The 144,179-nt window shown below is 45.0% G+C and overlaps 1 pseudogene; it reads right to left on the reverse strand.

Annotated features, from left to right (window-relative positions):
- Nucleotides 1–139,779: 139,779 nt before the first annotated feature.
- LOC146339002 (U6 spliceosomal RNA) lies at nucleotides 139,780–139,843 on the reverse strand (annotated as a pseudogene).
- Nucleotides 139,844–144,179: the final 4,336 nt, after the last annotated feature.

A 144,179-nucleotide genomic window follows, 5' to 3' on the forward strand; every position in this document is an offset into this window, starting at 1 on the left:
TTTAGGGCTATGCATGGACCCCCTCATCTGACTCAGAAGCTGCTTCAGGGCTTCCAAGGTGGGCCTGATTCATCTCAGGATGATTTGGGGGGCACCTGACCCTCTTCAGCCTATGCAGCCAAAGCAGGATTCAGACATCTGAATCCCACTTCATCCCACCTCATGCTGCACATAGATCCCCCAGCTCCTTACCTGGAGCCTTGTTCTGTGGGGGTGGGACCGACGCCAGGGGAACCACTGATGCCCCCACTGCTTGTGCTGTGGGGGAGCCACTGCCAGCCCTTCCAGGAAAGGCACTGCCGGGGAAAGCACTGCCTGTCGCAGCCCACCAACCACCAACAGGCACGAGGGCAGGAGTCACCCTCCAACTGTGCTCTCTCCCTTCCTTGGAAGGAGGGGAGGGCACCCGGTTGGAGGCCGACTCCTGCCTCTGCTCAAGCCTTCATGGGTTCCTTGCTTGTGAGGAGGCCGTGAAGGCTTGAGTGAGGCCAATGGAAGCAGCTTGCAATGAGTGTGGGCTGCCGCCACCAGCTCCTGGGCCCTCTGGATGTGCTCTGGCAGCCGTCTTGTTCCGAGGAATGGGGGGAGCCATTTCCCCCTGTTTTTGTGCCATGGCTGTTCCTGCAAGTTTTAGATCCATGATTTCTCTGGGTCAGTCCATGGAAGCAGATGTGCTTTGTGATATGATGGTGGTTTGGGGGATTTGCTCTGCAAAAATCATATGAAATCAACAAGATCCCTGCTTGGATCCCTGGTTTTGCACCGTGGCTGTGCCCACAATTGGCAGATTCATGATTTTTCTGTTTCAGCCTTGGGATGTCTAATGCTCAGATAGTCCCCTCCTCCCCAGTAACACCACCTCTCTCACAATGAGCAAGTGGAGGCTGACTCACAGCAAAGCTCACTGCCTCCTCCTCCTCCTCCCTCGCCTCTCCCCTTTCCCCACCTCTCCCAGTGGCCGGATATCTCTCAAATTGATACATTTCGTGCCTCTGCATCCTCTCACCTTCCCCCTTCCCTCCTCCTGCCCCTCTGTGTGATCTTTCAGAAGTTGATAGATTTTGGAGACAGCCTGTCTGGGCTGTTCAGCAGGCATAAGAAGAGCTCCGAATATACAAGCCGGGCCGAGGCGCTTCGTGGAGGAACCGCTTCTCTTTGGGATGCTTTAGTGCTGGTGTGATCTGCTCTGTATAATGACAAGGCACCTCTGAATCAGCCCACTTCACATTATTTGGGCTTTGTGTCGAAGTGGTGCACAGCCCTACTAACTTACTTTATTTTTTTATTTGACTAAACCCACTCACCTCCTGATCTGAGTTCATGCTGGGGCCAGAGCTAGCTTGGGATGTCTGTTTCTACCATCCTTTAGATGTCATCTTTCCTCCCAACCCTAGGAAGCACAGGCAAGTTTAATGATGACATCTTCCTTGTATAGACCACCTTGTTGAAAACACATCTTTACATACTGTATTATGGAGGTGTTCTTGGTATTATTGGATTGAATGGATTCATGACCTGAAACAGTTCCAACACATGGTAAGATCACTAGTCTCCTTCCAAATATAGATCTTCTAAAAAAAAAAAAAAGGTAAAGGTGTCCCCAACCAGTTGTGTCCAACTCTAGGGTGTGGTGCTCATCTCCATTTCTAAGCTGAAGAGCCAGCGCTGTCCAAAGATGCTTCCATGGTCATGTGGCTGGCATGACTGAACACCGAGGTGCACAGAATGCTGTTACCTTTCCCGCCGAGGCGGTACCTATTTATCTACTTGCAATTTCTTGCTTTCGAACTGCTAGGTTGTCAGGAGCTGGGACTGAAGATGGGAGCTCACTCCATCATGCAGCACTCGGGTCTTGAACTGCTGTCCTGCCGACCTTCTGGTCTGCAGTTCAGCATCTTAACCACTAAGCCACCATGGCCTTAATAGATCTTCTAGGATGTGGTAAATTATAATTACACTTTTTCAAGGTAGGTTGAACAGGGTTAGTTAATAATGTTAGCTATATCACTAAACTCCCTGTGATGCACTGTATGTTTTTGAAACTCCCCCCCCCCCCGCTCCTTTTTTTAAAGTAATGACAGTATGGCAGATTTTTAGGATTCTTCTGATACAGTTTTGTAGTCATTCTATTTCCAGTTAAGCAGTGGGGAGATTCAATTACATGCTGTAGAAAAGGGGAATTGTATCAATAAACCAGCAGTGCCATTGAGGGTGCTTGTCTGGCTTGCAAGAATGAACAGCTAGAATTTAAGAGTCATGTGTATATTCCAACAATTAATATCGTTGGGTTGTTGTTCTTTGTAGCTTTCTTGTCTTTATTATTTTAATAATTGGGGATGCTTCTGAAATTCTCCTCATCCAAATTTCTCTCTGGACAATACTCCATTGCTCTGGATATTTTTATTACGATTTTTTAATAGAATATTGAGCATGTGCAGTTTGTTGAAATGCTCAGTTTCTTCTAGAGCTGTGTACAAATGGCATCTCAAAATTCTCCAGCTTATTTGTGTAACAGTGAAATGGGGGGAGGTGTCATTTCACAGAATATCTCTGGCAGGGGAGAAAATCGCCAACATTCTCTCAGGCTTGGAGCTGACTGTTAGCAGTGACATAAGTTGCCTACTCACCCTACTCACCCTACTCCCCCCCCGCCCCATACAAGTGACAGCAACAACAATTGTGTTAGCAGCCTGCTACCATTTTGCATCCTCCAAAACTGCTGAGACTTAGTATTGTTCCAGGACATTCTGGGTGTGGTGGGAGGAGGGGTTGAGGGGGATGGCAGCTGCCATCAAAAAAATGGTGGATAATATTTGTAGGGGGAAACCTGCAAAGTAGCTTCATATGTCTACAGGAATGAGAAAAAAATGTCTGCTGAGAAATTTCTGCTTAGTTTCTTCAATGTACAAATGTGTGTATGTGTGATTGTCTCTGTGTCTTCCTTCTCCCTCTCCCCTTCTCTCTCAAACACACACACAAACACACAAAGGTTTACTGAGTGCATAACTGAATCCAGCAAAAAAAAGTAACTTGGATGTGATTGCTTTAAAGATACTTTTTCTCTAGTGTTTTACCAATGTAAACACAGCCCCCTTCTGTCCGTCCGTCCGTCTGTCTGTCTGTCTCTCTCTCTCTCTCACACACACACACACACATATTGATGTGATTGTATGTATGTTTTTATCACAATTCTGTTCCTATACTATTTTATAAATGCATGCTGATAAAACACTGGAAATCAAACACAATATTGATGTGATTGCTGCATGATATATCATGATCGCATTAAGTATAGGGTGATGCAAATGAACTGAAAAAAACAAACAAACCTGAAAGTCGCATTAGAGTATGCATGGCCCAATTCCTGAATTAATAGTAAGTTCCCCTACTTAAATCAAAAGTGAGGGAAACCTAGGGGAGAGTGATCCCAAGGACCAACAGAGGAATGGAATATAACAAATTGTATTTATTTAAGATTTCTTACCCACCTTGACTCTTGTCTTCCCAAGGCTGCTTACTATATATATATATATATATATATATATATATAGTAAAATGCAGTATCAACACATTATAAAAATACCTTTACATTTATTTTAAAATAAGCCAGTTAAAATAAAATAAAATGTCAAATATTTGACAGCAGAAAATACCATGAAACCTTTTCAATTAAAAACTAGAGAGAATGAGTCTATTTAAAGCCCTTTTAAAGGCACCACAGATGGATCCAGCTCTCAGGAGGACATTCAATAGGAAAGGGGTCATCACTGAGAAGGCCCTGAAATCTGTTCATCACTAGCTGAAAATGTATTGAAAAATAAATACAATGTATTAATAGAAGTTGCTATACACAAGGGAAGTACATCTCAGCAGGGAGTCTCCAGTCTCCAAGAAATGGGTAAATTCAGAAAAAGGTATAGGAATACAGGAGATGCTTATATGTAGACCTCAGGCAGGGATTCTCAAGAAATGTTTTGTATCTGTTTTCCAAAGTAAACTCAGATGAACTGCACCTCACCACCTCCTATACAAAAGAGTTTATGGGAATGTAGTTCTTTCTGAATTTTCACTTCAGTGAATTCTATGAGGTGGTCTGAAGGCTGCCTTTGAGGGGGAAGGGAAGTCTTATTTTTTTCAGAAAAATGTAATCGTAGCTAGAAAGCTCAGTGGCTGGTACAGCATCTCTGGCACACATTAAAAATGGGCCCATGAAGGCAGCCATCTTTTTCTTGTACAACGTCCCAGGTTCAGTTCCTGGAATCTCTAGGCAGGGGTGGGAAAGACTCCTGCCTTGAACCTGGAGAGCCACTGCCAGTCAGAAAAGGCCTTCTTCTCAGTAGCTGCCCACCTCACTTCCTTTGGTGGGACCTCCCAGAGAAGGACTGCTGAAGATGATCTTAGTATCCCGGCAGGTATACATGGGAGGAGATGAACCTTCGGGTAACCTGGCCCCAAGCCATGTTTTTGAATGTTAATACCAGCACTTTGAATTGGGCCTGGAAATGTACTGGCAGCAAATGCAGATGGAAATGTACTGGCATAATATGTTCATGTTGGCCAGTCTCTGTTAACAACATCGCTGCGCTTTTTTGAACCAGTTGAAGTTTCTGGACCATTTCAAGGGCAGCCCCATGTATAATGCATTGCAGTAATCCAGACAAGAGGTTATCAGAGCATGATAACTGTCGCTAGGTGTCAAGGGCTCCTTGGAGGCCTCTCTCAGTCTAATCCAGTGGCCAAGTCCTGACACAGACAAAGGGATTCTTTTCAAAGCTTTATTCCTCTTTTACAACTTAACAACTCTACTGTTAGCAACTAGATATGAGCAGCAGAGTACCTATGCCCTAAGTTGGAACAGTTGGTCCCTGTTTGAAAGGGAATCACTGGCAGACCCTGAACTTAAGGGCTAGGGAGAATCCCTCCCCTTTTCCCTTGGATCCTCTGGGTGCAACCACTGTTTGCGCGCCAACCAGGCACTACGCCTCCTTTCTGCGCCCTCCATTTGGTGCCACTCTCTGCGTCGGTGACGCGCATCCATCAAGTCTGCTTCCCACGCTCTGTCACTCCCAGGACTGCTATCTAAGCTAGGAATGCCGGTGGGAGGAATCTCCATCAGCTGTTGGCCCTGGGAAAGAGGAGCACGCTCCTCTCCCAGGAGCGACTCCTCTTCCTCAGAATCAGAACTACTCTGGGATTCTATGGGCTCAGTGTCCACCCTGACATCATCCTTGCTCCCATGAGGCCCCCCCTCGTGTTCCTCCCCTGGGGCCCTGGGTTTGTGGGGGTACAGCTGGTGGAAGTGCCTCAGCAGCAACAGAGCATGCACATTTTCCACGGGTTCCCAGTATCGCTCATCAGGCCCGTACCCCTTCCAGTCCACCAGATATTGCAAGCGGCCGCGAGAAATGCGGGAGTCCAAAATCTCCGCGACCTCAAACTCCTCCTTCCCCTCCACCAGCACTGGTGGCAGGGGGGGAGCCGACTGAGCAATGAGGGTCGCCGGCAACCAGGGGGGACAGCAAGGACCGATGAAAAACAGGATGGATCTTCATGGCGGGGGGAGAGCCAGGCGAAAAGCAACAGGGTTAATCTGGGTCATAATCTGGAAAGGCCCCATGCAGCAAGGTGTGAGCTTCCTTGCGGGCGAGTGAGAGGGGAGGTATTGGGTGGACAACCAAACCCAGCCCCGCAGTTGCAGAGACGGACCCGGCTGGCGCCGCTGGTCTGCAGAGGCCTTGTAGGCTGTCTTGGCTTGCTCAAGGGAGTCCCGTAAGAGGTGGTGTACCGCTCACAACTCCTCTAAAAAGTCATGGGCCGCTGGCACCGAAGAGGGAGCTAAGGTGGACGGGAAAGCCTTGGGGTGGTAACCAAAATTGGTAAAAAATGGAGTTTGGCAGGTGGAAGCATGGCAGGCATTATTATAAGCAAATTCTGCGAGAGGCAGCAAGGAAAACTAGGGATGTACGAAAGTGGCTTACCTTTCACAGATAATGTTGATGGTGGGGGGGAGGCGTTCCATCCCTCCCCCCAGAATCCTGGCCGGGGGGGAGGCGCTCCGTTCCTCCCCCCGGAATCCTCGAACTGCCGGCTGTGCTCCATGGCAGCTCCGCAGAGCAGCCACCCAGGCCCGGCCCGGCCAGGCCAGAGCCATCCGCAGCCGGATTTCTGGCCGTGGAGGGCTCTGGGTAAAAAAAAAAAAAACAAAAACCCAACGCGTATGCAAATGGCAGCAGCTATGGCCGCCGCCATTTGCGTTCCTTCTTTTTACCGTCTTAATCTACCTAAATATTTACGTAGACTATGACGGTGAAAATCAAGGGGAATGTAAATAGCGTAGCGGGCTCTATTTGCGTCCCCTTTTGATTCCCCGTTTTAGCCTATGCATTTTTTTTTTTAAACCCACCACCAACCATGATAGGCTACGTAAAGATTTACGTAGCCTATCATGTCTTTTTTTAAAAAAAAAAACCTAGCCATGATAGGCTATGTAAATCTTTATGTAGCCTATCACATCTTCCCCCCCCCCACAAGCCTGGAAATGGTGGCGGCGGCCGCCGGTCGGAAAACCGGCTGCTGCCACCGCCGGAGCCGCCGCCGGAGCTGCCGCCGCCTGGAATATCCGCCCCAGGTAAGTCTCATCCCGGGGGGGATCCGTGGGGGGGCGGGGGGCAGGCTGTTCCGCCACAGATTTCGGGGGGCTGAATGCACTGGCATTCGGCCTCACCGAGATCTGTGGCAGAATTCTCTGACATCCCTAAGGAAAACCAGTCATCCTGCTGGTAATTTACATAACAGCACAGATATTGCTCCAAAGTCGCATTGGTGCACTCGGTCTGACCATCCGTCTGTGGATGGTGGGCGGAGGAAAGACGGAGCATCACATGGAGCAACGCAAGTAGCTCCCTCCAGAAATGAGCAGTGAATTGGGGCCCCCTATCCAAAATGAGACCCTCGGGCCATCCGTGGAGGCAGAAAACATGCACCAAGAACAGCTCTGCTGTCTCCCTGGCTGTGGGCAACCCAGAGCAGGGGATGAAATGGGCCATCTTAGAAAAGAAATCCACCACCACCAGAATAGTGGTCTTACCGTGTGAGCGAGGCAAGTCAGTGATGAAGTTTTATTCCTCTTTTACAACTTAACAACTCTACTGTTAGCAACTAGATATGAGCAGCAGAGTACCTATGCCCTAAGCTGGAACAGTTGGTCCCCATTTGAAAGGGAATCACTGGCAGACCCTGAACGTAAGGGCTGGGGAGAATTCCTCCCCTTTTCCCTTGGATCCTCTGGGCGCAGCCGTTGTTTGCGCGCCAACCGGGCACTACACCTCCTTTCCACGCCCTCCATTTGGCACCGCTCTCTGCGTCGGCGTCACGCATCCATCAAGTCTGCTTCCCGCACTCTGTCAGTCCTAGGACTGCTATCTAAGCTAGGGATGCTGGTGGGAGGAATCTCCATCAGCTTTTGGCCCTGGGAAAGAGGAGCATGCTCCTCTCCCAGTAGCGACTCCTCTTCCTCAGAATCAGAACTACTCTGGGATTCTATGGGCTCAGTGTCCACCCTGACACTAGGCTATCTCTGTCCAAATAAGGACATAGTTGGTATATCAGCCTAAGCTGATAAAAGGTGCTCCATGCCACTGAGTCCACCTGTGCAACAATGCTGGATCCAAGAGCACCCCCAAACTACAAACTGGATCCTTTAGGGGGAGTGCAACCCCCTCCAGAACAAGTTGAACATCATTTTAGGGATGTATGAAAGTCACTTACCTTTTCAAAGGGTGACATTTGCGGTGGCGGGGAGGCGCTCCGTCCCTCTCCCCGAAATTCTCTCTGGCTGGCTCCACTCCATGGACATTCCGCGGAGCCACTGGCTGGGACCGCCTGCAGCCAGACATCTGGCCGCTGGGCAGCCTGCAGGGACGCAAATGGCGGCTGCCGTAGCCACCGCCATTTGCGTCCCTGTATTTTGCTGTGATTGGCTAAGTAAATATTTTTTAAAATATTTACGTATAAAACAGCAAAAAAACAAACAGTGGACGCAAATGGTGGCGGCTACGGCGGCCGCCATTTGCGTCCCCTTTTTTTTTTGCTGTTTTAGCCTACGTAAATATTTTTTTTTTAAAAAAAGGAACACAAATGGTGGCCACCGTAGCCACCACCATTTGTGTTCCCTTAGTTAAGCGGTGATATGCTACGTAAATACTTACGTAGCCTATCACGGCTTCTGCAGGGATGCAAATGGCATCTCTGCATTAGCCGTGATAGGCTACGTAAGTATTTATGTAGCCTATCATGGCTACATGGAAGAAGTGAATGGCAGCTGCAGACGTGGCCGCTATTCGCAAGTCAGCGCGGATGGCAGCAGGTAGGTGCTCCGTTCCAGGCTTCGTTCCGCCATGGATTTCGGGGGGCCGAATGCACTGGCATTTGGCCTCACTGAGATCCATGGCGGAATTCTCTGACATCCCTACATCACTCAGCCAAGCAGATGAACTATCCACTAACTGTACCTGCATCTTGTCTGGACTGAGTCTCAGCTTATTGCCCCCCCCCCCCCACATCTAGTCCATTACAAGCTAAGCAATCATCAGTAAGAACCGGTAATGATAATAATAATATCCATCCCAGTAAAATACTAAAATCCAATAAACAATTACAGCTCAAACCATCAGCAGCATAAACTCATTTATTAAATAATAAGTTAACTACCTTTAATTGGTACTTTTCATCCCAATTTGAAAATACACTATATTGATATATACAATGAAATAAGAGATCACAGATTTATATTAAATTAAACACTGAATGCTATCTCAGTAGTTAGTTACATTTTTGGGTACAAGTTTAGTTAAATTCCTTGAAGGATATTTAATTTAATGTAAGATAAGAGGAGCATCTAATTTAGAACTGGCACTTTATAAATGCTCTTTCTTCTATTTATACCTGCAGTTCTCTAAACATTTCTCCCCCCCTCACCCCAAGGAATGAGGAAGATCTAAATTAATATGAATATGATGTACTTAAATTGCAGCATTGTATGCAAATATATATAGATTACAGCCCTATTACTGAAATTTAAGTTATCTCAAAAATCCTCATTATTCAAATTACATATCTGTACAAATGAAATAGTTTTCTAATGGAATTATTCCAAGATCGTTTCACGTTGATTTAACTATTCCATCTTTTTTCTCAAGTGTCAATCTAGTGTGTGTGTGTGTGGTATAAGAACATAAGAAGAGCCACAATTGGTCAGACCAATGGTCTGTCTCAGGGGTGGAGAACCTCATGACCGGGAACCAAATCTGGTCATCCCATGGTCCACTGAGAGGGGACATGTCTGAATACATGATTCCTACCAGAGCATGGATAACTGTCGCCAGGCTATCCCTGTCCAGATAGGGTCACAGATAGTATAACAGCCTAAATTGGCAAAAGATGCTCCAGCCACCAAATCCACGTGGGACTCAAGTGACAGTAATGAACACCCGCAAGTGTGTGCTTGATCTTCCAGGGGGAGTGGAACCCCCTCCAGGGCAGGTTGAATGCCACTCAGTGAACCACCTGCTAACAGTACCTCTGCCTTGTCTGGATTGAGCTTCAGTTTCCTGGCCCTCACACAGTCCTTTGCCCTTCTCAGGCACAGATTCAGGACATCTACTTCCTCACCTGGGTTTGATGAAAAGGAGACATATTCCTGGGTGTCATCGGCATGTTGATGGCACCTCAGTCCACATCCCTGAATAGCCTCCTCCAGTGGTTTCATGTAGAGGGTAAATAGCATGGGGGAGGAATAACCCTGTGGAGCCTCATGACATAATTGCCATGGAACAGAGCAATAAGCTCCCAGCAACACCTTTTAGAAGCAACCATCCAAGTAGGAAAGGAACCACTGTGGAACAATGCCCCCAACCCAGACAGCTACTCCAGAAGGATACCACCATCGTCAATGGTACTGAAAGCCACTGAGAGGTCCAAGAGAACCAACAGGGTTGCGCTCCCCCTATCTCTCTCTTGGCAAAGGTCATCCCATAGGATGTCAAAGGCAGTTTCTCTCTCAAATTAGGCCTAAAGCTGGATTGAAATGGATCTAGAAAATCAACTTCATCCAAGAATGCCTGGATTTGATCAGAGACTACATGTTCAAGAACCTTGCTCAAGAAGGGGATGTTAGCAACCGGCCTATAGTTGTCCTCCACTTCTGGTTCTAGGTTAGGTTTGTTCAGGAGCAGCCTGGTGACTACCTTTTTAAAGAAGACTGGTACTGCCCCCTCTCTCAAGGAGGAATTTACAAACTCCCAGACCCAACCGGCCATCCCCTCCTTATTAGATGTAACAAGCCAAAATGGGCAAAGCTTGAGCATACCAGTGCTCGGTCAAACTCGTCCAAGCACCTTACCTGCATCCTCATGCCTCAGCAACTGAAACTCATCCAATACAGCTGGACCAGATGGTGCTCTGGACACCGCTGTTAGTGGAACCATGATAACTTGAAGTTCTGGTAGAAATCTACCCTTAAGGCGCTAAGTCTTAGCCCTATCTGCACAAAGGGGAAACACATTATGTGCAACCCTGTTTGTTCTCAGTGGCTTTCAGTACCATTGACCATGGTAAGCCCACTCTTAGGGCACAATCCTATCAAGATACTGTAGCTGGCAGCCTCTGAACTTGGTAGCTACTGACTATCCTATGCAGGGTCTATGGCACGTGGAGGCGATCCTCTCCTTCATGCTCCAGCTGCCCTGCATTTGTCACTAGACACAGCTTTGGGGAGGGGAAGGGAAGGGGCATGGAGACCCGATAGGAAGCTGTCTAAAGGGGATTCTGGGTCTCCTCCCTGCTCATCCACCAGGACTGCCCCCTTTTCACCACTGCCCTGTTTATGAGCATCGAGGCAGCAGAAGCATGAAGAGAACGATGCTGGCTACAACAAGGGGGTGGGGAGCACAATTTTGGATGACCTCGGTTTCAAGAAACTGAAAAATCCTGTGGCCACCTAGACAGTGTCTAGTGGCCATAGGATTGCTCTCTTAGTCTTCATATTACTAAATATTGCCTGTTTAGATATTCAGGTCAAAATTAGTGTTTGCTTGGTGGGAAAACAAACAAACTTTTTGATTGTATAAATAGTCACAGTGGGGTGGATTCAGTGTCATTGCTTCCTTTGGGCTCTGCATCCTGTTCTCTCCCTCTTTGTGCTTTTTTCTCCTTTCTTGATCAGTCTTCTGGGTGATTCCAGCCAAAAAGGGATCATATGGTTATTGGGAGGACATTACTATAGGGATGTATGAGAATTCCATTCCTGTTCCCAAATCATGTAAGCATATCCTGTTTGCAACCCCAAATGCGAAAATGGGAAGGAACACAATTCCCAAGAATCTTTCATAATTTCCCAAATTTGCATTCACATTCAAAATTGCCCACTTGTGCAAGCACACCCTTCCAAAATATGCACTTGTGCATGTGTGCAAATATGCATTTCTTCCCCAAATCTGCATTTTCATCCTCAAGTCTATGGGGGAGATGCACGTTTTTAGACTTGGGAAAATGCACACTTTTAAAAATGTGTATTTTTCTTGTTCAAAAATTCACACTTTCCCCCACTGAAAAAGAAAAGAAAAAGATGCTCATGTCTGGGAACACAAATGATCTGAACTGAGCTTTGAGGAAGCATTTGGAGAACCTCAATGAATTCAAACATTGCATGTTTGTCCATCCCTACACTGCTGTTCTATGTAGTCAATCAGATTTCGCTAATTAATGGTATCATTGAGGGCAGATGAAGTCAACTGACAGAACTGGAACAATTATGTATATAAATAGGTGTTCATTTTTTTTCATGATTGAAACTATTTGTGGAAAATGACATGTAGCTTCAGCTGATATGTGTTCACCATTTTAGATTTAGAATTGTGTATCAAAAAATTACAGACTTTAAAAAATGGTTTATGCTTTGCATCCATTTCTTTCTTTGTCCATCTTCCAGGCAAAGACCCTTCCAGGCTTTAAGAAGTCTGTACAATGGAAGGTACAGGGTGTTATTCCATTTCCTACTTATGCTTTGCAGTCCTTCTCAGTTGCATATGCTATTTCTATTTAGAATAATTCCAGAGGTGGATATATCTATCTCTTGCATTAAGATTTGGTAAGTTTCTTGAGCTTTTAACTTGGCTTCAGGGCAAAACTGTGTGTAAGCCATGCTTCCCTGAAATAATTTGTTTCCTAATTGCTATTCGCTTACTGAAATACAATTAAAGCTATTGCCCTGATATTAACATCAACATCTTGATTGCCTCATAGAAATATGAATATGTATTTTTTTTCTTCTGCTCATAAATCTTTTCTGTTAACTTTCTCTCTCTGAACATCTTAAGTCTTAATTAAAGTGAAATTTGAATCCCTTTGAACAAAGATGTTTAATTGATCACATGGTTGTCCTTAAGTAGAACATGTCTTGCATTTCAGGGTAGTCTTTGGATAAATAGTAATTGGAAAGGAATCTAGGCCCTGATTCACAGGAACAAAAGGCATTGCCTCATCTTTAGGTGTGCAATCCCTTTCTTTCACTCCCATTCAAGCACCCATATTGCCATCCAGCCACTGGCTGGCAGGGATGCAAATGGGGGCGGCCATAGCTGCCGCCGTTTGCATCCCTGTAGTCAGCCGTGATAGGCTACATAAAGACTTATGTAGCCTATCACGTCTGGCTTAAAAAAAAAAAAAAACATGCGCATATGCAAATGGTGGCGGCTATGGCCACCACCATTTGCGTTCCTTATTTTTGGCTGTCTTAGTCTACGTAAGTATTTACGTAGACTAAGACGGCGAAAATAAGGGGGAACGCAAATAGCGTCCGCTACGCTTTTTGTGTTCCCCTTATTTTCGCCGTCTTAGTCTATGTAAATATTTACATAGACTAAGATGGCCAAAGATAAGGAACGCAAATGGCGGCAACCGTAGCCGCCGCCATTTGCGTACGCTTTTTTAAAAAAAAACAGATGTGATAGGCTACATAAGTCTTTACGTAGCCTATCACATCTTGTAAAAAAGAAAAAAAGAAAAAAAGAAAAAAAGAAAAAAAGAAAAAAAGAAAAAAAGAAAAAAAGAAAAAAAGACAAGACTGCAAATGGTGGCAGCGGCAGCCGGTCGGAAGACCAGTCACCGTAGCCGCCGCCGTCGCCAAAGCCACCGTCGGTGCCACCCGGAAGATCCGCCCTAGGTAAGTCTCATCCCGGGGGGGATCCGGGGGGGCAGGGGGGCAGGCCGTTCCACCACAGATTTCGGGGGGCCGAATGCACTGGCACTGGCATTCGGCCTCACTGAGATCCATGGTGGAATTCTCTGCCATCGCTAGATTCCACAGAGCCGCCGGCCGGCTCCACCAGCAACCGGACATCTGTCCGCTGGCTAGCAGGGATGCAAATGGCGCCGCCATTTGTGTCCGTGAATTCAGCTGTGATAGGCGATGTAAAGACTTCCATTATTTTTGGCTGCCTTAGTCTACGTAAATATTTACGTAGACTAAGATGAAAACAAGAAAGGGGAACGCAAATAGTGTAGCAGACACTATTTGCGTTCCCTTTTATTTTCACCGCCTTACTCTATGTAAATATTTATATAGACTAAGATGGCGAAAATAAGGGGGAATGGAAATAGCGTCTGCTACGCTATTTGCATTCCCCTTTCTTGTCTTTGTCTTAGTCTACGTAAATATTTACGTAGACTAAGACGGCGAAAATAAGGGGGAATGCAAATAGTGTCCACTACGCTATTTACGTTCCCCTTTAGTTTTCCGGTCGGAAGACCAGCCGCTGCCGCCGAAGCCGCCGCTGGAGCCACCGCTGTCCGGAACATCTGCCCCAGGTAAGTCTCGTCCCGGGGGGGATCCTTGGGAGGCAGGGGGGGCAGGCCGTTCTGCCACGGAGTTCAGGGGGCCAAATGCACTGGCATTCGGCCTCACCGAGATCTGTGGCGGAATTCTCTGACATCCCTAACGCAGATGGCAGCGGTTACGGCCGCCGCCATTTGCGTTCCTTATTTTTGGCCTTCCTAGTCTACGTAAATATTTATGTAGACTAAGATGGCGAAAATAAGGGGGAACGCAAATAGCGTAGCGGGTGCTATTTGCGTTCCCCTTTATTTTCGCCGTCTAAGTCTACGTAAATATTTACGTAGACTAAGACGGCCAAAAATAAGGAACGCAAATGGCGGCGGCTGTAGCCGCCACCATTTGCATACACTTTTTTTTCTTTTTTAAACCCAGACGTGATAGGCTACATAAGTCTTTATGTAGCCTATCACGAATGGGGGGAACAAAAAAAAACAGACTGCAAATGGCAGCGGCAGCAGTCGTTCGGAAGACCAGCTGCAGCCACCACCGAAGCCTCCGCTAGAGCCGCCACCGTCCGGAACATCCGCCCCAGGTAAGTCTCGTCCCGGCGGGCAATCCGCGAGGGGCAGGGGGGTGGCAGGTCGTTCCGCCATGGATTTCGGGGGGCCGAATGCACTGGCCTTCAGCCTCACCGATATCCGTGGCAGAATTCTCTGACATCCCTACTGTATGGAGAGAGATGAAATGGGAGGAACAGCAGGGCCATTCCACCAGTTCTGCCAGAGGAATTATTATTATTTTTCCTGTCTTCCCTCACCATTCTTCCCCCCCCCCTTTTCTTTACAGATAGTAAGTCTGTGGGGAGGGACTGTCCTGATTAATTGATTATAAGTAAGCCGCTCTGGGAAACGTTTTGGCTGATGAGCAGCATAAAATACTTCAAATACATAAATACATAAACTGATATGTAGGTGACGTGATGCATGTAATACAACACACTGAAGTAAAACAAATCACCAACAGTAATGCATCCCGTTCCCTCACACACACACACACACACACACAGGTTTTAAAACGTGAAAAGTTTCACATTTTAAAACCTGCTTACTTTTTTTTAATCTATACATTTATAAACTGGATTGTTTGTCATTTGCTTAGCTTTGGAGTAAACAAACAAATAAATAAATGGAGGGAGCAATCTTATAGCAACTAGACCACATCTAGATGGCCAGAGGATATGCCGGAGCCTGCGCTCCAAGGTCAGTTCACAGAAAATCAACCTCCCCCCACGTCCACGATGCCTCAGAAGAGAAGTGCGGAGTGGCTGAAAAGGCAAGGCAGGAGAGGCATGGACAGAATGATCCCCCCATGCTTCTTCTGCCTTGCTTTGGATAGGCGGTCACCCCCGAGTTCCTGTTCACGCGCTAGGCTATGCAAATATTTGCGTACCCTATCGTGGGGAAAAACAGGGATGCAAATGGCATAGTGGATGCCGTAAATGGCTGCATTAAGGCTAATCTACCAGCTTTACGGCCGCAAGTGGTGGCCACTACGCCATTTGCATCTGGAGACTCATTTACCCTACCCCAGAGATATGGCCCGGCAATGGCGGCCAGACATATCACCAGTGGAGCGCAGCCAGTGGCTGGCTCCACAGGATTGCCATGGAGCAGAGCCGGCCCAGATGGATTCGAGGGGGAGGGACAGATCATCTCCCCCCCCCACGGACTCCCCCACCGTACCCGGAGGTAAGAGATTCATACATCTCTAATGGGAACAGGTAATCCTTCAGATAACCTGGCCCCAAGCCATTCAGGGCTTTGAATGTTAATACCAGCACTTTGAATCGGGCCCAGAAAGGGACTGGCAGGCAGTACAGCTGGAAAAGTACTGGCATAATGTGTTCTCTTTGGCCAGTCCCTCTTACCAATCTTGCTGCCCTACTTAGAACTAGCTGAAGTTTCTGGACCGTTTCAAAGGCAGCCCCACATATAACGCATTACAATATATCCAGATGAGAAGTTATCAGAGCATGGATAATGGTAGCTAGGCTACCTCTGTCCAGATAAGGATGTAGTTGGTATACCAGTCTAAGCTAATAAAGAGTAGGGATGCATGAAACCCCCCTTACCTGGCTCTGCTGGGTTCCACTGGGGGGGGAGGCGCTCCATCCCTTCCCCCAGAATCCAGGCCAGCCTGCTCCGCTCTGTGGGGATTCCGCGGAGCCACCAGCTGGGTCCGCCAGCCGCCGGACATCCAGCTGCTGGCTAGCTGGGATGCAAATGGCAGCGGCCATAGCCACCGCCGTTTGCGTCCCTGTATTCAGCCATGATAGGCTACGTAAAGACTTACGTAGTCTATCACGTCTGGGTTAAAAAAACAACAACAAACGTATGCAACTTGCAGAGGCTACGGCCGCCGCCATTTGCATTCCCTATTTTTGGTTGTCTTAGTCTACATAAATATTTACGTAGACTAAGATGGCAAAACTAAGGGGGAACGCAAATAGCGTAGTGGACACTATTTGCGTTCCCCTTTATTTTCACCTTCTTAGTCTACGTAAATATTTACGTAGACTAAGACAACCAAAAATAGGGAATGCAAATGGCGGCGGCCATAGCCACTGCCATTTGCGTACATTTTTTTTTTAACCCAGACGTGATAGGCTATGTAAGTCTTTATGTAGCCTATCACGAATGGGGGGGGGGAAAGACTGCAAATGGCGGCGGCGGCCGGTCGGAAGACCAGCCGCTGCCGCCGCCTCCACCAAAGCCGCTGCTGGAGCCACCGCCGTCCGGAACATCCACCCCAGGTAAGTCTCATCCCGGGGGGAACCGCTGGGGGCGGGGGGTGGCAGGCCATTCCGCCATGGAGTTTGGTGGGCCGAGTACACTGGCATTCGGCCTCACCGAGATCCGTGGCAGAATTCTCTGACATCCCTAATAAAAAGTGCTCCATTGCACTGAGTTCACCTGTGCCTCAAGTGACAGTTCTGGGTCCAAGAGCACCCCCAATCTACAAACCTGATCCTTTAAGGGGAGTGCAACCCCCTTCAGAACAGGTTGAAACGTGAATATCACATAGCCAGGCAGACGAACCACCCACTAACAGTACCTCCATCTTGTCTGGATTGAGTTTCAGTTTATTGGCCCTCATCCAGTCTTATTACTGTGCCCAGGCACTGATTCAGAACAGCCACTGCCTCACCTGGGTTTGATGAGTGCCATTTTTGTCACCGAAGGCAGCTTATAGTCACTAACAACACTAGTAATAATAATATGCAATGCAATAATAATAGAATTGCAGAAATCCAGACAAAAGGGTATCAGAGCATAGATAACTGTAGCTAGGGTATCTCTGTCCAGATAAGGGCGTAGTTGGTATAGCAGTGTAAGCTGTTAAAAAGTGCTCCATGCCAAATATTTTGGCAGGACTTTTTAATGCAGTTCAATGCAGAAATGGAAGGCAATTATTGATTAAAACCTCATAGGCAGGGTCAAGCTTAGCTTCCTTGACCCAACTTGATTGGATGATAGACATGGAAAATATAGGGACACAATCTGGTTAGGATAGCTGGATGCATTTACCCTTGGTCGTTTTATTACCCTATTACTCATGTTTATTTGTTGCTATTTTGGCATACTGTGTGTGTATCCCCATTCAGATATAGAACTTTTCCTATTGATATTTTTCTTCAATAAAATTTAAAATTTGTCATCTGAAACTTTTTTCTGTTCTCTTTGTTTTGGTCTTTTTCTTGGGAAGGGGGGTGGTTATCCACCCCAAATCTAATAGCCAATCCCCACACTAACTAAAGTAGATACCTGTGACCCAGGCTAGATCTACACCTCATGTCATATGTATCAATGCAATCCCAGCATGGTGATGTTAGATCCCTCTTGCATATTTTATACCATGTAGCACACACAATGACATCTGTTGCAGTATTTTAGATAATACGGAATAAAAGGTGGGATATAATGCTAGAAAAGCAGTATATGGAATGCATAATGTGCCCCAACAATTATCAGTGCACTTCAATACCAATAAAAAGCAGTAGTATAAATCTAGATCCAGAGAGTTTTAAGGCTGGGTTAGTGGAAGAAGCTAGCGTGGGGGAAATATTTCAACCAGTCAGCAACAGAAAAGGTAGTGGAGAAGGGCAAAAACAAGCGTGTGCATACTATTTCTATGAGTGGAGCCCTTTAAAATGGAATTATAAAAACCTGGATGGCTTTAAAATGGAGTTCGAAAAATCAGGCTATCAATGGCTACTAGTCATGATGGATATACTGTATATTACCTCCAGTATCAGGGGCAGCATGTCTCTGAATATTAGTTGCTCCGGAACACATGCAGGAGGGTGCATGTCCTGCTAATGGGCTTCCAGTAGGGCTTCACATTCTGTTCACTGCAGGAACAGAATGTTAGATAGGCCTTTGGCCTGATCCAGCATAGCTTTTCCTATGTTCTTGTGTTGTTATGAATGGTATCACTGGCATGGACAGGAAAAGCTGTCAGAAATCTGAGAGGGATGGAGTTACTGGTTTTGGGGGAGCTGCAGGAGAATTAACCAAGTTTCACACATTCCTAGAATAACAGTAAGGGAGAAGTTCCCAGTTAAGAACTAGCCTGACAACAGCATTAGGGATGTATGTGAATTTTATTTCAGTTCTCAAATCACTTGAAAATGACCCATTCGCAACCCTGAATACAGACACAAACAGAATATGTACTGTTGGAGAATATGTTCTCCAAAATTGTTTGCAAACTCCTGACCTTGCATTCATGTTTTCAAAATGTGCATTTTCAAAATGCTCAACTCTTGAAAAATGCACAACTTCTCCCATTTGAACAAACCAAAAAAACAAGTATCAGGGAGAACCAGCTGACCAGAGCTTTGAAGTAATGTTTGGAGTCTGTTTTTCTTTCTTTCTTTCTTTCTTTCTTTCTTTCTTTCTTTCTTTCTTTCATATCCTGCCTTTCTACCCAAAAAGTGGCACTCAAGGAGGCTTACAAAACAATTTAAAATAGATTAAAACAATAAAACACATTAAAATGCAATAAAAACATAACAGCTGTAGAATAAAAACAGCCCCCAACTCCCACAGACCCACTTACAGGCCTAAGGCCTGCTTGAATAAAATGGTATTTCAGTGAGCTCAAGCATCACTCATTCTCCTATCCCTAACTGGCATTCAGTTCACCCAATCCTCTCAACTTCCATTTCTGAAAATCCCAAACACACAATCACACACTAGGACATTCTGGAGAATCAAAACAGTCCTACTGTTGGGTGAGTTTCTTCCAATGAAATCAGTCTATCACTCAATAACAGAGATGTGGATCAAAGGCTTAAGGCACAACTTTATGCATGTTTAGACAGAAAAGACTTACAACTCGCATGACTGGCTGGGGAATGCTGGGAGTTGTAGGACTTCTTTTTCTATCTAAACATGCATAGGACTCTGCCCTTAGGAAGTTACAGACTGGAAGGAAAGTTAGAAAGCTGTTTGCTTTTGTGATGAAGGCACATTTTCATCCCAACAGCCTTTCAAAACTCCATCTCACAATTGCTATTTGGTTTTTATGGCACAAAAGGTACCTCCCACCCCTAATTTTCATTTCGGAGAACTGAGCAATGACCTGCTGAGTAACATATGAAGATGTTGTGCGTGTGTGTGTGTTGGTTTAATAATTTGTCAATGAATACATTTATAGATATGAAATACAATATAAATGCATTGGCTCATAGGCTCCAGTGAGTTATTTGCTCAGCAATGGATTCACTAGGTAACACTCAACACAAATTAATTTGTAATTTCTAGGATAATTATCCCCCATAATAAAAGCCTACATCTGAAAAATAAAATTGCAGATTTTAATGGTTTTAAACAGCTCCCTAGTCATAATCATCCTGACTGATAGAAAAAAGAGTTTTGCCTCTTCAGTCTGATATTTCCTTTAAAGGAACTAAATACAAAAAGCATTGTGTACATTGCAGTATGTCAAGTATTTCATAATTAAATATTTTAATCTCTCCCCCATAGGAAACAAAGGCCACTTTGAAGAATTCTCTCCAAATATTCACCCCAAGAGCTTCAGCTATTGGGTGGTATAGAAATATAATAAATACATAAATTTCCCCCATAGTTGCTGTGTCAGTAACTTGGCCAAACAAACAAACAAACAAACAAATAAACAAGCAAACCCAAAACAACATAAGAGAAAATAAAGAAGTTATCCTACTGCCACCACTAATGGTGAGGTGACACTGTTGGAAAATTTATCCTTCCACTGAAGAGGTTCTATGAAATGCTCCTCCCTTTTCTCTGCCTATAAACAGGATGGAGAATTCCGAGAGGCCATTTGCACACAGCTCTATGGGCAGGTTATAATTTTAGCCCAGGTTATAGATAGGTTTATTCATTATTTCATTCATTCTTTCCACTGTTATGACACTTCCAGATGGATAACTGACATGTGGATAATTGAAGTGACTTTAGCTAGCCAATAATGGGACTGTCACTGATGTCAGAACTGAAAATGTATTTAATTATTACCAGCCATTCTAGGTTGTGTGTATACACAAAACTGAAGGAGGTGCTAGGCAAATATATCCTTAGGCTTCAAAGTCTTAAACATTTTATCTCAGGTGCCTTTTGGGCTGGACTGCCTAAGGTTCTCTGAGTTCCACCTCAAAACATGGTTTGCCTTGTTTTCATTTCCGATCATGAGCTTTAGGGGTGCACGAAAGTCACTTACCTGGTCTCGCAGCTTTTCGCGTTGGGGGGGAGGCGCTTCGCTGCTCTCCCCGCGAAGTTCAGGCCGGGGGGGAGGCTTCCCGCCTCGCCCGGCTGAAATTCAGGCCGGGGGTGAGGCTTCCCGCCTTGCCCAGCCGAAATTCAGGCCGGGGAGAAGGTGCCTTGCCTCGCCCGGCCGCGAAATAAAAAGTTAAAAAAAACACGCCCCCATGATAGGCTACGTGACGATTAACGTAGCCTATCATGGCTAGATCTGCAAAGTCAGCCATGATAGGCTACGTAAATTGTCACGTAGCCTATCACGGGTGACTTTAAAAAAAAAAAGCACGTACGCAAATGGCGGCCCCCATAGGGAGCCGCCATTCACGTTCCTTATTTGGTCGCTGTAGTCTACGTAATCTTTACGTAGACTACAGCGACCAAATAAGGAACGGGAATGGCGGCTCCCTATGGGGGCCGCCATTAGCCGTACACGCTTTTTTTTTAAAGTCACCCGTGATAGGCTACGTGACGATTTACGTAGCCTATCACGGCTGACTTTGAAAATCTAGCCGTGATAGGCTACGTTAATTATCACGTAGCCTATCACGGGGGCGTTTTTTTTTTTTCTTTGATTGGAATGGCGGCGGCGGCAGCTGGTCGAAAGACCGGCTGCCGCTTCCGCCCCTGACGAAGACCCGACGAACCGCCGGCCGGACCCGCCACCGGGAGGGACATTCGGGAAAGTAAGTCCCGTTCTTGGGGGGGTGCGGGGGGCAGGGGGGTGCGGAGAATTTCTCCCTGAAACTTCTTCATGGGGCCGAACACGTTGGCGCTCGGCCCCCCGAAGTTTCGGGGAGAAATTCTCCGCCATCCCTAATTGAGCTTCTTTTTTTCTGAATGGGAAAATTACTCATTTGGGTGTGGGGTTTTTTTTTAAGTTTGAATCCAAATGCATACTTCTCTCTCATTGATTAAAGCATGAAAATGTAGGTTTTCCTCAAACTGCACATTTTTAAAGTGCACACTTTCCCAAAGTATACATTTTTCAAATGCAAATGCAAGCTCTGGAATATGCAAGCAGGGATGTGAATGGGGCAAATTCTGCTAAACAAAAACTAATCCAAATGAAATTCTTGTACATCCCTTGTAGCAATTGAAGACATTCACCTATCAGCAACCATTTGACTCCGATGTTGCTGAATTTGGTGAATTGACTGCTGGCCTGTGCTTTTGTCTTTGCTGATGCTTTTAGCTTGTTGTAAATTTGTTTTCATGACAGGTTACGGTTTTTATGTGTTTTTTAAAATATTTTGTAAACTGCTTTGAGCAACTTTTTTTTGGGCAGAGAAAAACAGGGAATACATTTCTTAAATAGATACAATAAATAAACAGCAGTGACTGGTAGCATGGATCATTAGGAGGAACCACTGGCTATTACTATGGAGTGCTCCATGGCAGAGAAGGGAATTCTGACTCTTACCAGAAAGTAGGGATGTGCAGAACCCCTACCTTTCATTCCGGGGGGGGGGGTCCACGGTGGGGAGGTGATCTGCAGATCACCGCTCTGTGTCCTCTGGATTCAGCGGACTGGCACGCCTGCTCCAGATCCCTCGGCAATACGGCAATGGCAGCCACCATTACCGTTTTGCTTTGAGAAAGACAGCCGGAAATGGTGTAGCGGATGCCACTTGCATCCATAAAGCCCTGAGTTTTACATAAATAGAGCCATAAACAGCTGTGATTAAGTAAAATTCAGGGCTTTACAGATGCAAGTGGCGGCCACTACGCCAAATGCGGCTGTCTTTCTCAAAGCAAAATGGTAATGGCAGCCGCCATTGCTGTATAACTGAAGGATCTGGAGCAGGCATGTCGGTCCAACAAGAATCCTCCTGGAGTGGAGATAAGTGGGGCCATTCCACGGCAGACTCTGGATTTCAAAGAATCCGTCCTCATTGGAGTCCACAGTGGATTTCTCCAACATCCCTACCAGAAACCAATGGGAAACAGCAGTGGAGGCAGGGTCTTTCTCTGGTTTTAATATGACCACTATACTGGAGATGCTCAATGAATTGGGAATAACTTCCCTTGCCAATATACCATTAAAGAGTCTGGCAAGACAAGATGTCAGTTTTTCCCAATAGAAACTCCTTGGAAAAAACTTCTGAGCCCAGTGCCTTTAAATTTAGTTATGGCCTGCTTGATTTCCTCAATGGATACATTTTTATTTATTTATTTAGGACACCCTTCTGCTCTTCCAGGACAGATTTAACTCCTATTAGGCTTAGATATGCTAACCCCGCTATTGTCAGTTTCTCTCCCTTGTAAAGTTTTTCATAACATTTAGCAAAGCTGGAGCTGATATCCTTGTTTGAGTAAACCCATTTGCTTCCAACATTTTGTATTGCTATAATCCTATTTTTGGCCATTTTTTCTTAAGTGTATTGGCCAGCAATTTTGAGCATTTGTCTCTGAATTCACAATATTTTTTGCTGGTCAGATAAGAAATTTGGTTATTATCTTATGCATTATAGCTTCCAGCTCTCATCTTTTTCTTAAAAGGACCCTATAAATTTTCCTGCACCTGGTTTTCTTGCAGATTTTCTTTTCAAGTTCTGTTATTTCTGTGTGGAGGTGGTCATGCCTATAATTATTTAATGTCTTAATGGTTGCCACCTCTTTGATGCAACACCCCCCCCACACACACACACACACACACTGACCACCTTCATTGCATCCTATGTTGTTGCTAGGAGGACCACTCCTGGGGTATTTTTTAAAAAATAAAATTCTAGATCCTTACTGGCTTTATCAGAAAAATCCTGTTGCATTGAAACAAGGGGACTAAATTGCCATGGCTGTGACCACCATACATGCTTTTAGCACTGTGGTCACAGATGTGTGATCAGACAGTTCTACATTTTTTAAAAAACATTCCAGTCTAGATATGGCTTGGGAAAAACTGCTGGATTCTAAGACATGTGTATCTAGAAGTGTGGAGAGTACGCATACTTTACAAGTGTATGTATACTTTACATGGTCCCTTACCCCCTGGTTTAATTCTCTCCAAGTCTCAGTGAGGCCTTAGTCTTTTAAGAGCTTTTCCAAACTCTACCATGAGCTGGCTTTGGATAGTTTCTCCCCTTGACTATCCAGGTTCTCATCTCTGACTTAGTTGAGGTCCCAACCTAATGTGACTTCACCCTCTTTGAATTCATTCAACATGTTACTGGTGTCTATGAAAAAAGATAAGTTGACCAGAATTTGGTGCACAGATTGATCCGATTGTGATAATTCTATTGCTCTATATTCTGTCTTCTTAATCATGAAATTTTATTTTATTTTGAAATAAAGGTAACAAAATAAAAGCAACAACAAGAAGAATGTACATTTTAATAATAAATCAAAAGCACTAAAGAAAGAAAGGAATTCACTAATTATAAATCGTAGTCTGTAATAGATATACATTTGGAACATCTACAATAAAACAACCTAAGTAGGAGCTCAATACTTAATGAAAGTTTAAAAAAGAAAGTTATACAACATATAAGAGGAGCGTGTGCAAGGGTCTCACTCCACCCCCATGCATTGAAAGTTCAAGGAGTTGGAGAGGAGGATGACAATCCCCTGGACTCAGAGGAACGACAGTAAATGGTTGGCTAAACCAGCGGTATGGGAATAAACTGCTCTTGTTATTTATTTATTTTTAATTGGTGTGTTTCCTGGAGCAGGGTAATTGCTGGTTTGTCTTTGCAGATAAAACACAAGACTCTTCTCCAGTTGACTTGTGTGCCTAAACTCTTTACATTAAAGGTGTATCAATTTCTTACTTTACATTTGCTTTGGAACAAATGGGAACTGAACAGAAAGAGGACCATCCAGTTCAATTATTCATTTGTTCCAAATGAAATGCAAGCTCCTAATCCAGAGATACACCCAAGATATAGCAGGGGGTTGGAGATCTAAACTAGTTGAATATGATGTGAAAATCTGAGGCATATGAGGGCCCAGTGTGAAGCAATGTGATAACTGTTGGTTGCACTGGTTTAGTGTGAACTAAACCAGTGGCTTGTGCTAATGTATGTTGAGCTCTATCCAGAGCATCTTGCTGAATGCTAATAACAGATTTTAACTAGTAGGCAATATGTTTCCCCTGTGAAGGATATTTGTAAAAAATTCAAGTGCTTTAGGCTACTGGATGAAAGACTGTAGCGTGTACCTTTCAGTTATATTTCCACATTATTATTTGAAGAAAGGAATGCTTACACAATTAAATCAATACATCTGAGCCTCGTGAGTGCTCTAATGGCTGCAAAGATTTGAAATTGGATTTAATGAATGCTCACCAGGCAAGAAAAAACATGCTTTTATGCTCACTCAAAACAAATATATACAAGCAGGAAACCAACTTTAAAAAATCTAATGCAGCATAAACAGAGTCAAACCCTAGCCTTCTATTACATGAAGAACAAGTACATTATTTGTTCCATCCATCTAAAAAGGCCAAGTGCTGTACTTTGTATTTCTTTCAGTGTATTTGTTTGGATTGGTCCACCCCAGAAGATTGGGTTTTTCTGGGACTGATGTCCTACAACAGGTATAATAAATCTCCAAATATGTGGAATCTACTTTGCCTTTTTTTTTTTTTACTAGAAACCTAAGACCCACTAACTGAAGCCACATGTAAAACAGTGGTTCAGAAGTGCCCTACCCCACATCTGCCTTGCCTGGCTGTGAGGAGGCTATTGCGTGTGTGTGTGTGTGTGTGTGGGGGGAGACGTGGGTGATCGCCATTGGCAGTCATGGTATGGTGCCACTGGTGGGGGGAGGGAGCTGAGAAGTGTTTTCGCTCTCCAGGCCCCTCCTTCCCACATATCTGAAGCATGGCTCCCTCCCTCCCTCCCTATATGTAGTGTGGGTTCTGCTTGTCGCCCTTTTGGGGGCCAAGTTGGAATTTTTGGCTCATAGTCTGGCCAGGGCTGTGTGTTTTTTTGCCTACTTCACACTGTAAGTTAAGCCGGGGGTGTCTATTAGGTGAATTTGGATTTGTGTTTTGATGGTTAGGTTAATTTTGGTCACATTTTGTTCCAGGTTGGCTGCTAGGGATGGGCACTGCTGCTGAGAACAGGGATGGTGAGCATTCTGAGGCACTGTTTTGGTGACAGGTGATGCTTGAGGCCTCCCGCTCAGTGTTTTGTGGCCCCAGAGGGGGGATAAGGGTTACCCATGAGTAGAGATGTCAGAGACATCCACTGAGGATTCAGATGAGGCCGGATTCTTTGGAACCCGGCCTCAGGAATCCACAGCAGATCAGGACCACTTACCTCCGCTCCAGGAGGGCTGGAGGTGGAACGGCACTCGGCTGCTTCTTGCTAGCCAGAGCCATTCGCCTCCTCCCTGTCCCTGCCAATTGCCATGTCTTTTCTTTAAAAAAAAAAGGTGATCATCAGGATGTGCCTATAGACTTATATGCAAAATAGAGCCGAGATTCTTGCATATAAGCCTATGGACACATAGACTTAGATGCAAGATTCATGACTCTATTTGCGTCTATGTCTATGGGCACATCCTGCCAATCGCCTTTTTTTTTTAAAGAAAAGACATGGCAATCGGCAGGGACAGGGAGGAGGCGAATGGCTCTGGCTGGCAGGAGGGAAGGTAAGCGCCCCCAAGCTGGTTTCCCCCACCCACCCCAGAATCCTCACAGAGGGGAGCTGCTCCGGCGGATTCCGAGGGGGAGGAATGGATCGCCTCCCCCCTCCATGGATTCCCCACCAGAATAGACGTTGGGGAATCCGTACACCCCTACCTGTGAGGCCAACTCACCTCACCCACCCGGTGTTTTGTGGCCCGGGAGGGGTGACACAGTGTGATTTTATTTTTCCTATTTTTCTTCAAGTTGTCTTTCTAATGTCTCCTCATAACCACTTATATTTCCCTTATATCGTATATTATCACTTTTATCCATTTCTCTTATTTCTTAAATCCACCTTTACTTGATTTTTGTCAATAAAAATTGCTTCTCTCTATAACTTCTCTCCCTGCTCCTAGTAGATAACCTTGTAGACTTCAGCTGCCACAGTGTACTAGGGGTGTACAAAACCGCACTTACCTGAGTCCATAGGGGGTCCACCAGGGGGGAGGTGATCCGTTCCTCCCCTCTGGAATCCTCCCCGGCTGGCTTCACTCCGCAGCGAGTCCGCGGAGCCACCGGCCGGGTCTGCCCGCCACAGCCTGACTTCTGGCCACGACTGGGCTGTGGCCGCAAATGGCGTCCTGCATAGGGGACACCATTTGCATCCCTGCTTTGTCATGATAGGCTACGTAAGGATTTACATAAACCATCACGGCCAAAGGGAGGCACGGCAATGGCGTCCGCTATGCAGGACGCCATTCGCGGCTGCAGCCCGGACGGTGGCCAGCAGCAGCCGGATCCAACCCCCCCTGGAGGCAGGTAGGATCCAGTCTGTGCAGACTTCACGGGGTGGCGGGGGGGATTGCTCCGTTCCACCACGGACTCCGGGGGGCCAGAATCCAAAGAATCCGGCTTCACTGGAGTCCGTGGCGGAATTCTCCGCCATCCCTATAGTGTATTCCTGCTTTCTTTGCAATATAACAAATGTGGTGTGAAAAGAAATAGAATGCAAAGTTTGACCCTGAATACAAGACTGAATTGTAAACATATTCAAATGTATTTTGTAACCGTAAACAGTTAAGTGTCCATTGAGGACACTATGAAATGTAAAAAGGTCAACATTCTAAACCAGTCCATGTCATGTGAATAGCCCAGATCAGGAAGGGGAGGTGTGAATGGAGAATGAATGGCTTTATCATAGGAGGGCCAGATGAGGGTGCTCTGGTATGTGCTGAAGATTGCCAAAGTTTTAGTTACAGAAGATGGAAATGGGCCAATAAAAGAGGAGGATGGCTCATTATGACCACAGAAACAACCTTGAGAAATGTTGGGGAGTCGGAAGGAGATGTCAGTCTGTCTTCAACAAATGTCAATCTTGGAAATTGGGAACATGATGAATTATCAACAAAGAACACAATGAACACCTCTTTGATCTCATGAGCCCCAATGAGGGAAAAGGTTATAAAACCCCTGGATCTGCCACTGTTCAGGAGGGGTGTGGTTGCATCTGAATCATTTGTATGTGCACATACCAACGGTACCCTCAATCCACGGGACACGTGTTAAGTGCTCTGGCCAAGTACTTGATAGCGTGTGGTGAGTATGTGTTGGGGAAAATTCAGGGAAAGGATTTTACTGTCCAGGGCTTAGGTAAGGCACAGTTATCTTTGTTCCGTCATACTTAACCATTTGGGTTTGGGATATAAGACAGCAGGCTTAGACTTGGGCCTGGCTGACTCTGTATCACCGCCGTTGCCTCAGGGGGCCATTTGTGGCATGGACCGATTTGGAGCTGAGCAACTAACAGGGACTAACTGTATATTTAGTCATTTAATGCATTTGGGTAACTAAGTTCCTACCTAAGAGGCGTGCAACCTCTTAACTTTCAGACAGCCTGGAACTCTTTGAGATTTCTTTGTAATTAAGTTTGTACCTAGGAGGCGTGCAACCTCTTTAGCCTCAGAGAGCATGCAGCTCTCTGGGGAGGTTCTATTTTTGCTTATTCCTTTTATTTCAATAAATCTCCTTTTCTTTCATCTACATTGTTTGTGCATGTTCTTCTTCACCTCATAAGATCCCAAACCTCTCAGCCTGATCAACTGAGTGGTCCTGGGTAAATTGAAATCTATATTTCACAGGGGGTGACAAGGGAAGGCCTCCCTCCCCCAAAAGGAATAGTCCTGGTGGTGGTGATCTCTTAGATGCCACTCATCAGGCAGAGAATGTTTTGCCCATTATATTGCATAGCTAGTTGCTGGCATAGTTTAGCAGCCCATCCCAGCATCTCCCTTTGCAGATTTTCAAGAAATATGGCCTGAACTGGATACCAAACATTTGTGTTGGGTCTCTTTATCCCCTCCCCCTCCCTCTCATCTGCAAAGGCAGAAATTGTGGCTTGGGGGAAAGCTCTTACAGCTGATGGGCCATATGTACACTAAGATAGCCTGCATATATGATTAGAAATCTACATATGAGTAGCGATGTATGGATTTTGTAAAATCCATTCCATCTGTGATTTGCAGACTGTCTGGTGCTTTTCATTCCATCATTAGTTCACTGATAGAACTGGATTTTTTCCCAATTTCCTGAATTTGTGCAAATCCCCCCCCCCCCCCCGCACAGTGCATTGTCATGCTTTAGCCTATGGGAGAAACATGCATTTTCAGCTGGTGCGTGTTTTTTGGGGGGTTGTAAATTTGCATACAATTCTTGAAAGATTAAAAAACAACAACAACACAGTCTGCAAGTCCACGGAATCCGTGCAACTCAGGAAAATCCGGTACGCTATGGAATCCACAACTCAGATTCATAGAAATCTGAACACATTTGATTCTCTTACAGATTTCTCTGGCATCCCTACATATGAGTTACTAGGGATTCTAATGGCTTAATTTAGGGGGTTGAAGAGCTTTGATATTGTTATCATCATTGTTAAAAAACTCAGAGTCAGAAACCCTTGCCAATCCACTGGAAATCATTGATCTATTTATTTGTCTATTTATGTACAGTAGTTATATGCCATCCAATTAAAAACTTTGTTCTTGGCAGCTTACAATAAAATAAAACCATTACATACAAAATTAAAACCAGTAGATCCCAATATATCTTCTCCATGCCATAATCTAAAAAGTGCATTCTCTTGTTATATGTATGGTTGGGAAGAGGGATGGAAGCTGAATTCTAACTGAAAATCTTGCCTCGGAGAAGGAGGTGTTCATGTCTGGCACAGCTTCGAGAGGGCCCATACCAAGGTACGCATAGGTCAGCAGTGGAGTGTTGTTGTTTTTTTTATTTTTGAGTCTGTATATTGGGTTCCCAACTTGTAGTAAATTGTGTGTAATGATTTGGCTTTGTAACTCCCAAAGCCCCCTTTCCCTCCTGTAAATAAATTATCTACCTCTTAAAGTTGCGTGTTCTTTCCAGTTTGGATCAGTGTTAAGTCCAGTGTTACTTTCCATCTGGTGCTACTAAATCTATATTGTCCTTGGCCATGGGACTCAAGGGAACTGATTTGGTCCCTGATTCAGCAGAGCTAAGGAGACTAAGCAAGCCTGGGGGCTCCCCCATCCTAGGCTGGTGGCAGAGGGGGTGGTGGCAGCTTTTCTGTTGTAAGTAGTTTATCTTTGAATCACATTCTTTCCTCTGCCTTTCTTTAAAAAGGTAAAGGTGTCCCCAGCCAGTCGTGTCTGACTCTAGGGTGCGGTGCTCATCCCTGTTTCTAAGCCAAAGAGCCAGTGCTATCCGAAGACGCTTCCGTGGTCATGTGGCCGGCATGACTAGACACCGAGGTGCGTGGAACGCTGCCTTTCTTTACAGGTACCTTAATAGCAAAGTATGTGAGGCAATATGGCTGTGTTAGAGCATATGTTTTGTGTGCAGAAGGTCCCAGGTTCCATCCCTGGCATCTCCAGGTAGAGCTGGAAATTCATGCCTGAAACTCTTGAGAGCCACAGTCCGTGTTGACAATACTGGGCTAGCTGGACCAATGTCCTGACTCAGTATAAGGCATCTTCCTAGGTTCCTGTGTGTGTATATATATATCCAGTCATCAAGATGGGGCCGAAAGTAAGGGAAGAAATAAATGCCATCCTGGGATAATTTGAATGGGGGGAGTACAGGTTTTCTGGAATTGTGAGAGTGCTTTGGAGGGGAAAGAGTAGAGCAAAGGCAGGGAGTTTGAAAGAAAATAAATGGGGATGGTTAAAAGAGTGAAAAGGAGTTCCCAAGCTGGTTTTGGAGTTGTGGATGTAGTGGAATATTAGGGGAAAAGGAGAAAAGGATGGACCCATTAGAAGGAAAACAAAAAAGTTACCTCACCTGATCTGCTGACTTGTGAGTGTTGGAAGCTCTGTTGAGCTTCTTCTGGAACAAGAATAGGAGATAGAGAGAAGGAAGCAGAGGCTGCTTTTCTGGGCAGCAAATGTGAGGTCCTTCCTGGATGGAAATAATCTTCCCAAACCCCGGAGATTTGGGGTGCTGTTTATCCCTCCTCTCAGGATTCAGTAATTAAAATAAAACAAAACGTGTTCTCACTTTGAGATTGCAAGAGATCCCGAACACTTTGAGATTTGCAAGATGGGTTTTCAGCTGTCAGGCATTGAGGGAAGGAAGAAGAAAATGGCTTTTCTTTCTCTTTACTGATGTGAGCAAAGGGGGAAGAGGGGGAAAGCTATATTTTGCACTATTCTATCTGGCACAGGTCCAGGAGAGAAAGATAGGTAGGGTAATTTTGGAGGGTGTCTTAAAACAAAGGTGGGAAAAGGAGTCACATAAGCATGTTTGATTTCCTCCCAAGTCTCTCTTTTGAGGCAAAATTTGATTTTTCCTTCCATTTCAGTCTAACACAATATTGAGGGTTTCAGGTTTTTATAACTTAAAATGGTATTTAAACACTTGGAAGGTTAAGCAAAGGAAAGTTGCCTAATAATTTCCCCTTCCATTTGGCTTTAACAGGAAAGTGACAACCAGTGTAAAATATGTCTTGATGCGTACTTCTGTGATGGTCACAGAATTTGCAAGTGTTAGTGTAGAGAGAGATACAGGAATACTGGACTGACAAGGACATTGTTTGCAAGAGGTCACATTTGCAATTTTGTTGACGTGCAGGGCCAATTGTCCTATGGTTGTGTTCTGCCCTTCTCCAAAAAATAAACAATCTCCTTCCAGATACAGGCCATTTCTTTTTTAAAGCAGCAACATGCTGGGGATATTTTGTAACAGTTGTATACTGCCTCTGAACATAGAGCTCCATTTAAATGTCATGGCTAATAGCAATTGATAGGCCGATCCAGTAATCTGTATAATCCACTTTTAAAGACATGTAAGCTAGTAGCAGTGAATTTTATCAATTAATTTTGTGTTATTTGAAGAAGCACTTTCTTTTGTATGTCCCGGGTCTACTTCTAACTAGGTTTTATTGTCCTGGCGGCTAACAGCCAATGGAATATACAGTTGCTTATGTCATGTACCTGGTCTCAGAAGCTCAGAAGCACCCCAAGAAGGACTCAGAGTCTGATGAGCCACTTCAAGGAGATCCCTCCAGACCTGAGGATGCAGCCCTCCCCTTAACCTCAGATTTTTGGGATGCCTTCCCCACAGCTTCTCCTGTGCCTTGGCCATAAAAGTGCATGAGGGCACAGAAATAACTGTGGGTCTTTTAAGCTATTGTCAAGCAGGGGTTGAACCTCTGAAAGTTTTGGGCCTGCCAGCCTTCTTAAGCCCCCAGTTAAGTCTCATTCATTCAAAGGTTCCTCCTGTGCAAGCACAGGGTCATTACTGACCCCTAGAGGGATGCTGCTGTGTATTCTAAGTAGGACTAACATTGGATACAACCTTATGTCTGAAACAGGGAACTATGATAACTCTGATCTAATTACTAACCAGGAAACCAGCTTGAAGTAAACCAACATTAATCCAGAGCTGTTTTGGATGTTGTGGGGTACTCTGACTGAAGGGCCAAAGCCAGTGTATATGAAGTAGATGGACAAGGAAAGAATCCTTCCTGTGATTTAGCAAGCTGACATTGTTACATATGGAAGGTCCCACATCGTGATCATTTGCTTGCTGGGAAACAAATAAACGAGTTCCTTTATGGCTTATGCACAATCCCCTACCCCCATCCAAGCAGTTAAACTACAATATTCAAAGTCTTTACAAAGACTGTAAAGAAGTGTTGATGTTGACTGATCGATGATCATGCATATTTCTTTAATGATTCAAACCCAATTAGAGATTGAATAATATGTCCAGGTCAGGAGAAAGTCTAAAAGACCTTTATCAGTGGTATGAAATGAATGTGACATCTTAGCCATGCATGAAGGTTTCAGTGATTCTCACCTGGATATGGCTGGAATGACACCGAATATATGTATTGAGCTGCCAGCTACTTGCTGATTATCCTGAGTTATTTGTTTGTTTTTGGACAGACTAAATAGATTTCTAACCATGCTTCTTCATCTAGTAGTGAAATAAACAGTGTTGCTATCACTTAGAAGCTGCAGAGTATCCCTTCAGACTCTTTAATAATGTTACTTTTACAGCACAACCCTATGGATATTTACTCAGAAGTAAGTCCCACAATTCCAATGGGGCTTACTCCCAAGTAAGTATGCATAGGATTGCAAACTTAGGGTACAATCCTATACAGGTTTAAACATAAAAAAGCCTCCAACTTCCAGAATTGAGAATTCCCCAGCCAGTATGTGGCAGTGAGGTGGAAGTTTTCTCTGGTCTTTGATGGTTCATTCACATATAAAAGTCACCAACTGATGCTTTCATCATCAACATATGACCATCTGTGTGTGAACCAGCTTGTGGTGAATTCCTTGAATGAATTTAGCTAGGCCTTGAGCCAAGGAAATTAGTTTTCTTTTTCTAGCTTGTTGCAGTAAATTAAGAACACTTTTGACTTTTCTATAGGTCACTTCTGAATGAGGTGAATGAGGAAAAAAGCAACAAAAGTTCAATACGGCTCATCACGGTTGTTCTAAGGTATTTCCCTCCCTCCTCTTTCCCTGCTCCCACCTTCCTGTGGTGTTTTAAGACAAGTAGCACCCATGTTGAGAAACCTGGAAGTTCTTATCTGCTTTAAACAGGTATCTGATTAATTTCTACAATGGATCTTCCTGCTACCACAGGTGAAGCAGCTAAAAATCTTGTCTAAAGTGGAGGTGAGTCAATTAATGCTGGATATTTGGTTCTTACTATATCTTTAAAGAATAATGGTTTATCACTTTGCTGTGTCTGTTTGTGCATCTGTCTGTCTTATCTCCTATCATTATCAAGGCTTTTTCTCTCAAGGACACTTCCCTCCAGCCCCTTGAGTTATGTGCGTGTATGTGTAATATATATCCTGAGGTAATTTTTCACATCTGTCTATTGAAGTTAGAATTATTGTTTTGGGTTCCCTTTGCTTATACTCTCCATTATAAGATTCACTACATTATGCATTAGATCACCATTCATTTATTTTTTAAAAAATTAGTTTCTAATATAAGTGCGTTACTTGTTTTATGTTATTCAGCATCTTTGCTCCTTACTCCTGTTCTCTTGGGTGTGTCTTTCTGAAGTTCCCTGTTATGAATTTGGGAGCAGAAGTGTTGGGTTATCCCTTTTGCTTACACTCCTACGTCCTGTGTATTTTGCATTTGATCGACATGCTTTCACTAAGGATTATTGTTATCTTTTGTTTCATAGCGTTTCTCTTTATTCCTGTTCTCCTAGGTGTGTCTTTCTGAAATTTGCTGTTATGAATTTGGAAACAGAAGGGATTCCCTTTGCTTAACTATCCATTTTTAACTCATTTTGCATCATCATCATTATATTCCCCCCACCAGCTTTTCTGGTGAAATTCTTCCATTTTTAATTCGATCTGCACCCATTTCAATTGAGTTTTCAGTCAGGATATGAGACTGATACTGATTTGGTCACCATGATACCCTTCTGGACCACCTCACAGGGCTGGGCCTTGATGGTGTTGTTTTGCAGTACTTATGGTCCTTTCTGTTGGGCCATGTCCAGAAGGTGGTGCTGAGGGCATTAGAGTTTGATTCTGACCAAGTCCTTTAGCCTGAGGTGTCCCACGTGCTGTTTAATATTTACATGGAACCACTGGCAGAGGTTAGGGATGAGCAAAACACCCCACCCCTACACCGCTCGCCGGATCCCCCTGCCACTTATTCACCCCTGTTCAGTGTGCTGTGCGAATCACCAGATGGTCCAGAGGTGCTTGGAGGGCGGTGTGCAGTTTCCACCATGTCGCGCGAGCCACCATTTTGCATAAAAATGATGGCTCAGCTATTTATGTACATCATCATTTGAATAAAATGTTGACTGTAAATAGCACCATTTATGCAAAATTACAGGGGTAAATAGGAAGGACCAGAACCACCATAATACAGTGTCTCCAATGCCCAACCCTTCCAGGCAGTCCAGGAGGATACCATGGTCAATGGTATCAAAAGCCACTGAGAGGTCAAGGAGAACAAAAAAGGAACATTCACCCCTATCCAGGACCAGCAACCATATTGCTTTATGGTTTTATTGTTTTACATTTTTGTACACCTTCTTGATGGCTCTTTCACAGATAAGGTATAAGATTTTTGTGCTAATAATGAATGAATAAATGAATGAGCTTCATTTCTTTTGTCTTGTTGTGGTTGCATACATGCACACCCATAACTCACCCCTGCTGTATTTGCCAGGTTGTGTTCCGTGTCTCTTGCTGCTTTCCCTTGCAGTTATGCGAGGCAGGCAGTTCAATCTGAAATGTCATGTCCCTTAGGAAAAGTGATTACTTGGAATCCAGTCCTTGTTCAGAATTTCTTTCTGTGTTTCACATTATTATCCCTAAATTTATAAATAATTACTTTACATTTCCTGGTGGTGTTGTGCCTTGTGAAGTGTGGGCGGATGGCACCTGTCACTTCTCCTGGGCTTCTTTCACCTCCTCCAGCAACAGAACATGCCATCTCATGCTTATGTTGTGGATGGAAAAAGTTCCATACACCTTAGGGTTGCACATAGAGGCCAAAATGTGTGTCCTAACTGTGCTTGTTTCTCCCAAAGCAGCCAATTACTGACCTTGGTGCTGTGGGGGGAAGTAGTTTCCTGTCACACATCTTGTCAATATTTGATTTGGTGGAATGAGTTCTGACATGCCTTCTTGCAAATGAGGTTGAGGATGATGGCACACTGGGTTGAAATGTTCTCTCTCTCTCTCTCTCTCTTTCTCTCTCTCTCTCTCTTTCAATCTCTCCCCCCCTCCCCCAAAGCAAAGTGTCCATCATGATAAGGTGGTGTTTGTGAGCCATATAGCCAACACTCTCAAGCCCAGTCTCCTGTACTGTCCTCATATTCTTCTCACCTTGAATTTTCTTTTGATGTATGAGGCTGGTCCATGATGTCAGCATGAAGGAGGCTGTACCCACACCCTGCCATACTGGTATTGGGCAGTGGCATTGCTGATTGTCTGCGTACAATGATTTTTGCTGCTGATAGCTGAATGGAACTATTTCCATGCATTGGATAGGTCTGGGCAAAGTTAAACCTTTGCTATTTCCCATCAGCAAAATTTCTAAAAGTCTGTGTCTGTGTCTGTCTGTGAATAAAACATACTGGATCAAACTAAGTGTCTGTCTTGCAGCTCAAACTATCTCCTAGAACACATTGCAGCTCAATCTCCTAGAATGCCTTGTGGCTCCAACTAAGTGTCTGTCTTGCAGCTCAAATAATTTCCTAGTACATCTCATGGCTCAAATAACATTCATGTTTTTTGTTTTTTTGTTTTTTTAAGTTATAGCTGTTTTCGTATTTCCCACAATAATCAATGGGAAGCATGAAGTCTAGACTTGGGTTCAGTACCAGGTCAAAGCGCACAGCCTCTGAACTGGTCTAAGCTGAATTGGGCCATTTTCTGAAGCATTGCTTCAGGGTCCAAGTTGAATCTGGGGGTTGGTGCACATTCCTAGAAAATACCTAGAAAAATCCACTCTGGAATTCCCTTCTGATTGAGATTCATTCTAGTTCCCTCCCCTCCTTGATTGTGTTTAATCAGAAACTATTTTTGTGTCAATATGCTATTGATTTATTTATCACACCTGTTGGAGACCAATCCTATGCTCAGTGATGGAATCCTCTGATATGGGAGGGTGATACTTACATAGCCTATCACAGCTTGCCAGGGACACAAATGGCGGCCGGTGTAGCGGCCTCCGTTTGTGGCCGCAGCCTGGCAGAGGCTGGAATCGCCGGTGCCACCGGCGCCGCCGGAGCCGCAGCCAGGTAGGCTCCATTTCGCAGGGCTTTCGCAGGGTGGTGGTGCGGGTTGCTCCATTCCGCCACAGATTCCGGAGGGGCAAATTCACGGAATTCAGCCTCCCTGGGATCCGTGGCAGAATTCTCTAACATCCCTAATTATATTAGCTACATTTTTACAGTCATGTAATTAAGCTGCTCTGGGGATGGTAGCTGAAGAATAATGAAAGAACAATAACAAATATACCTGACCCCATTTGCAACTGCAAGCTGTAAAAATGGTACTTAAAATGGTAGCCACTAGTGGGGGCTGCCCTCCCCACTCCTGAATGTCCCTTCAGTTGATGGTACATCACACTTCAGCATCATTCAAGAGCATTCTATTGGGGGGGGGGTTACCCACAAGCCAAATAGAGGCTGGAGGGGTGTCACCTCCTTCCCCACAAGTATTGTGCCACCCCTTGAAAATGCAAAAGAGGGAAGGATGTCCCACCCCTCCTTTCAGTCAACGTTCTCATACAGATACTATGCAAGCACGCTGATATCTATGGACTGAAGGTGAGACGCTTACAAGATTACAACACATTCCCATGACTGTTGTGACAACAATAATGCTGAAAGAGTTTATTTTCTCAAAGAAACACAAATGGTGATGTGTGTGTGTGTGTTTATTTTTAAAGTAATGGCCAAGCGCTTATTGTAACTATTACTTTGCTCACACAACCATAATAAACAAAAGTATTTTTTTTTTCTTAATTAAGACTGAACATTGATGGGTACTTCTTATCAGTGGGAATGGCTCTGAGTTTGAAAGCCACTAGATCTAATCTAAAATGAAGTGCTGAGATTACCCCAAATCCCCTAGATATTATCACTATGGAGGACGTTTGTGCGTGTGTGTATAAATTGTGTTCTTAGGCCAAGATCAATGAAACCTTAAAGGAGGATTTACTGATACTGATAGGATTTTCTCTTTTTTGATGGATACTGTGATGGGAAAAAGTGCCTTCAATATGAATAAAAGAATAGAAGTATGCTTAAAAGTTGTTGTTGTTGGTGGTGGTGGTGTTTTCTGGCACTATGTCTAATGCCACTGTCGTGGCAAAAATTGGGGCACAGCTTTATAGAGCTGTGTTAGAGCCACTTTTCTTAAAACATAGAACTTTATTTCACTCCTTAGAGAAATATCCAGAGAGAACCCATATGTACTTGCCTGGACCCTAAGATCATCTTCAGGGGTCCTCCTCTGGGACCCCCTGCCAAAGGAAGTGAGGTGGGTGGCTACCAGGAAGAGGTTTTCTCCTGTGGCACCCCGGCTGCGGAAAGAGCTTCCCAGAAAGGTTTGCCTGGCATCTACATTGTACTCTTTCTGGCACCTTTTTATTTTCCCTGGAGCTTTAGCCTGTTAATATCCTAGACTTTTAGCTCTATAGTTTTAAAATTGTTACTGTATTTGAAATCTCTGCAATGCTGCTAGGTTCTATCCTGGATGTACTTTTATACTGTAGTTTTAATGTTTTTTATGCTGTACTTGTGGTTTTAATTTTTGTGAACTGCCAAGAGATAGGGATGGCCTGCACACCCAGACCATGTACACTGAGCCCCTGGCCTTGCTCACCCCCACTCATTCCCTCCCGGACACTCTCTGCACTCACCTGGACTCATTCGCAAATGCCCATCATTTTGCCAAGTGTTTTTGTTGTTGTTTTTTATGTAAAAAGGAGCTAATTAAAATGTACATATTTAAATATGCACACATTTGGCCTGGGGAAACTTGATCTATGCAATATTAGAGGCATTATGCTTCTAACATTGCATAGATCAAGCTTTCCTGGCCCAAATGTGCACATATTTCAATATGCTCGTTTTTAATTAGCTCCTTTTTTCCATTTAAAAAATCTTGGCAAAATGGTGGGCACTCGCAGATGGGAGCCAGGGTGAGTGTGGGTGACTCACCGAACTCGTGGGGCTCAAGACAGACTGGCACTTCAGTGGGCTTCTGTCGATACCAGGCAGGGGTCAGTTCACCTATAGGACACGTGTTCCTTCTATTATTATGCACTTTTTTAAAGTCCAATTGATTTCATTGGGAGAGTTGTGTGTGTACAAAACTTTGGCTGGATTATGCACTAGGTCTTTTTTAACTAGCATGTAAAAATGTGGGCATTAAATCCTGAGCATCTGTAATATATTCTTAGAACATGAGGGTTCAGCTTGAATAATGTATTAAAAATAAGAGTATTATAAATTTGTAGCATGCTCAGATTGTCTCTGAAGGAGCCATTCAAGTCTGAGGTTTAAATATTTATTGATAAATGTTTTAAACTGCCCCATTATGCTGGTCAATAAAGTGAAATGATTGTTCCTGGAGTGGTTCAGTGTGATTGTGTAAATGTATTTAAGATTCATATTAGCTATGTGGGAGCAAAAATAAATGCATGAGGGAAAAAAAATCTGGGAATCCTCTTTTTTGTTCTCTTAATCTATTCTCCTTTAGATCAGGCATGCATACATGCATTCTGCAGAACCACATTTAGACTTTCTGGTATTCAGAGCCTCTGTAGGGGTGGGGGACTGATCAAAATGTTCCATCCCAGGAAAGTGATGAATCCAGATGATTTTCTGATGGCATCTGGGGATCTTCCTGTCACCTGGGCTTGTGATTCTGTTAAAGCCTCAGTTGACCTCTAGAATGGATAAATTTCCCAGGCAGTTGACGTGAGCACTCCTGAGCACCCTCCCCCATGGAGTGGAGCCAAATGATCTCCCTGGCTTTCCATGAAGCTGGGGGCAATGAAACAAGTGGAAAAGCAACTAGAGTGCTAGAAAACTTGGGATGAGCTCAACCAAACATGGGCTAGAGCTCATTTGACAGCCTGCTCCATGCAGTGAAGCTGGTAAATCATACTTCTCTGCCACCATTGCATCTGCACAGTCACCCATTAGAGATTAAGAGCCTATTATGCTCTAGTCCATGTGGACCACTCGATAGCCCATTGTGACCAATTTGTGCAAACTTTGGAGATAAAATCGATCATATCCATGCCGACTTGTATGCCATTATTGATACAGGTCTGATGGATGAAACCTTGGCCTCTGCTTTTCTAGCTACAGTGGACACTTTTCAATCTATATATTCTGAGGATGTGGACAGGAGCCTTGGAGTGGTGAAGACTCTTGTTGTGTGCGAGGATTTGTGTCATGTGCTAAATCCTCACCCTTCCTGGCTGGTGAAAATAGGCAGTGGCAGGGGGGGGGCAGGCTGAGTGAGTGGCGAATGTCTATTTACAGCAAGGTGTTGTGCATGGTGTGATTCTGTCTTGCCTAAAGCAAGCAGTCATAAGACCTGTGTTTAAAATAATCCCTCCTGGAAACTTGCCATACTGGTTAATCTCTGGGAAGTCTATATTCCCATTCCTGGGCAAGGTGCTGGAACATGTGGTGGCTTCTGAGCTCTAAGGGTTTCTGGATGAGGTGGGTTCATTTCAGTCTGGCTTCAGGCCTGGTTATGGAACAGACTGTATTGATCACTTTGTTGGATTATCTGTGCTGGAAACTTGACAGAGGAAGTGTGACCTTATTTGTTCTGCTGGACCTCTCAGTGGCTTTCAATACCATCAACCATGGTATCTTTTTGAGGCATCTTTCTGGGATGGGACTGGGATGAACTGTTCTACAATGGCTCTGGCATTTCTTGGAGGATGATTTCAGAAGGTAGTGCTGGGGGATTTTTGTTCAATGCTATGTCTGCTGGCCTAGGATGTCCCTCAGGATTCCATCTTGACTCCCAAGCTATCTAGCATATCCATGAAACCACTGTGAGAGGTCGTCTGGAGTTCTGGGGTTTGGTGCCAGCAGTATGCTGATGACACCCAGGTTTATCTCTCCTTTCCATCTAAATCTAGTTTTAGTTCTAAATTGGTGTCTGATGTCAGTAATGGACTCAATGAAGGCAACCAAACTGAAGTTTAATCCAGACAAGATAGAGGTGCTTCTGATTAGGCAAAAGGCAGATCAGGGAATAGAGATTCAACCTGAGTTGGATGGGTTACATTCCCCTTGAAGACTCAGGCTCAAAGTTTGGGTGGACTCCTGGATTCAGCCCTGAAACTGGATGCTCCAGGTTTTGGAGGTGGCCAGGTCTTGGTGGTGGTGGCACATGTGAGGCCAACTGCACCTGTTCCTACAGATGTCTGATCTGGCCATGGTCATGTATGCACTAGTTACACCCTGTTTTGATTACTGTAACATAGTCTACATGGGGCTGCCTTTGAAACCTGTTTGGAAACTGGAGGTCCAGAATGCTGCAGCCAAACTGTTCACTGGGGTCAGTTACAGGGAGCACATGACTCTTTTGTTACAACAGCTTCACTAGCTACCGGTCTGTTTCAGGCACAATTCAAAGTGTTGGTTATATGAACTATAAAGCCCTACACAGCTTGGGACCAGACTACCTGAAAGACCTCCTTATCCTGTCTGGTTTTATGATCTTTGGGGAGGCCCTTCTCTCAGTCCTGCCACCATTGGAGGGACCTTCTCTGTGGCTGCTCCCGGGCTGTGGAACGTCCTGCACAAGGATGTTAGGTTGGGTCCCTCTCTGCTTTCCTTCTGCTGGGAGGCAAAGGCATTGTTATTTAGGCAGGCCTTTGACATTTAGGATGACTTGTGGCTGAAGGAGTTTTTAAATGGTTGATGCTAGGGATGTCAGAGAATTCTGAATGAATTTTAAATGGGATTGAATTCTGACAAATCCAGTCCGTGGAATCCTCCTCTGAACAGGGCGGCCTGCTTGACCCAGACGGAGCTCACGCGGACCCCTTTTTTTTGTTGTCCGCTGAATGGTGGATTTTACAAAAATAATCATGAAAATAAATCCGTAAATTGGAAATGGAAGAAGAATGTGAACATCTTTACCCTTTTTGCGATAATAGGCATTTTCCCTGTGACCCGAGGCTTTCTTTCACTGGGGCTGAGTCATGAAGTCCATGGAAATACTCCATCTTTTCTGTTTATTGTCTGTGGAGGTGAGGTGAGGACAGGTGCGGTGAGGTCAGGTGAGGTCAGGTCAGGACAGGTCAGGACAGGTCCAGTGAGGTCAGGTGAGATGAGATCAGAACAGGTCTGGTGAGGTCAGGTGACAGGAAGTTACGTGGGGAATCCCTGCGAAGGGCTTTACCCTTTTTACAAAAATAAATAGGCATTTTCCTATGACCCAAAGCTTACGGAGACCAACAGCGGGCACACGAAAAGGATTTTTCAGCGGTACTTATGGAATTATTTACGTAAGTTCAGGGACCCAGAAAAAAAACAGGGGAATCTGGGGCATACGGACGGTAGAACAGGGCAGCCCTCGGCTTTGCGGAATCTTCACAGAGCAGAGCTGCTCCACAAGCATTCTGGGGGGAGGAACGGATTGCCACCCTCCCGCAGATTCCTCACCGGAACGGACAGTGGGGAATCCATACATCCCTAGTTGATGCTGTTTAGTTCTTTCTCCGTTGTGTTTTTAGTCATGTTTTTAATCTATTTGTTTTTGTGTTGTGTTTAAATGGATATTCTGTTTTAAACCTAGTTTTTATTGTTAGCCACCTTGAGTGCCATTTTATTTGGCAGAAAGGTGGGATATTAATTGAATAATTAAATAAATAAAATAGCAAAAAATGCTCTCAGTCAATAACATATGATTTAAAGGAGTTTCAAAGAGAAATCTCAACAGGGAAATTCAAATTCCCAATGTTTGAGCTTTTTCTAGCATTAAAGTCCAAAGTTAAGTTATTTCTTTGGAATTTCCAATGAGTTGCACTAGTAGGAGATAATGGCCTGGTTCCTAAATTCATGAAGAAGCCAATCCTTTTAAAGTTATGGAAAAGCATGTATCTCCCCTCTAAGGAGGCTTGAGGAATTCAATCTTTGTAAATTCCAATATTAAAGCTGCCAACCTATAAACCAGCCTTCTCTAATGAGGTGCCCTGCAGATGTGTCAGAGTGCAACTTCCATCATTCCCAGCAAACATGGTCAATGGCCATGCTGGCTGGGAATAATGGGAGTTGCACTCCAACACATCTGGAAGGCACCAGATTGTGGACAGCTGGTGGACAGCTCAATGAAGATGTCAACCCAGTGTGTGTGGCTGCTGTAAAACAAGGCAAACTCCATGTTAGGCATAACTAGAAAAGGCATTGAGAATAAAACTGCCAATATCACACTGCCCCTATACAAATCTATGGTGTGTCCATACTTGAAATACTGTGTCCAGTTCTGGTCCCCACACCTGAAACAAGATTGTAGCACTGGAGAAGTGCAGAAAAGGACAACTAAAGTGATCAAGGGGCTGGAGCATCTCCCCTATGAGAGAAAGTTACAACAGCTGGGATGGTTTAGCTTGGAATGAGAGTAAGGGGAGACATGATAGAGGTGTACAAAATTATACATGGTGTGGAGAATGTGGGTAGGGAGACATTTTTCTCCCTCTCTCAAAATACTTCATTGGTCATACCCATGAAGCTGATTGGTGGGAGATTCAAGTAAGGATGGACGAAAGTCCCTTACCTGGTCCCGCAGCTTGCTTCGCGGTGGGGGGAAGGCGCTTCGGTTCTCCCCCCAAAGTTCTTGGCGGGGGGGAGGCGCCCAGCCCCGCCCAGCCCAAATTCAGGCTGGGGGGGAGGCGCCCCATCCCTCGCCGCCAAAATTCAGGCCGGGGGGAAGCGCCCCGTCTCCCCGGCCACAAAATAAAAAAAGTAAAGTAAAAAAAAAAAAGTGATAGGCTACGTAACCATTTACGTAGACTATCACAGCTAGATTTTCAAAGTCAGCCATGATAGGCTATGTAAATCTTTACGTAGCCTATCACGGGTGACTTAAAAAAAAAAAAAAAAAGCGCATACGCAAATGGCGGCGCCCATGGTCGCTGCCATTTGCATACGCGCTTTTTTTTTTTGAAAGTTACCCGTGATAGGCTACGTAAAGATTTACGTAGCCTATCATGGCTGACTTTGAAAATCTAGCCGTGATAGGCTACGTAAATTGTTACATAGCCTATCACGTGTGTGGGGGTTTTTTTTACTTCACTTTGTAATGGCGGCGGCGGCAGCCAGTTGGAAGACTGGCCGCCACCGCCGAAACACTGCTGAAACGCCACCAGGACCCGCTGCCGAGAGGGACATTCGAAGGAGGTAAGTCCCATCCCGGGGGGTGGCAGAAAATTTCACCACCAATTTCGGGGGGCCGAATGCGTTGGCATTTGGCCTCCTGGAGATTCGTGGAGAAATTCTCCGCCATCCCTAGATTCAAGACAGATAAAAGGAAGGACTTCTTCACACAGTGCATAGTTAAACTATGGAATTTGCTACCACAGGATGTAGTGATGGCCACCAATTTGGATGGTTTTAAAAGGAGGTTACACAATTTCATGGAGGATAAGGATATTAATGGCTACTAGTCTTGATGGCAATGTGCTACCTCCAGTACCAGAGACAGTGAGCTTATGTACACCAGTTGCTGGGTGCTGTTGCACTCATGTCTTACTTGTGGGTTCCTGGTCAACAGCTGGATGGCCACTGTGTGAACAGAATGCTGGACTAGATGGAACCTTGTTCTGATACACATGGCTCTTCTTATGTTTTTATGTTCTTAAAGCTCTGTATGCACTCACCTGGGAATAAATCCCATTGAAAATAGGGCTTACTTCTGAGTAGACATGCATAAAATCTTGCTGTTTATGACCTGATCTGCACCTTTCCAGCTTGAGAGTCAAAGAAGACAGTAAACTGGCATGTGAATTATCTGACTGCCCATCACCCTAGTAATGCCCCTTGCAAACCACTGTAATGCCACAAGGAGTAGGGGGGCACTAACACAGCACTGTGAGGTCTGTGTTAGTCCCAAATAGGTCCCAATTCTGGCAGGATAGGTGTAGTGGCTCATTAAATCATAGTGGATTATGGGAGGAGCCATAGCTCAGTGTGACAGAGCACCTGCTTTGCATGCAGAGGGTCCCAGGTTCGATCCTCAGCTTCTCCAGGTAGGGCGAGGAAAGAATCCTGCCTGAATCCCTGGAGAGCTGCTGCCAGTCAGTGTTGACAGTACTGGGCTAGATGGGCCAATGGTTTAACTCAGTATAAGGCAGCTTCCTGTGTTCCTATGTCCCATTAATAACAATTTCAAAGTTTGTACTGAGAAAAGTTATTTTATGACATACTTTTACTTTTAACAGTAATCTCAAACTTTTAAACTTTTGGTTTTTATATAGATCCTGGATACCCAGAGTTCTGTATAATACCAGTTTTAAACAAATACTGGCAATTTAACATAGATGGTGGCTGAAAACTGATGAAAACAAAGAATATTCCATTGCGGGTTTTGATTTGAAGTCATGAGACAGCTTTCCATTTATTTCACTGCTCAGGTCCACAGAATCCAAGGTGATGTAAGGGATACTAGAAGATGAAATGAAACTGGAGACAAATTCATTTTGGAACATCATGATAAAACACAGAGAGAGAGAGAGAGAGAGAGAGAGAGAGAGAGAGAGAGAGATGGACACAACTGGATGGACTCATGCACTTTAACTGATATTGCAGAAAGGCATTGGCATATACAATATGCCTTAATGCTCCATGTGGTAAATACGGATGTCATTCACTGGAGTAGTTTCCCATCAATGAATGGCATACCAAAGCCCCAGTGGAATAAATATGAGTACCAAACATCAATCACTCTCTTTTTTCTAATTCTCCAAGGGTGCATTTCTACCTATTTCCATTCTGAAAGAGACCATAGTGTGCATTAAGAAATGAAGATGCCCCCCCCAACAAACATAAAAAAAAAAAAAAAAATGTAATCCGCAGACATAACTGTGACAATGAGGTTAGGACTCTGGATAGCAAATTAAAATCTAGACCAAGAGGATGGATTCTACAGTGCAGGTCTCTCAGATATATTGATTGATTGATTGATTGCAATTATATCTGTCTATATTTGTAAATATATCTGTATTGTAAATATGAGCAACTAAAAGCTGATGGACAGCAGCCAGTCAGTACCTGTGTGTTGACCACGTAATACCAGAAAGCCAGATTCCAATTTTGATATATATGCTAGTCTATGTTGCAGTCTCAGTTCACTGGGTCCCTGGTTTCAGTCAGGAATCCCTAAAAAATAATAGTTCCATTCATTTCCACACTTAAAGGCAGCCTAGAAATAATTTCAGATAGATAGATGTAAGAGAGAGAGAGAGAGAGAGAGAGAGATGACCAATGAATTAATGGAGCCAGGGGTTTGGATTCTGTGAGTTTGTTTGTTTGTATATCCGAAGCTCTCTGGGTGATTCACAAAAATTAAACCCAAAAAGCACACACTAAAACAATATAAAAAATAAAAGCATTAACACCACGATATAAGAATACTGTATAACCAGAATACAACCAGAAAAAAACCCAGCAGCAATGCAGGGATTTAAAATACAGATTTAAAACAGCAAACCTAAAGGTATAGAAAGCTAAAATGCTAAAATGCCTGGGAAAATAAAAAGGTCTTCACCTGGTGCCAGAAGGAATACAGTGTAGGTGCAAGGCAAACCTCACTAGGGAGCTCATTCCAGAGCCGGGGTGCCACAGCAGAAAAGGCCCTCCTCCTAGTAGTCACCTGTCTCACATCCTTTGGCAGGGGCTCATGGAGAACAGCCACTGAGGATGATCTTAAGGTCTGGGCAGGCACATATGGGAGGAGGCGATCCTTCAGATAACCTGGCCCCAAGCCATTAAGAGCTTTGAATGTTACCAGCACTTTGAATCAGGCCTGGAAATGGACTGGCAGCCAGTGCAGCTGGAAAAGTACTGGCATAATATGAGCTCGTTGGCCAGTCCCCATTAACAATCTTGCTGCCCTCTTCTGGACTAGCTGAAGTTTCTGGACCATTTTCAAACTATGCAAGTTATACGTGTATGGATTCTGTACAGAAGATCAGATGACTACGAAATGGCTGGAGGCAAGAACAGTGGGTTTCAGCCTGTCAGACTGACCTCCCTCCATGTAGTCGTTGGTCACCAGAGTAGGGCAAATGGAGAGATCACTTAGTGCACATCTGTACGAAATTAATCCCTTCCTTTTGGGCTAAGTCTTTGATGCTAAAATGGAATGGGGAAGGCACCAGAAAAAGATAGGTAAGTAGGGGTGTATGAACCCCACTCACCAATCCTCCAGAGGGGTGTCCACTTGGGGGGGGAGGCGATCCATCCCTCCCCCCCAGAATCCTCCCCAGCCAGCTCCGTGGCAAATACTTACATAGCCTATCATGGCCTAAGGCAGGGACACATGGCATGTCATGGCATAGTGACCTTCCAGGACTGTTGTTGGGAGAAAAATGGCTGCCCTGCTGTCCCATGAGGGAACAGGAACCCCAGTGGAGGCTGGTGGTTCCGATTTTGGTGTGTCTGTAAATCCAATCTGGGTTTCGATCATAGCCAGTCAGAACCCTAAAGGAGCTATCCAAGGTGCAGAACCTATTTTGGGGGTAGGGTTAAGTGTCCTGTATAGCTCATTTAGAGTTCTGGCTGGTTCTGGCTGAAACCAAAAATGAATTCACAGCCATACCCAAACTGGAGCCACCAGCCTCGACTGAGCAATCTCCTCAACAATGTGCCTAGAAGGACATTGCCTTGTGCTCTAGCTTCCTTCCACAGGGACATAATCTGTGGGGATAGGAAGACCCCAGAACTGGCTAGGAAACTGGCTAGGAGTGCTGCTACCACTTGACAGGTTGTCAGAATAAATATTTTGAAGAGAGAGACTGGGAGAGAGGGGCGGGGGGCGAAGAAGTCCTCTGCTACTGAACATGAAACAGAAGTCACCTGCCCATGAAGTGTTTAAGCATTTCTCCAGCCCACCCTTGAGCCTGCCCACTTTTGCAGCCAGAGAATCGGGCTATGAAGGTGGGGAGGCACTTCCAGTCCCAGCATTGGGAGTTAGGGTTGGTCTGCTTTTGTTTCACTTAAAGGGACTGGGAGAATTTGGGGCAGTGCAGGTGTGAATTTCAGGTGAACTCCTGAAGCTAACCAAAAACATGCCATACCCATCAGGTAGGTAAGGATTGCAAAAGCAAGGAGACAACTGCATCTAGAAAGGCTGATAAGCCCTAGTTTAATCGGTCCTGGATGTTTCTTTAGTTATGGCTGACGGTTCAAAGCTGTTTTTAGTTATATGTTGTTAGTGTATATTGTTTGTGTGCTTTTAAGTAAATAGCTTTTAAACGTGTTATATTGTATTTTAAAACGTTTTAACTTCTGTAAAATGTTCTAACTCTCAGAGAGCTTTGGCTGTGGGGTGGTATAGAAAAGTAATAAAATAAATAAAGGAAATAAACAAACAAACATATAAATAAAGAGCAAGGCTGGAAAATGTGGTGTGGTGGTTGGGATCAGCTTATAAGCAGTTCAGGATTTCCAAATTGGGAAACTTTGTTTGTGATTCACTGTCTGAATGTCATCACCACTGAGCTCCTGGCTGATAGTGATCTCTGATGGATCCATTCATGAAACTGCTTTCAGCCTGGATCTCATCACAAGGTGATAGTAGGCAAGCCAATTTAGTGGCCAGAAAGAAGTCATGGAACATAGGAAATAACCATCTACTAGGTCAGACCATTAGTTGATCTATGTAGTTCAGTAAAGTCTACACTGACTGGCAGCAGACCCCAGACATCTGGCTCAGTGAGGCTCAGTGAGGCTACTGAACTGGAGTCAAGTACACTAATGTAATCAAACAGGTGCAATTTTTTGTTGTGAAATATTAACTGGAAAGGCAATGGGGGTGTTAAATGACTTGAAGGGGGGGTGAATGAGCAGAATCAAAGCAGGAGCTAACCAGCATAATCCTTCATTGTATTTGGATGCATGACTCCCTGATTATCCCCCTTGCTCTCAAGTCGTGGCAGCTTCCATATTCAAATGTTGCCATAGAAACTACGCTGGCTGTCTTCTACATTGCAAGTGAGTAAATTCAAGGAGGTAACTTTGAATGCCATCTTTCTGAGAAAGGTGCAGCATTCAGCAATGGGAGAGGAACTGCTTCTGGTGGTGGGATAAGAATGATATTTACCCTAATATTTGCCAAGACAGATGCTCAGAAGGCACTTTGCTCCCTTGACATAGATAAAATTTAGTTAGTTAGAGATAGTTCACTTTGTTCACCTGTCACTGCATCAGTCCCCTCTCCTCTCTGGGTCTGGGATGGGATGAAGAGATTATATGACAGTAAAATTAACATATGTTTACACTATAATAATACGTTGTTGTTGAAATATTAAACACAAATCTTAAAAGAAATTTTGGACGTCCTTACTCGGGGAAAAGATCAAAGGAACTTTGAGGGAAGCAGAGAAGTACTTTTTCAGATAAAATTAGCAAAATATATTGAGTGGGTTAAGGACAAACCCCATCCCTATGTTAAACTGATTATCACAAGTAAACAGGGGTTTCAAAAAGGGTTGGTCCGGAAATTTCAAGCCATCTGAATTTGGGATGTTACAGTGGTGTTTGGGGTGTGTGAAAACTCTCCCAAAGATCAGGGGAGGATGTTTCTTGAGTGGAGAATGGACTAACTTATAATTATGGGGTGGTCCAAGGCCATTGTATTGGGGAATGAATATATGTGTGCCTGTGTGTGTGTGTGTTTATTTATTTGACTTGTACCCTGCCTTTCTTTCTACCAAAACAGGCATTCAAGGCAGCCTACAAGCACTAATAAAACTTGATAAAACAGTAATAAAACAAATACATCACATAATTTAAAACACAATAATTACAGAGTGAAAAAACCTCCAACCCAACAGACCCACTTAGAAAGTGGTCTTTGCCTGCCAGTAGAAAGACAGCAGGGAGGGAGCTAATTTGGCAGGGAGTTCTACAGCCTGGGAGCAGCCACCAAGAAGGCCCGCTTTCGTGTCACCACCAAACATGTCTCTGAAGACCACTGTCTTGAAAGAAGGGGCTCTCCTGAAGGATCATATGGGATGATGGGCCCTTTATGATGAAAAACCTTAAACATCCTGCTCAAGAGTAATGGAGTATTCAGTATTGTGTCTTGCATCATATTAAGCATGTTACAGTTAGGGATTTACAAGAATTTCATTGTGCTCCATTTTTTTTAATTGAATTTGCCCCATTCGTCCCTATGGACATGAACACAATTCTGAGCACATTTTATTTATTTATTTATTTATTTATTTATTTATTTATTTATAGCTCACATGTTCCTGAACTTGCATTTGCATAAAAAAAATGCACATTAAAAAGTGCCTTTTTGAAAAACATATATTTTCATACTTTAGATTATGGGGACGGGGGAGTACACATTTGGGTGCTCACTTCCAACAGTTACATTCCAAACTGGGCACTTTCCCCATTCAAACAAAGAGAACAAAAAATTGAAAACGGGAGTCAGGTGGACAGAGCTTCAAGGTAGAGCTTGGAGAATTTGAGGAGCGCAAACATTTTCTCCCATCCCTAGTCACACCCAGATAGGTGGAAGGGTCAGATTTCTCACCCAGCAGGTGAACAGGTGCCACAACCATAACATTTTCCCTGAAAAATGTCAATTCCAATCGAATTCACAACCATCACTACTCCAATGCACCATGCTGAGCACCACACTCCTTTGAGATACAATCTTCAATTCCTGGCTTCTGTTTTAGAGGCTACGTGGATAAGAGAAGGAGGCTGATATTAAGAGCACTGAATATCTATCTTTACAATTTAGGGCACAAAAACCTATGGGGATAGTTGGCCACCTCTGAACTTAGTGGTGGCTGACTATCCAATGCAGGGTGGGCAGAGCACAGAGGGAATCATTTCCTCTATGTTCCAGCAGCCCTGCCTTTGTGGCTAGACAGCCGATTTTGGCTGTCAAGCTGGGGCTCATCAGAGGGGACAGGGGAGGCTGGAGAGCACATAGGAAGCATCGTAACAATGCCTACGTGGTTTCCTCTGCTCCCTGTCCCCAGGAATGCCCCTTTTTCACCCACTCTGCATTGTGCTTACAAGCATGGAGACGGGGATGAACTGCACTACTGCCTATGAGGGGGAGTGGGAGGGGTGGGGAGTGAGGTTTCTGGGAACCAAACTTGGGGCCCTGGCTCTGAGCTCAGTTCCCAGAAAATGAAAAATGCTATAGCCATCTAGACACTGTCTAGTGGCCATTGCTCCCTCTGATAATAAAGATAGTTCAATCATTTTTGTGGACCCTAAAGGGACTGATTGGATCCTTGGGCCTTATGTTTGACATCCCAGACATAGATTTAAGTATTTACATTATCTACTCAAGTTTACCCAATGCTCATTTAACAAGCAACTTGCTTCTGTTTTATTATGCATTCTGCATTATTAATTATGTATACATATCAAATTATAATATACACATTATTATACATTATACATATTAGAGAGAGTTCTCTTGTGATTACCTCTTCAAAGAGATAATTGAAGTAATAGGCAATGCTCAAGACATGGACAAGCTGTACCCAGGCAGACTATGTGATGGGAATAGTGTGGTGGAGAAATACATATAATTTGAAAAATGCATACATTTTGGGAAACGTACACAAAAATATGTATGGATGTTGATGTGGACTTTAAAAGGAATTTGCAAACTGATGCAGAAATAGGGCAGAACAAAATTAACTTTGGGAAAAATGAGTGAAATTGAACTTGACAGATTAGTCCATCCTGATTTCTGGTAAGCAATTGTCCAGACAATTGATCCCAATCAAGAGAAGTACATATTGCTGAGGTAAACTTTGAGGCCAAAAGTGCACATTAAAAGGTGTGAATTTTGATTTCAAAATATCTGATTCACAATTGAAAAAAGAAACATTCCATGAATTTTGAATATGTGTAAATGTTATTTGCAGGTTTGCTAAGTGCTATACTGCAGATCTTGGTACTTCTTGTGAAATTGACTTAGAGTGCAATCTTACGCATGTTTAGACAGAAAGAAGTCTTACAGTTCCCAGCTTTCCTGAGTCATCTGTGCTGACTGAAGGATGCCGGGAGTTGTAGGACTTTTTTCTGTCTAACATGCATAGGATTGTGGCCTTAATTCTGCATCCAAGCACAACTCTCTTTTCTGATTCCACAATAATATTGTCAAACTTGCTACCGATTCAGGGCACTTACTTGCAAAGAGATGATGCCATTTTTGTACCAAGAGCAGAAAAACATGAATTTGTATTTATTATAGATATCTGTGGTATACCTGGCCAAGGTCCCTTCAACAGACCTTTTCACATTATTTGGTAAGTTCCAGGAATGTTTTATTACTTAGACATGTTTGAGGAATTTGATCTTTGAGAATTCCATATGTACCTGGTCTCTACCTGTCAGACTAATGTATGGATCAGAACTTAGTTATCCACTAGCCTTTTCTCTTCCCAAATGTTCTGACACATTTTTGGCTCAAAAACCATATCAGAATTAGGGGTATATGAACCCCACTCACCCGTCCGGTCTGGGGCATCAGCTGGGGGGAAGGTGATCTGTCTCTCCCCCCAGAATCCTTCCTGGCCAGCTCCACTTCGCGGCGAGTCCACAGAGCTGCCAGCTGGGCCCATCTGCAGCTGGACTTCTGGCTGCTGCCACGCAAATGGCTTCTGGTGTAGCGGACACCATTTGTGTCCCTGCCCTTGGCCATGATAGGCTATGTAAATATTTACATAGCTAGCCAATTACAAGAAGAGCAGGGATGCAAATGGCGTCAGCTATGCCATTTGTGTCCCTGCTTTTTGCCGTGATAGGCTACGTAAATATTTACGTAGCCAATCATGGCAAAGGGCAGCGACGGAAATGGTGTCCACTACGCCGGACGCCATTTGCATCCGCAGCCCAGCAGTGGATGGCTGTGGATGGCAGTGGATGGACCCGGACCAGCCAGCGCCAGGTAGGGTCTGTCCCTACCAGACATTGCAGGGTGGCGGGGGGAAGCAGTCCATTCTGCCACAGACTCTGGGGGCATTCTTTAGAATCTGGCCTCACTGGAGTCCGTGGCGGATTTCTCCACAATCCCTAATCAAAATGCATTTAAACAATGTGTACTTTGACAGAAAATGTTTAGAAATTGTATTTTCATTTTCACTAGGTTTTTTTTTTAATGCAGATTAACATGGAAATGGGATGAAGTGAACTTATGTGTTAAAGCATGCAATGGTGAGATGGACTGGAAAAAAGATAGATTGGTCCATTCCTACTTACGCTGTATGTGTTCTAAATGCATTTAACACAGCTATGGCCAGCAAAATGGAATCCCAGGGGAGAAAATGCCCTCCTGACTCAAGAACAAAATGCACAATGACACAGATATATGACCTCCTTTGAACCATTATTTTTCTGAGTTTGTAGGCTCTTGTCTAACTCCAGTGCATGTGTTTGAGAGAGAGATAAGAGAGCTGTATATCATTCTGAAGGATGTGAAGAGGGTGTATAATGCTTAGAGAATGAACATCATGCTCAAAGTCTGTCTTGGAAATGTCAGAAGATAAGGAATGAATATAGGTGCTAGTGACCTTCGTCTTGGAAGGGCTTGGCAAAAGGAAGGCATAAGAAAAAGAAATTGAATGTGGTGGTGGTAGTGGTGTTGCTTTTTAAAAAAAATGTTTGGTGTGCATTCTCCTTCTCCTTAGTGCAGAAGGTCTAATGCGAAGGCCCCTCAAACCAAATAAATGCTGTATTCCTCCTTGCTTTTTCTCTTCTAGAAATTGTATTTAAATTATACTACCTTTCACTGAAGTCAATAATGAACATCATTGTACTCGCCTTAAGTCTTGTGATCTAGCTAGTCTTGTGATCGATGCCTGAGTCACAACTAGGTTCAACTAGATAGTATACTTGTGGGGCTGCCATTGAACAGTGTCCATAAACATCAGGTTGATCAAAATGCAGTGTCTTGGGTGTTGGCTGGTGTAGGCTTCATGGAGCGTATGAACCCAATCTTGCAATAACTTCCAGGACAACTTTAAAGTGTTGGTTTTTGACTTTTAACCCCCTAAGTGGTCTGAAATCTGGATTCCATGAGGACCGGTTGGACCTTTTTGAACATAACTATGTGTTGAGATTGTCCTCAGACACCTTGCTTCATGTGTGACCTCATCATCTGAAGTGGAATACCCACAAAAATTCTAACTGCTGAGTGGCTTACAGAAAATTGACAATCAGTGTCACTGCTCTGAAGGTAGTATAAGGTCAGTTTTGCTACAATGAATACACACACACACACACACACACACCAGATCTAGAACTGGAAATGGTTGTGCCAAGGCAGATCTCTCCTTGAAAAGGGGAACGGGAGGAGGAGGAGGAGGAGGAGGAAATTGACTGTGTGGTTGCAAATTTCTGGTGAACACTTCAGCTACTGAAGCTGAAAGCAGTGGAGGCTGCCGGAAGGTGCCTAAGTATTCTAGTACTGCAGACCACTAGAATATTTCAATGTTTGCATTTTTAAATGATTGTTCTGATCTCAGTGTTGAATTGGAATAAAAATGTGGTACATACACACTATACCATCCAAAATGTCAAAGATGGAAAATAGGACATGCTTGCAGAACTCATTCTTATAAGCAAGGATCACTGTCTGTATCCCACAACTAGAGGACAGGATTAGATCTAACTAAGTTAAGTTTAGGGATGGATGAATGAGTCATTATTTGGCCCATGTTAATTTCTCATTATTCAATAATAATTTCTCATTATTCAATAATACAGTAAGAATATCCACATTTATTTTCATACTTCTTTTCTGTTTTATACACAACTTTCCCTAATATGCACATTTGTGTATTCACTGTCTGAGCTGAGAACCATGTAGCAAAATTCAGAAAAGTGTGCAATCCGAACTATGTATTCTGATGTTCATATTAATCCTGGATGTACAAATTAGGCCAGTTTGCTTAAAAATGTGGACCAGACAAAATTCTCCCCATGTCCTATTTAAGTTACTGGAAGGTAGATTTTGATTGAACATTATGAGTAATGTTTTAAAAGTAAAAGCAACTAAGAGACTTGAGACACGTTAAAGACTAACAAATTTATTCTGGCATAATCTCTTATGGATTATAGCCTACTTCATCAGATGCATGGAATGTTATAGATAGTTTCAGGTTAATATGGAGTATAGAGGGGGGGCGTTAAACTAGAGCTGTGCACCACAAATGGCTTCTCAAAACTGACCGGCCTATGTGTGGGCAAAGAAATCCAGGAGACAATTTCACCAAATTTCTCCTAGGGGAGGAGAAATTCTCCAAATGTTTCTCACAGATAGGGCTCATTTTTACACCACTTCTTTCTTTTTTTGTAACAGTTTTTGGTTTATTACACTGCTTCTGTAAGTGGCAACAGCATCAGCTCTGCTGAGGCTTCTACTCTTCTGAAGCAGAATTTTGTATTTCTTTTGGTGGTATTTTTTAGCTTGCCTAATCACTGCAAGGTTGCTGAGGGTGTTGTGTGCATTTTCTATTACAAATCTTTCCATTGCTCTGCAGCCACCCAGACCACCTGCATTTCTTGAACTGAAAAAGCCCCATGGGAGGAATTGCCTCATGATGTTTTCCTCATGATGGCTTTAATTGAAGTGTGGGAAGCCCAGGAGACTACAGGCTGCCACAGAGAGTATTGTACAATGACAGACAAGACACTCATGCATACTCCTCAGCTACCTCATAAGTGGGGTATGCACAAGATCCCCGAATCCAACTCATGAGAATTTCTCTGAAATGTCTTCTCATTTGAATTTGTTTTTGAAAGCTATTTCTTTTCTATCAAATTGAATGAGAATGGTTGAAAAAAAATGATTTTTTTTTGTTTTTGGCACAGCACTATTTTAAACAGTGAGGGCAGAGGGAAATTGCAGGAATTACTGAAATATGCATCCAGCCACCCATCACACAGTTGATTTCTAGAGAGTTTGGGAAGGGAGTGAAACCCTGAAGAATTATATCCCTAACACTTCACACTTAAAAAACAAAACAAACCAAAAATCAAAAACAAAGCAGGACATCTCAGAAAGACAAAGCTAAGAACAAAATAGGCACAATGATTTATCAGAGGGAAAGGGATGTTCCCTTTTAAGTAACATAACTTAGAGAATATGATACTATACGACACAACATTAGAAGTTTTCACCAAAATATTCAGTAATATCAACTGGGTGTCATCATCATATTGGTGGCACTTTACCTCAGAGGTCCAAATGACCCCTCCCAGTGGTTTCATGTAAGTATTAAATAACATGGGGTGGGGGAGAGGTAGAACCCTGTGGGACTCCATAGGTCAGTGGCCACGGAGTTGAACAGTAATTCCCCAGCACCATCTTCTGGAAACAGCCCAACAGAAAAAAGTAGAACCACTGCAAAACAGCACCCCCAAGGCCCAGGATTTTTATTTTTAATGTTAGCGACAGCATTCAAAAATGGTCTTCTCCAAGACCATTGTCTACTGAGTATGGTCTATTTTACTATTTCAGGATTATACCACTTCTTTCCCTACGTCATAATGTTGCATGTACAGACCCAACTTCCATTAGCAAGCCTCTCAGCCTTTAGATTTCTTTCTTCCTCTCCTCCTGTAATTTCCCCCTATCTTTGAAAATATAGTGGTTGACTTTTGTTTCATCCTGATTATAAGCCTTTCCTTATATCACTATCTGTGAAAAAATAATTCACACATTGCAATTATAATATTTAAGGCTGCATTTTTCAGTTCCTTTCAAAAGTTTATCTTTTCCATGTAGAAGAGTGATTTGAATTCCTTCTGCTTTATTATAGCCAACTGGGTTCATACAGTATATTAATCCTCCTTATACTGGCATGAAATCACAAGAAGAATATCACAAAAATTGTATATTTATTGGAAACTCACTAGAATTAGCTCTCAGTGTTAATGCAACTGCATTTTATTTTAACTTTCCTTCCATGGCAGAATGGCAATCAGTTTAGTGAATACATGATTATAGCTTCTTATAACAAATGTAGATAAACCAATGTAAAAATTAGACATCTACTAGTTCGAAAGCAAGAAATTGCGAGTAGATAAATAGGCACCGCCTTGGCAGGAAAGGTAACAGTGTTCCGTGCACCTTGGTGTTCAGTCATGCTGGCCACATGACCACGGAAGCGTCTTCGGACAGCACTGGCTCTTCGGCTTAGAAACGGTGATGAGCACTGCACCCTAGAGTCGGACACGACTGGTTGGGGACACCTTTACCTTTTTTTTTTAGTAATGGAGGGAAGAGAATGCATTTGTCATCCAGATCATTCCATGGGTAAACAGCTTGTTTCTCTCAAGCAAAAATGTTGAGGGATCAGTAAAGTGACCGGTAAGGAGTTTGCATTAGGTCAGGTGTATTCCTAGCCAGGTTCAGAGGCCTGCTTTGGATATGTTCCAGAGTAATTCCAGAATTAATAAAATCAAAGCCCTGTGTTTTATTAGCATTTGTTGCTTTTATCACTCAAGAACTAGAGATATATAATTGTGTCTGAGGATGGAGGCCTCCGTAGGGCACTTTGCCCTAGTACTTAGTCCTACAACTCCCAGCATTCCCCAGCCACTCAGAGCAGAATTAGCTTAACTTGCCCTCAGAGATGTTGACAAGTAGCCAAAACCTGGCTACTTGTGTTTTGCATCTTCCTGCTCCCATAGAAAATGGTGTGGTGTCAAGTTGATGTCCGCTCTTCACACATACAATTGTTTTATACAATTGTACAAATTTGTACAAACTAATTTAATTATTATCTCCCAAAACTCAGAGGAAGTATTGCATTACAGTGTGGGAGCAGTGGTCAGGAAGGAATTTGGGCTTTAAACTACTAGGCCAAGCAAATATTTACCTCTAAATATTCCTGGCATTAAAAGGGGCTATTGAGGGCTCAGTATTTACCCAAACTGTCCATTGCCTAGCTCTCCTGAGAACCCACTCTTTCAAATTCCAATCTGCTGCTGTTTTAGCTTGTCTTGCCCCCCCCCTTTTAAAAGTAGGTCTTCATTCTCCAAGAAGCAAGTGACATAGTCACACAGCCAGTCAGTTTTTGGCTACTTGTCAACATCCATGAGGGCAAGTTAAGCTAATTTTGCTCTGAGTGGCACTGTCTTATACGTTGAGGTTTAGTATACTTTATGTTTTAGAGTGTGTTTTGTATTGTTTTATTGTGTGCTCTTTGGTTTTAATTTTTGTGAACCACCCAGAGAGCTTCAGCTATTGGGCAGTATAGAAATGAAATGAATGAATGAAATGAATGAATGAATGAATAAATAAATACTTGCAAGAACGGTTGGCTATCAGTGCCCTAAGGGATATGTGGAAATGTTATATGCAAAGTGTCCAGTAGTTCGGTGGTCTAGTTGGATGTTATTTCAGTTTTTCCTCTTAAATATGCCAGTGTTCTTCATACTAAGCCATTGTTGATATCTCTTCTCCATTCCTTTTTGGAAAGCTATTTAATCTGTATTAATGAAATAAGTCTTTTTCCCCCCAGTGGAAAATCTTTATAAGGTACCACAAAAGTGCAGTTTAGCACATGTTTACAGCAGCAGCAGAATAAAGTGATCCCCTTTAGCAATAGAATGGTATAGATCTTCACAACCGTACAGATTGCTCCTGCACAAGCTAATCTAACGGAAACAGTAGTTGGAGAGTGATTCTACATTTCTCTATTGGATAAGTTAGTAATAACTGTAATTTATCTCAAAGTGCAGACGTTTTCAGCACAGAATGCTATATGTGTTGAACCCACATGCAAAATGTGGTTCCTCTAATATACTCTTGCAAAAACAACAAGAAGTGTTACTGTAAAAATAATCAAAATGGCTACAGTGTTTGAAGCTCATACAGTACATACAGGATGCTTTATATGACCATAGAAGGATTTCACATGATGATGATCATCGTCATCATCTCTTCCCACTGGAAACAGCAGTCTCAAAGTGATTTACACAAATACAGAAATCCATAATTAATATAATAGACCCCCATAATATACCATATTCTGCACAATAAACACCATAAAATCATAATTTAAAAACAATACAGTACAAAAAAGGGAATCTACAATACACAAAAACTCACCCTCCCCTCACAGCCTAGAGTGAAAATGACAAAAACAGCCCATAACAATTGGACTCACCACTAGGTCATGTTCTAATTACTTTTTTATTATTTAAAAATATTTGTAGGCCACCTTTAAGGGTAGATCACTGTTTCCTTGTTGTTGTTCTTCTGTTTTTTAGCTAACCAGACAAGGGTTTCAAGGTGAATTAGGAATTGCTTCACATGACTCAGGCTAGCATGAAGGGTTGGCATAGTTAGGCCCCTGCCGAGACCTACAGCACATGGGAAGGCCTCTCTGCTGACCTGAGGCTGTGGATCCATCTCCAATTTCTTGATGGCAGTTTCAGTAGAATGAGGGCTAGATGGGCAGACTGCAGAAAAGGGCAATTAAAACGATCAAGGGGCTGGAGCAACACCTCTGTGAGGAAATATTACAACAGCTGGGGTTGTTTAGCTTGGAAAAAAGGTGTCTAAGGGCAGACATGTTAGAAGTGTACAAATCATGCACAGTGTGGAGAATGTGGATAAGGAGACATTTTTTCTCCCTCTCTCATAATGCTAGAAATCAGGGTCATCCCATGGAGATGATTGGTGGGAGATTCAGGACAGATAAAAGGAAGGAATTTTTCCCACAGCACATAGTCAAACTATGGAACTCGCTACGACAGGATGTAGTGATGGCCACCAATTTGGATGGCTTTAAAAGGGGGTTGGGCAAATTCCTGGAGGAAAAGGCTATCAATTACTACTAGTCTTGATGGCTATGTGCTACCTCCAGTGCCAGAGGCAGTGATCCTATGTACACCAGTTGCTGGGGAACATGAGCGGGAGGGTGCTACTCGTGGGTTACCTGTGGGCAGCTGGTTGGCCACTGTGTGAACAGAATGCTGGACTAGATGGACCCTTGCTCTGACCCAGCATGGCTCTTCTTATGTTCTTATGGTCTGCATATGAGTAAAGCCCTTTTCACACCTTCCACTGAACAGGCAGAACTCAAGGATGGGGCCAACCATTGTGATTGCACTTTTCCCATCCACATGTTTAATCAACACACACGGAGGGTAAAAGCAGAGGTAGTATAGTTCAACTTTCCTTGCCACAAAGGGGCATTATCCTCCCACCCCACAAGCACACTGGGAAGTAATGGGAGAGAAGAACCAGTGTGTCTTCTATGTAGGCCCTTATGGGAATCATTCAAGAAGCCAAATACTATCTGATGAGCAACAGCCTCAAAGTCCTCACTTATCACTTCAAACTTCTTCTTATAAGCATAAGAGTTTATCACTGTGTTCTTTGCATGCTTTTCAAACTCCTTCAATGCAGTGATGGATCTAAAATTAAAGCAGCTCTGTTCTCTGGCCTATATTTATCTTAGGATAAAATGTCTTATGTGTTCCCTGTCCTATATTTATGAAGCAGTTAAAAACACCACATGTGACATTTTGATGAACAGTTTGTACATCCCCCCACCCCACCTGCTTAAAAACCTGATAGCCCATTGTAGTTTTGCTCTAAAATAGATACAAAATATCATAGAAGGAAGATTTGGCTTTCATTTCAACATGTATGCTTTGCACATCACATCTCCAGACTAAACATACAAGTAAAATCCAGCCTCCTCTTCCTCCTCCTCCTCCTCATTATTATTATTATTATTATTACCTTTATTTATTTATTTATTTGCACATTTGCTCAATACAAGGAAGAGCAACTTATTTTTACACAAGACCATGCAATGAGATATCTAATAATTCATTAAAAGGGCACACAAGTGCCTCTCTAGCTAAGGTGAGTTAGACACACTAGAAGTCTCACCATTATAACTGTCAAAATTTCTACTGAGTAAAAAGTACAAATGTGTCAATTTTCACTCAGCTAACTCACCCTACCTGTTGTTGCAATTCTTATTGGATCACTTTGAATTTTGCACAGGAGTAGAAGACATCATCAAGTGGATCATGGATGCCAAGTTTCATAGAATCATAGAATCATATTCTATGATTCTATGATTCACACATGAATCAATCAATCAATCAATCAATCTAGTGAATGATGTGTGTGCATGTGTGTTTCAGAAACATTCTGTAAGATGGAAATACTGCAGAGCTATTGTCGCAGTGCTAATACCTGTAAGGATCTGTGGTAACTGAATGAAGACTTAGTATTCACAGGTAGGACCATCTACATCTCAAAGCCACAAAATGTGGGAAGAAGAATCCCTTGTTGTTGGCTGTCACTGTTAAGATGGCTGTTTGTAGTCAAGAGGATCTAGGCATCCACTGTTTTATACTCAACTGAATAGTTTAATTCCTATGACACTGTGTCTATTCTGAGTGGAAGCCAGAGAACGCTTCAGTATCTCTATTTCAGCAGGATCCTGAGCACCAATAGTGAACTGAGAGAGATGTGTAAACAGGGGGAGCATCTTGAATGTTTTAACCTGGATAGTATTCTACTTTATCTATGCTTCTCAAGGAAGGGGTAGGAGGGATGGAATTCTCACTGCTGATGTTCTGGCTGGTTATACAGTGGTATATGCCACACCACTTCATGCAACAATGTTTATGACACTGGAAGATAGATAGATAGATAGATAGATAGATAGATAGATAGATAGATACACACACACTTTTGTGAGGCAGAAGACCAGAAGATGTTTAACTAGTCTGAGAGGTGGCAAATGGCATCTGCTGACTTTGTGCCTGACAGACAGAATGCAGGAGAGGGGAAAGGCAACTAAAGTCTTGATGTAAGCTCTACTCAGAGATAAGTCCTATGCCATTGGAAATAGGGATGGGAGGCTGGAACTGCAGCTGCTATAAACAATAAACGTATGCAGGTTACTCAGAATTATGCCCTACTGACAGGGCTGGTCACTTTCCTCCCATCCCATCTTTACTTTCTTGAATAAGCTGGATTTCATTTAATGGGATTTACTGTCTAGTACAGGAGTGGGAAAGTTATGGAGGTCTGGGGTCATTCCCCTGCCCCAACCCAAAATGCAGTCCACATTCCACTGAGCAGTGCACAGTCCATGGGGCGCCTCCTAAAAAAGCAACAAAAAGTCCCCCAAACCACTCCATTGCACTACTGAGGATTTTAATGGATACATTTAACTTGTTTCCATGCTAAATATAGCCATTTGGGTGCTCCATAGCAGTTACAGAGCACCAAAGTATCAAATTTACAATGCAAAAAAGCTCAATTTGGGTGCTCCATAGAAGCTACAGGTGTTTTGTGGGGGCTCCAGGGGATGGTGGGGGTGGAGGGCCTGAAACAGGGGACAGTGGGAGCCATATGCAGCCAGTGTGGTCCATGAGTTGCCCTGGTCTAGTAAGAAAGAAAAGAACTGCAGCCTCCATTTGGAATCCATGTCTTTCATTATACATTGTGGGGCGGCGGGTATCCAATAAAGAGCTGTGGAACCTCCTTTTTATTATAATTCAGCACAAAGAAACCTTCTGGATATCACAAAATCTGGCTCCCTGGATTGTGAATTTTGCTTATTCTTAATAAGAGTATTACCCTATTATTGTGCTTTTGATTTGTTTTAATTCACAAACATGTTCCCTGCATTTATTATTCCTTTGTTTTACAGTAAGTGTGCACCTCAATATAGAAACATGATTGCTATTAGGTGTTTATAATCCCATGTATCATATAGACTGATATGCAAGAAAGCAGATTAAAAAACCAGGGAAATTCAGTGATTTAAAAACCTTTGTGGCTCAAGCTCCACAAAGCCAAGTAATTGGAAGCTATGGCTGATGACTTAACTTATGTGCCCCGTGACTAGGGATGGTGGAGGAATCCATCCATGGGGGGGTCAAGTCTGCTGAGCTTTTGGTGGCTTTGCCCCCCGGGCTCCAGCTCGCAGACCTCCATTGCCGGCATGTCTGTGTGCAAACTCCTCATGCTCTCCTTGCTGATGCTGACACCGATGCTGACGCTGAATGGCGGTGGTGGCGGGCCGTGGCAGCAGGAGTCTTTGCTGTATGTGCAAATGGCTGCTTCTCCCTCCTGGTCCTGCTGTGCGCAAATGGCTGCTTCTTCCTTCCAGGACCCGGGAGGGAAAATCAACCATTTGTGTGCAGCAGGGACAGGAGAATGGGAGGGGAGAGGATGAGAGGGGAGTGCCACTCCCCTCTCATCCTCCTGCTTCCGCTGCTGAGGCGGTGGCAGACGGAGGATTAGAGCGGAATGCTGTAGCACTCCCCTTTCACCCTCCTGCCACTGCTGCTGTTGGGTAGCCAACTCTCCCTGCTGGGGTTCGCCCCAGCAGAGAGAGAGGAAGAGAGAGTCGGTTGCCCAGTGGTGGTGGGAACTTGTTTTCCTTTCTTTTCTTCCTTCCTTCCATAAATGCATTTACAGAAGGAGAAACAAATAAGGAAAAAGGTTCCTGATTTCAGGATCCCACCCCCAGCTCGGCTCACAAAGGCAAGCCAAGTCAAGAGTGCTGTGGAAATCTGGTGAGCCCCCCAAAATGCTGGATTTCCAGGCAATAGACATTCCTACCTATGACCAGTAATGATGTTGTGAAATGTCACAAATTGTGCTTGCTTACAGCTTACCACTCTATGAACCCAGAATGGAGTGCTGGGATAAACAAAGATGCCCCATTGCCTTACGAAGTACCTGAGCCTTACTGTATTGTTAACAGAATCCTCCAGTGTGAGTTGACCCACTCTTGTTTGTTTGATGGAAAACAATGTTCCTCAGGTTTACTATATTTAAACCTGAGGAACATTGCTTTCCATCAATATTCATTTCAAAGTGTAAAAACTCCAGTGCCATGGATTTGTTCGTTGTTTCATCACTGAGGAATCTTAAGTATATGTTGGCACACAGTTGGAAATCTCAGATTTCTTCCCATTTCTTTAAAGTTCTGGAAATAAACTGATTGCTGTGCTGTATTCATTTCAGGCATTACACTTCAATCATTCCTAGGACATTTATTTTTATTTATTTATTATTAAATTTATTAATCGCCCATCTGGCTGGTCACCCAGCCACTCTGGGCGATGTACAACATACAATAAAAACAGTTTAAAACAATAAAATTCTACAATAAAAATATTTTCTAAGATACCCTAACCCACCCCAAATGCCTGCCTGAACAACAACGTTTTTAATGCACGACAGAAGCTCATTAAAGAGGGCATCTGATTTTCATTCATGAGTGTTAAGTTCGTTGAGTGTTAGGCAGCAGAGAACCACCATTTAATTTTGTCACTGAGCTAAGAGATGCTTCATAGATGTCTGTGGTAGCTGAACTTTTGTTGAAAATACAGAAACACTTGCCTCTTTCATCATGTGATGCAATGCCTTACCGAACAGCCTTACACAATATCTAAGTATGCCTTGTTGCTCAAACAACCCAAGCACCTCACCTTGTAGCTCAAACTAATTCAAGTATGCTTTATGGATCTAATAATTTCATACTACATGACTAACTTGTCTAATTGCTTTCAGTCAGTCTGCTCTACTCTAGAGCTGTGCGCAAATGCCCTCTCAAAATTCCCCATCCTGTTTGTGAGCAGAGAAACTGGGGGGACAATTTCATCTAATGACTCCTAGAGGAGGAGAAATTCCCCAACAGTTTCTCACAGATGAGGGTCACTATTGGCAGGGGTTGTTGTAGCACAGCTTCTTTCTTTTTTCCCTAAGGGTTTTTCATTTATCACACTGCTTCTGTTGGTGGCAACAGCATCAGCTATGTTGAGGTAGGGATGTACGAAAGTCACTTACCTGTTCGCGGATTAGGTTGATGGTAGGGGGGAGGCGTTCCGTCCCTCCCCCCAGAATCCTCACCGGCGGGGAGGCGCTCCGTTCCTCCCTCAGGGAATCCTCCGCGGCCGGCTGTGTTCCGCGGCAGCTCCGTGGAGCAGCCGGCCAGGCCCGGCCAGGCCAGAGCCATCCACAGCCGGATTTCCGGCCACGGAGGGCTCTGGGTAAAAAACCCCCCAAAACCCATGTACGCAAATGGCAGCGGCTACGGCCGCCACCATTTGCGTTCCTTACTTTTGCCCTCTTGATCTACGTAAATATTTACGTAGGCTATGGCGGCGAAAATAAAGGGGAACGCAAATAGCGTAGCGGGCGCTATTTGCGTCCCTTTTTGATTCCCCATTTTAGCCTACGTAATTATTTACACAGGTTAAAATGGGGAATCAAAAAGGGACGCAAATAGCGCCCGCTATGCTATTTGCGTTCCCCTTGATTTTCGCCGTCATAGTCTACATAAATATTTACGTAGATTAAGAGGGCAAAAATAAGGAATGCAAATGGTGGCAGCCGTAGCCGCTACCATTTGCATACGCGGTTTTTTGGTTTTTTTTAACCCACCCAGCCATGATAGGCTACGTAAAGATTTACGTAGCCTATCACATCGTGTGTGGGTTTTTTTAAAACCTAGTCATGGTAGGCTACGTAAATCTTTACTTAGCCTATCACGTCTTTCTTTTTCTTTTTCTTTTTTTACCAGAGTGGAAATGGCGGCAGTGGCAGCCGGTCGGAAGACTGGCCGCTGCCACCGCCGCCGCCAAAGCCGCTGCCGCCGCCGCTGCCCGGAACACCCACCCCAGGTGAGTCTTGTCCTGGGGGGGGGATCTGCGGGGGGTGGGGGGTGGCAGGCCGTTCTGCCACGGAGTTCGGGGGGCCGTGATCCGTGGCGGAATTCTCTGCCATCCCTATGTTGGGGCTTCCACTTTTCTGAGGCAGAATTTTGAATTTCGTTTGGTTTTTGAGCTTACCTAATCACTGTGAAGTGACAAAGGGTGCTCTGTGTGTTGTCTATCTCTATTACACATCTTACTATTGCTCTGCAGACTCCCAGGACAGCTGCCATTCCTGAACTGTGGGGGCGGCATTGGAGGAATTGTCTCATGATATCTTCCACATGATAGTTTTAATTGAAGTGTGGGAAGCTGAGAAGGTTAGAAGCTGCCACAGAGACTATTGCACAAGGAAAGACAGGACAATCACACACACCCCATAGCCACCTCATAAGTAAAGTAAGGACAAGAACCCCAAACCCAACCCATGAGAATTGCAATCCGAAATCTATCCTCCTTTGAATTCCTTTTCAAAAACAATTCATTTTCTATCAAATTGAATGAGAATGGGCGAAAAAAAAATGTGGGAGAAAATTTTGGCACAGCAATGTAATTTTATTACATTGTTTATTACATTTACATTTGTTTAGCACTGTTTAATCTCATAAGTGCTCGAAATGTATTCCATCAATGCTGCAACATTCCTACAACATGTCCTGCAACACCTTCGCTGGACAATGCACCCCACACTGTGACACCTGGCTGGTTCAGTTGAGATGTGATAGTCAAATGAGGATTTTCATCTGCCCAAATACACACAGTTATGCCTGTTCACGTGGCCTGACAACTTGAAAGAAGCCTCATCTGACCAGATGATCTTATCAAAAAGGTCTCATTTGTTAGAATTTGGTTATGCATCATCTCACAGAATTGCAGTGGACAGTCTGGGTTGTCCTCCAGAAGATCATGTAACAGTGTTGGATGGTATGGCTTCAATTTTTTAAATCTTTACGTAGGCTAAAATGGTGAATCAAAAAGGGATGCAAATAGCACCCGCTACGCTATTTGCATTCCCCTTTATTTTCACCGTTGTAGTCTATGTAAATATTTATGTAGATTAAGACGGTAAAAAGAAAGAACGCAAATGGCGGCGGCTGTAGCGTTTTTTTTTAAACTCACCCAGCCATGATAGGCTATGTAAATCTTTACATAGCCTATCACGTCTTTTTTTTTTTTTAACACAAGGCAAGCTTGGAAATGGCGGCGGCAGCCGGTCGGAAGACCGGCCGCCGCCAGAGCCGCCAGAGCCGCCGCCACCCAGAAGATCCACCCCAGGTAAGTCTCATCCCGGGGGGGATCCGCGGGGGGCGTGGCGTGGCAGGCCGTTCTGCCACGGAGTTCGGGGGGCTGAATGCACTGGCATTTGGCCTCACCGAGATCTGTGGCAGAATTCTCTGGCATCCCTACTGCTTAGACACACATCATGTGGACTTTTTCAGACTGTTCAGAAATATCGGAGCGACTCTCATCTCATTTTCCTCTGTCATAGACATCCTAGGATGTCCAGATTTTGGTGCATTAGCCACTGCACCTGTTGCTTCAAATTTATCTCTAAGACGATAAATTGTCAGACGTGTTGGTGGAGGAGTGTCAGATGCTTCTTGCCACGCTTTGCGTACCCTCTCAGCGTTTTCAGTCTTCCAGTACTGCTATAGAATCCACTTCCTTTGTTCTTGACTCAAGGTTGCTGCCATCATTCACAATATCAGTAAAAAAAAAAAAACAACCTAAAAAACTAAACAACTGTATACCTACTTAAGGGCCTCACTCCCCTCACTCTCTACACTTAATTGATTTAACTGTAACTCCGTCACTCAGTCTTCCCAACTGTCATTCTGATTCCACCCACACATCTTCTACTCACACATTCTCTCCCCCTCCCATCAACATTCTAAACAACTGTATACCTACTTGGGCCACCTGGTATGTCCACTCATAAATATCTCCTACTGAGTTTGATGAGGCTTACTTCCAGGTAGATGGCTACAAGAGTAAAGTATCAGTTTGGTTTCAACCCATTGTAAATAAATAAATAATCATTAGCCTTTTAGTCTGATATGAATACTTCTGCATTCTATTCTGCTTTAAATCTCATAGCTATACTTCCTGTTCCTTGCATTTAAAAGTCAAAAATAAAATAAAATAATGTCTTTAGGTATCAAAGTGTTTAACTTTATTCTCTATTATTAGTTTACCACTCATTGCACCCCTGCAGAGAGGACCAACAGAGCTTTTTATGTGGTTTAAAAGTGCATTAAGAACTAAGGTAATTCTTTCAGTGGCACACATTCCTCGCTTTTCAAAGACATTCTTTTCTCTTTTTTTGCCCCCTCTTGGCTTTAACCTTCTGAATGCATTTTAACTCTATTACACTGAAAGGACACCCATGAGGCCTCACAAATACATGCCAGAGACCCTTTGACACTAGAGGAAAGTTGGAACATATAACATTCTTTTCAAATGAAGAACTCCAGGAAGACAGAGGAGGGAGAAATGGCTGCTGAAAGAAATTTCTTTTCATTTGGTGACATAAAAAACAAACCTGTCTCAAAGAAAGTCCATTACTTTACTTGTCTATGGGATGATATGAAATTGCTTCAGAAAGACAGGTTGAAAACCAAAAAATGAATTGGGTATGTGGTTTCATGCAATCAACCTGTCTACCTGAGACCATTACTTCTCCATTCACTTCTCTTTTAACCATCTTAAAATGCACATTAAAGGAATCCTGCCATCACCCTGATGGCACCCAGTATTTTAATAGTTTAATAGTTGTTCTATGCATCTCAACTAAAAAAAGCACCTTTTGACACCAAAATGAACTTCCTACATTCATTTGTTCATGAGTTACAACATATCCCCTTCCGCATGTCTGCCATCTTGGAAAATGGCAGGTACAGAATTCATGGACTACAATATACATGTCTATCCAAGTTAAATGTGTTCCTACATGGGCCTGAAAGACATACAAGTCTCAAGTTTCTCTGCACATCTATGTTTTATGGGGGTCTATGGCAGGTCCTGGACTAAAGAAGAGGGCAACATAGTCACTGTCTTAGTCTCTTAGCTACCAGACATTTTCCCAGACCTGCAGGTGGCTAGCAATGATATCAAGTAGGTGCACAGAGCCCTAGACCCAAGAACTAGGAACAAACACCCAAGGGACATTATAGAAGTTCCTGAGGTACCTGAGAAAAAATCCAAATAATGTGTGTCCTTGATAATGTTAGATGGCTAGAATATAAAGACAAGTGGGTCCAAGTATTTATGTGCAGAAACACTATGCGAATGAAAGACCTTTTGCTACTTCACTGAGAAGCTGAGAGAAGCTGGGATCCAGTATATTTGGGGATTTCCCTTCTAACTCCAGATATTCCACCAGGGATGAACAATATTAGCCATTACCAAGCCCCAGACCACATGGTTTTTCAAGCACTGGACATACCACCAGTTCCACAAGATTCAGAAGAGTTGATAATGACTTCAAACCCCCAGACCACTAGGATATCTGATTTGAATGGCACTGTGTGTCACCAACTCTAAAAAAAAACAACAATAAGAAAAGGAAAGCCAAGCAACCCCTGAAAAAGTGGCAGCCAGTGTGGTGTAGTGGCTAAACTGTAGGACTGGGAGTTGGGAGATCTGGGTTCTAGTCCCCACTCGGCCATGGATGCTCACTGGGTGACTTTGGGCCAGTCACAGACTCTCAGCCCAACCTACCTCACATGGTTGTTGTTTTGAGGATGAAATAGAGAGGAGGGGGAGGTTTATGTATACCACCTTGGGTTCCTTAAAGAGGAAAAAAGGCAGGATATAAATGTAATAAATCAAATAAAGACATAAATAAATCTATATGAACAGATTACTGCAGACCCTGAAAACTGTCCACAATTTCAAATTTCGGCAAGTAGAAATGGGTTAACATTTAACAGAATGGATCAAGTGCAGAGATAACCAAGACCAAGCAGTTTAAGATAAGGTAGTCCATTGTCTTTTGTATTTTAAATGGCATTAGCTGGCAGGGAAAGGGAAGGGGGTGAACAATATCATGCTAATGTTATTACTAGTAGTCATACATGGATCCCTTTGAAACTTCCACAGGATTGCTTTACCTTAGAGAAAATTGCCTGCAAAAAAAATCATATCATTTGAAAATGTGTGCAAAATGTGAACATTTTGAGAAATGCATATGAAAACATGTACATATTTTTGTGGACAGGTGTTTTTTGTTTTTGTTTTAAGCAAACTGATGTAGAAATAGGAAAGAACAAACTTAACTTTGGAAAAATGAGAAAATGTGTGAAATCGAACTTGACAGATTTCTTCTAGATGCTAGAGTGGGGGATGGGAAGGCATAGTCAGAATACATCAACTGGAACATTCTGTAACAAATACATTTTTATAACTCCAAGGCAGAACCCACTGCAAGAATTACAAAATAGAGAAGAGAGGAGGGACTCGAGGGAGATATCAAATACGACTGTTAATGTTTACACTGAAATTCTTGTTAATTGAACTTCAGTGCTTATGCCTCATCTGTGTTTCTCCAAGTCTGAGGATGCAATCTTATGCATGTTTAGACAGAAAAAAGTCCTACAACTCCCAGCATGCCCCAGCCAGCCATGCTGATAACTGTAGAACTTTTTTTTTTTTTCCTGTCTAAGCATGCATAGGATGACACCCAAACAGGTATCATTTGTGAAACTTAGCAAGGAAGTCATCAATAAAATTCAAAATAACAGTTTCGTATAACTTATTTTTATTGCCCTGAAGGCATACATCCCTAATTCCATAACAGGTGCTTTTGATTTAAACATCTCTTTGGTGGATAAGGACAAGACTGGGTGAAAAATAAAAGATACACATCTGTAAATAACTCTACAGCAAGCTGTGTTGCATTTTTTTTCACAGTTGGAATGTAACTTTTTATTATAGCTCAGCTGGCACTGCAAATTAAAATTCAGCTTTGTTTGTTCAACTGCTACTTGAAAATGGCTTTCGCCAACTGTTACAGTCAGATATTATGTTGTCATTTGTGCCATTAGTGGAAATGGTTCAATAACATGAATATTTAAAACGAAGTACACACATATTTTTTAATTTGTTTTCAATAGCTACCACTGAGTTATGCTCTCAAAATCTGGTCAAACCTTGCTTAAATTTAAGTGGTGTGGAAGCAGCTGGCTGCTGAATTAATGGACTCGAGTTCCTTTGTAGGTTCATCATGGGAAGCCAGAACAGAGAAGAACAGCTTTGCACTTTTAATAGACATCATTTGGAGCATTGTACCATGCTGGTTAGTTGGTACAAGGCACTGGTTTGACAAACTTTGTTTTTGGAGATCTTGATTAAAAAATTATATTGCTTTCAGAAATGATATTAAAAAAGTGCCTTCTGAGTCTTAACTCAAGTTGTGAGTTAAGACCCCCCCCCCCCTACACACACATGGTTATTCTTCCCCTGCAGGATTTTCATCAAGGTTAGCGTGTGTGTTCCCGAACTAAAAATAAAATACAAGGTCCTGAGGTTTGTCCATCTGTCCTTCCTTCCTTCCTTCCTTCCTTCCTTCCTTCCTTCCTTCCTTCCTTTGGAATTAAAACAAACAAACAGCTGCCATGCAGCAGCCCGTATGAATTCACTTCCTCAACAGAATGCCTCATGGGAATGATACTATATTATTTAGTGTTGCCATTCCCATGGGGTATCCTGTTGAGGAAGTGAACGCTGCCTGCGTGCTTGGCTTTTCTTTTTCGAAGTCAAGAAAGAATAGAAAAAAACTTTGGTACTTTGAATTTTGTTTTCAGTCAAGGCCTTCCTCCATGAAAAGTCTTCAGGAATTTGCCTCCACAAAGATACATTCAACCTTTGGGAGCATTTTTACTCCCTCCCCCCTCCCCACCCTTGGGCAGATAGATTCAGCTCAGTTCTTGTCATAACCCTTCCTCCCTATTAGCTGGTGAATATGGTTAATGTGCTGTATGGTAAATGCAGCCATTTTTGAAATATTGAATGGTACTTTCTAGAGATGTGACTATTTCATCCAATGGGATTGTGTGCTTTGTATGAAGAAAGACAACATCTTATAACTTTGGTTAAAAGGATCTCAGGTATCATGGCTGGGGAATTTTCTGTCAGAGCAGAAAATACTGGGTGTGATGGATGGATAGTCAGCCTCAGTTTAAAGCAAATTCATTTGTTCATTTGAGTGGATATGCATTTTCCTGTGATAAGGAACCCTTGAACAGTGTGCCATGTTCTGAAAAGCAAGGCAATCATAGCACTTCACTACTGACCTTGGCTGCAACTTCACTACTGATCTCTACTTCACTACTAACCTCTACTGCAACTCCTGAACACAGCCTCATCGTTTCGGAGCCCTCTCAATGCACCACTTGCCTGACTCATCCACACTCCAGCCCAACACGTGACTTATTGTAGCTGCGGAGAGGAACAAGGAAGGTGCTGTGGCATGAGTGAAACCTGTAGACTTCACTGCAAAAATGTTTCTGCAGAGAGTGGAGTGAATCCATTCTGTTATGCCAAACGTCTGGAGTCAGTTGCAGCATCCAGAATGTGTAGGGGTCTCCAGCTTGTCAAGCATCTAGCAGTATCACTGCCCCCTCTGCATGCTGGAGGATCAGGTGAGGAGAAGCTTACAGCAGTTTGGAGGACCATGCTAGGAGTCTCTTTATTTATTCAGGCCACCGGTGACCTAAGAAGTGGCAACTCAATTATCACTTTGCCAGAGTCCCCTGAACCTCGGAGGAACATGGCCTGTGGACATCCAAGACCATGTTTTCTATTCCCACCTCTCATGTATTTCAACAATCCTTCTCTTCTGCATTATAGCTGGAGTGAGTTGCCCTCTCCCTAGTCATGCTGGAAGGCAGGATACATGCCAGCACACCAGTTTCCCAACATTTGATGGAAAGTTTGGCCAGTCGGAACAATCGTAAGAGGGCTCCTTCTCTTTTGGAGAAGTGTGTCAGCCCACCCACCATCCCAGTGTGACGGTATGTATGGGACTAGCCAGCCAGCCTTGTGTGGTGTGAGTAGAATTTAAGGGGTGAATTCTTGGTCTAAGTTTGGGGCTCACTTTCTTCACCTACTCATTACTGTTGAATGATTCAGATGTGGTGTGATCCTAATCTGGCTAAGTGGCTTGCTCTCTCTCTTTTTCTTTTGGTTACAACTAGCATGACATGTGGGCAGGAATGGAGGTAAGATAGAAGATGCTGATGAAGACCTTGAGGCGGAAGGTGGAAGGATAGTTCTCAATGTTCCTCTCATTGCCAGCTGGCTCAAGTAGTTGGACTGTCCTTGGCCCATCAGGGTTTTAGCCCAGGCTTCCCCAGCCTGGTGCCCTCCTGATGTTTTGAACTACAGCTCGCAGAATTTCTGACCATTAAGCATGATGACTGGGGCTTATAGGAGTTGAAGTCCAAAAAACCTGGAGGGCACCTGGCTGGGGAAGGTAACTTTAGACCATTGAACATTGCTCAGATGAGGTGGGGTGAAGCAGCAAAAGGCCCCTCAGCCCGACTTTATGGCAAGCAGGCCACAACCCACATGGAGCCAAATATGATGCGCTATTGGGTATTGCCCAATAGGATGTAAAGCGAAGCCCTCTTTACTGCTTCCTACAGTTCAAGAGTGCCTACACTTGGTTATTACGTTGATCAGGAAATGTGTCTCCTAGCAGAGCCTTATATTCAATAACATTGTGCTCCATGCACCCCTCTCATGGTGTTGTGTCTTTACAGTTCCAGCTAAGATTCTGTTCATGATGGAATTCTGCCACATCGCTAGTGCAGCTTACATAGACTTATATGCCTCTCAAGTTAATGGGCTCGATGTGGATGCATCTAGTGGCATTTGTGGGTTAAATTTGACCCAAAAGTTCCCCCTCAAAATCAAGTCCATTGCCTAGTTCTGAGAGAAGCAGTTGGCTATCCTTGAGCAAACTGGGATTTACTTAAATAGTAGAGACCTATGCCCGTGTACTGCAAATTCCTTCTCTTAGAATCAGCTGCGTGATGATGCGGAGAGAGGCACAGGCTTAAAATCCCCCCCTTGTTTTCCATAGCAAAGCCCAATGGTGCAACAGCCTAGTTCCCCCTCACACACACACACAATAAAATGGCATCCTGGACTGTGCCCTCCAAGGCCAACCAAGGTTGGTTACATTAAAGAAAAGATCTGCAGTCCTAACATTGTGGAGCCTTTCCCTATTTACTATGGGCTGTCAGACAGCGACCACGTGGTTGCTGAGAGGGGATGTTTTTAATTCTCAATCTTCCATAGATCTCAGTGAAACAGTGCCATCTAGTGGCTATTTAGTAGTGCAACAAGGAATGTACACAGTAGGGAAAATCCAGGATATTTAAATACCTCATTATCTCCAGATTTTATTTTATTTTTCATTGATTTATTTATTTTAACATGGAGTAACTGGGAAATACTGCTGGATGTGCCCTGGAGATTGACATCATCATGAAAAGGACCCACAAACGTCTGTGACTGACCCACCATGCATGCACGATAAAAGCTGTGTGTGATGGCTCCCCAAGACTTTACAGAAGACAAGATTATCCAGGTACAGCCACAAAGGGAGAAGCAGGGACAGGCAAAACAAGTTAGCTCTCTGAAAGAGTCTGTGAATGATGTTTGCAATTGGGAGTGGGTGGAGAGATTCTTTGCCTTTTCCAGCCACAGATAAGCAATGGATTTCCTCCTAGACAAGGTATACCATTGATTTTCAAGCTTAATGATGCTGCTGTGAGAAGATCACCAATAAATACATAAACATTTTTTGAAAAGTGTGCAAGCTTTTGAGAGCCCCAGATCTCTTCTTCAGGCAAGATGTTACAAATTGCAATGGTGGGGGTGTGGGATAGGAATGGCGGGAAAAAGTGATTAGATGGTGAAGTCACATTGTTTGTAAGTCCAGACTAGTTAGTCCCAGGTGTAGTGTGTGAGGAGGAGTGTGCAGATCAGCAGGTCATATTTATTTATTTATTTATTTATTTTTCTTTCTATACCACCCAATAGCCAAAGCTTTCTGGATGGTTTATACAACCTTTGCCCTTGTTATGCTGGGAAGGGGGTGTGTGTAACTTCCATTTTTGTTTAGGGATGTGCAAAAGTCACTTACCTTTTCATGGATTGTGTTCGTGGTGGGGGGGAGGTGCTCTGTCCCTCCCACAGGAATCCTCGACAGGGGGGAAGGTGATCCAGTCCTCCCCCCGGAATCCTGCCCAGCCGGCTCTGCTCCGCAGCCCACCAGGCCCGTCCGCAGCCAGACTTCCGGCCGCAGACGGGCTGCTGCGGACGCAAATGGCGGCCGCCATAGCAGCTGCCATTTGCGTCCAGCCAGGCAGCTGTGATAGGCTACCTAAGTATTTATGTAGCCTATCACGGCTGGGCAAAAAAAAAAAAAAAAAAAGAGTAAATATTTACGTAGGCTAAAAAGGCGAAAAAAAGGAACGCAAATAGCGCCCACTACACTATTTGTGTTCCCCTTTTTTCACCATAATAACCTACGTAAATATTTACGTAGACTAAAACAGCGAAAAATAGAGAATGCAAATGGCAGCCGCCGTAGCCGCCGCCATTTGCATATGCCATTGTTGTTGGTGTTTTGTTTTTTTTTGCTTGGCTTGCCGTGATAGGCTATGTAAATACTTACATAGCCTATCACGGCAAAGACCAGGATGACAATGGTGGCTGCGGCAGCTGGTTGAAAGACCAGCTGCCGCCAGAGCTGCCGCCGGAGCCGCCGCCGTCCGGAACATCCACCCCAGGTAAGCCTCGTCCCAGGGGGAATCCGCGGGGGAGCTGGGGGGGCAGACCGTTCCGCCATGGATTTCGGGGTGAATTTCGGGGTGACGAGGCTTACCTGGGGTGGATGTTCCGGACGGCGGCGGCTCCGGCGGCGGCTCCGGCGGCAGCTGGTCTTTCAACCAGCTGCCGCAGCCGCCATTGTCATCCTGGTCTTTGCCGTGATAGGCTATGTAAGTATTTACATAGCCTATCATGGCAAGCCAAGCAAAAAAAAAACAAAACGCCAACAACAATGGTGTATGCAAATGGCGGCGGCTACGGCGGCTGCCATTTGCATTCACTGAAATCCGTGGCGGAATTTTCCGCCATCTCTATTTTTATTATCCTTTCTGTGCCAACTTAAAACTTCCCTCTTCTGCCAGACATTTGACAGCATATAAAGAGTTTTTAATCAGGCCCTGGATTGTCTTTGGCTGATTGCTTAAAAATGGTTTCTAGATATACATCGTCTCTCTGTGTGCTGGCTGTATGTTTTTATGTAAATGGTTTTGCACTTTGTATAATGTATTTTAAATGTTTTTTAATCTTTGTGAACCACCCAGAGAGCTTTGGCTATGGGGCGGTATAGAAATTTAGTAAATGAAATTAATGACATGAAATTTTGGGTAATATAAAGTCCAGCTATTCTCAGAAGAGTTTTTCACCCTAGTCAAAGCATGCAGGCTCCTTTTGCAGGAGGATCACAGAGAGAAATTAGGCAGTCTTTATGTTAACAGGAGGTTCTTTTAGATGCTGTTATAGGTAATTAACAGTGGAGGGCCAAAACACACATTACTTTAAATTAAATAGCAGCTATGTATTTAGTTTATTTTTGCTCTAGAGTAGGTGCAGAGGACATGATCCAGATTTAAAAAAAACCCTGCCTGTCACATTAGGGTTGTGATCCAGCTCAGGGTCCTGTACCTACAGTGCTACTCTGAGATTTAAAGTAATGTCTATGGGGAACTACAGTTCGATCATGACTGAAACATGCTGATCTCCTACTTGGAGGTACAAAAGGGGAGGAGAGGAAGATGAAGCATGGAATCTCAAGGCTGCTTTGAGTGCCTTTGGAAAATAAGGAGGGGTATTTCATATTTGAAAAACTGTGTGGTAGTCTGGGTGCCAAGACTAGGAAGTTGCCATATGCTTTGACTTTCAATGAATGAGCCCTGTTCCCAAACCCACACACCTATAGTGCCCAGAATGGCAAATCTAAAGGAAAATATGTTGGAAAAATATTTGCTTTTCAAAAACCAAGAGCATTCAATGATTTTTTTTTTTTAAAAAAACAACTTCCAGTTTAAAAGCCCTGATCACTTTTGATCATTGATTTTTTTCCCTGTATTCAGGTGAGGGATCCCCCACCCCCGCATCATGATTTTCAAGCTTTTTATGATAATCATGCAATATCTGAAATAATAAGGCTATAAATATTGCTATAGTTGGGGCAGAGGAAAATTACTGCTCCATTACTGGAACATAATCAGCTTAGTCTTAGCCCTATGTGGATTTCTGATATAATTATCCTCAGGGTATATTAGATAAATATCTACAAGTATGTCCTTTGAAATATCTCCTCTAATCTTACTCTGAATTCCTAACAAGATTTCTTTCTTGTGTTCATTCTTTGAAGGGAAAGACGGGCAGAGAGGAGTGCAGAAAATAGTGCACATTGCCAATAAAGTTACCCTTTGTCTGTGCATATATTTTCTATGTATGTATGCATGTATGTATGTATTGCATTTCTATCCTGCCCAATAGCCAGAGCTCTCATGGTCCAGCAAGTGTAGGAAAAGGTGCTATGCAGAGTAAAAACTAACCAATGGACAAATCCCTGAGCACAAGGAGGGGTTTTCAACCCACCCACCACTAAATTTCCCCCAGTCTTGTCTAAAGCTTTTACATTCCTTTACAGCACAATCTTATGCATGTCTACTCAGAAGCAAGCCCCACTTAGTCCAATGGGATGTTCTCCCAGGTAAGTGAATATAGGACTGCATCCTTAGAAGTCTTTAGTCATTTCATCTAAGAAGGAGCTTTCAAATATCTTAAACATTCCAAATATGATTTCACTTAAGGCAAAACTTGGTGGCAACTGAAGGATGCATGTCAAACACCAAATATCACAAGTAATCAGATCTGCAGCAGGATAAACTGCAGTGCCTTGCATAAGGATGGATCCTCTTTTTCCACATTTTGTTGTGTTACAACCTGGAATTAAAATGGATTTAATTTGGATTTCTTGTCACTGATATACACACAAAAGTCCATAGTGTTAAAATGGGGTGGGGGGACTACATATCTTACAAAATTATTTACAAATAAAAAACTGAAATGTCTGGGTTCCAAAAGTATTCATCCCCTTTCCCATGACACCCCTAAATAAGCTCTGGTTGAACCAACTGCCTTCAGAAGTCACATAAGTAGTTGAATGAAGTCCACCTGTGTGCAATTCAGGTGTCACTTGATCTCAGATTAAATACACCTGTTTCTGGAAGGTGTAAGATTTTGTTAGAGAGCACATCTAAATATACAGCATCATGAAGGCCAAGGCATTATCAAAACAAGTCTGAGATAAAGTTCTGGAGAAGCACCAATCAAGGTTGGGTTATAAAAAAAATTCCCAAACTATGAACATGCCCCATAACACTGCTAAATCCATTATTACAAAATGGAAAGAATATGGCACAACCACTACTCTGCCTAGAGAAGGCCACCAAAACTGAGTGACCACATAAGGAGGGCATTAGTCAGAGAAGCAACTGAGAGGACAGTGGTAACTCTGAAGGAGCTCAAGAGATCGAGAGAGCTGAAATGGGAGAAACCATCCATGGGACAACTATCACTCAGACGCTCCACAAAGTTGGGCTTTGTGGAAGGGTGGGGAGAAGAAAGCAATTGATGAACAAAAACCCATATCAAATATCATTTGGCTTTTGCCAAAAGGCATGTAGGAGACACAGCAAACATGTGGGGAAAGGTTCTTTGGTCTGATGAGACCAAAATTGAACTTTTGGGCCTTACCATAAAATGCTATGTGTGTCACAAAGCCAACAGTGCTCATTGCCCTGAGAACACCATCCCCATGGTGAAGCATGGTGGTGGCAGCATCATGTTGTAGGGATGCTTTTCAACATCGGGGATTGGGAAACTCATCAGGATTGAGGACAAGATGAATGGAGCCAAATACAGGGCAATTCTAGAGGAAAACCTGGGCCATGTTTTTACAACAACAGAAGGAGAAATGAATGGAGGAGTACCAGCTTTTTTTTTAAGGGATCAACTTTGCTGTGCTTTCGTTCATGCAGGGCTCCATGAGCAGGTTCTCCACACCAGTAAAAATAGCTTCACAGAACATACTTCCTGGTGGGGGTGGGAGTTGAAGTGAATGTCATCTGATTGGCAGGGCTGTTCAACCAAAAAGAGAGGCTTCTCCCTCCCTCCCTCCTCCTGAAAGTCTAGATGCACCTGCATTTCAGGAGCAAGCCTCATTGAGCACAATGGGAGTTACTTCTGAGTAAACACACATATACTTGTGCTGGCAAAGGAGGGGGGATGCAAAGATGAGAAACCAGCTCCCATTTTAACCTGCAGGACCTCTATAACGAAGGGTGGAAGTAGTTACTTCCTAAGCCAATAAACCAAACAAAGGAGAATTGTACCCTCGAGTTCGCAGTTTACCGCACTTAGGGGATTGGGCTTTAAACTGTGCCATGTCAATTGAGGGGGATCTCTGTAAGTTCTGATGTGGGCATTCAGAGGGTAAGCCTCATTAGGCACAATGGGACTTACTTCTGAGGAGTCACTAACTGGTTTGTGCAGGGACGGAAAACACACAGGAAACAGCCCTTGACCGGGGTCACAGTGAAATGCACACCCCTGGGCAGGACTAGCATAGCCAAAGTAAATGTGGGGGTTGGGGCACACAGCAACTATACTGGGGAGAACCTGACAAAAGGAAAAGTATGGGACTTTAAGCAGTCTCAGGAAATCTGTTTGTCCCCCCCCCCCATAAGCTCTGAGATGGCTCCTGGATGGCCACAATGTCATGTATGCCTAACGACCTGAACACACGGCCAGCTCGGAGTAAATCACTGGTGGAAGCACCCCCCATCTGCAAGGGACCTGGGACTGGGGAGGAGGGTCACCTTCCAGCACAACAATGACTCAAAACACACAGCCAAGGTTACACTGGAGTGGTTTAAAAACAGGAACCTGAATGTCTGTCTTAGAATGGCCCTGTCAAAGCCCAGAGTTCAATCTGATTGAGAATCCGTGGCAAGACTTGAAAATTGCTGTTCCCCATTCCACCTGCCAGTAGGGATGGCGGAGAAATCCACCACAGACTCCAATGAGGCCAGATTCTTTGTAATCTGGCCCCCCGGAGTCCATGGCAGAATGGACTATCCCCCTGCCACCCCGTGAAATCCACCCCCAGGGACAGAACCTACCTGGCGGCGGCTAGTCTGGGACACCGTCTTCATCCGCGGCCAGGCTGAGGAACAAAATGGTGTCTGGTATAGGGGACGTCATTTGCGTCCCTGCCATTGGCCATGATTGGCTACGTAAATATTTACGTAGCCTATCACAGCAAAGAGCAGGGATGCAAATGGCATAGCGGACAACATTTGAGTAGGGATGGGGGAGATATCCTCCATGGACTCCAGCGAGGCATGTCTGTGGAGGAATGGAATACTTACATCTGCCTCCCTGAGGAATCCTCCTTGGCCAGATCCTTGTAGCTGCTGGCTCCGGAGCACCAGCAATATGGCCACCACTGCCGTATCGCTGGCTGAGTGGAATGACTGCAGCCCCAAATGGCATCCCGGATGCCAATTGCAGCGGTGAATGCCTTAGTTTAAGGTAAATGCAGCCATCCCTGCTTTTACGTGATAGGCTACACAAATATTTGCGTAGCCTATCGTGTTAATGAAAATCACGGACACAAATGGTGTCCAGGATGCCATTTGTGGCTGTAAAGGCCTTAGTTTAAGGTGAATGCAGCCATTTGTGGCTGCATTTACCTTAAACTAAGGCATTTATGTCTGGAGACTCCCCAGGCAGCAATATGGCACGGCAATGGCAGCCGGCCGTATCCAGGGAAGCGGAGCCAGCAGCCTGCTCTGCAGGATTGCCACAGAGCAGAACTGGCCCCGACGTATTCTGGGGGGAGGAATGGTTTGCCTCCCCCCCGAGGACCCCCCCCCCAGACTGGCAGGTAAGAGGATCCATACATCCCTACATTTGCATCCCTGCCATTGGCCGTGATTGGCTACATAAAAATTTACCTAGCCAATCACAGCCAATGGCAGGGATGCAAATGGCATCCACTATGGCGGATGCCATTTGCCGCAGCCAGAAGTCCAGCAGTGGCCGGAGCCGGCCAGCAGCTCTGCGGACTCCCCGCAGAGTGGAGCCGGCTGCGGATGATTCCAGGGGGAGGGACGGATCGCCTCCCCTGCCCAGCCGATGCCCCAGAATGGAAGCAGGTAAGTGATCTGCCCACCCCTACCTGACAGGGCTTGAGCAATTTTTCCAAGAAGAATGGGCAAAAATGGCAGGATCCAGATGCGTAAAGGTGGTAGAGACTTACCCCCAAAGACTCACAGCTCTAATTGCTGCCAAAGGTGCTTCTAGGAGGGTGAATACTTATGCAACCAACAAGTGCAATTTAATTTCATTATATTAATTTTGGTGCCACAATTAAAATATTTTGCACCAACAAAGTGTTAAGGATGTTGTGTAAATCAAATAGTAAAAATGCCAATTAAATTCCAGGTTGCAACACAACAAAATGTGGAAAACTCAAAGGGGGCGAATACTTATGCAACACACTGTATATCTACCAGGAATGTGCATCAATTTCAGGCAAAGCCCAAGAAGAATTGGGCCACTTCAATTCTGTTTCCCAAGTTGAAGCAGGATTCATCCCAAAGGCCACAGATCTGAACTCACTCCAGAACAACGCTCCTTTAAATGACAGAACCACAGAAAATGCAGAGACTTCAGTTGCCTGTGTCTAGGGATGGTGGAGAATTCCGCCACGGATTCCAGTGAGGCCGGATTCTTTAGAATTCTTTAGAATCCAGCCCCCCGGAGTCCATGGCGGAACGGAACAATCCCCCTGGCCACCCCGTGAAATCTCCCCGGGACGGAACCTACCTTTTGTTGGCCATCCGCAGGTGTGAATGGCAGCCCCGGTCTGCAGCCACCATTTCCCTCGCTACGTTAGTATTACCACCAGCCGGGGCCACCTGCAGCCATCCGCCATTTGCATCCCTGCATTGCCATGATAGGTTACGTATATGTTTACATAGCCTATCACAGCAAAGAGCAGGGATGCAAATGGTGGCCGCTATGCCATTTGCTTCCTTGCTCTTTTTGTGATAGGCTACGTAAATATATACGTAGCCTATCACGACTGCCATTTGCGTCCCTGCATTGCTGTGATAGGTTATGTATATATTTACATAGCCTGTGACAGCAAAGAGCAGGGATGCAAATGGTGTAGCAGCCACCATTTGCATCCCTGCTCTTTGCTGTGATAGGCTACATAAATATATATGCAACCTATCATGGCAACGCAGGGACACAAATGGCAGATGGCTGCAGGCAGCCCCGGCCGGTGGCTCTGCAGACTCGCAGTGGAGCGGAGCCAGCCGGGGAGGATTCTGGGGGGATGGACGGATCTCCTCCCCAACACCGCAGATCCCCAGAATGGAGCCAGTTAAGTGATCCGCCCACCCCTACCTCTGTCCTGGAAAAATATAAATAGTCTATTTAACTTTAACTCTAAAACCACTGACTGGGGATGAGGGTGGAGGATGTGTAGTTGACATCCATCCATCTATCTATCTATCTATCTATCTATCATCTATCTATCTATTTAATCGCCCATCTGGCTGGTCACTCAGCTACTCTGGGTGATGTACACAATATAAACAACAAAATTCAACATTAAACTTACATATTAAAATCACAAATGGAAACATTATATTCTAAAATACCCTAACCCACCCCAAATGCTTGCCTGAACACCCAGGTTTTCAATGCATGGCAGAAGATCATTAGAGAGGGGGCATGGTGAAGTTCTCTAGGGAGTGATTTCCACAATGTGGGGGCCACCACAGAGAAGGCCCTCCCCCTCGTCCTCACCAGCCTAGCTGTCCTGACTGATGGGTCAGAGAGAAGGCCATCCAAGGGTGATCTTGTTGAGCGGCCTGTCTGGTGTTGCTGGAGGCACTCCTTGAGATAGGCTGGGCAGGAACTGTATAGGGTTTTAAAGGTCAAAACCAACACTTTGAATTTGGCCCAGAAAACAACTGCTAGCCTGTGTAACTCCTTCAGCACTGGAGTGATGTGATCATGTCAGCAGCTGCCTTTAATCAGGCAAGCCTCCATGTTCTCCCACAGCTGCAGCTTCCAAACCATCTTCAAGGGTGCAAATGTGCCCACATAGAGCACATTACAGTAGTCTAGACAAGAGGAGACCAGGGCATGAACTACCAATGGGAGCAGATGGAGGGGAAGGTAGGGGCGTAGAAACCATATCAGATGGAGTTGGTAAAGCTCTGCCGGGCTCACAGCTAAGCCTTCATGGACAGCTGGGAGTCTAAAATGACCCCCAGGCTGTGGACCTGGTCTTTCAAGGGTAGCTGTACCCCATTCAACACCAGGTCAACATCCTCCAACTTCCCCTTGTCTCCCACCAAAAGTACCTCAGTTTTGTCTTTCTGACAGATTCATTGTCTAATGCTAGGTAGGGATGTCAGAGAATTCCGCCACGGATCTTGGTGAGGCCGAATGCCAGTGCATTCAGCCCCCCGAACTCCTTGGTGGAACAGCCTGCCCCCCACCCCCCCCCGTGGATCCCCCCCCTGGGACGAGACTTACCTGGGGCGGATCTTCCAGGCGGCGGCAGCTCCGGCTGGTCTTCCGACCGGCTGCCGCCGCCGCCATTTGCAGTCTTGTAAAAAAAAAAAAAAAAAAAAGATGTGATAGGCTATGTAAAGATTTACATAGCCTATCATGGCTGGGTTTAAAAAAAAAAAAACTGCGTATGCAAATGGCGGCAGCTACGGCCGCCGCCATTTGCATTCCTTATTTTTGGCCGTCTTAGTCTACATAAATATTTACGTAGACTATGAAGGCGAAAATAAAGGGGAACGCAAATAGCGTAGCGGGCGCTATTTGCGTCCCTTTTTGATTCGCCATTTTAGCCTATGTAAATATTTACGTAGGATAAAACAGGGAATCAAAAAGGGACGCAAATAGCGCCCGCTATGCTATTTGCATTCCCCTTTATTTTCGCCTTCATAGACTACGTAAATATTTGCATAGATTAAGATGGCTAAAAATAAGGAACGCAAATGACGGCGGCCGTAGCCACCGCCATTTGCATACGTGGGTTTTGTTTTTTGTTTTTCCCAGAGCCCTCCGCAGCCGGAAATCCGGCTGTGGACAGCTCTGGCCTGGGTGGGCCTGGCCAGCTGCTCCGCAGAGCTGCCGTGGAGCACAGCCGGCCGTGGAGGATTCCGGGGGGGAGGAACGGATCGCCTCCCCCCCCGTCAAGGATTCTGGGGGGAGGGACGGAACGCCTCCCCCCCACCATCAACATAATCCGCGGAAAGGTAAGTGACTTTCGTACATCCCTAAGCTAGGGCACATTTTACCAAGGGCTCCAATCACTGTGCTTTGAGAGTAATTGATTTGTGACTAAGTTCTCCTGAGTTGGGAAGGGCGTGCCTCCCAGGTCTTTCGGCTTGTTGGTGGTTGTTTTTCAGCCTGCAAAGAGCTTGGTTCAGTTTTTTGTGATGATTGACATTTTGGTGGCTTATGTGTGTGTGTGTGTGTATACACACACACACACACACACACACACATATATATATGTATATGTATATATTCCTTGACTCTTCTGATTCCTCCTTTGAGTCCTGTTTCTATCATTCCTTCTCCCCATTCCTTCTCCTGCACTGCATTCTTATTCTGTTATCTTCTTACCTGATCAGTTATCTTCTTACCTGATCAGTACTGCTCTCTATTTGGTTCTTTTCTCTATTTCTCTTAAGATAGTTTATCCACCCCTTTTCCTTCCCTGTTGGGCAGAAGGAGAGAAACTTAAATGTGCGTTCTGAATTTAAGTTTGTCCATTGTCCTTCATTTATTTTTCTTTAGTGTGTCTGTGTTTTAGTTGTACTTACTTAGAAGTAGATTTTGTTAAGTGCTGTGCTGAAAATTTCTCCAGCTTTTTTTTTCAGCCATTCTCATTCCATTTGATAGGAAATAAAATGCTTTCAAAAAGAAGTTCAAAGAAGAAGGAATTTGGAGAAATTCTCATGGGTTGGGTTTGGGATTCTTGTCCTTACTTTACTTATGAGGTGACTATGGAATGTGCAGGAGTGTCCTGTCTGTCATTGTACAGTCATCTCTGTGGCAGCCTGTACCAAGGGATGGACGAAAGTCACTTACCTGGTCCCGCAGCTTGCTTTGCGGTGGGGGGGAGGCGCTCCGTCCCTCCCCCTGAAATTCTGGGCAGAGGGGAGGTGCCCCGTCCCTCCCTGATGGAATTCTGGCCGGGGGTGAGGCGACCCATCCCTCCCCCCCAAAATTCTGGCAGGGGGGAGTGCCCCACCTCTCCAGCTGTGAAAGTTCTTCTCGTGCTGGGACGCAAATAGCGGCGGCCATAGCCGCCACCGTTTGCGTCCCTGGCCTGCAGTCAGCCGTGATAGGCTACTTAAATCTTTATGTAGCCTATCACGGCAGACTTTGAAAAAAAAAAGTGCTTACACAAATGGCGGCGCCCATGGGTGCCGCCATTTGCGTTCCTTATTTTGGCCCGGGTAGTCTACATAAATATTTACGTAGACTATGGCAAAAATAAGGCAAAAATAAGATAAAATAAGATAAAAATAAGATAAAAATAAGATAGTGGGGGGCCGGCTGAGAATTTCCCCAAGACTTTCGGGGGGCCGAATGCATCTGCACTCGGCCTCCCGAAGATTCGTGGAGAAATTCTCCACCATCCCTGCTCCCGGCAGCTCCCGGCGGCGGTTCGGCGGCGGCGGCGGCAATGGTGGCCGGTCTTCCGACCCACTGCCGCCGCCACCATTTCCAAGGTGAAAAACAACAACAACAACAAACATGATAGGCTACATAAAGATTTACATAGCCTATTTTGGCTAGATTCCCAAAAAACACCATGACAGGCTACATAAATCTTTACGTAGCCTATCACGGCTGACTTTGGAAAAAAAAAAGCGCATATGCAAATAGCGGCGCCCATGGGTGCCGCCATTTGCGTTCCTTATTTTGGCCCGGGTAGTCTACATAAATATTTACGTAGACTATGGCAAAAATAAGATAAAAATCAGGGCTATTTGCGTTGCCCTGATTTTCGCCGTAGTCTACGTAAATATTTACGTAGACTACCCGGGCCAAAATAAGGAACGCAAATGGCGGCACCCATGGGCGCTGCTATTTGCATATGCGCTTTTTTTTTCCAAAGTCAGCCGTGATAGGCTACGTAAAGATTTATGTAGCCTGTCATGGTGTTTTTTGGGAATCTAGCCGTGATAGGCTACGTAAATCTTTACGTAGCCTATCACGTTTGTTGTTGTTGTTGTTTTTCACCTTGGAAATGGTGGCGGCGGCAGCGGGTCGGAAGACCGGCCACCGTTGCCGCCGCCGAACCACCGCCGGGAGCTGCCGGGAGCAGGGATGGTGGAGAATTTCTCTACGAATCTTCGGGAGGCCGAGTGCAGATGCATTCGGCCCCCCGAAAGTCTTCGGGAAATTCTCAGCCGGCCCCCCACCCCCCCGGGATGGGACTTACCTTCGGCAAATGTCCCTCTCAGCGGCGGGTCCCGGCGGCGGTTCGGCGGTGTTTCGGCAGCGGCGGCGGCCGGTCTCCCAACGGGCTGCTGCCGCCGCCATTACAAAATAAAAAAGTAAAGTTAAAAAAAAAAACACCCATGATAGGCTACATGACGATTTACGTAGCCTATCATGGCTAGATTTCCAAAGTCAGCTGTGATAGGCTACGTAAATTGTCACGTAGCCTATCATGGGTGACTTTGGAAAAAAAAGCAGGACATACGCAAATGGCGGCGCCATTGCGTTCCTTATTTGGACAGGGGTAGTCTACGTAAAGATTTACGTAGACTATGGCAAAAATAAGGGAACGCTATTTGCGTTGCCCTTATTTTCGCCGTAGTCTACGTAAATCTTTATGTAGACTAGACGTGCCAAAATAAGGAACGCAAATGGCAGTCCCCATGGGGCACCGCCATTTGCGTACACGTTTTTTTTTAATTTTTCAAAGTCACCCATGATAGGCTACGTGAGGATTTATGTAGCCTATCATGGCTGACTTTGGAAATCTAGCCATGATAGGCTACGTAAATCATCCTGTAGCCTATCAGAGGTGTGTGGTTTTTTTTTTTCCTGTACTTTTTTTTTTCATGGCCGGGGAGACGGGGCGCTCCTCGCCGGCCTGAATTTCACCGGCAAGGGATGGGGCGCCTCCCCCCCGGCCTGAATTTCGGCCGGGCGAGGCGGGGCGCCTCCCCCCCTTGCCTGAACTTCGGGGGGAGAAGCGAAGCACCTCCCACCCACCGCGAAGCAACCTGCGGGACGAGGTAAGTCCCTTTCGTCCATCCCTAGCTGGGAGCTGCCGCCTCCAGGGACATTCGCCAAAGGTAAGTCCCATCCTGGGCGGGGGCGGGGGGGGCGGACCGTTTCTCCACCAATTTCGGGGGGCCAAATTAGGGATGTACAAAAGGGACTTACCTTGTCCCACAGCTTTTTTCGCGATGGGGGGAGGCGCTTCGCTTCTCCCCCCGAAGTTCAGGCGAAGGGGGGGAGGCACCTCGTCTCCCCGGCCGCGAAAGAAAAAGTAAACAAAAAACAAAAAACACACCCTGTGATAGGCTACGTAATGATTAACGTAGCCTATCATGGCTAGATTTCCAAAGTCAGCCGTGATAGGCTGCGTTAATCGTCATGTAGCCTATCACGGGTGACTTTGGGGGAAAAAAAAAGAAGAAGCGTGTACGCAAATGGCGGTGGCCCATGGGCGCCGCCATTTGCGTTCCTTGTTTTGGCACGTCTAGTCTATGTAAAGATTTACGTAGACTACGGCAAAAATAAGGGCAACGCAAATAGCATTGCCCTTATTTTTTCCGTAGTCTACCTGATCTTTACGTAGACTACCGCGACCAAATAAGGAACGTGAATGGCGGCTCCCTATGGGGGCCGCCATTATCCGTATGCGTTTTTTTTTTTTTTTAAGTCACCTGTGATAGGCTACGTGACGATTTACGTAGCCTATCATGGCTGACTTTGCAAATCTAGCTGTGATAGGCTACGTTAATCGTCACGTAGCCTATCACGGGGGCGTTTTTTTTTTTTTACTTTTCTTGGAATGGCGGTGGTGGCAGCCGGTCGAAAGACCGGCTGCCGCCCTCGCCCCTGTTGAAGCCCTGCCGAAACGCCTCTGCGACCCGCCACCGGGAGCAACATTCAGGAAAGGTAAGTCCCATCCCGGGGGGGGGTGGGGGGGAGAATTTCTTCCCGAAACTACTTCGGGGGGCCGAATATGTTGGCACTCGGCCCCCCGAAGTTTCAGCGAGAAATTCTCTGACACCCCTAGGCTGAATGCGTTGGCATTCGGCCTCCCGGAGATTTGTGGAGAAATTCTCCGACATCCTTCCTGTACCTTCCTGGCTTCCCTCACTTGAGTCAAAGCTATCATAAGGAAGATATGAGGTAATTCCACCCATGGGCTTTTTCAGTTCAGGAAGTGCAGATGGCCTGGGAGGCTGCAGAGCAATGGAAAGATGTGTAATAGAGACAGAAAACACACATAGCACCTTCAGCCACCTCACAGTGATAAGGTAAGCTCTAAACCTAAAATAAACTCAAAATTCTTCCTTGGAAAAGTGGAAGCCACAACATAGTTGATGCTGTTGCCACTTGCAGGAGCAGAGCAATAAACTAAAAACCCTTGAGAAACAACAACAACAACAACAACTGTGCTACAAGCACTGCCAATATTGAGCCTACTCTTCGAGAAACTGTTGGAGAATTTCTCCTCCCCTTAGGGATGTTATGTTAGGGATCTTTACGTAGACTACGGCGAAAATAAGGGCAATGCAAATAGCGTTGCCCTTATTTTCGCCGTAGTCTACGTAATCTTTACGTAGACTACAGAGACCAAATAAGGAACGTGAATGGCGGCTCCCTATGGGGGCCGCCATTAGCCGTACACGGGGTGTTTTTTTTTTTTTTTAAGTCACCCGTGATAGGCTACGTGACGATTTACGTAGCCTATCACGGCTGACTGCAAATCTAGCCGTGATAGGCTACGTTAATTGTCACGTAGCCTATCACGGGGGTGTTTTTTTCTTTTTTCTTTTATTGGAATGGCGGCGGCAGCAGCCGGTTGAAAGACCAGCTGCCGCTCCCGCCCCTGACGAAGACCCGACGAACCGCCGGCCGGACCCGCCGCCGGGAGGGACATTCGGGAAAGGTAAGTCCCGTCCCGGGGCGGGTGCAGGGGGCAGGGGGGTGCGGAGAATTTCTCCCCGAAACTTCTTCGGGGGGCCGAACACGTTGGTGCTCGGCCCCCCGAAGTTTTGGGGAGAAATTCTCCGCCATCCCTATCCTCCACACGGTCATCCTGCAGAGCTGGCTGCTGGCTCTGCAGTGCTAGCGATACAGCCCGGCACCATTGCCATGCCATATCGCTGTGCTAAGTCTGGACGCAAATGGCATCCACTATGCCATTTGCGTCCCTGTTTTCACGTGATAGGCTACGCAGATTATATTTACATAGGTATTTGCATAGCCTATGGCATGAAAACAGGGATGCAAATGTCTTAGTGGACACCATTTGTGTCTGGACTTAGCACAGCGATATGGCATGGCAGTGGTGGCTGGCCGTATCGCCAGCGCTGCGGAGCCAGTGGCCAGCTCCACAGGATCACCATGGAGCGGAGCCAGCGTGGACAGATTCTGGTGGTAGGGACAGATCACCTCCCCCCTCTGTGGATCCCCCAGCCAGAACAGGATAAGTGATCTGCCCACCCCTACCTCCCCTAGGAAAAATTTGGTGAAATCCCCCCCCCCTTTATCTGCTCACAAATAGGCTGGATAATTTTGAGAGGCCATTTGCACACAGCTCTAGTTCAGTTTTGTAATCTCCTGTGTATCATCTGTCTGTCTGTCTATCTATCTATCCATCTATCATCTATCTGTCTTTCTATCCATCCATCCATCCATCAATCCATCCCCTCCTCTACTGTGTGTGCCCCCCCATTCCAAGCTGTGTTTTTTTCTTTTCAGTTTTTCAGGTTCTCCTTCCTAGTTATCCTTTTTTCTTCTTCTAGTTTGTATTTCTTTTATCACTGTGCTGTGGGGATGGGTGAACAAGCAATTTTCATGATCATTCAAATTCTCCAAAAACCAATTTGAAGCTCATCTCATTCTCATCTCATCTTATTTCCCAGTTTTGTTTATGTGCATTTTTCGTTTCAGTTGAACATGAAAACAGCATATTTTGAATGGGGAAATTGCACATATTTAAGAGAGTGTACCAAAAATGTGCACTTTCCCCCACCCATAGAGTAGAATGAAAAATAATATGCATTTCTAAAAATGCATATTTTTTTCCAGCATGACGCCATGACCATGAGTTCAGCAACATGCTCTTGCATTTGTATTTGTTGCTGCAACTGTGACATGTTGCATGATTTGTGAACTTAAAAAAAATGCTTGCACATCCCTCCCTAGTGTTCTGTCTGTCTTGTGCGGTGTGGGATTGTAATTGTGACTGTGTATGTATGTGTTTGCATTGCTTTGAACACATACAGTGCTGATCAGATCCCTTGTGCACTCATGTATTGTTTGTTACTTTTTCTTCCTAAGACAGTTCACAACACGTAACAGTTTTAGTCTTAGTTAATATGCTTTTATTGTTTTATACTCATTATCCTGTAGTTTGCTTTACAATCCATTTTTTCCCCCAATTACCTCTTCAGTTTCTCCATCCTGGTTATATTTCATTAATTTCTGATTTTAATTTATTTTATCAATGTTCTGACTTGTGCAGTGTGTGGGTCAGTAACAGTGCTGGTTTCATCACTTGTGCACACAAGCGTTGTTTTGTTTCTTATTTCTAATGAAATTAACAACCCATTAACAGTTATGAAACTAGCTTGTGGTGTCAGCACCCACCCTACTTCCCAGATCCAATGTCCCCTTTTGCAGTAGTGAGTAGTAGAATGTTGGACCTGGAGCATTTGTCGAAGAAGCTTCATGCCACCCACATTGCAAAGTGGGCAGTTTTCATAGATAAGGGAATGGGCAACAGCAGCAGGACTGGACCCTCCCCACCCCACCGGCCCCTGGTGGTGGATGTGGATTTCATTAGGTCTTGTTGACATTATCCAAGAAAGCAAAGAAGCCAGGATCCCCAACTGGAATTCAACGAAGAAGCACCCATGGTGCTAGGAAACTTACAGAACTGCAGTTAATCAATATATATTAAATTAATAAAAATGAGTTTGTAATAGTCAAAGTCATGCATATAAACAAGTAAAGCACAATCAAGAGTATAAACTAGATTACAAAGCAAGTCAATAGTTCCAGTGTATATGCACCATATCAAACACATTGGTCTCGTATCAAACATATGTTGACATTATCTAACAGCTTACTGTTGTAGTGGAGTCTCTCAGCAAGGCAGGAGAAGTTGATGATCTATTAGCCCATGGTCCTGTGAGCCTTATCTCCTGCACAGAAGGCAGCACTGTCTGTAGTTCTTCTGTGGTGGTGAGTGGTGTGGAAGAAGAGAAGGAGGAGCATGAGGAAGAGACTATCACCATTGCCAGGACTATCAGATGTTTTGGAACACAACTCCCATCAGCCCCACCATCATGGCAATTGGTCTGGTATTTATGGGAGTTGTACACCAAAACTTCTGGAGAGCACCAGGTTGCCAACTCCCACACTATGTCATGCTGGTTTTCATACCGGAAGGACCATGAATGGATGCAAGCTTCTGTGACCAAACGTCTTCCCCCCACTCAACGTATCTCATGGCATGGGCATGTTTTGACTGGTCTTTTGATACTTATCTTGCTGCCATCATCAGCAGTTCATCTGGGTGGAGAGGGAGATAAGATTAGAGGCCTTGATCCTCCCCCTGTTGGAACAAGACTTCAATCTTCCCCTGTCTCTCTTTAATCAGGTTCCTATTTTAGCTGCCACAAAGATGTCAACAGAAGAAAATCAGCTATCACCCCCTCTAGGGGTTAAATTGGATTCCTCAGTGTTCAAATGTTTCTCAGTGTAAAAAAATAAATAAATAAGAAATCTCACCTGCACCCTCCATCAGGCAAATTACTTCTGACTTTTAATTTATTTCTCCAGGAAATGGAAAGGTATGGCATATCCAAAGTCAATAGGGAATAAAGAATGAGGTGTAATCAGGCTCCCCACCAATTCGGAACCCCCTTCCCTGTCAGTTTTAATAGGTTCTTCAGTCACAGAATTTATAGAATGCATGGCATGTCCTTTCTGTTCAGCATTTTATTTTGGACTCGGCTAGTTAATGATCCCAACAAGTGACAACTAAAATTTACTTGATGCTGGCATCTCTTTCTCTCCCCTGTCTCTCCCTCCCCTCTTTTTCTGTTTGTGTGTGTGGTGTATGGACGTGTAGGCATGCAATTTTATCTGTACACAAAGAGATCAAGAATGTGGGACTTCTTACAGACAGCAAGAGGATAGGATTTCAGTCTTGATTCACTGCGAAATTCAGGGGTATTCTCATCAATCTTCTTAAACATAGTGGACAGTATCCAGTTGGGCCACTCCACCTCTGCTGTTTCTATTGCACTCATGGGAGTGACCACTTGCACAGCACGGCTTTCATGCTTCTAAAAGTATTTATGTATTTATTCATTAGTTCATTTCATTTCATTTCTATACCGCCCAATAGCCGAAGCTCTCTGGACGGTTCACAAAAATTGAAACCAAAGAGCACACAATAAAACAGTACAAAATATATAAAACATTAAAACCACAGTATTACAATACAACCAGAATAAAACCTAGTAGCAATGCAGGGATTTAAAATACAGATTTAAAACTGCTAAGCTAAAAGTATAGAAAGCTAAAATGCCTGGGAAAATAAAAAAAGGTTTTCACCTGGTGCCGGAAAGAATACAGTGTATGTGCCAGATGAACCTCACTAGGGAGCTCATTCTACCACCAGGGTGCCACAGCTGAAAAGGCCCTCCTCCTGGTAGCCACCTGCCTCACTTCTTTTGTCAGGGGCTCATGGAGAAAGATGGCTGAGGATGACCTTAGGGTCTGGGCAGGCACATATGGGAGGAGGCAATCCTTCAGATAACCTGGCTCCAAGCCATTTAGGGCTTTGAATGTTAATACCAGCATTTTGAATCGGGTCTGGAAATGGACTGGCAGCCAGTGTAGCTGGAGAAGTACTGGCGTAATATGAGCTCACTGGCCAGGCCCTGTTAACAATTTTGCTGCCCTATTTTGGACCAGCTGAAGTTTCTGGACCATTTTCAAAGGCAGCCCCATGTATAATGCACTGCAGTAATCCAGATGAGAAGTTATCAGAGCATGGATAACTGTAGCTAGGCTATCTGTGTCCAGATAAGGGCATAGTTGGTATACCAACTAGGGATGTAAAAAAGTCACTTACCTTTTTGCGGAATTGATTCGCGGTGGGGGGTGGAGGCACTCTGTTCCTCCCCCCGGAATCCTCGACGGGGGGAAGGCGATCCAGTTCTCCCCCCCGGAATCATGCCTGGCCAGCTCCGCTCTGCGGCGGCTCTGCGGAGCAGCTGGCCAGGGCCGTCCACAGCTGTAATAGCCTATGTAAATATTTATGTAGGCTAAAACGGCAAAAAAAAAAGGAACCCAAATAGTGCCCACTACGCTATTTGAGTTCCCCATTTTTTTGCCGTAATAGCCTACGTAAATATTTATGTAGGCTAGAATGGCGAAAAATAGGGAACTCAAATTGCGGCCGCCGTAGCCACTGCCATTTGCGTACACTGGTTTATTGGAGGAGGGGTTAGCTGTGATAGGCTATGTAAATACTTACGTAGCCTATCACAGATGCAAGGACGCCAATGGCGGCTGCAGCAGCCCAGCCGCAGCTGGCTAGGAGACCAGCCGCCGGAGCTGCCGCTGCCGCCTCCGGAGCCACTGCCACCGCCGGAACTGCTGCCGCCGCTGCTGCACCTGCCACATCCGCCCCAGGTAAGTTCCATCCCGGGGTGATTCCGGTAGGGGGGTGGGGGGCAGGAGGCCATTCCGCCATGGATTGCGGGGGAATCCGTGGCGGAATTCTCTGCCATGCCTAATACCAGCCGAAGCTGATAAAACGTGCCCCATGCCACTGAGTTCACCTGAGCCTCAAGTGATAGTTGTATAAATTGTATGTATGTATCTATGTATGTATGTACATATGTATTTATTTATTTAAATAAGCCCAGAAATGAGGGGAAACCAGATTGTTTCCAGATTGGGAACTCCCTCCTGTCAGAGTGGAAACATTCGTTTCCAGATTGGGAGCTGTGCTGACTTGCCCCCTTTCAGAAACAAGTGTTTCAACTCATTCGGGGTTATTTTTAGAAGAGTGAAGACTCGACTGCATGAATGGTCACCCCTATGAGTGCAAGGACACAATAGGATACTAGCTCATCAAACTTTAGAGCACAGATGACACTGAAATATCCCCTCATATTAATTTGGAAGCCCTCATTGGATCAATAACATTTTAGGGATGTACGAAAGTCACTTACCTTTTTGAAGGGTGACATTCATGGTGGGGGGGAGGTGCTCCGTCCCTCCCCCCGAAATTCTGGCCAGGGGGGAGGTGCTCTGTCCCTCCCCCCGAAATTCTGGCCAGGGGGAGGCACGCCATCCCTCCCCCCAAAAAAATTCTGGCCGGGGGGGGAGGCACTCCATCCCTCCCCCCCCCCGAATCCTGGCCGGCCGGGTCCACAAATGGCGGCAGCCATAGCCACCGCCATTTGCGTCCCTGCAGTCAGCTGTGATAGGCTACATAAATGTTTACGTAGCTTATCACGGCTGATTTAAAAGAAAAAAAACACGCGCGTACGCAAATGGCGGTGCCTATGGGCACCACCATTTGCGTTCCTTATTTTGACACGTCTATGTAAACATTTACGTAGACTAAGACAGCGAAAATACGGGGAACGCAAATAGCGTAGCGTCTACGCTATTTGCGTTCCCCTTATTTTCGCCGCCTTAGTCTACGTCAATGTTTACATAGACTAAGACGTGTCAAAATAAGGAACGCAAATGGCAGCACCCATGGGCGCCACCATTTGCGTACGTGCATTTTTTTCCCTTTTAAATCATCTGTGATAGGCTACGTAAACATTTCCGTAGCCTATCACGGTATTTTTTTAAAATCTAGCCATGATAGGCTATGTAAATCTTTACATAGCCTATCACTTTTTTTTCTTTTTTTTTTACTGGATATGGCGGCGGTGGCAGCCGGTTGGAAGACTGGCCGCCGCAGCCACCGCCGCCACCGCCGCTGCGCCACCACCAAACCACCACTGGAGCCGCCGCCGCCAGGAAGATTCGCCCAAAGTAAGTCCTGTCCCGGGGTGGGGGGGGCAGACCGTTTCGCCAACGATTTCGGGGGGGCGAATGTGCTGGCATTCGGCCTCCCCGAGATTCATGGCGAAATAGAGAGCCAGTGTGGTGTAGTGGCAAGAGTGTTGGACTAGGAGCTGGGAGATCTGGGTTCTAGTCCCCACTCGGCCATGGAAGCTCACTGGGTGACTTTGGGCCAGTCACAGACTCTCAGCCCAACCCACCTCACAGGGTTGTTGTTGTGAGGATAAAATGGAGAGGAGGATGATAATGTAAGCCACCTTGGGTTCCTTGCAAGAGGAAAAAAGGCGGGGTATAAATGCAATAAAATAAATAAATAAAATAAATTATCTGACATCTCTACGTACCAAAGGAACTTCATAAATCCCTAGGAATAATACTTAGGAGTATGAGTATGCACTGGATTTGGTTTGTATTCCAATTTGGAAAATTGCCCAATTTGATTCAGATCAATTTGGAGGCCACCCAGTTTGACACATCTGACTCTCTTTGGAATGACCAATGACTCTCTTTGGAAATCAACATAACTTTGTTGCTGTTCAACAGAAATTGATATTTTTTTCTAGTGAATTAGTGCCTTAACAGTGCAATCCTATGCGTGTTTAGACAGAGAAAAGGCCTACAACTCCCAGCATTACCCAGCCAGCAAGGCTGGCTGGGGAATGCTGGGAGTTGTAGGCCTTTTCTCTCTGTCTAAACACGCACAGGATTGCACCCTAAATCTACCAAATTTCACAGAAATAGTCACAGATGGTTTTGTGTTAGGCACCTTCAAAATTCGGTATCTTTAAAAAGTGAACTGTCAGGAACTATGTTATTTCTTGGCAGAATTGAGCAACATTTTCAGATATAGTTGCACCTTCTTGGGGTATCATACTTGCCAAATGTCATATGAATCTGAGGCAGGGGGAGGGGTTGTGCAAAAGCAGCCATTACAGTTTCTAGCTACCCTTAAAAAAACAGAAAGCATAGAGGTGGTCCTAGCTAAGAAACAAATCAGGACAGGAGCAACAGTTTTTGTGGAAGGGGGATCTTCAGATTTTGAGAGGGAACCTCATTTGTTTCTTCTCCCACTGTGGCTTTAGGGGACAATTTGTCCAAAAATGCATATGTATCTCATAGAGGTGTCTCTAGTCAGTACATCTGCAAAATTTCAGAAGGGTTTCAGAAGTTGCAGAGGCTAAGGAGTTGTGATGAATGAAAAACCATGTAAGGCATTTCTGTTTTTTGCTCAATCATCACTGAGGGCTAGGGATGTATGGACTGTGTAAAATCCACTCCATCTGTGTTTCATCGATTGTCAGGTACCTTTCGTTCCATCATCCACCCACAGATTTTTTCATCATGCAGAAAACTACGTAAGGAGTTATGGAAGTATTTATGTAACTATCTACATAATTTACCTCAGTATGTTACATTTAGCGTATTGTCTCCAATTCCATTCAACGTTTCCTCAGCAGAAACTTACATATTTTCCTATTAATTTATATGTGTAAATTTTGAGAAAGTAAAAAAAAAAATCATCTGAAAGTAGGGGTGAACGAAAGTCACTTACCTTTTCTCGCAGCTTTTTCGCGGTGGGGGGGAGCGCTTTGCTGCTCCCCCCGCGAAGTTCAGGCTGGGGGGGGAGGCTTCCCGCCTCGCCTGGCCGAAATTCAGGCCGGGGGGGGAGGCTTCCTGCCTCGCCCGGCCGAAATTCAGGCCGGGGAGGAGGCTTCCCGCCTCGCCCGACCGCGAACACGAAAGTAAAAAAAAAAAAAAAAAAGTCCCCTGATAGGCTACGTGACGATTCACGTAGCCTATCACGGCTAGATCTGGAAAGTCAGCCGTGATAGGCTACGTGAATCGTCACGTAGCCTATCACGGGTGACTTAAAAAAAAAAGCGCGTACGCGAATGGCGGCCCCCATAGGGAGCCGCCATTCGCGTTCCTTATTTAGTTGCTGTAGTCTACGTCAATGTTTACGTAGACTACGGCGAAAATAAGGGCAACGCAAATAGCGTTGCCCTTATTTTCGCCGTAGTCTATGTAAACATTGACGTAGACTACAGCGACCAAATAAGGAACACGAATGGCGGCTCCCTATGGGGGCCGCCATTATCCGTACACACTTTTTTTTTTTTTTTTAAAGTCACCCGTGATAGGCTACGTGACGATTCACGTAGCCTATCACGGCTGACTTTGCAAATCTTGCCGTGATAGGCTACGTGAATCGTCACGTAGCCTATCAGGGGACGGGTTTTTTTTTTTTCTTTCATTGCAATGGCGGGGGCGGCAGCCGGTCGAAAGACCGGCTGCCGCTCCCGCCCCGCTCGAACACCGGACGAACCGCCAGCCGGACCAGCCGCCGGGAGGGACATTCAGGGAAGGTAAGTCCCGTCCCGGGGGGGGGGCGGGGGGCGGGGGGGGCGGAGGATTTCTCCCCGAAACTTGTTCGCGCTCGACCCCCCGAAGTTTCGGGGAGAAATTCTCCGCCATCCCTATCTGAAAGTCCACAGACTCCGCATGGCCTCAGGGGGTCGGTCAGAAGCAGATTCCGCAGGTCGGATACTTAGTAATCCAAGCTCATTTTAGTCCATTTCAAATTTCTCCAGCATCCCTCCTGAAGGCGTGCACTGGCCATTGGATTTGGCTGAATGCTGAATCCAGAACTGGACTGATTTGGGCAGATTTGGGAGATGTCTGAATCAAAGAAGAGCTCCTCTGGAGCAGACCAAATCCAAACGATCCTAAAGATTTGGGATTTGGAGGGCCACACAGATACCAGGCCTCAAAAATTGATCTATTTCTCCCCAAACATGAGGCAATCAGATCATAAATGCCTATAGCTGCACCAGACATAGTGGCTACTGTTGTGTTTCTGAGCCCAATGTGAAGTGCTGTTTTTGATCTTTAAAGCCTTAAATGGTTTGGGAGCAAATTACTTGAAGTACCACCTTCACACGTATCAGCCTGCCTGCACTTGAAGATCAAGAAGAGAGGACCTGTTGATCTCCCCACCTGTGAGAGCAGAAAGGTGGGTGACCACACAAAAAATGGCCTTTTCTGCATTTTTTTTCTGAAATAAGTTTCCATCAAGGGCCCTCCAGGCTCCATCATTACAGACTTTTAGGAAGGCCTAGGGAAGTACAGATTCCCCACCATCCGTTCTGGTGGGGAATCCGCGGCGGGGGGAGGTGATCCGTTCCTCCCCCCAGAATCCTCACAGAGTGGCTCCACTCTGTGGGGATTCCGCAGAGCTGAGGGCTGCCCCATTCTGCCGTCCGCAGGCCCTGGATTCCCCCATTTATTTTTCAGTTCCCCGAACTTATGTAAGTAATTCCGTAAGTACCGCTGAAAAATCCTTTTCATGCACCTGCCGTCAGTCTCCATAATCCTATTTATTTTTGTAAAAAGGGAAAAGCCCTTCACAGGGATTCCCATGTAACTTGACCTGACCTCACCTCACCGGACCTCACCAGACCTGACCCCACCTCACCTGACAATAAAGAGAAAAGATGGAAGACTTCTGTGGACTTCAAGACTCAGCCCCAGTGAAAGAAAGCCTCAAGTCACAGGGAAAATGCCTCATAAAAAGGGTAAAGACATTTGCGTTCTTCTTCCTCCATTTCCGATTTACAGATTTCTTTTCGGAATTATTTTTGTAAAATCTGCCATTCGGCGGACAAAAAAAAAGGGTCTGCGTGAGCTCCAGTCCGGGTCGACTGGGCTGCCCCGTTCCAAAGAGGATTCCATGGACCAGATTTGTCAGAATTCGATCCCATTTAAAATTCAGGTGGAATTCTCTGACATCCCTAGGAAGGCCCCGAAAAATTACTACTTTACTCTGAACTAGGGATGTCTGAATTTGGGGAAATCCATCCCATGTGTGTTTTGTGGATGGTGCAGTGTTATTTGTTCCGGCATCCATTCACATATTCATTTTTTTTCCTTATGCAGAAAAATATGCAAATAATTCCATAAGAGTGTTCGCTATAATTTATGTTCGTACGTAACATTTAGCATCTTGTCCCCCATTTCATTCAACTTTTCCCTGTGTGTATTTACCAGTCTCAGCAGAAACCTGTGTATTTTCCTACAAATAAATTTGCATAAATTTTGGGAATGTAAAAAAAAGAAGAAAGATCTGAAAGTCCACAAACTTCACATGGCCTGAGGGGGCTGGTCTGCAACAGATTCCACAGGCTGGATTCTTAGAAATTCAAGCTCATTTTAGTCCGTCTCAAATTTCTCCAGCATTCCTATGAATTTCCACTGATTATGTTTTATCACACTGGGTTATAGCTGCGGTTGTATGTTATAGGTTTTGTCTTATGTTGGTGTTTGTTGCTGTTTTTTAAAGCAATTTTTAGTTGTTGTTTTCTGCTGCTGTTGCTGTTTTTTTATTACTGCATAGATGTGCAATAGGATGGGGTAACGGATGTTTGTACAGCATACAGTGGCAGTGGCAGAAGGATTTGAACATCCAATGTTTCTTCAAGCAAGCACCCATTTATACACCCTCCCAAACCTCTTTTTAGCATTTCTGCTCTTGAGAGAGAGAACTAGCAAAGATCACAGAATTTTGCAACAGTCCTGTGATCCACCACTTTGCTATCCCTGTCCCATGGCACTGGGATAGGAGAGCCCTGGTGAAACGATTAACTGTTATTAGAAGCTAGAGTTCCCAGTCAGAAAAATACATCCCTCCCTCCCCACCCCCAGGGATGGCGGAGAATTTCTCCACGAATCTTCGGGAGGCCGAGTGCCGACGCATTCGGCTCCCGAAATTGGTGGGGAAATTCTCTGCCGCCCCCCCCCCCCCCGGGATGGGACTTACCTTCGGCAAATGTCCCTCTCAGTGGCAGGTCCCAGCTGCGGTTCGACGGTGGTTCGGCGGGGGCGGGGGCGGCGGCTGGTCTCCTGACCGGCTGCTGCCGCCGCCATTACAAAATAAAAAAGCTAAGTAAAAAAAACAACACACACCACTAGATTTCCAATGTCAGCCGTGATAGGCTACATAAATCATCACATAGCCTATCACGGGTGACTTTGAAAAAAAAAAGAAAGCACGGACACAAATGGCGGCGCCCCATGGGTGCCGCCATTTGCGTTCCTTATTCGGACAGGGGTAGTCTACGTAAAGATTTACGTAGACTATGGCGAAAATAAGGGGACGCTATTTGCGTTGCCCTTATTTTCGCCATAGTCTACGTAAATCTTTACGTAGACTACCACTGTCCAAATAAGGAACGCAAATGGTGGCGCCCATGGGCGTACGTGCTTTTTTTTTTTTCAAAGTCACCCGTGATAGGCTATGTGACGATTAGCCTATCATGGCTGACTTTGGAAATCTAGCCATGATAGGCTATGTAAATCATCACGTAGCCTATCACGGGTGTGGGTTTTGTTTTTTTTCTGTACTTATTTTTTTCGCGGCTGGGGAGACAGGGCGCTCCTCCCCGTCCAGAATTTCAGCCGGGTGAGGCGGGGCACCTCCCCCCCTCACCTGAACTTGGGGGGAGAAGTGAAGCGCCTCCCCACCACCACGAAGCAAGCTGTGGGACGAGGTAAGTCCCTTTCGTCTATCCCTACCCACCCCCTACCTCTGCTCTATCCTGGTGCTTATATGGAGAAGAAATGTATCTTTTTTTCTTTGTGTTTTGTAGGCACACCATCTGTGTGTCTCTGTCCCTCTGAATCTGAATTCCTAATGAAGCTTCAGGGGGTTTCAGATTTGGATTCAGTCCACTTTCTGAGCTTCAGCTTGGACATCTCCCGGATTCTTCAAATTATTTTGATTTGGTTTTGTATTCAGATGAATTTTAGGCACATCCCTAGTCAGTAGGTATGTACAGCAGTTTGGAGCATGAATCAGATGCATAAATAATACACTTTGCAAAGTGGAAAAAGCTAATGTTTTAATGTTCCATCATAACTACCATTAGCTGGACTAGAAAATTCAATTATCATCGTTGTCATCATCATCATCATCCCACCTTTCCATCAAGGAGCTCAAGGCATGGCTCTCTCCCTCTATTTTATCCTCAAACAATCCTGTGAAGTTGGTTAGGCTGAGAGAGAGTGATTGGCCCAAGGTCCCACAATGAACTCTTTAGCTGAATGAGGGTTTGAACTTGGGTTTACCCAGTCTTAGTCCAGTATTCTAGCCACTATGGCACTTGATATTTGTATTGTGCTTTCAAGTGTTGGAAGTGTTTCACATGTACTTGTAATCAGTGGTGTAGGGGAGACAGGGGTTGCAAGCACTTTTTCATTAGCAGGGACTCTGATGTCATCTGCCACCCCCCTCAGAATTCCCTGTTCCCTCTGAGCTTAGCTGTGAGCCTCACTGTAGCTATGGGGGGAATGAATTTTCCAAGCAACAATATATTGTTCCATGTTGAAATGCAAAGTCTTTGGGATGATGTGGTCTGGAATGGGCAATTTAGACCTATTTGCTTTACCAGAGAAGTGCTCCTAGTGGAGATGAAAACTCCTAGACCTGGTTTATTGATATGGATCAACACAGCTGCCTAAAATGTTTGGACTGCCCTTTGAGACTGTCACAATGAGCTCCTGCATTTCCAAATTTACCACTACACCACTGTGTGTGTGTCTCTGTGTATAGTTCAATCCAGTTGAGGCTGTGGACATTCCTGTTGTAAAGGGAGGGGGGAGATACAATGAAGGAGCTTGGGGAAGGCTAATGGGTAATGTTGGGGTGCTAAGGGAGTGTGCAAAGGGGCTGTTTAAATGAGAAGGGATCTGTCCATGAGGGCTCAGTTGAGAGGGTGAAACTTCCATAGAGTATATCTTGAAAACCTGAAGTGTTTGTGTTTGATGGAGTGAGTGAGCAAATGAGAGAGTGAAAAAGATTTTAACACCCCTGCATTTTTTCTCAGATGTCCAGTTGAAAGACCACTGCCTTACTCTCAGCTGCATGGTTTTGGGATCCCAGTTGAAGGCTGTATAACTTACAAGGTTGTATAATCTTAGAAGGGGCGAGGCTGTGAGGGGGCATGGCTGTGACTGTTATGAAGTGGCCTTGCACTTCTGAATTTGCCACTACACTACTGCTTGTAACCCTTATAAAATCCTGTAAGGCAAATCCGTATTATTATCCACCATACTGCAGATGAGGGAGGAGACTTAGGCTAAGAGACAGTGGTTTGTCTAAGGCCAGTAGCGGAATACACAGCAAATGTGAACCAGGGGTTTCCTGATTTGTAGCTCAGTCTTTTAGCCACTAAAAATTTATCTCCCCCTCCTAATATGTTCCCTTTCCACTGGCCCAGTTAATAATCATAACTTTGTTTTAAAAAAAATCATTGTAACAGTCTACTAAAGGTCTCAGAAGTACACTCCAAAGCCATGGACAGAAATGCTAGTACTTGAAGAAAATGGCTCTTGTTGTTGGAATAATCTTGGAATAATGTGCAGATTACCCTCTGCTGCTAGTGAACTGCTATGAAAATACTTACGTAGTCTATCATGGCAAAGAGCAGGGGTACAAATGGCATAGCAGCCGCCATTTGCATCCCTGCTCTTTGCCGTGATAGGCTATGTAAATACTTATGTAGCCTATCATGGCTGACTGCAAGGACGCAAATTTGTGGCTGAAACTGCTGTGGAGAGGAGCCGGGTGGGGAGGACTCCAGGGGAAGGGACACAGTGTCTCCCCGCCACCGCAGTTTGCCCGGTGCGGAGCCAGGTAAGACTTTCATACATCCCTATTGCACAATGCCTATTCCTTTAGTTATGGAACGTCGCCTCACAAGGTGAGATTCATGTTATTACATGGATTGGGACCCTAGCATGGGGGGTAGGAAGACTTTAATCCCACATTCCCATCCCACTGTGGTCCCAATCTGGATCAGGCCCCATGTGCCTCCAATTTATATTGCCAAAATGGCATCCAGTTGTAATGTAAATTGCAGATGTCGGGAAAAAGGTTAAAGCCCCCTGCCCACCACTCTATGGTCCTGAACCATATGAGGTCCCATAAGCTTGCTTTTGAGTAAAAAGAAGAAGAAAAAAACAGAGAGAAAGAAACAGTTTGACCCTCAGAGAATTTGAGAGTGTTGGGGATGGGATGCAATTACGCAGATTTCAGCTGCAATTTGCTCATATTATGCAAATTTGCAGAAATTTCAGCCACAATTTGCACAGATCTCTATTTGCACAAATTACAGCTTGACACCCCCCACCCCCCCCCACACACAAAACCTGGAGTTCTGGGAAAAACCCTGGCTTGGCTCACAAATGCAAGCCTAGTCGGGCACACCGTGGAACTCCATCAAGCCCCCAAAGGTCTGGATTTCCAATGACAGACATCTCCAGTTCAAACATTTAAACCAAATGATGCTAAACCTCTTTGGTCACTCACTTGTTTTCATATATTATTCAATGATTAAAACAAGATAATTGTTCATTTAAGACCAGAGTTAAGGCTATATCATGATGGTTCAAGCTCAACAAAGCCAGGAAATTGGTAGCTAAGGCTGATGCCTTAAATGACGTACTCCATGATCAGTAATGATGTTGTACAATGTCACACATTCTGCTTGCTTACAACTTACCCTCCATGTATCCACATTTTTCCTTGGCCTTTAAGGCCCAAATCTATATGGGATACCTGCTGAACACCTGCATTGGGCTACAATGTATCCCAGACTGGTTAAAGTATTTCCGGGCCACCCAGAAACCTAAACTTTGGCACATCAAATAATTCATGATATCCTGTGTAGTTTGACCAGGAACTATTTTTGGTTTTCTCACTGGCAACACATGCCTCTTCTATTCCGGCATTGCCTCAGGTTTGCTGGCAATCCAACGTAGGGCAGGAGAAGCTGGGCCTGAGATGAAACACTGGGAGGTGGGCATTCCCATTGCTTCTTCAGACTTGTATTTGGGGAAAGTGTGCACTTCAGGGAGAAGCAAGCAATGCGAATCTGTGCTTGTTGAATGCCAAATTCCTCTTCTAGTCAGGAAGAAAGAGATGGGGCAGGCAGAAGGGATCATTCATGTGGTATCCAAATTGTTACAGTACTTCTACACCACCTAGAAACCTAAACTTAGTACCTTGAATGAAAGGCACCCTTGTTATTAGGGGAAAGCTATCTGAAAGTGGGTCATTCAGACAGATTTCTAGGAGCAGCTAGGAATGTGCAACCATGCTCAGACGATGCAAGCTGCATTCATGAGTATTCTGCACGCATGGTGATACTAATTCTTCTTAGAACATTGGTCTGCTTTCCCTCCTTGCCAGCTTGATTTGGAAGCAATCATTTCTATCCAGCTACTTTTAATAATGCCAGTAGGTGGCACCCTTTTGCATGCCTGAGAGCTTTGAGGCTTTCCGTTCCACTTGTCACACTACATAGCTCCCTATGGAATGGTAAGTTCTTGAAGGAACACATTTGATTAATTCAGTATGCCTTTTCCCCCCTCCTCCCATGAATAACTGCTTTTCTTGTGGTTGTTTGGTGGGTTCACTAACTGCTGTGAGCTTGACAGCATTCAGGCTTAATCCCAGCACCACCAGGAAGGCTAACATTTCAATTATATGTGATGGTAATTTGTTTGAAATTCCAAAAGAGCAGTTAAAAGGGAAGCAATTTTCCCTGGTAATAGCATAAGCATAACAGAGAAGGGACTAGTAAGAAAAGGCAAAAAATAAAGACAGATTCTCTTGCATAGTCCATAGCTGCTCTTTCATGCTAATTCCACTTTCTGTCAATAGGCAGCTATCCAAATATGACACCTTCGTATTGATTCACAGAGAATGGAGCAGATGAAATGCCAACTTCACCAGAGAATATTCATGGAGATTGTCAGGAAAGTGCTAATTGCATTTCTTTTGAAGTATACCTTCTAGGGATGTCGAACAGATCCACAATGGATTCAAATGAGCTTGGATGTCTATGAATCCAACTGCAGATTCTGTAGCAGACCAGGGACCAATCTACATGAAAACATGTTCACACACATTTCTGGTTTTATCCTGGATTTTCATGAAATCAGTTTGGTCCATCAGTGTCACCCAAACTAAGAAAAGTGGAGTATACCATACCTAAAAACCCGCTTTCACAAGTTGCACAACAGCACTTTAAACTGCCTTACTTTGGGGTTGGGTGGAGTCCCATCTCTCTGTCCCATCAGCCAGGACAGCTAGGCTGGTGAGGATGAGGGAGAGGGCCTTCTGTGTGGTAGCCCCCACTCTGTGGAACTCCCTCCCTAGGGAACTCCACCATGCCCCCTCTTTAATGAGCTTTCACCACGCATTAAAAACGTCTTTGTTCAGGCAGGCATTTGGAGTGGGTTAGGGTAGTTTTAGAAATATGATGTTTTAATGTAGACTTTTATGGTTTTAAAACTGTTTGTATTGCTGTACATCGCCCAGAAGTGGCCGGGTGGCTGGCCAGATGGGCAATTAAGAAATTTAATAAATAAATAAAATAAATAAAAATAGTCCTGCTAGTAGACATGAACGTCACCAAATGCAGAGAAGCTGCTCAGCGAGAATGAGGGAGGCTTGTTCCCCATCCCTCTCCATGCTCCCCTGCTCAGAGAAGTTCAACAGAACAGATGAATGATGTCTGGCTGTTTATCCCACACCTCTCCTCTCACAGCCACCATGAAGCAGTGATATTGAAGCCTGGGGACAGATGGATGCTTGGGCAGACAAGAAGCACCTGCCCAGGTAGAAGCTCAGCATGCCACCGCACTAGGTTTTGCACAGAGGGAAATGGCCTCCCTCTGCTAGCGCTCTGGAGCCAACAGCAGGGGCAACTGCTGCTACTTCCTCTGCTTCCCCACTTGGCAGCCACCCAAGCATCCTTGTTTTGTTATGACTATGCATAGGCAGACAGGTGGCAGCAACTCTCCAGCTCCCTTCTGGAGAGGTTAAGGGGAACCCTCAGAGAGGGAAACGCTGCTGCTGCTGCTCTCAGGTTTGGCTCTAAACTCTTGTTTTGGCAGGAAAGTCTCCTCCTCTTCCTCCTCCTCTCCACATACAGACAGGAAAATCACACACACAGGGAAAACAGGCTACCATTGCCAATGGGGAAAGAAAGCTACTCCGCTATTCTGAATGAATGAAACAGCGTGACCACATTCTTATGTATGGCAGCCTACCATGGCCGGTGGGGAAAGCAAGCTACTCCGCTATTCTGAATGAACAAAACAGCGTGACCACATTCTTATGAATGGCAGCCTACCATCGCCAATGGGGAAAGCAAGCTACTCTGCTATTCTGAATGAACGAAACAGTACTGCTAAGTGAGAAAGGAAGCCTGTGTCCAAAAGCCCGTGGAGCCCCATCTCTAGACAAGGTCACTGCTACGTCACAGAAACACCACACCCAGGATTTAATGTGTGGGGACCAGGCACACTGCAGAGGAACTGCTCCAAAGCCACATTTAAGGAAAACAGTGTATTAAAATGACTTTCTGAAAGTGCACCTTTTCTAGACGGAAGCTGTGGGGTGGCTGCAGATTGGCGACAGGGTCATCTGTCACAAAGGACCCTGATGTGCTCTTCCTCTGCAGTAAATTGACTGTGTAGTTTGGCCCCAGCTTTTTCTGGGTCATGCAGATTCTGCAGACTTGTGGACTTGTTTTTCACTTTTTTTTGGTGGGGGGGAGGATTTGCCTTAGCGCGAATTTGCATTCACACTCATGCAAATTAGCACAAAAAGAATGAAATTCTGGTCAGAAAAATCCAATTCCATCATTGAGGGGCTGATGGAATGAAAGATGCCTCAGAATCCATGAAACACAGATGGGACAGATTTAACAACATCTGGGCACCCCTAATACCTTGAGACACTGCTCCCTACCCTTTAAAAATAGATTTACAGAGATAGAGAGACCCTCTCCTGAGAAATAAGTGCTTCCTTCAAGCAAAAATTATATGGCCTCCTCAGATGTTTTGCCCAGGTAGGAGCATAAATTTAGTGGCAGCAGTTGCAGGTGTCCCCCCTCCCCGAGGAAACTCCTCCTCCTGGAGAAAGTCAGTGAAATGAAATTGCAGTGCAATTTCTCTGCCTGCAAATAGGGTGGAGAATTTCAAGAGGACATTTGTGCAGAGCTCTAGTTCAAGTTCCCTGAATCCACTTTGCTGGAGACTAACTTGTGCCTTTCGGGACGAGTTAGCACTGGGGCAATAACAACCTTGCAGAATCACACTATGTCCTTCCATCTCATGGAAACCTAACATAGCAGTCTCCCATTGTTGCTTCCCAGCAACTGTCATTCAGTGACAGTGCATCTGAACCTTGCATATAACCTCCATGACTTCACACAACACATAGTTGAACTATGGAATTCACTTCCACAAGGTGTGGAAATTAGGGATGGCGGAGAATTCCACCACGGACTCCAGTGAGGCTGGATTCTAAAGAATCTGCCCCCCCAGAGTCTGTGGCAGAATGGCCTCCCACCACCCCTCCACCCCGTGGAATTCCCCCAGGACGGGCGGATGCGGAGGCGATAGCTCCGGTGTTGGATCCAGCAGTGGATGAAGTGGCGGCGGTGGTGGCGGCGGCTCTGGCGGCTGCTGGGCTGCTGTGGCTGCAAATGGTGGCCATCGTAGTGGCCGACATTTGCATCCCTACGCTAGCCCATGATAGGCTACATATAAATTTACGTAGCCAATCACGGCTAAAGCAGAGATGCAAACGGTGTCCCCTATGCCATTTGTGTCCCTGCTTTAGCCGTGATAGGCTACGTAAATATTTACCTAGCCTTTCACAGGCTACCGTAGGGACGCAAATGGCGTCCCCTATGCAGGACGCCATTTGCATCCACACCAGCCCAGCAGTGGCTGGAGGCCTTGCTGCGGATCGGCCTGGCCAGCGGCTCCGCAGCATGGCCGCAGAGTGGAGCGGGCTGGGCAGGATTCCAGGACAGAGGACCAGATCGCCTCCCCCACCCCATCGAGGATTCCGGGGGGAGGAACGGATCGCCTCCCCCCCCCACCGGATGCCCTGACCAGAACCAGGTAAGGGATTCGTACATCCCTATTGGAAATTGGATGGTTTGAAAGGGGGGTTGGACAAATTCATGGATTGAAGGCCAGGATCTCTTCTCGATCATCCCAGAGTGCAAGACACGGAATCATGGGCTCAAGTTACAGGAAGCCAGATTCCAACTGAACATCAGGGAAAACTTCCTGACTGTTAGAGCAATACGACAAAGAAACCCATCACATAGGGAGGTGGTGGGCTCTCCCACATGGGAGGCATTCAAGATGAGGCTGGACAGCCATCTGTTGGGGATGCTCTGATCTGGATTCCTGCATTGAGCAGGGGGTTGGACTCTGTGGTCTTGTAGACCCCTTCCAACCCTACCATTCTATGACTCTATGATCTATATGTTTATATAATTGTTCCCATCCTGGCCATTTATTAAGATCTCTATCATAAGCTCTGCTGTGCATGCTGCTTTCTTCAGAGATACAGTGTGTGGTGACAAAAGGGCCTTTTGAGTGATAGTGCACGATTCTAGAATTCTTTCCCCAGAAACACTGAGTGGGAACTAACTTTGTTATTTTTATTTTTTTTTCAGTGAAGATGATTTATTTCCCTCCCAAACTCTTAATGGATCATTTTAGTTTTGCCCTTACTGGTTTTGTTGCTGTATTGGATTCTTCTGAGTTGACGTGTATGAGATTGCACTGTCAGTGATTTTTGGTGACACACTCTATCTCAGCAAGATTAAGAATGGCCAATCAGTCCATCCTGTTTCCACATCAATCTTCAATATTAATAAAAAACTGCACAATTTTTTTAATACAGATTGCATAAGTGTTTTTAAAGCGTTTTCTCTCAAAATATGTTTTTTAAAAAAAATATCTTAAAAATACATTTGATAATGTATTTTGATGCTGCTCCAAACATCCAGGAAGTGAAGCCAGTGTATAGCACATTTATGATTCACATATGAATCCAGGAGCTGAGGATCTGGTTAGTTCATACTGGAATCCAAATCACCAATTCCTCAAGCATCTCTAAGCAAGATACATTAGATACATCCCCCCTGCCATCAGTTTGGCTTTCCTTGGAATTCCTCAGCTGTGCTGCTGCATGAGGAAGTAGCCCAAAAAAATTGGCTTTGAACTTAACTTTAGGTTAAAGTTCAGCCTATCAATTCTTATCTCAATCTGATAATGTTTAAGGACAAAATCTGGGAAAAGTTAGGGCTGTGCACTGCCTTGTTACAAAGCCTGAATAATGAGGTGAAATGGGCTGATTTGGCAGAGCCTCCTCGTGATATGAAGCAAAGCAGAGCAGCACCGAGGCACCCCAAGGTGAAGTGCTTCCTCTATGAAGTGCCTCCTCTTCCTCTTATATTCAGAGCTTTTCTTATGGCTGAGCAGTCCAGACAGGCTGTCTCTGAAATGTATCAACTTCTGAAAGCTCACATGGAAGGGCAGGAGGAGGAGGAAGGAGGGGGGAGGCAAGCAGACGCGGGAGGTGGGGGGAGGCGGGGAGGCGAGCGAAGGAGGAGGAGGGAGTGTGCTCTGGCAAATGGGAATTCTCAGGCTGTAGCTATGCCAGCAGTCTCCAATCAGAGAGAGTGGTGGTGGAGGAGCTGTTTCTCTGGGGGAGGGATGGTGTATGCTTAGATCTGGTGTATGTGCATGCATGCAGTCATTGCAGTTCCTTCTTAGATTCCTTCATTCTCCACTGCTGTCAGGCTTTCTTTTCTCTCTTTTTTTGAATATATTTTTATTTATTTTAACTTTATAAATGAAATAAACTGTATCAAGAATACCAGCAACCTGATCAATACTACAATTTCCCAGCAATACAATATTCTTATGAGGACACAGCAATAACAAAACGAAAGAGAAAAAGAAAAGAAAACGAAAAGAAAAGAAAAGAAAAGAAAAGAGGAAAAGGAGTAAAGAAAAAGAAAAAGAAAATAAATGTATTTCCCTTTCCCTCCCCCTCCCCCTCCCCTTTAAAGGATGAAGTTTAAACGCCAATACCCCCCATCCTCCGATGCCATTCTATTTTTTAAAAAAACTATATCTATAACATTAACAACCTTACAGTTTAATAAACAACCATATATTTCAATATCATATCATCAATCTTATATCAGTGAAACAGGTCTACAGTTCATTCCCAATAACCAATAATAATAATAATAATAATAACCAATAATAATAATAATAATAATAATAGAAATATAGCATTATATAATAATAAAACTTAAAATAAACCTTCAATAATCAGTAATATATTTTATATTAGATATATAAATGCATGTGCACAATACACCCTCCAACAATATATTTAAATACAGCATATCATATCTATTTTGGAATAAAGAAATCAAACAGAAAAGCAAGAAAAGAGGAAAGATGAAAGGGAATAAACAAATATATGTATAATTATTTATCTTCTGACCTAGTCTGGATCATGGAGACGAAACATAAACAATTAACAGAACTTGTTTAAAGATTCCAGTTCATGGGGTTGTAACAGAAATCTCACGCAGTTTTACATTCAGCCATGCCTCCTCCATTTCATGATTTGGGAACTTCTTCATCTGACCTTCAGAAACAATGCAAAGTGTAGCAGGATATTTTAAGTAATATTGTAAGTTCATTTGTTTTGCCATATTTTCCACTTTGATGAATTGCCTTATTTTATTTGCCACGTCTTTGATGTAGTCTGGAAATAACATAACTTTATCTTGTTTCCAGGAAAGGCTTCCACCCTCTCTTGCCAAGTGCAGGATATAATTCTTTGTGGAGACTTTTTCAAATTGGACTATGATCATATAGTCAGTCCCTTTAGCATTTGGCACACGAAATGCCTGCTCAATATCAAGTAAATAATCAGATGGCACAGGGAGTATCTCATGCAAAAGTTTATCCACAAAAATAGACAATTTTACATCATTAGACAGATTTTTAATCCCAATAATACCTATATTGGATCTGTGTGTGAAGGCCTCCAGTTGAGAAATTCTGTCAGAGACATTACAAACTTGTGTCGTAGTTTCATTCCCTGCCACTCATTATTCTAGCTCATTAATTTTCGTCTCCATTTTTTGCCAAGATGCATTAATTAGATCCACAGCTCCTTGCAAGGCGGTGATGGAATTTTGGATTAAATCCAACCTTTTGGCTTGCTCCGTAAATTGCGAAGATAAAGTCTTTATCAGAGTAAATCCCCTACATCTTCTGTTTTTGAAACTTTTGACACAGGAGGTATGGGGGGAGTTTGCGGTGATGCCTGCCCCTTTCTTGTCCTAGGTGTAGCCATGTTTCTCTTCAAACAGATCTTGCAGGTCCTCAGATGTTCTCAAATATTGTTAATATTTCTTAAATCATCCCTCAGGAGTTGTTGATATTTCTTAAAGCATATATCACAATGGAACACGTCAGCCCTGTTTTCTCCTATAAATAGGAGTTTCAGAACAGTTTTTTGCGTTGGTAAAGCTCTGGGGAGGTAATCCTGGAATCTAGCCCCCCCCCCACTACCTCATGGGGAGTACTTTTCTCCAAGATGTTATCCAGCTGCTGCCTTGCCCCCCTCTTAATTCCAGGGGGGAGATGAAAAGGTTTTTCAACCTTTTAAAAAGCTGTTGGAGAAAGCATCCCACGGAGAGCCCGTGGGATGCTGTCAGGGCGACATTGGTTCCAACCAGAAGTCAAATTCAGACTTTCCTAGATTTTTAAAGCAAACACCTAGCTTATCATGGAATTGTTCCTTCACTCCTTGCACAAGCAGTCCCTTTGGGGCTGTTTGTTTTTTTGGCACCTGTTGCAGCTTTCTTCCTCCGAGTAGTCTGTTCTGTGTATTCTTTCCACTCTGTCTTTTCAAGATTTTTTCAAACATAGCTTTTCTTCGATTGTTGCTATGCTCCCTCTCTCTCCCCTCCCCCACTTTTCCATTGTTCATTGGTCAGAGTTAGTCACTTGGGGACTCCAGAAAAGGCTGTGTTTATTTTTGTTTTTGTTTTTATGTTCAACCCTCACTGCTGCTTGCTCCTTCTTGTTTTTTCATTCAACTCTGTCTTTTCTAGATTAAAAAACACACACTCTTAGTTTCAATTTTAAAAATAAACATTGACTTCTGGGCCTGTTCCACCTCCCCCATTTTTAATTAATATTCAACAATCTAGTTGTTTCTTTCTTCTTAAACTCTTAAATCAAAGCATATTATACCAGCCTACGTGTTCAGTGTTTGCCCCCTGCCCCATTCTGAAGTGAACTGTCTGTTATTTTTTCTGTTTTGATCCTCCTAAAACATAAATTAGTGTGTGTGTGTGTGTTTTCTATTCTTTGCTTGCTCTTGGCTCTTCTCTTATTGCCTCCACCATCCTCCTGTATTTCTTGAACTTTACCTGCCTTCCCTAAAAGAAAATGAAATACAAAACAATAAATTAAAAACCCATTTTATTTGCTTAGATAATTCTGCTTTTCTTTTGCTCTTCTCTCTGTGTGCACACGTGTGTGTGCATGCTGCCCTCTTGGTGGGCTTGACTCGGTTTGTATCTGCCTTTCTGGCCACAGGGCAATCTTCCCTGAAGGATATGTCCTGGTGCTGTCTGGTTTGCAGCCCAAGGCTGCTCTTCCCTACACAATATATACTTAGTGAGCAAGGCATTGACCTTTGGTCCATTCATTCCTCTTTCTTTCTTTCTTTCTTTCTTTCTTTCTTTCTTTTGTATATCCTTCATTTAGAAAACCAGTGTAACTGTTCCCAAGGTCCATGGCCATTCCCCAGGCAGCTCTTCTGAATAGAAGCCCTCATTGGCATGTAGTAGCTGTAGAACTACCACAGGTCCTGCCTGGCACAGTTGCTGTGTCTGTCTGCCTCTGTCAGAAGACCACTGAGAGCCTGAGGTCATTGGAGATCACCACCTGCATAAACTGGATAATTATGTGCACTTGCTAGACTCTCAGTTCCTTCAGTTCCCTAGAATCAGGTTTTTAATTAAAACCTGTTTGAAATTTGGTGGGCGCAGTGTGGCCAACTGACCCCCCCCCCAACATTAAAAAATATAACACACATACACAATATTCATTTAGCATGCACTAGAAATAAACAAAAGCAGATTCAAAAAACAAACAACAACAATACAAATCCTCTTCCAGCCTGTCTGCCAGGTAATGTGTGTATTCAGCCACGGAGAGGCTGAACCAGTGATTCTTCTGAACAAGTGCTGTTTTGCACTTCAAAGAAACCTGCAGCAGTGATTAGGGATAGTGACCTCTGCTTCAACACACTACCCCTTCTGAGTTTGGTCTGAGTTTCTGGGAACTTCAAATTTCACCTGCATCTAGCACAAAAGCCAGTGTGCCAAAGCCAAACTGCCAGGACATTGGTGGGTGTGATGCCCTTGAGGGGGGCTGGGAGAGGCCAAGGTTTCATGCACATCTGTGGAAACAAGAAGAAGTTATAACTCTTTGCTTTGGGAGTTCTTGTGCAAAAAAGCAAATTTCACCAGTGCCTAGCACATAAGCCAGTAGGCCGAACTGCCTAACATTTGGCACATCAACTCCCCTCCAGGGAGACAGAGAGTTCTCCACATTTTGTCTCTGTATCATAAAAACTGAAAAAGTTATGACCATTTGTGTTTTCCCATGCAAGTCATTGTGAAAACACCAACAACAGGTTATCTGGATCTTGCTTCAGATTTGGATCTGAGTCAAAATGGAGGGGGTCCAAATCAGTCTGAGGAGGATAGGGGTTATTACAGAGGATCCAAAGTGGCATCCAAAGCAGAGCAGGGCGTCAGCGCACAGCCCTTGTAAAATGTATATATCTGGACTATTCCCCACCCCCTACAATAATGTCTACTAGTCTTCTGTAACCTTGATTGTTTCGCTTGATGCTCTGGCTCTTTTGACCAAGAAGAAACTTCCGAATTCAACCTGAAAATTTGTTTTAACTTGAAAATTGTTGGAAACAGAAGGATGAGTGGAAGACCTTGAGAAATTGCACTCATCTCATTGAAACAGTTTTCCCCCCCCCCGGATCTCACCCTTATTTTGCTAGAGTTGGGACCCCTACATTTCTCTCAAAATGTCACTTTAGGGGAAATTCAAATTGTACCCAACCTCATTCCTCAAGTGAAAATGGGAAATAAAGATTTATTTGTTTATTCATTTCTTCTTTTTCCTTTTCTTTTGTGTTATTCTTTTCCTTTCTAACAGACACCACCAACCTCTCTTCCCTGGATCTTTCTCTAGCTGGCATTAATCTGCTGCATTCCCACTGTGCAGAAATGACTTACTCCCCTCCAACAGAGGTGCCTCTCACTGTTCTCTCCAGAGGTGCTACTTCTGAAAGTGCAGAATTGACTCAGCAGGATAAAGTTGGACTGGTGGTAGAAGAGCAGAAGATTTTCAAATGAGCAACTTGAGTCCTTGTCATCAGAGCTGTGGATACGTATATAGAGAGTTACATAAAGTTTGTGATCATGTGCGATGGTGGAAATTGGAAGTGAAATGCCAAAATGTGCCCATTTATGTAATATAATAGAACAGGGAAGGGGACACTATTTATTAGCCATATTTATTTATTTATATTTATTTATTTATTGGCCATATTTATTTATATTTATTTATATTTATTTATTATTACATTATTTATTATTTATTATTATTTATTTAATATCCGAAGCTCTCTGGGCGGTTCACATTATCTGTTCTCCTCTTTGCTGTGTGCCCATTTCGCCTTTGCTTTATAGTAGAGATGTGCACCAAACCCTAGCTTTGACTTAGACCCAGATTCAGATAATTTCTTGGTTGAGCTTGGAATGATTTGGAGTCTATCTGCTTTGACGCAGTACTGAACCTGAGCTGGGGTTTGGAAATCTGAAAATTTGTGCTTCCCTTGGACTACCATGGGAACACAGCTATAACTTTCTTCCTCTTTGTCAAAGTTGGATGATAGTTTTAAGTGTAGTATACTCTTAGGAGGGGGTTGTGCTTGCCTAATGTCAGAAACAAAGATGTGGGGGGGACTTGTGCTACACACACCCACAATCACACACATATATTAAGGGAGCTGTTTGTTCCTTGGAAAAATTGGATTAAAATTGCAGAGGTAGTTGCCCCTTCAGAGGGGCTCATGACTGACAATGTTCAAAATGCTGGCTGCAGGGGGCACGGTGTTGTGCAAGAACAGACTTAATGTTCTTAAGTCATCTTAAGTTTTGTGCATCTCTTAAGAGGGATGCACAAAAGAGTATGCACTTATCCACCTATGCTTTCTTCTTTTCTTTTCTTTTTTTTGGGGGGAACCATTGTTCTGAAAATGACAGACAGCCTAAATGTGTAACTAAGAAACCTGCAATGTTTCAGAAGCATAGGTGCAAGGGCTGTGTGGAAGGGGAATCCTCAAATTTGAGGAGGGGGTTGATCTCCCTCCCTCTTCCCCCCCCATGATATTTGGGGGCAATTTGTATGAAAATGGCACACATCATAGAGTTATCTCCAGGAAAGAAACCTGCAAAGTTTCAGAATGATAGGCATAGGACTAGGGATAAGATGTTCGAAAACATGTTGGTTTTTTTTTTACATAGGGAAGTGTGGTGGCATTGGAAGAATGTAAGTGTTTGAATCAGGGCTGTGCACCGCTTTGGCTCCAGATCTGAATTCTGAGCCTAAACAGGCTGATTTGGACCACTATGGTCCAGATCTGGAGTGGGCTGGGATTTGTCTGAAGCAGTCTGGAGTGGGTCAGATCAATTCGCATTGATCCAGACAGCTGCCCACCCAGCGGCACAAGCCCCCTGCTCCTTACCTGGACCCAGGGGGAGTGCCTGCAGCCATCACCCTCTTTGAGGGAGTTGCCATTTTCTTTTAAAATGGTTGCTCATCTTTTCTGGAAATAAATTCTTATGCAAATGGTGTCTGTAAGGCCACAATGTATGCAACATTACAGGCATAAATGGGCCATTTACAGGCACTCCTCATGGGTCCAAATAAGGGGCATGGGGCTTGTGCTGCTGCCCCCCCTTCAGATGCCCAAATCCTGCTTCAGCCCTAGAGTCCAGAGCAGGTTGGTCCAGGTCTGAATAAAACTGAGGCAAATCAGGGCCAATTCTAAAGATCTGAATTGGCCTCCAAGGTCGGTTGGGGGGTCCTTACACACCCCTAGTTTGAATATCACTAGACAATAGGAGCCAGGAAGGCATGCTAGGATATTGTATGAACCACAAGGTGTACTTGGATATTGTTTGAGTCACAAAGCTTACCTGGATTACTTGGGCCACAAGGCATATTGGATATTGCTTGAACCACACAACTTGATTGGATTGTTTGAGCCTCAAGGCAGACACTTTAACTATTTGAGCCAGGAAGGTGAAGTTGGACATCGTATATTGATGGTTTACTACTAGAGAAGATGATGCAATGACGAAAAATAGCAATGTAGGACTACTTGAGGCCCTAAAATGATATGAGTCCATTTCTAGGGGGTGTGGTGGACAGCAGTGAGTGGTAGAAGGGGACAAGATTGATGCCAATTGAGCAGGAAAAGGTGAGCTTCCAGCTCAGGCTAGACTGTCTGCATGGATAGAGCAGGCAGAGGCAGACTTGGAGGCGGAGGGGTTGGAGGACATGCTGAGTCACGAGGCAAGATGAAAGAGGCAGCCGGCAGCCACAGTAACACCAGAGGACTGTGTGTAGAGGAATGACCCAGCAGCTGTATTTGACTGCATCTCTGAGGCCTCTGTCTGACAGCACACAATGCCGCAGGGAAGGGAGCACTATGTGGAGGAGGCAGCAGGCAGGGCTATTATTATTATTATATCATATTATTAATAATAATTAATAATAATTATTAGTAATAATAATAAGGGGGTTGGACTCGATGGTCTCAAAGGCCTCTTCCAACCCTACTATTGTATGATTCCATGATTATTGTCATCGTTGCCACTGTTGCTGTTGCATTTATTACATTTATACCCTGCCTTTTTGCTCCTTCAGGAATCCAAGGCAGCGTAATTAAACCTCCTCCTCTCCACGTTATCCTCACAACAACAACCCCGTGAGGTAGGTTAGGCTGACAGGCTGACCAAGAGTCACCCAGTCAGCTTCCATGGCCGAGCGGGGATCCTCCGACTCCCAGTCCAACACTCTAGCCGCTACGCCACGCTAGGGATGTACGAAAGTCACTTACCTTTTCGCAGGGGTGCTTCGCGGTGGGGGGGAGGTGCTTTGCTTCTCCCCCTGAAGTTCAGATGAAGGGGGGGAGGTGTCCCGCCTCGCCCGGCCAAAATTCAGGCCGGGGAGAAGCGCTCCGTCTCCATGGCTGCGAAACAAAAAGTAAAACAAAAACAAAAACAAAAAACCCCATGATAGGCTACGTAACGATTAACATAGCCTATCACGGCTAGATTTCCAAAGTCAGATGTGATAGGCTACGTTAATCGTTACGTAGCCTATCACGGGTGACTTAAAAAAAAAAAGCGCATACGCAAATGGCGGCGCCCTATGGGAGCCGCCATTTGCATTCCTTATTTGGTCCCGATAGTCTACGTAAAGATTTACGTAGACTACGGCATAAATCTTTACGTAGACTACCGGGACCAAATAAGGAACGCAAATGGCGGCGTCCATAGGGCGCTGCCATTTGCGTACGCACTTTTTTTTTCTTTTTCAAAGTCACCCGTGATAGGCTACGTAACGAGTTACGTAGCCTATCACGGCTGACTTTGGAAATCTAGCCGTGATAGGCTACGTTAATTGTTATGTAGCCTATCACGGGGGTTTTGGTCTTTTTTACACTTTACTTTGTAATGGCGGTGGCGGCGGCAGCCGGTAGGAAGACCAGCTGCCGCCCCCGCCCCTGACGAAAGGCTGACGATCTGCCGCCGGGACCCACCGCCGGGAGGGACATTCGCCAAAGGTAAGTCCCATCCCGGTGGGGGCGGGGGGGCGGAGAATTTCACCACCAATTTCGGGGGGCCAAATGCGTTGGCGCTCGGCCCCCTGAAGATTCGGGGAGAAATTCTCTGCCATTCCTATGCCACCCTGGTTCTCACCCAGTCAATCCCAGCTTCACTCCAGCTCAGAGGCCACCTGCCTGCCTGCAAAGGCAGCACTTTGTCTGGAGGAGGAACAGCAGTACTTTGCTGTGTGACCTAGGAATGGTGGAGAATTTCTCCCCGAAACTTTGGGGGGCCGAGCGCCAACGTGTTCGGCCCCCCGAACAAGTTTCAGGGAGAAATCCTCTGAACCCCCCCGCACCCCGCACCCCCCCCCGGGACGGGACTTACCTTCCCCGAATGTCCCTCCCGGTGGCGGGTACGGCCGGCGGTTCGGCAGGTGTTCGAGCGGGGTGGGAGCGGCAGCCGGTCTTTCGACCCGCTGCCGCCGCCGCCATTGCAATAAAAGAAAAAGAAAAACGCTCCCGTGATAGGCTACGTGACGATTAACGTAGCCTATCACGGCTAGATTTGCAAAGTCAGCCGTGATAGGCTAAGTCAATCGTCACATAGCCTATCACAGGTGACTTAAAAAAAAAAGAGTGTACGGATAATGGCGGCCCCCATAGGGAGCCGCCATTCCCGTTCCTTATTTGGTCGCTGTAGTCTACGTAAAGATTTACGTAGACTACGGCGAAAATAAGGGCAACGCTATTTGCGTTGCCCTCATTTTCGCCATAGTCTACGTAAACATTTACGTAGACTACAGCGACTAAATAAGGAACGCGAATGGCGGCTCCCTATGGAGGCCGCCATTAGCGTAAGCACTTTTTTTTTTTTTAAAGTCACCCGTGATAGGCTACGTGACGATTAATGTAGCCTATCACGGCTGACTTTGCAGATCTAGCCATGATAGGCTACGTTAATCGTCACGTAGCCTATCAGAGGGGCATTTAAAAAAAAAAAATGGAGTTCGCGGCCGGGCGAGGTGGGAAGCCTCCCCCCTGGCCTGAATTTCGGCCGGGGTGAGGCGGGAAGCCTCCCACCCCGGCCTGAACTTCACGGGGGGAGCAGCGAAGCGCCTCCCCCCCACTGCGAACAAGCTTCAACGAAAGGTAAGTGCCTTTCGTCCACCCCTAGTGTGACCCTAGTGTGAAAGAACTTTTTTTTTTTGATTGGCCATTCCACCAGCAGGAGGTCATAGAATCATAGAATAGTAGGGCTGGAAGGAGCCTACTAGGCCATCGAGTCCAACCCCCTGCTCAATGCAGGGATCCAAGTCAGAGCTAGGGATGTACGAAAGTGACTTACCTTTCGCGGATTATGTTGATGGTGGCGGGGGAGGCGCTCCGTTCCTCCCCCCGGAATCCTCGAATGGCTGGCTGTGCTCCGCGGCAGCTCCGCGGAGCAGCCGGCCAAGCCCAGCCCGGCCAGGCTAGAGCTGTCCACAGCCAGATTTCCAGCTGCGGAGGGCTCTGGGTAAAAAAAAACAAAAAACGTCTATGCAAATGGCAACGGCTACGGCCACCGCCATTTGCGTTCCTTCTTTTTGGCTGTCTTAATCTATGTAAATATTTACGTAAACTATGATGGCGAAAATAAAGGGGAACACAAATAGCGTAGCGGGTGCTATTTGCATCCCTTTTTCATTCACCGTTTTAGCATACATAAATCTTTGCATAAGCTAAAAGGGCGAATCAAAAGAGGACGCAAATAGCGCCCTCTACGCTATTTGCGTTCCCCTTTATTTTCGCCGTCATAGTCTACGTAAATATTTATGTAGATTAAGACGGTAAAAAGAAGGAACGCAAATGGCAGCAGCGTAAAAAAAAAAAGACATGATAGGCTACATAAAGATTTACATAGCCTATCATGTCTTTTTTTTTTTTTTTTTTTTTTTTTACACAAGCCTGGAAATGGCAGCGGCAGCCGATCGGAGGACTGGCCACCGCCGCCGCAGCCGCTGCCACAGCCGCCACCAGAGCCACCACCGGAGCCGCCGCCGCCCGGAAGATCTGCCCCAGGTGAGTCTCGTCCCAGGGGGGATCCGCGGGGGGGGGATTTGCACATTTAACTGTGCAATCCTATGCAGGTTGTAGGATATGTATTTTTTCTGTCTAAACATGCATAGGATTGCACCTTCAGCCATGAAAAATAAGGGAAACTCAAGAGAAAAGCTAGCATGATGATGATGACGACGTTACTGATGTAACTGAAATTAACTACATGAAAGAAAGAAAAAAGCACACACCAAGAATCAAAGGAGAATGGCACTGAAATGATGGGGAAAACTAAAAAAAGAAATGTTTCAAAATTCAGTACTTTGGGGAAGAATCCAACGCGCAAAAAGGCTTTCTTCAGCTTCGTGCATAGTAAAAGACAGAGGAAAGAAATGGTGGTTCAGCTATTAAATAAAGATGGCAAAATGATAACAGATGACAAAGGCTGAAGTGCTCAACTCCTACTTTGGCTCAGTCTTCTCCCAAAAGAGGGTCTGTGACCCCCCTGGCAAAGGTGAAGTACAGGCTGAAGGGACAGGATTGCAGCGCGAGATCGATAGGCATATGGTCAAGGAACAACTAATTACTTTGAATGAGTTCAAATCTCCAGGGCCAGATGAACTACATCCTAGAGTAATAAAGGAACTAGCAGAAGAAGTCTCACAGCCACTGTCTATTATCTTTGAGAAATTATGGAGGACAGGTGAAGTGCCAGATGACTGGAGGAGGGCTAACATTGTCCCTATCTTCAAAAAGGGTAAAAAGGAGGAACCTGGGAACTGCAGACCAGTCAATCTGACATCAATCCCTAGGAAAATTCTGGAGCAGATGATAAAGCAATCCATCTGTAAGCACCTTGATAACAATGCAGTGATTACTTGAAGCCAACATGGATTTGTCAAGAACAAATCCTGCCAGATGAATCTGATCTCATTTTTTGATCAGGTAACCTCCCTTGTGGATTGTGGGAATGCTGTGGATATAATATACCTCGACTTCAGCAAAGCTTTCAACAAAGTGCCCCATTATATCCTGATGAGCAAACTAACTCAAAGTGGGCTAGATGAAACAATGATGAGGTGGATCCACAGTTGGCTACAGAATCAGAACTCCAAGAGTGCTTATCAATGTGACCTTCTCAAACTGGGGAGAGGTAATGAGTGGGGTACCACAGGGCTCAGTCCTGGGCCCAGTGCTCTTCAACATTTGTATTAATGACTTGGAGGAGGAGGTGCAGGGAATGCTAATCAAATTTGCAGATGATACAAAATTGGGTGGGATAGCTAATACCTATGAACACAGAAACAAAATTCAAAGTGATCTTGATAGACTGGAGCACTGGACAGAAAACAACAGAATGACATTTAATAGGGATAAATGCCAAGTTCTGCCCCTAGGAAAAAGAAACTAAATGCACAGTTACAAGATGGGGGATACGTGGCTCAACAACACTACAAGCGAGAAGGATCTTGGAACTGTTGTTGACCACAAGCTGAATATGAGCCAACAATGTGATGTGGCTGCAAAAATGGCAAATGCTCTTTTGGGCTGCATTAGAATAGAATAAAACTTTATTATGGTCAAAGACCAGCTCAAAAAAGGAACTACTTTAAAATTATCTGCCATATATCCCCAATCAAATTAATAGACACTTCAACACAGTGTAGTACTAATGTAATGCATATCAGCCATATTGGATGAATGGCATTACTCTCCAGACTTTGTCTTTCATCCAACTAGGTAAGCCCGAGCTCCCTCAGCATTCTTCTTCGAACACCTATCGTGGCTGCAAAAAATTTGGCGACACTATACGTAAATGTCGAATTAGTGTCAGACAACAATATGTAGACATATTGTTGTCCTGTACTTCCCGGAAAGCGATTTATCAGTGGGGAGATGAGTACGGCATGAATATCTCTATAAAATATACACCACAGCAAAACGTGCTCTGTTGTTTCTATCTGTTCCATGCCACAGGGGCAGAGGCGGTCTGACCAGGGGATCTTTTTGTACCGTCCCTCCAAAACTGCCAAGGGGAGTCCATTTAGATGGGCCAAGGTAAATGCCCTTCTATGTTTATGCAGTTCCAATTGTTCAAGATAGGGTGCAGCTGTTACAATGTATCTATAGTCCTTGCTGAGATAGAATTCTGGGGCACTATTGAGGTCACTTTGTCTCTCAATATCTGCAATGCACTGCTTGATAGTCTCCATTGCCTGATCAAAACCCATATTTAATAAAGTCCGCAAGGGAAGCCCCAAGAAAGCTATTTTCTGTCCAGTTGACTGAATCCAACTGGATTTAAAATCGTCTTGCAAAATTAGTGGGGCAAGGCCAGTAGGAAAATATGACAGTCTAAGTCGGTACACAAGAATAGCCACCCAGACCCTAGCTTCAATTTTAATCTGGCCAGTCTCTAATCTTATCTTTGCATTGGAGACATCCCTAGGAACACCCAATATTGCCCTCAAAAATTTTGATTGTACACGTTCTAATGTTTGGATATTCAGGAAAGGCCCCAATAATTGTGCTAGTACTTTTGCTTGGTATAATTGGTGGGCTAAAGGGATATAGTGGTTGCCTTTCATTCTCATAAATTGTGCTATTGCGGATGAGCTTCTCTGTGCGTTTAATGCCACATATTTGCCGTGAGCCTTCCTGGAACCATTTGCTTGGAAGACTACCCCTAAATGTTTGAATTGAGAAACCTGCTCAATCTTATGTTGGTTTATCATCCATGATCTGATTTTTGGTCTTTTTGCAAAAGTCATGATTTTTGTTTTTTGATAATTGATCATCAGATCTTCTTCCTCACAGTATTCAGTCAACTTCCGCAATGCTCTTGTAAGCCCAGTTGGAGTCCTTGAGATAATAGCAGCAGCATCTGCATATAGTAAAGTGGTTATATGCCTCCCCGCAATTTTGGGGGGATGAAAATTGGTATGGTTTAGCTGGTCTACCATTGAATTGATATAGAAGTTGAACAAAAGTGGGGCGAGAATGCAGCCTTGCTTGACCCCTTTTTTTTGTTGGAACAGCCTTAGTAAGGTGGCCGTGAGCACTACATCTGACCTTAAGGGAGGTGTCCCTATATAGAGTCTGAATGAGTAGGAGCAGGTGCCTATCAATGTTGGAGGCCTCTAATTTCTTCCATAGTTTGACCCTCGAGATAGAATCAAAAGCTGCCTTAAGGTCTATAAAGGCTACATAAAGTGAGGTGACCTTGTTTGAGATGTATTTCTCGATGAGATGCTGTAGTACCAAGCATTGATCTATGGTAGAGCGACCCTCCCTGAAGCCTGCCTGCTCCTCCGCCAATATCATATCCTGTTCCAGACAGTCTTTAAGCTTCCTATATAAGTGCCTGGCATATAATTTACCAATAGTATTTAATAAACTGATGGGTCTGTAATTTGCGGGGTCGTCTCTCTTTCCCTTCTTGAATATAGGAACAAAAATGGCAGAGCCCCAATCTTCTGGTGTCTGCCCAGTCATGTCAATGTAGGAGAACAGCAATGCTAGAGCCGGGCCCCACCATTCTAAGTTATTTTTGACTACCTCTGGAGGGATCAGATCTTCGCCCGGTGCTTTGCCCGTTTTCATCTGGGCAACTAGATCATAAATTTCTGAAGCCAGGACCGGGGGCCAAGGCAGAGCATCTTCAAGTGCAATATTCCAGGCCACATGGGCAGCATCAGAATCCTTGTATAATTGATGGAAATGCTTCTCCCAAGCCTTTGGATGAATATAGCAGTCTGGCAATGTTGGTCCACAAATTGATGAGATCTTTACCAACCGCCAGAATATGGTTGGATCCTTCGATTTGGCTGCTTGAATCAGTTTCTCAGAGTTCTCCTTCCAAGCCTTTTTTTTCTTTTGTATCAGTAGCTGTTTGTAGGGGTGGACAAAAGTCCCTTACCTTTCGCCGAAGCTTGTTCGCGGTGGGGGGGAGGCGCTTCGCTGCTCCCCCCGTGAAGTTCAGGCTGGGGGGGAGGCTTCCCGCCTCGCCCCGGCCGAAATTCAGGCCAGGGGGGAGGCTTCCCGCCTCACCCGGCCCCGAACTTGAAAGTTTTTTTAAAAAAAAACACGCCCCCGTGATAGGCTACATGACAATTAACGTAGCCTATCTTGGCTAGATCTGCAAAGTCAGCCGTGATAGGCTACATTAATCGTCACATAGCCTATCACGGGTGACTTTAAAAAAAAAAAAAGCTCGTACGCTAATGGCGGCCCCCATAGGGAGCCGCCATTCGTGTTCCTTATTTGGTCGCTGTAGTCTACGTAAAGATTTACGTAGACTACAGCGACCAAATAAGGAACGGGAATGGCAGCTCCCTATGGGGGCCGCCATTATCCGTACGTGCTTTTTTTTTTTTAAGTCACCCGTGATAGGCTACCTGACGATTGACGTAGCCTATCACGGCTGACTTTGCAAATCTAGCCAAGATAGGCTACATTAATCGTCACGTAGCCTATCACGGGGGCGTTTTTTTTTTTCTTTTCTTGAAATGGCGGCAGCGGCAGCCGGTCAAAAGACCGGCTGCCGCTCCCGTCCCGCAGGAACAGCTGCCGAACCACCGGCCGGACCCGCCACCGGGAGGGACATTCGGCGAAGGTAAGTCCCGTCCCGGGGGGGTGCGGGGGCGGGGGGGTGCGGAGGATTTCTCCCCAAAACTTGTTCGGGGGGCCGAACACGTTGGCGCTCGGCCCCCCGAAGTTTCAGGGAGAAATTCTCCGCCATTCCTACGCCTGGCCGAAATTCAGGCCAGGGAGGAGGTGCCTCGCCTCGCCCGGCCGCGAACTCAAAAGTTTTTTTTTTAAAAAAAAATGCCCCCGTGATAGGCTACGTGACGATTAACGTAGCCTATCACGGCTAGATCTGCAAAGTCAGCCGTGATAGGCTACGTTAATCATCACGTAGCCTATCACGGGTGACTTAAAAAAAAAAAGTGCGTACGCAAATGGCGGCCCCCATAGGGAGCCGCCATTCGCGTTCCTTATTTGGTTGCTGTAGTCTATGTAAAGATTTACATAGACTACGGCGAAAATAAGGGCAACGCAAATAGCGTTGCCCTTATTTTCGCCATAGTCTACGTAAAGATTTACGTAGACTACAGCGACCAAATAAGGAACGGGAATGGCGGCTCCCTATGGGGGCCGCCATTAGCCATACGCTCTTTTTTTTTTTTTAAGTCACCCGTGACAGGCTACGTGATGATTCACGTAGCCTATCACGGCTGACTTTGCAAATCTAGCCGTGATAGGCTACGTTAATCGTCACGTAGCCTATCATGGGGGCGTTTTTGTTTTTTTTTCTTTGATTGGAATGGCGGCGGCGGCAGCCTTTCGAAAGACCGGCTGCCGCTCCCACCCCGGACGAACACCCGCCGAACCGCCGGCCGGACCCGCCACCGGGAGGGACATTCAGCAAAGGTAAGTCCCGTCCCGGGGGGGGGGGTGCGGGGGGCAGGGGGTTTCTCACCGAAACTTGTTTGGGGGGCCGAACACGTTGGCGCTCGCCCCCCCAAAGTTTCGGGGAGAAATTCTCCGCCATCCCTAGCTGTTTGTAGGATTTTTTCTGTTCAAGAAGATCTTGAACCGCCTTCAGATCAGAACTGAATTTATACTTTTGATAGGCCTTCTGTAAGGCTTTTTTTGCTTGAACACATTCCCTATTGAACCAGGGCTTCAAGGGTGGATGGTGCCATTGTTGAGGCACCCTTACTGTCCGAGTAAAGGCTTGTTTCAATTCTCGGGCTAACTCCTGATATAATTCCACCGGGCTCATTATTTGGGTGTTAAGTATTAGAGATGTCCTAATGTTTTGCATGTTGTCTGATGCAAGAATGGCCCATAATTCCATGTCCATCCTTGGGGTCCATTTGACACGACAGTAAGCTTCCCCCTCAGGGATTATCATAGGCATATAGCGATTGGCACTTCGAAGATAGGGGTGCGGGGCTTTCCAAGTCAATAAGACCGGGAGATGATCACTGTGAAGTTTTGGGACGACCTCCATGTCCTTCAAAAAGGGAATCAAGTTTGTTGATACAATGAGATAGTCTATTTGACTCATTCTGGTTCCTGCCAGATAGGTAAATTCCGCTGGATGGTCTTTCCCGAATGCACCATTAAGAGTGTGCAGGTTGAGCCTTGTAGTCAATTGATGTAGTAAGAGCCCAGAATAGTTGGATTTTATATCTTTAGATTGTTGAGTAAATGGAAGGCCATTTATACTAGGTGTAGGGGGATAAGCTTTTTGTTGGGAATATAGGGCATGATCACTTGGACCCATCCTGGCATTAAAGTCTCCTCCCAAAATCGCCTATGTATTGGGATAGGATTGGAGCAGATCTGCTACATATGTTTCAAATTCTGCCCAAATTTCCCCAGTCTGTAATTTCTTCTTTTGAGGGGGAAGATAAGCATTTATTATCAACAGATCCCATTGCTCAAAATGAGCAAGGACAGCCATTGCAAGTTGTTTATAGGATGGCAGCATCCTTGTGCTTACGCACAAAGACGTAGCAATTAAGATTCCTATACCTCCTTTACATCTTCCGTGTCCCTCCCCAGGGACTGCTCCAATAGAATATGATTGAAAACCATTAAACAGCAAATTCCCCTGGACCCATGTTTCTTGTGGCAGTACAATATCGTTGGAAGAGAGATAGTCTTTTGATTCAGGGTCCTGCAGGATTCCAGTCCAGCCATTTATATTCCATGTTGTAAGGCCAATTTTATTTATATGCTGGTTGTTTGCGTGTCATTGGGACTCAGGAGTGATACTTTCCAACTCCTGGGCACTCTTTTTTTCTTCCCTCAGCTCAGCTGTTAGTTCTGAGGCCAGTCCAATTGAGGGGACAGGTGAGTTCATCCAATTCTCTCCCAATGGGGAATCAACTTGGGGTATAACACACCTGATTTTAAATGGTGTCCAGTCATCCCTTGAGGGCTGGAGGCACTGACTTGGAATATCGGAGGGGCCTGGCAGTCTGCTTCTGCAGCATCATCTGGCTCTGTACTAAGCTGAATACTTGTTGAATTTTGTAATCCTTCTATACATTTCTCAGTAGAAGTCTGAGGCCTCTGGGTCTGGATCTCATGCAGCGTTGTTTCTAGATCTACTGAAGACATTTCACACATAACATAGGAGTTGTAGTTCTTCCTTTCCAGTGCAGGGAGTGGCCTTATTGGGGTCAACTCCCTTGTCCCCATCAGTGCTTCCATCTCTAATTCCACTTCCCTGTCATCCATTATGACAGTCTGTGGCATGCATAGCTCAGGTGAGTTTCCAGTGTCAGGTTTAGCCATTCTGCTATACGATTGTAGGTTTGAAATTGGTGTTATTTCTGGGGTCATTGTTACCATAGGCTTTTCCTTGGTCAATAAAGAGTGGAGCAGTCTGTTATCCAGTCCCACATTATCAGTTGGTTTCATATCGGAGTCTAAGTTATCAGGGGTGCCCAAATTTAGGTCCAGGGAGCTCATAAGGGCTAGACTTGTGTGGGTAGAAGAGTCAAGATCTAAATTATTGCTATCTCTCTCCAAGGCCAGATCTTGTTCATGTAATCTGATTCTCGTTGGTATTAGTAGCTCATCCAGTTTGTTCCTTAATTTTAAGAGTCCATCCTGCTCGACTGGGTGGTTTGCAGCCAGCTCACAGTAATTATTCTTTAGCAGTTTATCTTTCTTATCATGGCTAGACTCCTCCACAGCTGTCTGAACTGTTGATGATAAAATGGTGCCATAGTTAACCCTTCTGACTCTGGCAAGGGCTCTAACTCCAAGCTCTTTAAAAACTCTCTGAGGGGTTATACCATATCCTCTTAGGTACTGTGCTGAGTGGAAAAGTTGCAAAGGCACAGATGTTGACTTAAAGTCTAGGAATAATCTTTTGCAGTCCATTTGCGATGGCAGAAAGTGGAAGTGTTTTAAATCCAATGGGGGTATAACACAATTCAGTAATTCTGCCAGAGAGGTAAGGATTCTTTTCTTATTTGACCAAAGCTGTGAATCTTTCTTTGGGAAGCATATGAGGACCTGATTTGTTTGGAGTATTCTTTGTACTTTCCCTTTTGTCTTGTGTTGTATATATTGGGTTCGCTCAGGGTTAAAAGAGGGGGGGCGTGTAACAATGGTGTTGTCCTCGTTCTCACCTCTTTGCTCTAACTTAGATACTGGGTGAGCATACATTTGGATTAAGGCTCCTAATTGCCCTTCAATTCTATTTAAACGCTCTAGAATTAAAATTAGAGTTTCTGCAGATATAAAGCAGATTTCACCCAGCTGAGGAGGGCAATTTGGCTGTGTAGGGAAAGCATACTCTGCCTTCTGACTGTTTAATTTCCGTCCTAGCGGTTTATGCTTTCCTGCATTCTCCTTCACAGGGGTTTTAATTAATAGGCTGCTTTCTATCTCTTGGCAGACTGAGGTGCTTATAGGGGTTGTGGCCAATGCCGCCAGTCCATTCTTACTACTGTTTTTGATACTCACGGCATACGTAGCCCCATTTGAGGGAAGGAAGCTTTTGATTCTAAGCTGTTTCTTCTTTCTCTCCTTTTCCAACTTTTCTTCTCTGGGACTTATAGTTTGCTGTTTCTTTCTTAATCTCCTCCTCCCTTTGGCTGTGAATAAATCCTTATTATTTTTCATGTTTGCGGCTTCACTTGTCCCAGTGTAGGTGGGAGCTGCATCTAGTCAATGTTACTCCGTCGCCATCTTCCCTGGGCGGCATTAATAGAAGCATAGCTTCCAAATCCTGGGAAGTACTGGTTCCCCTCTACTCAGCACAGGTTAGGCCTCATTTGGAGTACTGTGTCCAGTTCTGGGCACCACACTTTAAGAAGGATGCAGACAAGCTGGAGAGGGTTCAGAGGAGAGCTACAAAGACGATGAGGGGACTGGAAACAAAGCCCTATGAAGAGAGACTGAAAGAACTGGGCTTGTTTAGCCTTGAGAAGAGAAGACTGAGGGGAGATAGGATAGCGCTCTTCAAGGGCTTGAAAGGTCATCACAGAGGAAGCCCAGGATCTCTTCTCCATCATCCCAGAGTTCAGGACATAGAATAATGGGCTCAAGTTACAGGACACCAGATTCCGGCTGAACATCAGGAGAAACTTCCTGACTGTTAGAGCAATACAACAATGGAACCACTTACCCAGGGAGGTGGAGGGCTCTCCCACACTGGAGGCATTCAAGATGAGGCTGGACAGCCATCTGTCAGGGATGCTCTGACTTGGATTCCTGCACTGAGCAGGGAGTTGGACTCGATGGTCTTGTAGGTCCTTTTCAACTAGGGATGTCAGAGAATTTCTCCACGAATCTTGGGGAGGCCGAATGCCAGCGCATTCGGCCCCTGAAATTGGTGGAGAAATGGTCTGCACCCCACCCCACCCCGGGATGGGACTTACCTTGTGCGAATGTCCCTGGCAGCGGCGGCTCCGGCGGCGGTTCAGCGGCAGCGTCAGAAGACCGGCCGCCGCAGCTGCCATTTCCAAGTTAAAAAAAAAAAGCAACAATAATCGTGATAGGCTACGTAAAGATTTACGTAGCCGATCATGGCTAGATTTTTAAAAAACACCATGATAGGCTACATAAATGTTTACGTAGTCTATCATTGCTGAGTGGGGAAAAAAAAAAATACCCGCGCGTATGCAAATGGCGACGCCCATGGGTACCGCCATTTGCGTTCCTTATTTTGGCATGTGTAGTCTACGTAAACATTTACATAGACTACAGTGAAAATAAGGGCAATGCAAATAGGGTTCCCCTTATTTTCGCTGTAGTCTACATAAATGTTTACGTAGACTACACATGCCAAAATAAGGAATGCAAATGGCGGCGCCCATGGGCGCCGCCATTTGTGTACGCGCAGGGTTTTTTTTCCACTCAGCCGTGATAGGCTACATAAACATTTACATAGCCTATCGCGGCTGACTGCAGGGACGCAAACGGCAGCGGCTATGGCCGCCGCCATTTGCGTCCCGGCAGGACAGAAGGATTCGCGGCCGGAGGGACAGGGCGCCTCCCCCCCGGCCAGAATTTCGGGGGGACGGACGGAGCGCCTCCCCCCCACCGTGAATCAAGCTTCAGAATCAGGTAAGGGACTTCTGTACATCCCTATTTTCAACCCTACTGTTCTATAATTCTTCTATGATTCACCCTTAGTATAATATGTATCTTTTAGAATAAGAGAAATGCATAATTTGAATGAAAATAGAAATGCATACTTTGAATGAAACTACATTTAGAAACATGTATTGTGTGAGAAAATAAATGTACAAAAATGTATATAAATAATGGGGCGGGGGGGGTCCTTTATCATGAGCCATCTCCAGGTAAATAGGGATTTGGGCCACGTTGTGCTCATACCTGAAGTGAGGTGGGAAAGGCCTCTAGTAGTTGTACATGTTTAGCATCAAATGCCAGCTGACAGAGGGAAAGAACATCAGACTAAAAATGTCTGCTTATTTGGCCTTCTTGGCCTTCTGCTTGGGACTAGGCCACAACCCTATGGGTTTTACTGTAGGTGACACTGGTTGCTACATGGCCGAGTAGATGTGTTTAAACTGAAAACCTGATTGGCACCTGGAATGCTAAGGTTTTCAACTGTTCTACGCTGACCTGGCAATGCATGCAAAAGAAATTGGGGGGGGGAATACCTTGGTCATGAATGTGTTAGTCACAATGTTGGGGCAGTGTGGGAAAAGAGATCAGCAGGTCATTCAGTGGTGAGGGCTCAGCACTCTGAGCCACCTTTAGACTTGTCCTTTAGGGTTGTGGGACCTGGGGATATGGAAAAGAAACCCTTTGTGGCCTGCCTGGAACAGACACTCAAAGTCATGGTGATAGGATAGTGGGAGCTGGGGAGCTGGGGCTCCCTGAACAAATAGGTGGCCAGGCACAAGCATGGAATATATTACTTGCACCTGAGGTAGGGGTTGGCTTGCCTATAATATACTGCAAGGAGGAAGTTGCAAAGTGACTAGGGATGTCAGAGAATTTCTCCACGAATCTTGGGGAGGCCGAATGCCAGTGTATTTGGCCCCCTGAAATTGGTGGAGAAACGGTCTGCCCCCCGCCCCCCCCCCAGGATGGGACTTACCTTGCTCGAATGTCCCTGGTGGCGGCGGCTCCAGCGGCGATTCAGCAGCGGTGGCGGTGGCGGCCGGTCTTCCGACTGGCTGCCGCTGCCGCCATTTCCAAGTAAAAAAACAAACAAAAAAATGTGATAGGCTATGTAAAGATTTACATAGCCTATCACGGCTAGATTTTTTAAAACACTGTGATAGGCTACGTAAATATTTACGTAGCCTACCATGGCTGACTTTGAAAAAAAAAAAAGCACGTACGCAAATGGCGGCGCCCATGGGCACCGCCATTTGCATTCCTTATTTTGGCACGTGTAGTCTACATAAACATTTACGTAGACTACAGCGAAAATAAGGGCAACGCAAATAGAGTTGCCCTTATTTTCGCTGTAGTCTACGTAAATGTTTATGTAGACGACACGTGCCAAAATAAGGAACACAAATGGCGGCGCCCATGGGAGCCGCCATTTGCGTATGCGCTTTTTCCTTTCTTTTTTTTCAAAGTCAGCCATGATAGGCTATGTAAACATTTACGTAGCCTATCACGGCTGACTGCAGGGACGCAAACGGTGGCGGCTACAGCCGCCACCATTTGCGTCCCGGCAGGAGACGAGGTTTCGCGGCCAGAGGGACGGGACGCCTCCCCCCCGGCCAGAATTTTGGCGGGGAGGGATGGGGCGCCTACCCCCTGGCCAGAATTTGGGGGGAGGGATGGAGTGCCTCCCCCCCACCGCGAAGCAAGCTTCAGGATCAGGTAAGGACTTTCGTCCATCCCTAAAAGTGACCCCCTGCTTCATTTCATTCCCCTACAGTTCATTGTTCTTTTTGTAGATCTTATAATGAGTTAAATAAAAATATTGTTGCCCTATTTCACCCAAAACTTGTGTCTCATGTCATTCTTGCAGGTGGGGAAGAAAGCATTCATATGCAGCTTTTTGTGCAGATCAGTGCAGAAATGGGATGGAATGGACTTATAAATGAACACATACAAAACTACTACAGAATGGATATAAAGTGACCTGTCCATCCCTAATTAAGGCTGAAATCCTGTGTATACGTTACTGAGATGATCCATTGGATTTATTTCTGAGTGAATGTGCATAGGGTTGTACTGTTAGGATTGTATCCTGTGTTAGTCTTACTTAGACACTTTTCAATGACCGGGACTTAAGTTAGACTAAGATTGGATATGATCCTTTCTTATTTAGTTTGTTCCTGAATTTATGTGAAATCTGAAATTTTTTGAAGTCCTCAATTCCAGATTGGAATTGTACATGCGCCGAATGCAGGGAAAATCTATTAAAAAATACAAATAAAATGTATCGAACTTGCTTCTAACTTTTATTCTGCAATAGTATATAACTGGAACATATGTTGCTGAGATTTCCTTGGGTTGTGCTGTCTGTGGAACCTTCACACACACACACGCACACACACACACACTCACCAGCCAATTGATCCTGAACATAAAACTAAGAAGCAGAACAGCAAAGATCCATTGTGCTCATTGCAATAACAGCATGGTTTTCTTCAACATCTAGGCAGGATGTTTGAAATTGGACTTGCAATTAACTGTGTATATTACAGGAATTATGTTACATTTAGGCTGTCAATGTAACTAATGTTTGCAGTCCCTCAGCTTGCTGATAACTTTTGACTTCTTTCCAAGGGTGACTGTAGGGTTACATTATAAACAGTAAATGGATGCCCCAGGTAGCTTTGGGGAGGGTGTTCAAAATGAAGACAGATGTTGCCTTGGAAAAAGCTTCCTTGCTTTTTCACTTTTTGTCTTGTGTGTGTGTTTAAAATGAGCTTGTACATAGTGGCCACAGAATCAGGAGATATTGCCCTAGAGAAGGGACTTTTTTTTATTTGAAAGAAATAAAACACAGTGTAAAAATGTGTCTTGCACTTAGATTAATTAATTAAAATTGAGCATTTTCCTCTCCCGTAGCAACCCAAGAGGAAGGGAGAAGCATAGATCTGTAGGAAGGATGAAAAGACTAAGGTTGGCGGAGAATTTCTCCTCGAAACTTTCGGGGGGCCAAGTGCCAACGTGTTCGGCCCCCCGAACAAGTTTCTGGGAGAAATTCTCCGCACCCCCCCGCACCCCGCACCCCCCCCCGGGACGGGACTTACCTTTCCCGAATGTCCCTCCCGGTGGCGGGTCCCGGCGGCGGTTCATCGGGTCTTCGTCAGGGGTGGGGGCGGCAGCCGATCTATCGACCGGCTGCCGCTGCCGCCATTCCAATAAAACTAAACAAAAACAAACGCCCCCGTGATAGGCTATGTGACGATTAACGTAGCCTATCACGGCTAGATTTGCAAAGTCAGCCGTGATAGGCTACGTGAATCGTCACGTAGCCTATCACGGGTGACTTAAAAAAAAAAAAAAAGCGCGTACGGATAATGGCGGCTCCCTATGGGGGCAAATAGCGTTGCCCTTATTTTCGCCGTAGTCTACGTAAACACTGACGTAGACTACAGCAACTAAATAAGGAACGCGAATGGCGGCTCCCTAAGGGGGCCGCCATTCGCGTACGCGCTTTTTTTTTTTTTTAAAGTCACCCGTGATAGGCTACGTGATGATTCACGTAGCCTATCATGGCTGACTTTCCAGATCTAGCCGTGATAGGCTACGTGAATCGTCATGTAGCCTATCAGGGGACTTTTTTTTTTTTACTTTCGTGTTCGCGGCCGGGCGAGGCGGGAAGCCTCCTCCCCGGCCTGAATTTCGGCCGGGCGAGGCGGGAAGCCTCCCCCCCGGCCTGAATTTCGGCTGGGTGAGGCGGGAAGCCTCCCCCCCCAGCCTGAACTTCACGGGGGGAGCAGCGAAGCGCTCCCCCCCACCGCGAAAAAGCTGCGAGAAAAGGTAAGTGACTTTCGTTCACCCCTAGGTGAAACACACATTTTTGGTCAGTGTTTTCCCCCCTTCATATTTTTGTACAAACAAATTTCTCTACTATTCTGGAAAGTTAAAAAAGGGGGGTCCACAATTCTGTGGAAACCATGCAACTCAAAAAAAGCTGGTCCATTGTGGAATCCATGTGTCAACTCATAGAAATCTCTGTGTTGGATTCCTAGAAATCTGAACCCATTTGAATCTATTACATATTTCTCTGATATCTCTAGGAGCAAGGACAAGGAGCCATAGGGAAAGGGCAAGCAAATGGTTATGAATTGTTATGTGGAGGTAGGGATGTCAGAGAATTCCGGCATGGCCTCCCGCCGCCCTGCCACCCCACGGAATCCCCCCAGGACAGAGCTTACTTGGCAGCGGATGCGGCAGCAGATGTGGCTGCAGAGGCTCCAGCTGCTCTCCCAGCCACTGCTGTGCTGATGTGGATGCCAATGGCGGCCATCATAGCGGCTGCAATTTGCGTGGCTGCCTTTTGCCATGATAGGCTACGTAAATACTTACGTAGCCTATCACAGCTTACTGCAAGGACTCAAATGGCGGCCGCTATGCCATTTGTGCCCCTGCTCATTGCTGTCATAAGCTACGTAAGTATTTACGTAGCTTATCATGGCAAAAGGCAGCCACACAAATGGCATAGTGGCTGCAATTGTGTGGCTGCCTTTTGCCATGATAGGCTACATAAATACTTACGTAGCCTATCATGGCTTGGCAGCCACGCAAATGGAGGCCAGCATAGTGGCTGCCATTTGCGGCTGCAGCAGCCTGGCTGAGGCCAGAATTCTGGCTGCGGCTCGCCCCGGTGGCTCCACAGAGTCGCCGCAGAGGAGACCTGGCCAGGGAGGATTCCAGGGGAGGGATGGAGCGCCTCCCCCTCACCGCCGATGCCCCAGAAGGGATGGGTGAGTAGGATTCGTACATCCCTATGTGGAGGAGGTTGTACTACACAGGAAGAAGGTGTCATGATGGCATCTTGCCTAAGGGCCCTGCCAAAACCAGGACCTGCCTCTGCTTTGCACACATAATTGTATGCAAACGTCTTTGAATTCAGTGGAGAATGATGTACTTTTTAACAAACATATATAGGTTGCACAGTTAACAAATCTTTAATCACCACTGACATTTTGTTCAACAGTTACACTCAGCTGGAGTCAGTCTGCTTCAACACAGTACTGAGCCTGAGCCAAGGTTTGGAAAACTGAGGTTTCACACTTCCCTTTGACTATCATGGAAAGTTAAAAAATGGCTATATCCCCCCCCCCAAGTTAGAATTGGATGATAGCTGCAGGCATAGAAGCCCCTTAGGAGGGGATTACTCCTGGCATATGTCAGAAAAAAGGTGCATGAAATTTGGTGCTGCACGCTTGATGTTTTAAAGGGAACTGCTGATAACTTTTTTAATGCTTGGAAGAATTTGATGAAAATTTTAGAGATTGTTGTTCATTCTGAGTGTATCTAGCCTGCCAGGTTTCACAGATGATGATGACAATGACGACGACGACGATGACGATGATGATGATTTTATGCAGCATTGACATTTGAGGGGGATGTACTTATCCCCCCATGTTCATTGTGGACCATTGATTTAACAATCCAAACCTAGTGACTCAAGATGGCATTGCAGGCTCCAAACTCAGAAGCTTCTGAGATTCCTGTGCAGAGGCAATCTTCGCCTCCCTGTCCTCTGTATTTTGCATTCTGGAGACGAAGAAAAGGAGGCTGGAGGGGACTCAGGAGATCTCATAACTGAGCCTCTCCAGTGTCCCCCCAATTTGTTCTCCCTCATTCAGCCCATTACTGATGCTAAACACTGGTTAAGGACAGAAACAGCTTCTTTGGAATCTGGTGGAAAGGAGTAGTAGAGCTGGGCGTCATCAGCATATTGGTGGCACCAAACTCCAAAACTCCAGACAAGTTCTCCCAGCAGTTTCATGTAGATATTAAATAGCATGGGGGACAGAACAGAACCCTGAGGGACCCCCCAAGCTAATGGCCATGGAGTTGAACAGGCATCCCCCAACACCACCTTCTGAGTTCACCCCACGAGGAAGGAATGGAGCCACTGTAAAACAGTAGCCCAAAGTCCCATCCCAGCGAGGCATCCCAGAAGAATACCATGTTTAATGGTATCGAGTGCTGCTGAGAGGTCCAGCAGAACTAACAGGGACACACTCCCCCTGTCCAGTTCCTGGCATAGGTCATCCACCAAGGTGACCAAAGCTGTCTCTGGCCCATACTCAGGCCTGAAACCAGATTGAAATGGATCAAGATAATCTATTTCATCCAGGAACCCCTGGACCTGGGAGGTCACCACATGCTAGGGATGTACGAATTACTTACCTGCCATTCCAGCGGGGGGGGGGGTCCGCGGTGGATGGAGTCAATCCCTCCCTCCCCCCGGAATCCTTGCTGGCCGGCTCCGCTCTGTGGCAATTCCGGCCATACATGGCTGCATTTAGCTTATTCTAATTGCTTTCCAGCCACAAATGACATAGTGGACACCATTTGCATCTGGAGTCACTCGGCCTCAGCCAGCGGTACGGCAACGGTGGCCATATTGCTGGTGCTATCGAGCTGGCCGGCGAGGATGACCCAGCTCTGTGCAGGTCCGGAGAGAGGTGGAGGTAGGTGGGGACATTCTGCCATGGACTCATTGGAGGAATTCTCTGACATCCCTACCACATGCTCTAATATCTTGCCCAAAAATGGTACGCAAGAGACTGGATGATAGTTATCTAGTATGGTGGGATTCAGAGAAGGCTTCTTCAACAGAGGTCTCACAACCACCTCTTTTAAGCATAATTGAACAATACCTTGTTCCAAAGAGGCATTAACCACTCCCATTATCCACTCAGCCAGTCCACCTCTGGTCTCTTTAATAAGCCATGAAGGGCAAGGATCCAGCATACATGTGGTGGTTCTCACCGCTCCAAGGATCCTGTGCACAAATTGAAAAGAATCAACTCTGCTCTATGCATACAGCAGAATGAAGTGATAGACAACTGAGGTGTAATAGTGGATATGATTACTTCAGGATGCATGGGGAAGGGGTGTTATTTTTGAAAGCCCCCTGAATTAAAACAATCCTGAAGGTTTGAAAGCATTCCATATGAATGTTCCCAAAACATCCACTGCCACTGCATTCTCCCCTTGCTCCAACTTCCAGAAACCTAGTTGGGGGCCGGGGGAAGGAAGCAGTGGGGCAGTGAAGGAAGCTTCATGTGCTCTCTGGCCCCATCAGCATGCCCCCGCCACCCCATGGGTAGGCTGGGCTGTACATATGAAAAGCTGTGTGCACCCATAAATATTTACGTAGGCTAAAACGGGGAATCAAAAAGAGATGCAAATCGCGCCTGCTACGCTATTTGCGTTCCCCTTGATTTTCACCGTCATAGTCTACATAAATATTTACGTAGATTAAGAGGGCAAAAATAAGGAACGCAAATGGCGGTGGCCGTAGCCGCCACCATTTGCGTATGTGGTTTTGTTTTTTTTGTTTTTACCCAGAGCCCTCCGCGGCCAGAAATCCAGCTGCAGACGGCTCTGGCCTGGCTGGGCCTGGCTGGCTGGCTGCTCCGTGGAGCTGCCGCAGAGCACAGCCGGCCTTGGAGAATTCTGGGGGGGAGGAACAGAGCACCTCCCCCCCTGCAAGGATTCCGGGGGGAGGGACGGAACGCCCCCCCACCATCAACATAATCCGTGAACAGGTAAGTGACTTTCGTACATCCCTAAGCAAATAGGCAGCCGCCTCCGAACTTGGATCATTCCCTCTACATTTCTCCTGCCCTGCATTTGCGGCTAGGCAGCCGATTTTGGCTGTCTAGCTGCGGGAGGGTGGCGCAGGGGAGGAAGCTGCTCAATGACACATAGGATGTGTCATGCCGGCATTTCCACCCTCCCCGCCCAGGAACACCCTGTTTTGGCCACTCCGCACTTCTCTTGCAAGTGCGGAGGACAGGGATTCTCTGCACTGCCTCAAAGGCAGCATGGACATGGGGGAAGGTTGGTTTTCTGGGAACTGACCTTGGAGTGCGGGCTCCGAGGTCGGTTCCCGGAAAACCAGATATCCTATGGCCATCTAGCCACTGATTAGCAACCATAGGATTGCTCCCTCCAGCTGCAATACTATATAAGTTCTGACAGGAAAAGGTCCTACATCTCCCAGCATTCCTCCAGTCAGCCATGTTAGCTGAGGCATGTTGGAAATTGTAGAACTTTTTTTTCCTGTCTAAACATACATAGGATTGTGCCTGAAGGGGTCTTGGCACAGAAAGGGTGAGTCAGTGGCAGCTTCCAAAATCAGGGCAAGCACAGCTTCGCACACCCTGATCCTGTTCAAAAGTATTTGATCAGGGATGCTAAGTTCTGCAAGAGCCCCCGATCAAACGTTCATGACACCTCTACTTATCACTTTCCCTACTTCATTCTCCTGCAGTTGTAGAGCAGGGCTTTAGTGGCATCTCTACCTTCATGTAAAAATGACCATTTCTCATAACTGCTGCCCTGTGGATCCAGGTGGGGGCTCAGTTTGAGCAGTGCCCAGGAGTCATATGCATTGCTTGTTGCAATCAGGTGCACTAAACAAGCACACCTGAGACCTATAAGAAAAACCCACTCAGCGATGCACATTTGGAAAGCCTTCATGTCTAGATCAAACAACCTTGTTAAGGATTGCCTTAGGATATTCTAGATGCATGGGAATTGAAGCTTTCCAGCTCACTATGAAAGAGATGAAGGAGACTTCTAACCTTCCAGTGATGCTTAATTCAGATTAGCAATTCATTGCTTCTCCAGTGAACTTAGTAGAAATATTATCCTTTCTGATTCACTCAGCATTAGTGAAGCACAAGCAAGCAAATGGCCTGCGATTAAAGCATTCTCATATTGTAACTTGGGAACACTTGCATAGGGTTGTAAATAATTATTAAACTAACCTGAGAATATCCTCCAAGAGCCAGAATTTCCTGTCTATATAGACCTATGCAACACTGGGCATAGCAGGGTAGTAGAAATAGCCAGTCTCCACCAGATGGAGATTAAGCCATCACACCGCATGCTGGAAGTGAATGGCTTCAGCCCATGCCTCCTTGTTTACACTCCATCACTGCAAAGGGAAGGGAAGTGGAATAAACGTTATAACAAGAGAGAAAAATAATCCACCATCTTTTTTTGGCATCTCCATGCAGAGAGCAAGAAAGAGAACACTGCAATGTTATCAGTCATATCAACACTTAACTGTGGATTCACATCTTAGCCCAGATGCTGCAAAATGTTTATGTCACCAAATGTTTCTCTTAATTTTGTGTGGCATGTTGTGCATTTTCCCTCCCCACCAAATGGGAACATCTGTTACAGCGTCTTCTAATATTCTTTCTTTGTTGCATTTAGCCTATCTGAAGATTTGTCCAGCTATAAATCAGAACCATTGTAAAAAGGGAAAGCTACAGTTTTGCAAATACAGTTAATTGGCATCATGTCAGAGATGGAATGTTCTTACGCAGAAAACTAGAGAAGCGATGTGATTAAAAATTAAACTCTTTCCCCCTAGTGGTGGCAGGGACATTCAGAACTGCCCAAAGAAATGTCAACCAGACCGGTTCCCAGGTTTGAGGGGTTACTGAGCAAAGTGCCCTCTGGTGGGCCCTTCATGCATCCCAGTGTCCCTGTGGGCTTATCTAGCCCTGGCAGATGTGGCAAGCAGCAGCAGCAGTAGTGTATGATGAAATTAATGGCTTTAAGCTCCCATTTTAATTTCACACAATGGCCTGGTGCTATATGTGGGAAGTTACAACAGTGGCTTCAACCATCTTGGTGCAGAAGATGAAGGGGGAAGGCAGGACTGCTCCTAATTTTGCAGGAGAAGACATCAACACACTGGTGGGATATATAGGGCTATGGAGGCCCCAACATCTGCCCAAAGATGTTGCCCATAACATGAGAATAACCTGGCCACTAGAGTTACTTATTTATTTAAGAAATGTATGAGTCATGTTGCAGCACACGCTCCCATGGTGATACACAGTTAAAAATGATAGTAAACTCAATAGTAACTCAATAGTAAAATTCAACCCAAACCTAGATAACATCTAAAAATAAATTTCGAGGTGAATTTGAGGCCTATTTCACCAGCCTTATTATTTATTTATTTATTTATTTATTTATTTCTATAACGCCCAATAGCCAAAGCTCTCTGGGCAGTTCACAAAATAGGGGCCATGCTAATCTTCTCTGTATCGTTCCAATTTTAGAATATGTGCCACTGAAGTGAGCACTTATCCGTGCCTTATGGAAACACATTGACATTCCTCAGGTGTTTCTCTGAGCAGGCTTTTCAAATTCACCTCAAAATTTATCTTTAGATGTTATCTAGCTTTGGGTTGAATTTTACTACTGAGTTCCCTTGTCATTTTTAACTGTGTATCACCATGGGAGCTTGTGCTGCAGCATGATTCATACATTTCTTAAATAAATAAGTAACTCTAGTGGCCAGGTTATTCTAATCTCATTGTTTATCAGCTTTGCCCACAGCATGCAGAATTTCTTCACTAGCCCTGGATTCCTAACACATCATCCGGTGCTGGTGCAAGGCAGATGACACTAGGGATGGGGGAAAATTTCTCCCCGAAACTTCGGGGGGCCGAGTGCCAACGCATTTGGTCCTCCGAAGGTTCGGGGAGAAATTCTCTGCCACCCCCCGCCACCCCTGCCACCCCCCCCCGGGAAGGGGCTTACCTTTTACGAATGTCACTCCCGGCGGCGGGTCCCGGCGGCGGTTCGGCAGGTCTTCGTCAGGGGCGGGGGAGGCAGCTGGTCTTTTGACCAGCTGCCTCTGCCACCATTACAAGAAAAGTAAAAAAACAACAACGCCCCTGTGATAGGCTACGTGATGATTAACGTAGCCTATCACAGCTGACTTTGCAGATCTAGCCGTGATAGGCTACGTAAATCATTACATAGCCTATCACGGGGCTTTTATTTTTTGCTTTTTTTTTTTTTTGAAGTTCGCAGCCGGGGAGACGGGGCGCTTCTCCCTGGCCTGAATTTCGGCCGGGCAAGGCGGGAAGCCTCCCCCCCCGGCCTGAACTTCAGGGGGAGAAGTGAAGCGCCTCCCCTCCACCGTGAAGCAAGTTGCGAGACCAGGTAAGTGATTTTCGTACATCCCTAGATGACACAGATATCACAGCTTTTAACTAACAACCTGCAATAATGTATTATGGGGGTTCCAGGAAGAGGCATGTGGTACCCCTCTAAGTTATTTCACTAGGCTTACAAAAAGCTGTTAGGGCTGGTGGGGGGGGGGTCCATCCCTGCTTCCTTGAGATATTTTGACTGGGCATGAACTTCCAAATTCAGACTCAAATTTTGCATTAGGTGAACTTGTGTGGCCACTTTAGGCTGAAATCCTGTTCCCATTTCCTTGGTACTATGTCCCATTGAACTCAATGAAAGTAAATTCCAAATAGACACATATAAGACTCCACTGTTAATGTGGTACTGGTGGTGAGCGATACTTTCACAGTTCATATCAGGAGTTAGGGATGTACAGATTTTGTAAAATCCATTCCATCCACATTTAGCAGATTGTCAAGTGCCTTTTCTTCTGTCGTCTACTCATTGTCAGGACTGGATTCCCCCTCCCAATTTCCCAAATTTGCACTTACAAAAATGTGCAAATCCCCCCCCAATGCTCAAATTCCCCCAAAATGTGTAAATCTCCCCCCCATGCACATTTTCATGCTTTAGCTAATGGGAGAAATGCACATATTTGGCTGTTGGTATTATCATTATCATTATCATTATCATATGTATTTCCCTATGACTAAATGTGTGTAAAATTCCAGAAAGTAAAAAGAAAAATGGTCTGCAAATCTGCAGAATCCGTGCAACTCAGGAAAAGTCTTTCTGCTGCAGAATCCATGGGTCAGAGTCATGGAAATCTGAATTCATTTCATTCTGTTGCAGATTTCTCTGACATCCCTGTTTTGGGTGGAGTGGAAGGAGGAGAGACCATAGCTCATTGGTAGAGCATATGCTTTGAATGTAGAAGGCCAAATATTGAACCCCTAGCATCCCCAGGTAAGAAGATCAGGAAGCTGGTAATGGAAGATGTGACTGTGGGGGGGGGGGTGCTGCTGCCAGAAGAGAGAGTACTGAGTTATGAGGGCAAACTGTGGGACCTGATATAAGGCAGCTTCCTATGTTCCTGCTCCTGATGCATGCATCTGCCTTCTAGATGAGTCTGAAAGCCTGTAACGGAGGGATGTGCATCAGTTTCTGATGAAGTTCAAAGCCCAAGCAGAATCAGGCCACTTTGGTTCAGTTCTGTTCCTTTTTGAGTCAAAGTGGGCTTTCTTTCAAAGGCAACAGAACTTAACCCACTCCAGAACAGAGACGGTGGAGGACTCCGGTTCGGGGGTGAACCTCAGTGAGCTCTCGTCAGCTCAACTTCTATGGACCCCCGAGCTGGCCTGACCCAGTGCATGGCAAGTTGGGCAAGCTCATGGTTTCCCAGCTTTTCTTTTTCCCATGAGCTGCCATTTTAAACAAAGATCACAGCTATGCTACTTACATAAATCACAATTTGTGTAAAATGGCGGCCATCAATAGCACCATTCATGCACAATTACAGGCATAAATAGCCTAATTAGAAAACTTGCATAAATGACACTATTTACACCCACTATTTTACACAAATCATGATTACATAAGTAGCATGCCCATGATTTTTATGTAAAATGGTGGTTTGTGGGAAGAAAAGGAGCCATGAGCTCTTGCTGGGCACCCATGGACTGTGTGGTGGCTTGCCCAGCACACCAAACAGTGTTGGATGTAGGGATGTACGAAAGTCACTTACCTGTCCACGGATTATGTTGATAGTGGGGGGGAGGTGATCCATCCCTCCCCCCTGGTATCCTCCATGGCTGGCTGTGCTCCGCGGCAGCTCCACGGAGCAGCCGGCCAGGCCCAGCCAGCCCAGGGCCGTCCGCAGCCGGATTTCCAGCCGTGGAGGGCTCGGGGGGGGGGAAACGCTTATGCAAATGGTGGTAGGGATGTCAGAGAATTTTGCCACGAATCTCGGGGAGGCCAAATACCAGCGCATTCGGCCCCCTGAAATCGGTGGCGAAACGGTCTGCCATCCACCCGCCCCACCCCCGGGATGGAACTTACCTTGGGCAAATCTCCCTAGTGGTGCCGGCTCCGGCTGCGGTGCGGCGGCAGTGCGGCGCTGGCAGCAGCTGCGGCAGCTGGTCTTCCAACCGGCTGCCGCCGCCGCCATTTCCAGTAAAAAAAAAAAACGTGATAGGCTACGTAAAGATTTATGTAGCCTATCACAGCTAGATTTTTAAAAAATACCGTTATAGGCTACGTAAATGTTTATGTAGCCTATCACGGTTGAGTAAAAAAACAAACAAACAAACCGCACGTATGCAAATGGCGGCACCCATCGGCGCCACCATTTGCGTTCCTTATTTTGGCACATCTAGTCTACGTAAACGTTTACATAGACTACGGCGAAAATAAGGGGAACGCAAATAGCGTATACGCTACGCTATTTGCGTTCCCCTTATTTTTGCCGTAGTCTACGTAAATGTTTACGTAGACTAGACATGCCAAAATAAGGAACGCAAATGGCGGCGCCTATGGGCACCGCCATTTGCGTACGCGCGGTTTTTGTTTTTTTGTTTTACTCAGCCATGATAGGCTACGTAAACATTTACGTAGCCTATCACGGCTGACTGCAGGGACGCAAACAGTGGCGGCTATGGCCGCCGCCATTTGCATTCCTGGCCGGCCAGGATTCGCGGCGGGAGGGACGGGGCACCTGCCCCCCGGCCAGAATTTTGGGGGGAGGGACGGAGCACCTCCCCCCCACCGCGAATCAATTTCGTCATAAGGTAAGTGACTTTTGTACATCCCTAAATGGCGGCAGCTACAGCCACCACCATTTGCGTTCCTTATTTTTGGCCAACTTAATCTACGTAAATATTTACGTAGACTATGGCGGCAAAAATAAAGGGGAACGCAAATAGCGTAGCGGGTGCTATTTGTGTCCCTTTTTGATTCACCATTTTAGCCTACGTAAATCTTTGCGTTCCCCTTTATTTTCTATTTGTGTTCCCCTTTATTTTCACCGTCATAGTCTACATAAATATTTCCATAGACTGAGACGGCCAAAAATAAGGAATGCAAATGTCGGCGGCTGTAGCCGCTGCCATTTGCGTACACAGGTTTTTGTTTTTTTTTTAAACCCAGCCATGATAGGCTACCTAAATCTTTACGTAGCCTATCACGTTGGGTTTTTTTAGTTTTTTTTTTACAAGACCGCAAATGGCAGCGGTGGCAGCCAGTCGGAAGACCAGCCGCTGCCACCACCGCCGGCGGAGCCACCGGCGGAGCCGCCGCCGCCCAGAAGATCCGCCCCAGGTAAGTCTTGTCCCGGGGGGATCCGTGGGGGGGGTGGGGGGCAGGCCATTCTGCCACGGAGTTCGGGGGGCCGAATGCACTGGCATTCGGCCTCACCAAGATCCATGGCGGAATTCTCTGACATCCCTAGTTGGATGGACAGCAGGAGTCCAGCACATCCCTACTCCAGAATGAGGCTGTATT

The sequence above is a fragment of the Heloderma suspectum genome, chromosome 8, assembly GCF_057233095.1.
Source record: "Heloderma suspectum isolate Gila_16-S chromosome 8, 16-S_ref, whole genome shotgun sequence".
NCBI classification, from domain to species: Eukaryota; Metazoa; Chordata; class Lepidosauria; order Squamata; family Helodermatidae; genus Heloderma; species Heloderma suspectum.